The following is a 132,019-nucleotide window of genomic DNA, read 5'->3' on the forward strand; positions in this document are numbered from 1 at the left end:
TTAACTACTTATGTTAGTCTTAAGATTTCTAAAACACTCCACCCGACCACAGCATAATACAAGCTCTCTTCAGAAGAAGGAGGAAAAAAAATTTAAAAAGTGCAACAGACCATCCTGAAAGAAGAGAAATGTGAGGCTTAAACTTTTGTTAGAAAACCCTAGGCCGAGGTCACACCCCAGCAGTGATTTCTACCCAGCATTGGAGAACAAGATCTAGAACAGTCCATCTTGCAAACATGTATCCAGAGCCCAGGAAAGGGAAAATGTTTTCCCAATTCATTTACGGAGCCAGAATTTCCCTAAATCAAATTCAGGAAAAAAGTTAAACACATCAGAGAGAAGTGTCTCGTGGATGTAATGACAGAAATCCTCTGTAAAATGAAGCCCAGCAAGACTGTAAAACAGATGGCGGGAGAGTACGTCATAGCCCAGAAGAGTAAGGCTCATGGGGGTGGAGAGAGGGCTGGAGAGATGGCTCAGTGGTTAAGAGCACTGACTGCTCTTCCAGAGGTCCTGAGTTCAATTCCCAGCAACCACATGGTGGTTCACAACCATCTGTAAAGAGATCTGATCCTCTCTTCTGGTGTGTCTGAAGACAGCTATAGTATACTTATAATAAATGAATCTTTTTTTAAAAAAAAGGCTCATGGGGTATTAGACACTCGACTGGTCACTACAGCCAAGGAAGAGAGGCAAAAGCTTGAATGACGATGTCAGGAACTTCAATAAAAATCAAGAAGCATTTAGTAGACTTAATGGCTCTGGTGGTTTGAATAAGAATGGTGCCGATAAACTCATAAACCCAATGCTTAGTCAGCGGGGAGGGGCACTATCTGAGGAGGATTAGAAGGTGTGGCCTTGTTAGAGGAAGTGTGTCATTGAGGTGGGCTTTAAGGTTTCAAAGGTCTGGTGTCTGTCTCTCCCTCTGTCTCTCTGTCTCTCTCCCTCCTACCCTCCCTCCTTGCCTCCCTCCCTCTCCTCTCAGGTACTGCTCCAGCACCTGCCTGCATGGTTCCCTGACCTCCACCATGATGAGACTGAACTACAACCTCTGAAACCGTAAGCCAGTCCCAAGTAAATGTTTCTTCTTATAAGAGTTGTTGTGGTCATGGTGTCTCTTCAGAGCAACGAAACAGTGACTAAGACAATAGCTGACAGTGTTTTTAAAACACCTTCTCGTAAAATGGGCAGTGTATTAAACCGATTCCTTATAGCTTATGGCTACACCCATTGATCAATGCAGCTCTCATCCATCATCTGAGAAGTGTTTATTTGCAGTAGATGGTGTTTACCACAGACCCAGAGCTGGTCAAGGCACAGAGAAAAAGAGAAGAAAGAATGCTCAGGCCTAAAGGGTACATTTATGCTGTAGCCCCATCCTCCCACAGCCCCACAATCTTGTAGACGAGAGAGCAGAAGGAGTGTAAGGGCCAGAGGTAGCAGAGAACTACAGGAAGCAGTATCCTCTGGGCACAGCAGATCAGTTGCACACACGAACTTACAGAGCTGCAATAGCACTCACAAGGCCCGTGCAAGACCGGAGCAGACCAAAGCTCAGCACAGAGAGGGGATCTAGGCATGAAATGCCGCCCTAGCCACCGAGCTATTGGCAGTTGTTAGCTGGAAGAAAGAGAGGCAGTTTTCTCTTAGAATGTAACCTAATAATCCTAGTAATAAGTCAGCCAAGACCCTAAGTGAAAGACCACATACACACATCCAATATTTGGGCAGCGCAAACTGATCTTGGGGATTCGAGGGCATTTTTTTTTAAAAACAAGGACATTAAATCGGTGAATGGGGAAGGACGCTGTGGATCTGGGAATTCAGAGTGAATATGATCAAAACGTACTATGCGAAACTCTCAACTAATAAAAAGTAATTTAAAAGAAAACAATCTTCCCAGAAAAGTACAAACAGAAGTTACATTCTTTGCTGCGGCCGAGTTGCTAGACCAACCAAACCCAGCGCAGTCTTTATGTCACACCTCCCCCTCCCCCGCTGCGGTGTGGAGAATGTGTTCGCTCCTGTGCCCTTGACGTGGCCTGTATATGATCACGACTGAGTCAACACCATCAGCAGATTCCAGTCAGCAGATTCCAGTCAGCAGATTCCAGTCAGGGCAAAAAGGCACGGATATAAGATGGTATTAAAGGACTTTTTTTTAAAAGGTGGACTCTGATTATAGGCGCCTGTACTGATTCTACACAGAGACAATATAGAGCGGTTTATGAGCATCCTAGAAACACCGAGGATGACGTAAACCGTGTCTCCACCCACCAGCAGTAAACTAGAAACAATGTGATCTGCAGTGGCCTCAAAGCAGGAAAGACACAGCGTGAGGAGACAGCACATCCAGCAAAGTGCTGGGCTGGAAAGCTGGAGGCCCCGGGTCTGGACCCCAGAAACCACGTAAAAATACTGGGCACGGTGATCCGTGCTTATAATCCCAGAACTGAGAAGACAAAGACGGGAGGCTCAGCAAGCCTGACAGGAGGCTCAGCAAGCCTGAGAGACCGAATCTTTTGGGTTCAGACTCCATCTGAGAGAACCTGACCTAAGGCTGAGCTGGAGTTAACTCGCAAACTGGCACCTGGTACCAGTTTCCAGGTTACCCCCCCCCCCAACAAGACCTACATTTAGTACCAGTTTCCAGGTCACACACCCCCCAATAAGACCTGCATCTAACACCAGTTTGCACGTTATTCCCCAACAAATCTGCACCTCCAGGTGATGAGCCTGCCCCTGACACTTCGCTTCCTAACAACCACCGAGCAGGAGGAAAACGGAAGTTAAGTTCATGGTTTGGCTCCCAGCACCGGCCAATCATGTTAAAGGCCGTAGTGGCCCCCAGTCAGATGCGTGCCAAGCTAGAAACCCCCATCTTACCTCTTTAAATGCTTGCCTAAAACTGGGCTCAGGGCCCCCCCTTCCGGCTGTGTCAGGGTTGGCGGGAGCCCAAGCTCGAACTTGAATAAAGAGACCCAAACGCGATTGCCTTGTAATCGGTTCCTCGGTGGTCTTTTGGGGGTTCATGAATGTTTCCTGGCACAACAGCCCAATCGGTGAGCCCCTGGCCAATGAGGACCCTACCTCAAGGTGCTGCTGGGATGACACTGGAGGCTGATCTCTTGCCTCCGCTTGCACGTGTATATGCACTACACACACAGGCACACATGCATGGACATGCTCAAAATCACACGGAATGAAATAAATGTTCCATTTTGCTTCAAATAAAGATATTTGAGTTGGGTGGTGGTGGCACATACCTTCAATCCCAGCATTCAGAGCCAGTGGCAGGCAGATCTCTGAGTTCAAGGCCAGCCTGGTCTACAGAGCAAGTTTTAGGACAGCCAGGGCTACACAGAGAAATCCTGCCTTGAAAACTAAAAAAAAAAAAAAAAAAAGGAAGGAGGAAGAAAGGAAAGAAGGGAGGAAAAAAGAAAGAAAAACAAAAAAAAGAAAAAGAGAAAAATAAGAGGCAAGGCAGAGAGTATTGTCTTCCTTTGCATCTGTCTTGTCTTGGACTTTGTCTCTGTTTGTACTTTCTGTCGACTGGATTCTATTTCCTCTAGTAACTCCTACAGTTTTGAGATTCAGAACCGTGGATCTTCATTTTCTTGTACTGACATATTTGGAGGGTGTTTCAGTTTGCTTTTCTGTTGCTATGATAAACACACAACTTTAGGAGGAAATGTGTTATTTCGCTTTAAAAAGGTCCATCACTGAGGGGAGCCAGGGCAGGAAGTCAAAGCAGGGGTTTGAAGCAGAAGCCACAGAGGACATTGTTCGTGAGCTTCCTCCAAGGCTCACCTGCTCAGTTACCCTTTCTTCAACAATCCAGGTCCACTTGCATAGGGATTATAACCACCCATGGTGGACTGAGCCCCCTGCATTAATCAGCAATCAAACAACTGCCCATCCAGATGTGCCATAGGTCACGATGACCAAGGCAAGTCTTTAACTGAAGTTGTGACTTTTCGGGTGTGTTAAGCGAACAGCCAAGATTAGCCATCAGGGAGGGGAGAACACAAAAGGTCACACTTTCATCACCATTACCCCTAAAATCAGTGTATCCTATGGTTTTGTTCATTGCTGCTGTGGCTCATCATAATCCTTCTGTCCCCTTGTGGTAGCCACGTGCACTAGCTCTCTTCACAATTCCACCCAAAATATTTACATCTACTTACGTGGGCTGGCATTTGCCACATGCACTTTGACCCCTTGATTCTATATACTGCAAACAGGTATGGGCAAGGTAACGGCAACATTTGCTTGTTTTCTGTTTGTTTAAGCTGTAGAACTAATATGGCTGCTAAATCACACCAAAAACCCTGGCTTCTGAGTCGACAAGGCAAAGAAAAAAGAAAAAAAAAACAAAACACTAAAAATTCCAGACCTGGGAATTGAACAAGGCGTTTGCAGCAATGCCAAGGGAATGTGGATGAGACAACTCCTGACACATCTCTGTGGCTTCGGCATTCCTTTAACACAACAGCCCTCCAAAGGGACGTCAACGGATACATTGAGCAAACATGTTCAGAGGCTAACATTATGACTTCAGCCTCTGCTGGGGTGTCTGGAGGGAGAAACAAGATGGTCTGAGAATATCCTTTCAGTCTCAGATCTCTCCCCCACCAACCACGTCCATGTATCTGGAAGCCACAGTTGCTGGGCTGTTAACGAAAGCCATGGGACAGATCTGACGCCGTGACAGGAGAACATTCAGAATTGAGGGGTCTTTTACGTGATTGCATTTCCCCCAGAGATGCCGTTCCACGGGGCTGAACGACTCCCTTGTTTCTAGTGTCTGTTTCACTATTCTGGGTGTAGTGACATCTTTGTTGCTCGGATTTGAGTCTTTGTGGAGACTGGGTAAGGTTGAGCGCACTTATCCACCATTTAGAGTCTGTCTTCCGGCAGCTGCCAGTATTTGAAACCTTGACTGTGTTTTCTTCTTGGCTTGCAGGAACTTTCTGCACGTTCTGGCCATGAGCTTGCGCTTCCTTGCCATTGATCTCCTCCTTTTATTAAAATATGTGTACGTGTGTGTGAATGTGCTTGTGTTTTTATGTCGAGTTTGTGTGTGTATGCGTGTATTTGTGCAAGTGTGAGTGAGTTTGTGTACATGTTTGTATGTGAGTTTGTGTGTGTGTGTGTTTGTATGAGTGAGTGTGAGTTTTTGTGTGTATGTGCATGTTCGTATGTATGTATTTGTATGAGTGTAAGTTTGTATGTTTGTGTGTGTTGAGTTTGTGTGTTTGAGTTTGGCTGTATGTAGGGTGTTTGTACATTTGTGTATGTGTATGTGTGAGTGTATGAGTTTGTGCATGTGCGTGTCTGTGTTTGTGTGTGTTTGTGTGAGTTTGTATGTGAGTGTGTGTGAGTATATGAGTTTGTATGTGTTTGTGTGAGAGTGTGTAAGTGAGTTTGTGTTGTGTGTGTGTTTGTGTTCTTGTGTTTGCATGTATTCATGTGTCTGAGCGTGTGTTTGAGTGTGTATGAAAATAGCCAGGGCATCTAGCAAAGAATGCAGTTTCTCCACGTGATTTCAAAATGATTTTTCCTGTTTTCCTCTATACATATTCGGTTATATGAAATTTTCTTTTTCATGGTGAGCACGTATTTTGATAATCAGAAGGGGGAAAAGATGTCTGTCTCAGTTCAGGCTGTTACAATGAGGCACCTTAGGCCACCGGCATAGACACAAAGGCGGCTTACAGTTGCGGATCTGAGGGGTCCAGGCTGAGCAGGCAGAGGGCTCTCTTCAGGCTGCACGCTGCTGAGCTTTTAGTGAGATGAGTGCTACAATCTTCAAAGGCCCCTCTGATAAAAGCTCAAGTGTTATTCCTGTAGGATCTGTCTTCAAGGCCTACCTACTTCCCAAAGGTAAGTATAATTCATACTTTGCCTTATAAAAGCATACTGACTGCTAAGCTTTCGGCATATGCATTCTGACAGAGTGCTAACACTCTGCTCACAGCATGTTTACTTGTGTGTTTAAAACAGAAAGCTGGGCCTAGAAGAAATAATTACCATTCTTTTTTTTTTTTTTTTTTTTAGGATTAATTTTTTTATGTATGTCTGACAGTGTGCCACATGCATGCAGTTCCTGAAATGGCCAGAAGAGGGCATTAGATCCCCTTGGATCTGGAGTTACAGATGATTGTGAGCTACCACAGGGGCTCTGGGAACCAAACCCAGGTCCTCAGCAAGAACAGCTCCTGCTCCTAACTGCTGAGCCATCTCTTCCGCTCCAAGTAACCTTCTTAAAATGAATGCATAGGATCCTGGGGTTATAGCTCAGTGGCAGACACTTGTTTAGTATGCAGAAGGCCTCAGAATTTAAATAATAAAATGACTGACTAAATAGAACATTGTAGGCTTAGATTTTTTCAAAAGCTACTTTTAATAAGATTTCCCAAACACTTTGACCCCCTTCTAGCCCACCGTCCAAAAGTAGAGGAGAAAAGACGGTAAACAGGACAAAAGGATGTGGGCCTGTTTATAAGTAGATCTTCAGGGCAATTCCAATCTCCATTGTCAGGATGCCAGCCGTCCAATTCAATCAAAAGTGTCACCAAACATGAATCGGCCACAGGGACACAACCCAACAGAAACCGCCAGGCTTCCGCTGAATCGCCACGAGTCAGGGGGAGCGACTGGGACCAGCCAGGACGCTAGAAGTTCTCTGCTGCGTCTCTCTCAATAAAGTGAGGATTGGGGAAGACGCAAGGCTAGCTCAAGGCTAGCTAAGCAAGCCTGCTGCCGCTGTCCCTATTTATACTCTCTCCGAGCATCACGTGTCCTCCCTCAGTTGACTGCCTTTCTCGTTGGACTCAGTGAACGACAGGTTTCTGCATCCTAATTCTAGACAAGCGAGCCGCTACGCATTTCCGTGTCGATACCTCAGGACCACAACCCACCCTCTGATGACTGGGGTGCTTCCCCATCTTCCCTAGAGCACTTTGGCGTCAAAATCGTTTCTGGGGTTCTGTTCACTGGTTCAGTGAGTTGGTTGCTTTTGGGTTCTTGGCAGATGCCGACAGACATTTCTTAGCTGGATTTCCACCATTTTGCCGAATGCTCTTAGAAATCCAATGAGGCGTGTTTGGGCTAAGTGCACAGCAAGTGTTGTAGAGCCAGCGCACCCGTGCTGGGAAGTCAAGTAATCCCTTTGAATCCGGCGTCAGTAACTAGTTCCGTGGGTAAGAGCACTTGTCGCTCTTGCAGAGAACCTGGGTTCAGTTCCCAGAACCCACATAACAGCTCTCAACCCTCTGTAACTTCAATTTCAGGTGTCTCATACCCTCTGCTGGCCTCCAGGGACACCAGGCACACGTACAGTATACCAACATGCAGGCAAAACACACACACATACACACACACGTGCACACACACACGCACACATGCACACATACACATGCGCACATACACACACATGCCCACACGTACAATACACACATACACATGTACACACACACGCACACACACGCGCACATGCACACACATATGTATGAATAAATGTATAAATATATGAGATCATGTTCACGTATATTTCATATATGTATGCATCCATATATAATATGAAGTTTAAAGATAAAAATGAGACATGTGCTTGGCATCACGAGATTGCGGTCCAGATCTTCTTGAGGAGTGGTTTCTCGACCCTCCTAGTGTTGTGACCTATGGCAGTTACTCATGCTACAGTGACTGCCCCCAACCATAAAATTATTGTTGTTGCTACATCTTAACTATTACCTTACTACTTTATGAACTGTGATGTGAATATTTGTATTTTCTGATGGTCTTAAGCGGCCCCTATGAAAGGGTTGTCTGACACCCCCCCAAAGGGGCCACGGCCCACAGGTTGAGAACCACTGCTGTAGAGCAGTGCTTAGAAGAATACACCCCCTGAGCTGCGCCTGCCGCGCACAGCATTCTGAACTCAGTGCTGAAGAGCTAGACTCTTCCAGAGAAAGGGAGAGCTCTCTCCCATCCACTCTCACCACGTTCAGACGCCTTCTCTAGATTCAGACTGGCAGTCTGCAGATTCAGTCAACCCTGTGTTAAAAGCATCTGAAACACTGCATCTAAACCGGATATACATCTTTTCTCGCCATTTTCCACTACACAATATAGACTACATCCCAGAGGTGATTTAAAGCCCTAGGGAGGACTGGAACAGCTACTACACAAATGCTATATACAGCATGTTTTACTGGAGACTTGGGCTCTGGCGGGCTTTGGCTCCCTTGAGGGAAGCATCCTTCACAGATGCCGAGAAGTGATGGTATGGCTTTCAAGTGGACAAACCCCTGGGAGCAAAGCGGTGGGTCTGCTCCAAATCTTGTCATTGGTGATGGAAAATGGATGATTGAGTATCTATCAAGTGATATAAAACAGCACCGGTGACCTCCCTGAGCAGCATTGACAATAAAATCCTTTCCAGAAAGATCGATAATAATAACCCTCGGTAGATTCACGAGATTGAATAAAACAGCACTCAATGCACTCCCTGGATAGCATCGCCAATAAAATACCTGCTTACGTTCAATAATCTTCAAAACTCCAAAAAGTGTGATGAGCCAATTAGAAAGCTCACCTCTGTACATTTAACGCCTCAAAGTTAGGTGAAAATGGACAAAACCTTAATTAATCTGTATGCGTGTTTGTTAAAAAATGTGATAAAAATGATTAATACATGATTTTCCAGAATTGTATGCATTGGACTGAGAATATGGCTCAATGGTAGGGCATTTGCCTAACATGCATGAAGCCCTAGGTTCAGCCTCAGTCACACACAGACACAGACAGACAGACAGACAGACACACACACACAGACATAGACACACACACGTGCGCACATGTGCACACAGAAGAAAGGGGAAGTTGTTGAAGAAAGGAGTTCTGAAGATCTGAGGCTGGGGGATTTCTTCCTTAGCAGGTTTACTGAATGAGCACAAGGACCCCCAGATTCCCCAGAACGCATGTGAGAGCTGAGCGGTGTGTTAGCTAGGGGTCTAACATAACAGAACTGACAGCGTAAACCAAAGGTGAAAGTGGGTTTATTAGCGTGGCTTAAATGCTGTGGTCCAGCTAGCCTGACAATGGCTGTCCTTTAAAGGAAACGATAAGAATCTAGAAGTTGTTCAGTCCCCAGACTGGATGTCTCAGATGGTTGTCAGTCTACATTGGAAGCCCCAAGAAGGCAGTTCTAATACAGGAAAAGGGATGCCTCAGCAGAAGGTAGATGAACTTGCCAGCATGAGTGGGGGGGCAAACAGGCAAAGAGGTTCCTTTTCCTGTGTCCTTTTGTGTGAGCTACCACCAGAAGATGTGGCCCAGAGTTAAGACAAATCTATCCAGCTCAAACATCCAATCAAGAAAATCCCTCACACAAACAACCCAGCTGCTTGGATTTAAGTTGATTCCGGATATAGTCAGGGTGGCAACCAAGATTCACCATCCCAGACAGCAGGCATGTTAGCACCTGGGATCCCAGCACTTGGGAGGCAAAGACAGACAACCCCTGAAGCAACCAGGCTAGCTAGACCAGCCAGAATTGGCAGGTTCCTGATTCAGCCAGAGACCTTGACTCAATGTATAAAGTGGAGCACAATCATAGAAGACACAAAAACGTCAACTGCAGGCCTCTACACGCATCCACACACGTGTGCATGCACACCCATACATGCATGTGTGCACTCCCACACATGCCCCCACACACATACAAATAAATATAAAATGAATTTGAGGCATGAGTTTAAGACAAAAAGGTAATGACTCAAAAGTTCTGACCGTAAAAGAAGATTACTATTCTGTTGTGCTGTTGTTGTTTTTCTTTTTTTAAATGACTGACAGTGGGTATCAGGTAACTGTGGTAATTTGCCCTGAATAGATCAAGGCAGTAATTCAGCAATTTTAATTTTTCATCGTAAGTTTTATGACTATATGAACTGTCAAAGCATAACTCAGAAAATGTTAAAGATATGATTATCACATAAATAGATGTCAAATATCACACAAGTAGATGGGTCAGCAGTTCCAGATAACCCATTAAAGCAGGTCTCAGAAGGAGGCAAGAGAGTTTAAAAGATTCGGGAAAAGAAGATTCTATGTGGTCCAAGGAAAAGAGAATCCCAAAATACAGTGGCTGTACCAGAAGCCAAGTTAATGTCACACACCGCGAGGATTCCCTGCTCCGACAGTGAAGGGAAGTCAGCCCACCTCATCATTTTCTGCGATCCGGTCCCACATCTGTACCTAGAGATGTGTTAAGCAATGGTGCCCCCGTCACACCCAAGGTCAAGCCTAACGGTGTTAAATAAAGATAGGATCCTGTGACCTTCTGCTAAGAGCGCTCCCTACCGTGTGAGTTGAGGCTAATCTAAGTGACAAGTTTGGGATAATTCCTCTCAGCAAGACTTATAAGACACTTTAAATGTGGACTTAGAAAGCCAAGAAGAGAAACACTACTTCTCAAGGTTCTTAAGGGTCTGCGTGAACAGTTACACTGCTGACATATGTATGTGGTTCATTCTTAGCTGTGTGAGGAAAAACTTGGGGAGTCATTTTGCCTGCTGTGCAATTTCTAAGACTGTAAATAATTGAATTCAGAAACTGTGGCAAGAGAGGGGTTGGGGATTTAGCTTAGTGGTAGAGCGCTTACCTAGCAAGCTCAAGGGTTCGGTCCTCAGCTCCAAAAAAAAAAAAAAAAAAAAAAAAAAAAAGACAAAATAACAGAAACTGTGGCAAGTTGGATTAACTAATCCACAGTCCTCATTCCAACTCCCCTGCTTGTCCCAAGGGTATATTTTATCTGAGTGACAGGACCTGGCTCTATGTGGGTTCATGTGGATTCGAACTCGGATCCTCAGACTTGTATACCAACGGCTTTTACCCACTGAGCCATCTTCCCAGCACTGTAATCTCAAAGCTGAGTAAGTAGCTCTCGGCATGTGCCCCAGCACTGTCTGCACTAGCAAATGTGCCCTTATTTCAGTAAACCTTGCTGAAACACCCAAGACTTCAGCCAAACAACTTCAAAGACCCAAAGCAGATTCAGGCATAATGTGAGCAGGGTTTTTTGTTTTTTTTTTTTAAACTTTTATAATTGATTTTAGCTATTTGTGTATATGAGGTCTTTGGTTTCTGTTCTGAGAAGGGTGGTGGAATGATATCAACTTTGCAGCTAAAACGATTTCAAAATACATAAAACCGATTTTATGATGTCTTTAAATGCAAAGGTGATCCAGAAATAAGAATCCATGAGACGAACTGCACGTGGAGGTCAATGGCATCAGTGGAGTGGTGAAGGCTGTCCGTGCCGAGAGGTTCGCCCAGTCGGAGAATCCTCACGTTGGGGGCCATGAATCTAGAAGACATAGAAGACACGTCCCGGGCCACGCCAAGGCTGCTCGGCGTAATAAAAGGCTTCTCCAAAAACTCTGGGAGCACGGTGGCCACAGTCTCAGAGTAAAGGAGACACTCCTTTATCCCCAAGGAAATTGCCTGTTGAATTAATGTGGCAGAGGGGAGAGGTATTTGGTGGAAGGTTAGAGGGCTTGAAGGTCATCGGCGATGGCCCCCAGGTTTCACAATCAGCAGCCTGTAAAACCAGGAGCTGACGGTAGAGAGCTGTGACCATACCGGGTCTGATTTGTAATTGTCTGAGCTGCCCAGAGAGTCATGAGATGACTGTCTAACTGGAGGCTTTGCAGCACAGAACAAATACACTTGTCCACTCCCTTAGAGATTGGTCCAAACAGGTTTATCTATCACGAGGGGCAGGAAAACGTCCTTTAGAGAAAGCTATAGACTCTGAGAATCATATAAAACCTCTGGAAGATGTCACATCTCTTAGGGCTGTGTCTGCCTTCCTATTCAGAGAGCGCCCTACACAGTGGTCTCTCTGGTTCCTGCGCACTCCTGTCCCCAAGAATGTGCTCTATGCAGAAATCCATGTGGCCATTGTTCGCCCTTGCCCATGAGCACTTGGGGGGGAGGGGGGACTTGTGTGTATGTATTTGTCTGTGTGTGTGTTAGTGTGTGTGTCTGTGTGTGTGTATCTATGTGTGTGTCTGTGTCTGTGTGTGTATGTATCTGTGTGTGTTAGTGTGTGTGTATCTATGTGTGTGTCTCTCTCTGTGTGCGTGTGTGTCTGTGTGTGTATCTATGTGTGTCTCTGTGTGTGTTAGTGTGTGTGTATCTATGTGTGTGTCTCTCTCTGTGTGCGTGTGTGTCTGTGTGTGTGTATCTATGTGTGTGTCTGTGTCTGTGTGTGTATGTATCTGTGTGTGTTAGTGTGTGTGTATCTATGTGTGTGTCTCTCTCTGTGTGCGTGTGTGTCTGTGTGTGTATCTATGTGTGTCTCTGTGTGTGTTAGTGTGTGTGTATCTATGTGTGTGTCTCTCTCTGTGTGCGTGTGTGTCTGTGTGTGTATCTATGTGTGTGTCTGTGTCTGTGTGTGCCTCTCTGTGTGAGTGTGTGTGTGTGTCTGTGTCTGTGTGTGTGTCTCTCTGTATGTGTCTTTCTGTGTGTGTGTGTGTGTGTGTGTGTCTCTCTCTGTATGTGTCTTTCTGTGTGTGTGTGTGTGTGTGTGTGTGTGTGTGTGTATGCACGCACATGCAGACATCTGTGGAGGCTATTGTCCAAATATCTTCCTAAATTGTCAAACCTATGGTTGGGGGGTGGCGCCACTGTGAGGTGATGTAAGCTTTATAAGGTGGGTCCTGAATTACTGAAGGGAGGAAAAGGGGGCCGTGGGACTCTCATCCATTTTCCTGTTTGTCTCCTGGACATAGGAGCCCATCTTCCCTGTGGGCTCCCTCCATGACATGCTGCCCTGCTGCAAACACACAGCAAAAGGGCAAAGATCATTGGCTGGAACCTCCACATCTGTAAACTGAGACCTCCCTACATCCAGGCAGACATATTTAATCTAATGCGGGATTCTTCATACCCACAAAAAGTAGGCCTGTTCTTTTGAACAAAAAAAGAAAGGAAGGAAGGAAGGAAGAAAGCAAGCAGGAACGCACTAGGCTGGGATAGGGAAAGTGACGCAATAGTTAAGATCTCGTGTTGCGGGGGTTGGGGATTTAGCTCAGTGGTAGAGCGCTTGCCTAGGAAGCGCAAGGCCCTGGGTTCGGTCCCCAGCTCCGAAAAAAAGAACCAAAAAAAAAAAAAAAAAAAAGATCTCGTGTTGCTTTTGGTGCCCAACATCAATGCCGTGGCTGGCAGCCATCTATAATTCCAGTTCCAGGGGGGACCCAATGCCTTCTTCTGGCCTCTAGAGGTGCATACAAATGTGCAGGCTAACATCTATACACATAAAATTAACATTTTTTAAAATGCATTTGGGCCAGGTGTAATGCTATATGCCTGCAGTTGCTAGCACTCAGAAACCGGAGGCAGGAGGATCTCCCGTATCAGGGTGGCCAGTGAGACATACAGTGAGACTCCGTCTCAAAAACAAACAGAAACGCGGAGTGCATTTGGCTCTTTGCCCCCTCAAAGTACAAATAGAGGGTTTGCGTGGAGTCACCTGAGAGCAGTAAGGTCATCTTCCCGTTCAGAATTCTAGGTTTCCCTCCCAACGAGCTCCCATCAGTGAGAAGGCGTGTGGGTCGTTCATGGCACATAGAATAAATGTGGCACTGGTTGATCTTCATCTGCTGGACGTGGCTGATCTAATCATCTCCGAAGGAGTTCCTTTTGGATTCATCTCTTGAACTAGCAGCTCCCTTGAAACACCAATGGTCTCCGTCTTTATGAGGGCTTCTCAAGCTGCGGGAACTTTCTACAGACAGTCCCACCGCAGCACTTCTCTGAGTCAGCGGGTGCTGGGCGTCTGAAGTGCGCACCTAAAGAGCCTGAACACCGTACCAGTGCGCTGAAACTCTGCTGCCCCAGGCACTTCCTTCCAATGTTTTCTTTCCTCACGAGTGGCTCTGCTTTCTGTAATGAAGTATGAGGACCCCAACTGGTGAGAAGGGTGTGCGAGGAGACACGTTGATGAGGCGGGACAGGAACGCTAGCGGTTCCGAGCCTGTGACCGACAAAGAGAGAGGAAAACGCACCCGTGTCAGTTAAAAAGAGAGAGAACAGCGCCAACATAATCCAGGGTGTATACATGACACATGCAGCTCACGCACGCGCGCGCGCGCGCGCACACACACACACACACACACACACACACACACACACACCTATAAATCTAAACATTCAAAGGAGATAAGTTTTAAAACAGGTAGATCCGCCCGAGGAGAGAAAGGGATGACCTCACCTACGACATAGTCACATGCTGGGCTCAGAGGAGGGTTTAACGCAAGTATCTTCAGGTAAGTTTGGCTTCCAGACACGTTTAAGAAGAAAAGAAAAGCTTAGGCGTGTTGCACGTGACGGTTAATCTTGACCGCCAGCTCAATAGAAATTAGAATCACCATGGAAACCAACCTCTGGGCGTATATGGTCTGAAGGCGACTTTACAGATGCAGCTAGTAGCAACCAGACGCCACCGCCTCCGTGTGTGGCACCGTTCCACCAGCTGGGGTCCCGGAGAAAAGGAACTGGGCACCGGTACCCATGATGCTCTGCTTCTTGAGGGGACCCATGAGGTCCCCAACTTGCCTTAAGCTCCTGCTGCCATAACTCCCACAGACTATACCTGCGAAGTGGGACACCCCCACTTTTTGTCTAGTATTTCGTTGCCTCGTGAAGACACGCGCCTAATACAGCGCGAGAGGCAGGATGTCAGCATTCTGGTTCTGAGACCTGTAAATCCGTAAAGTAGCAAAATGAACTTGGAGGGGAGATTAAGAATCCTGAGATGTAGGTGCAGCCAAGCCGGAGGACCCGAGTTCAATCCCAGGGACCCACATGATTGAAGACAAAAAACCAACCAAACAAACAAACAAAAAACAAAAAACAAAAAAACTGACTCTGAAAGTTGTCCTCTGACCTCCACATGAGCACTGTGGCCTCTGTGTACACACGAGTGAAGAATGAATGAATGAATGAATGAATGAATGAATGAATGAATGAAATTTTTCCATTAGTTTGTTCACCTTACATCCAAATCACACCCCCTCCTCCCAGAACCCCTCACACAATCCCTTCCCTTCCCTTCCCTTCCCTTCCCTTCCCTTCCCTTCCCTTCCTTCCGAGAAAATGGTTACCAACATACACAGGCACCTCAAGTCTCTGCAGGACTAGGCACATCCTCTCCCAATGAGGTCAGAAAAGACAGCCCAGTAAGGGGAACAGAATCTGTGAGCAGGCCACAGAGTCAGGGTAGGCCCCCACTGTGAGGGGACCCACAGGAAGACAAAACTGCACTTCTGCTACGTATGTGCAGGTGTGGGAGTGGCTAGGTCCAGCCCTTGTACGCACTTTGATTGGTAGTTTGGTCTTGGGAGCCGCCAAGAGTCCAGGTGAGTTGACTCTGTTGGTCTTCCTGTGGAGTCCCTGCTCCCTCTGGGTTCCTCAAGCCCTTCCCCAACTCTTCCACAAGACTTCCTGAGCTCCGTCTGAGGTTTGGCACGGGCCTCTGCATCTGTTTCGGTCAGGTGCTGAGTGGAGCCTCTCAGAGGACAGTTATGCCAGGCTCCTGCCTGTGAATCCAGGCTGACTGACACAAATACAGCCTGAGGCGCCAAGGTAATCGATGGAGGAAGGCAGGCCTTGGCTGTGTCCTTATTGATCCTCTGAGGACACCTGGACAGCTCGGCACACACCCCCTAAATTGGTAGGGGTTACTACTGCATTCATGTATGTCCGTGCCAGCAGTGACAAATATAGCTGTCAACACTGTCTTCATGTGTTACGTCATTGTGACAAGGCTTTGACCAACCAAGAGGCATCAAAGTCACACAGCATGTCCCTGTGAACCCACTGCCTGTGCAGACACAGTAATAGTTGTTTCCTCCACCCACACGTAGATCTCCATGGAGACACATCTGGCTGGCACGTTCCCCAAAGTTGAGCTCACAGTGGTCTCCAGTGAACACAGTTTCGTTGAAGATGAACCTTGAGATGGCAAGATCATCCCGAACTATCTGCTTTGGCTGACGACATCACAAGGTGTCTTGTAAGAGAGCAGACGTTGAGATTTTGAGTGGGCGGGTTCTATCCATCACCATCACCCTCTCTTGACCACCCACCCCCTTCCCCTCTCTTGCATTTTTAAAAAGTCAAGATTCCACACATGAGAGAAAGCATTGTCTTCTTCCTTCCTTTCCTACACCACCTTTCCTGGCTGCACCTTCACCCTCCTGTCAGCCCCTGCCAGCCCCAAAAAACATCTGCTTTTCTACTTTCTGCCATGTGTGCATACGTGTGCGTGTGCATGTGTGTTTAGAGTCCTGCATACAGGAGAAAACATGGTATTTGCCTTTCTGGGACATTTTGCTTGGCTGGATGCTCCCAAGTGCAAAGTGTTTCACATCACGACACCGGCTCCTTCTCCGTGGCCGAGCCACACTCCATCTCGTGCGTGGAAAACATTTTCGCCCATTTACATTTTGATGGGCAGTAGAATGATCCGGTGTCTTGCCTGGCATGTGTGTAAACAATGATGCAATCAATACAGGGGAGAGGTTGTCTCCGTGGTGTGCTTTCTTGGACTCCTTCTGATATATACCAAGAAATGGCATAGCTAGATCATAGGATAGTTGTATTTTTCCAGCTATTATTATTATTATTATTATTATTATTATTGCTGGCACTAATTTATACACCCCCGCAAGCATCACAAAAGCTCTTCCCAACTCTTGCCAACATACATTGTTGGCTATTTACTTAACGGTATCCATTCTGCCTAGGGTAAGATGGCATCTCTGGGTAGTGTTTGCAAACAAAATTGGGTCTTAAAGATCCCTGGAAATGTGGGTGAAACAGAAATAAGGCCTCCCTGGCTCCATCAGATACGGTGATAACCAAATACCAAGTAATAGAGAGTTCCCAAGAAAGTTTTGCTCTAAACATACAATGACAGGCGAGATGTGGGTTTTATTATACAATATCTAACAAGGTATCCTTGATATATTAAGGGAAGGAAACAAGTTACAAAGCCTGTGAAGGGTTTGGCTCGAGAGCATTCCAGCCAAACTTAGCTTATCGGGAAAGTCATAAATCTCCCACTAAAGAGCCTAGACCATTCTACATGCTGACCTGCTTTCTCCATGTCTCAAGCCAAGCCTCGGTCCTTACTAGAGTTTGAAATTACATATTTGACTATGAATCGGGTTTTAATTATCAAGAGTATAAATTCAACGAAAGCAGGAACCGTGTCTGCTTTTATTCACCGTCCCACCTCTAGGACCAAGGAGACAGTAAACACTTAATAAATATTTATTAAGCTAACCGGGCCCCAGTTAACTTTTGTGTCCATGAAATACTGCCATCTTAAAACTGTCTTGTGGCCGCATTTCCTTATGCCTTTGAGCCTGCGAATGAGAGTCAAATGTATTTCAAATTGATTTGATTCGATGACAAAATTTTACATGTTGATAAAGCGGGTGATTCATCCTCGTTAGCAAATCTCGAAGTCTCGAAATTAAGGAGTTTTCATAATGCGGCACAGATGTGGTACCCGGTGGGGATATTTCATCATGAGAGGCAGGTCCCAGCTGTAGACAGTAGACTCATGGGTGCTTCTTATGGCTACAAAACTGGCACCCAGAGCCATGAAGTGGGGTGCCCGAGAACGCATGGGGCGGTCAGAACAAGGACCCGGGGAATTCATTCTACCTCAGTACAAAGGTGCAGGAGAACTGCCCGCTGTCGGTGTGGGACTAAGAGCGATTCTAGACTTAGGGACATCCTCAGATGTCCAGTAATAGTGTGCAATGAGGCCAGAATGCGACACAGCAGATCTCCATTTAAACTTCTATAGCTGAAAGGGAATTTTGTTTTATAAAAAAGGTTTGCCTGGGGTGGGGGTGGGGGAGTGGGAATTCCGAGGGCCCTGTGCCCGGCATAACCCCAGTGCCTGGCACGGTTCATCTGTCAACCAAACAGATGAAGAAGCAGGCATGATGTGCCCCCAGCCTTACCAAAGTCACTCACCTGACAGCATCTGGAAACACTAAACCAAGGGAAGGCCAAGGCGGTGGATACTGCCTCCCCCTCCATCTAAACCGAAACCACGAGTTTGTCTTTGAAACCGGCGAGCCCTTCCCTACGCGATCTCGGTGCCCAATCAACACTGATCAAAACCGACTTGGGGAAGTAGAGAGTTTATGCGGCTTACACGTCCACATCGCAGCCCATCTGTGGAGGGAAGCCATGGGAGAAACTGAGGCGGGAACCGCCGAGGAACACTGATCACTGGCTGGTTCCCCTCGGCTCGCCCAGCCTGCTCTCTTCCACCACTCAGGATAACCTGCCCAGGGGCCGCTCCATCCACACTGGGCTAGACTCTCCCACAGCAGTCATTAATGATGGGAATGCCCTACAGATGTGCCCACCGGTCACGGCAATGAAGATATGTTCTCCATTGAGGTTAGCTCTTCCCAGATGACCTTAGCTTGTATCATGCATATAAAAGGTGCTTGTGCATTCATTGATACCACATTTTTCCTTATTCTTTGAAAATAGACATTTTTATCATATAACATACTCTGATTACAACCTTCCACCCTTCTCCTCCGAAGTCCCTCCCCATACCCAATTCCATCCACCCCCTTTCTGCCTCTCACTAGAAGACAAACGGGCTTCTATGGGGCTATGATGTGATGTGATATGTTAACCAAAATCTAACACATCAAAACAGGACAACACTAAACAGAAGAGAAAGAGACCAACAAAAGCTACAGGAAAGAGATAGTAGGGGTTGGGGATTTAGCTCAGTGGTAGAGCGCTTGCCTAGGAAGCGCAAGGCCCTGGGTTCGGTCCCCAGCTCCGAAAAAAAAAAAAAAAAGAAATCAGGAAAGAGATAGTAGACTGAAAGCCCACCGGTTTGCACTCAGGAATCCCATCAAAACACTAATCTGGAAGCCACAATATAGATATAAATATAGATATAAAATAAAATTAAAATTAAGATAATTTTTTTCAAAAAAAGAAAAAGCCCTGACGACAGTATGAGAGAAGGAAGCTCTGAAGTTGAATCCATTTTCCGTTGGCCATCCACTGCTGGTCATTCGACCTACCCCAAAGAGTAGTTTGTCTCCCTAGTAGGGTATCCTTGAAGAAACCTAAATTTTCATTTGCAAGGGTAATCGATTGGAGATTGCTTCTGGCCAGGGATGGAGGCATGGGTCTACTTGCCCGTTCAGCTCTAGGATCCCATCTGGTGCAGCCCCGTGCACATCGCGTGCACACCTCGTGCACACCATGTGCACTCTGCATGCACACACATGCACACCATGTGCACACCACAGCACATGCACACCCCTTGCAGGCTGCCTCAGTCTCTGTGAGCTCATCCGTGCCTCCCGCTGGTTTAGAGATCGTGTCTTCTTGGCGCCCTCTTTGGCTCTTACACTCTTTCTGTCTCTTCCTCCTCAGAAAGGATTTACTGGAGAGAGCTCATTCATGGTTGAGCATTCCAAGGTCTCTCATTTACTGTATAACGTCTGCCTGAGGGGTATTTGTTCCCATCTCCTGCAGAAGGAAGCTTCTCTGATGATGTCTGAGAAGGGTACTGATTTATGAGTAAAGACGAATGTCATTTTGTCGCTATGCCATTTTGTTTGTTTGCTGTTTGTTTGTTTGTTTCAAACTGTAGTATTTCGGTCCCTGGGCTTCCTACTCTCAGGTTCTTGGTCACTCAGGCGATTTGGAGTCTGGGTTCCACCTTGTGCTATGAGCCTTGAGTACAATCAGTTGTTGGTTGGTTACTCCCACAAGCCTTGTGCTACCATTGCTCTAGCATAACCTGCAAGCGGGACACCATTGTAGACCAAAGGGTCGGTGGCTGTTTTGGTGTTTACATTTACACTTTGTCTGGATGGCCTGCCTTTGGATGAGAGAAGGATACTGGCATCAGTGTGTGAGGGTCAATTTGTGATTTAAGCTATGCTAGTGCTTCTTTTATGAATTTGGGTGCTCTCGTGTTTAGTGCATAGATGTTAAGAATTGTGACCTCCTCTTGGTAGATTTTCTTTTCCTTTGATGAGTATGTAGTGTCCTTCCCTGTCCTGATTAGTTTGAAGTCTCTTTTGTCAGACATTAAAATAGCTATACCAGCCTGCTTCCTCGGTCCATTTGCTTGGGAATATCCTTTTGCATCCTTTTACTCTGAGTTCATGTCAAGCCTTGATGCTAAGGGGTGTTTCTTAACTAGATGCATGGAGGATGGATCCCGTTTTCCATCCCTTCTGTAATCTGTGTCTATTTGGGGAATTGAGACCACTGATGTTGAGAGATATCAATAAGCAGTGTTTGCTGATGCCTGTGGAGGCAGTGGCAATGGTGGTGGTGGTGGAGTGTGTGTGTGTGTGTGTGTGTGTGTGTGTGTGTGTGTCGGGGTGTGTGTGTGTGTGTGTGTGTGTGTGTGTCTTGGTGTGTGTGTCTTGGTGTGTGTGTGCCTGTGTGTGTGTGTGTGTGTGTGCCTGTGTGTGTGTTTCCTGGTCTGAGGTTATTTATCCCTTGTGTTTTCTTGGGAGGAGTTAAGCTCTTTAGGTTGGAGTTTCCCTTCTAGCACCTTAATTGTGCTGAACTTGTAGATAGATGTTGCTTAAATTTGGTTTAATCATGGAATGTCTTACTTTTTCTCATCTATCGTGACTGAAAGTTTTGCTGGGTATAGTAGTCTTTCTGCCATCTGTGATCTCTTCGAGTCTACAGAACATCTGTCCAGGTCCTTCTGGCTTTTAGAGTCTCCACTGAGAAGTCAAGTGTAAATCCGATAGGTCTGCCTTTATATGTTACGTGGTTCTTTCCCCCTTACAGCTTTTTTCTTATTTTGTTCAGTACACTTGTGTTTTGATTACTCCATGCTAAGAGGACTTTCTTTTCTGGTCCAGTCTAATGATGTTCTCTAAGCTTCTTGTGCTTTCATAGGCATCTCCTTTAGGTTAGATTTTTTTTTCCTTTATGACTTTGTTGAAAATATTTCTGTGCATTTGTCCTGGGCTGTAAAAAAGAAAGTATATCTGTCTTTTCCTTCCCAGCCTCTGCTCCCCAAAATGATGACTCTGAGACTAATTATTTATTAAGACAGGCCACAAGTGTCGGGGTTGGGGATTTAGCTCAGTGGTAGAGCGCTTGCCTAGCAAGTGCAAGGCCCTGGGTTCAGTTCCCAGCTCTGAAAAAAAGAAAAAGGAAAAGAAGACACCTGGGTTCAGTTCCCAGCTCCGAAAAAAAGAAAAAGGAAAAGAAGAAGAAGAAGAAGAAGAAGAAGAAGAAGAAGAAGAAGAAGAAGAAGAAGAAGAAGAAGAAGAAGAAGAAGAAGAAGAAGAAGAAGAAGAAGAAGAAAGAAAGGCCACAAGCTCTGACTCATTCTCTCACTAGCTCATGACTTATTTATTCCATTCAAACTATTCTGTGTCTCCCACGTGGTTGGTTACCTCTCCTTCCGTCCCAGCCAGCCTTTCCTTTCCATCTTCCTCAGCATCAATTCTCTCACTATTTCCCAGAATCCTCTCTTCCTGCCAATATCCCACCTCCTATTTCCCGCCTCAGCTCATTGGCCATCAGCTTTTTTATTGACAGATGTTGCCTACCAGAGATTCTCTCTACAGTGGGTTTCCTCTCCTTCCTCTATTCCTATTCTTAGGTTTTGTCTTTTCGTGATGTCCCAGATTTCTTGGATATTTCATGGCAGGAGGTTTTTTGGTGGTGGTGGGGTTTTTTGTTTTTTGTTTTTGTTTTTTTTGTTTGTTTGTTTTGTTTTGTTTTCTTAGGTTAAGCATATTCTTTGACTAAGGTACCTATTTCTTCTATCATGTCCTCTTCTACGTGTGAGATTCTCTCTTCCATCTCTTGTATTCTGTTGGAGATGTTTGCCTCGGAGGTTCCTGGTTGAGTTTCTAAATGTTTATTTTCCAGATTCCCCTCAGTTTGGGTTCTCTTTATGGATTCTATTTCCACGTTCACTTTGAACTGTTTTATTCATTTCCTCACATTGCTTGCGTGTGTTCTCCATAAGGGATTTCTTTAAGGGATTGATTCATTTCCTCATCAAGGGCCTCTCTCATGAAGGCTACTTTAGGGTCTTCGCCTTGTGCCTCAGCGGTGTGGCAATGCTCAGGGCCTCCCGTGGTGTGGCAGAGCTGCTGGGCTTTGGTGGAGACATGCTGTCCTGACTTTTGTTGACTATATTTTTACCCTGGCATGTTAAGCATGTTGGTTTGGGGAAAATAATGTAACTCTGGGTGTTGATACCTGGTCTTGTCTTTGTTAGAAGGGTGTTTTGTTCCTGTTGCCCTCTCTGGTTCCGAGGGGTGTGGTGGCTGAGTGTTGCCTAGTAACGAATCCCTCTGGGATCCTAACAAGTGTGGCCACTGGGGTTTCCAGGTAAAATGTGCCTCTAGGTATTGAGAGCCCATACTCAATGGGGATGGGTTAGGGGTTGAGATAAGGGACTCACAGGAGGGAAGAAAGCAGGATGCTCCCCCAGGAAAAGCTTAGTCACCTGGGAATGGAGATAGAGAATGAGAAGAGACACAGTAGGTTGCCTGCTATGGAGATGAGGATGAAACTGGGGGTTGACTTGCAGGAGAGGAGGGAGAGTAAAGACCCGAAGCTCACCTACCTGCTTAGCTGCCCTACCTTATCTGGCAGGTTTAGCTAGTGGGAATGCTTGCCAGGGTTGGGGACGGGAATAAAGCCATAAGTGGTAGGGACGGATGGCTGGAATGGAAGATCCGTGTGAGCCACTGAAGTTGGGGGAGGAAGGGGAAGCTGCAGCAGGTGGTTTGCTCTGGAGGAGAGGATGAGACTTGGAGTGGGATTTGGAGGGAAGGAAGGAGAAGTGAAGATCTGCAGTTAGCCTACCTGGTTCCCTGGCCGGAGTCCCTTCATACAGTATTAAAAGTATTTCTAGGCAAACATCTGTATGCACACTGGGGTGGTCTGGATGGGAAATGTCCCCCACTCGGCCGTTCGGTGAGGTGGTGGACCTTGATGATATCAGGCTTTGTGCACTTATAGCGTTGTCCCTCTTCCTGTCCACTCTTTTCCTGTCTGCTGTTCTGAAGATGCGGTCTCTCGGCTCTGCTCTGGCCCCTGCTGCCATGACTCCTTCACCACTACGGCTCCTCCCTGTGGAACCACAAACCCAAATAAACTCCTTTTTTCTATAAATCACCTTTGGCTGTGGGGTTTTATCACAGCCACGAAAAATAAGCCGTGTACCTACCAGCCCATCTAGCAATCAGCAGTGGGGGTACCCCAGAGTCCCCGACATCTCAGGGCTTAGCTTCTCTCCCGTCTTTTCCCTGTAAGCAGTCGTTACCTTGGACTCTGTGTTTATGTTTTCTCTGCTTTCTGATTAACTTTCTTTAAAGGTACGCACGTCCCACTACGTCCCCTTTTTCTGTTTTTGTGACTTCAGATTGTGTCACTGAGATCCCGTGAGTCTTTACTCTTTGACGGTTTGACTCATGTCATGGTGTCTCCTGGACCACGTGAGCTACAGCCTGTGCGGATGTCATAAAGATCCCCATGCTTTATCTGCTGTTCTTTAAGCCACAGACACATAGGCTGGATACTGCTTGAGAATAGGAGATGCCACTGGGAACAGGCGGGCTGTGCTTCCTGGTGTACGGAGTAGGCCGTGTGCTTCTCAAATAGCTTCTTCCTTTCTTAATCTGCTTGTGTGTACTAGTCCTATAACTCACTCAATAAATAATCATAATTTACTTAATAATCTCTAGTCTGTGGGGCTACTGTATGGTTAATGCGTGGTCTCTTCCTTATCTTCCCACAGGCTAGCATTTATAATTAGATATGCATTCGGTCTGGAAAGTCTACATGTTCTCGGTGGGCTGCAGGAAGAATGAAATACATACACTCTGGAGTCAAAATGCCTGTTCAAAAGTCTAGTTCTGGGACTGGAGAGGTGGTTCAGTGGTTAAGAGCACTGGCTCCTTTTGCAGAGGACCCAGGTTCAATTCCCAGAAACCACACAGCAGCTTGCAAACACCCGTGACTCCAGTTCCAGGGGATCCAGCGCTCTCTTCCAGCCTCCTCGGGCACCGGGAACACATGTAGTACACAGACACACCTACAGGCAAAACACTCATACACATAAAATAAATTCATTGAAACCCACTTCTGCCACTTGCCAGACATGGTCCCTTGGGCTGCTGACTGCAGGTCTGTGAACCTCAGCTAAGAGATCCATGACTTAAGGAGTGCCTCTATTGTAACTCACAAGGCTGCTTTCCACAAAAAGCACACGCTACAGAGCTAAACTCAACAGAGACGTGTCTCAGACATGAACAGACGTGCCCATCCACTCGTTCACCACAATAAGTCTTCCTTTGTCGGCCTCTGGTCTCCGCTTACAGATTCTCTTAAGCACTTGGAGTCCTGCAAACATGACCATGAACTCCAGCTCCACTCACTAGCACGGCCAGGGAAGTCAACAGTACTCTCTATGGGAACACTGTCATTACAGGACTTTCTATCATGAGAGGTAAACTCCACACGCCTAATGATCCATCTTCTGTCTCAAGACACCCTCCTTTTCTTGACTCAGAACTCTCCTTGCCTCTGTGTGTGTGTGTGTGAGAGAGAGGGGGGGGGAGAGGGAGAGAGAGAGAGAGGGAGGGAGAGGGAGAGAGAGAAACAGAGAGACAGACAGACAGAGATAGAGACAGACAGAGTTCTTTGTGTGAGAGAAGGAACCCTGTGTGTGTGTGTGTGTGTGTGTGTGTGTGAAAAAGAGAGACAGACAGACAGAGAGAGAGAGAGAGAGAATTCTGTGTGTGAAAGAGACAGAAACCCCACATGTGAGAGAATTGTGTGTGTGTGTGAGAGAGAGAGAGAGACTGAAACATGGAGTTCTGTGTTTGCCGACTGTCTTCAATTGCACTTGCTCCTCAACCTGCCTCACTTCGGGGGAATGGGTGTGTCTGGTCACATGATTTCCAAGCCACTGAATCATACAGTCCCTCTGTCCTCTCCTAATGGACCTCTTGGCAGCTGGAATAGACTGGAACATTTGCTTCTTGAAATACCTCCCCTGGGTCCCCTTACCACACTCCCTGACATGCAGCTCATTCCACAGACGCACATGCACAGGGGCGTTGAGCGTGAGTGCGCACGCGTGTGCGAGTGCACACACACACACAAACATAACACACACACACACACACACACACACACACAGCTGACCCCTGCACGGGCTGCTCTCTCCTTCACTTTCTCCCCAGTTCATCCTACCCACTCTGGAGAGCGTGGACCCTTTCAAATGCTCATGCATATGCTGGAGCCATAGCTCAGGGGTCAAGAGCACTGGCTGCTCTTCCAGAGGACCTGGGTTCAGTTCCCAGCGGCCATGTCAGGAGGCTCATAACTGTCTGTAACCCAGGAGATCTGACACTTTTGGCCTTCGTGAGCATAACACTCGTGTGCCCACACCCACATGCAAGCACACACATCCACATAGAACTTAAAAACAGCAAATGTTTAAAACACCCATGATTCTCATTATCAAACCTCTGACTTCACTGAAGCCCAGACTTCCACATCCACTGCTTGCTGGCCATCATCTGAACTTCATGCCTAGACACTAATGATGGCTGAGGAACAGTCCCTTCTCGCTGTCCTGTTGGGAGCCTGCACCCTGGCTAGTCCCTCTGGACTGTAACATCCTCTGCAGCCACTAGCTAAATTCCAGCTCCCTTAATCTTCCAGCTCTTCACCCCAATGCCCTCTTCTCACACAGGCCCTCTCTCTAACTCTCCCTGCAAGGAAACCTCTGAACCTCACCCAGCCCTGCTTAGTCCTGGCACCAGGACTGTGCTCCTAGGGCTGTTACAGCAGGATTGTATCAAGCCAGCTTTTTGTTAATAGACCATATTCCTGAACATCCCCCTCCCCTCCCCTCCCTTGCTCTCCCCTCCCCTTCCACCCCCTCCTCCCCTGCTCTCTTCTGCCATCCCTTCCCCTCTCCTCCCCTCCCCTGCTCTCCTCTGCCATCCCCTTCCCTCCCCTCTCCTGCCTCCCCTCTCCTCCCCTCCTCTCCTCTGCCATTCCCTCCCTTTCCCTGCCTCCCTTCTCCCCCCTGATCTCCCCTTCCTGTCCCCTGCCCTCTCCTCCCCTGCTTGGAGTTTCCAAACCTTTAAAGAGACAACAGGGGCCAAAGCATACCAGAAACAAAGCTGTTATTTTATTCTATAGAAAGGAGGAGAACACATTTTGCAGGTGACTTGTTTAGAGGGCTTGGGGACATAAACAATAGCACCTTTTCAGGCCTGTCATTCAAAGACGGGCAGGAACAAAGACCCTTTGTAAGTCTGCTATAGCATACGTAATGGTACATTGATTGATTTTCTTCCACAGAAATGATGCGTCTACGAACCGAGGCGCCACAAATATTCTTACAAATGTCTACTGTGTTGTGAGTCTCTGAGGTTCTCTATACACATCAATAACCGTGATGGCCATGATGCACTAAACATCGCCGATCAATCAGGGCACGCAGAGAACACTGGCGTCTACATGACTCTGCGTAGCATCGTTTGTTACTCGGGCTGCTGAGCGATTACGTTCCCGAGCATTCGACAAAGGTTATTTTTGTGTCTCGACGTCTGATTTAGCTGTAAGATGTAAAAAGCCTACAGTCAGGCGATGTGCTGGGTCATGAGAAATGGCTTAAGTGTAAAAATGACCTACTAGGTAATTCCATACATAAATCCTTGGTGCTAAATCCTTAGGATAAAAATATCCATTGGCAAAGAAATCCTTACTTAAAGGGGAAAAGAACAGCGAAGAGGGTGGAATGTGCCCCGAAACTCCAGGCTCAAGATTACGTTTTCTGTTTTTGTTTTTTAAGATATCAAATCTCAGTTGGTGTTCAAATAGGGCCTGTCATTTGCTCCATCAAACATAATACCTTTGTAAACTATATTTTTATTTCTTTGCTTTTTCCTAATTTGTTTAGCTTGCATCGATTGCCTTACTGATCTGCCAGTGTTCCCAATTCCTCCGATCCTGTCCTTCATGCTTCTCCCCACCCCCCATCTAGCCTCAACCAATAGATAAATGTGAACGGAAGTGGAGACATTGTATTCACGGCAAGGCTCCTGTAGTTCCAAAAGGGAAACATATTTAACCACATATCTAGAAATACCAGGAGGGATCCTGGGGGGGTGAGGGGTGGGGAGGAAGAGGACACAGCTCATGAAAAGAAAGGTTTAGACGACTGCTAGCTTCTGTCCTACCAAATGAAACTTCCTCTGGTCTCAGGCTGGTAACTTCATGAGCAGAGGTGGAGGGATGGGCTGAGCGGATCCCTGTCCTGTACTGGTGTAGCAGCCAGCCCCCGCCCCCCGGGGGTCGGTATTAGTGCTCAGTGTAAGAGCTGTCATAGCAACGGCCACACCCACAGCTGTATCAGCAATGATGCTGGAGTCATCAGCTGGCACCCAGACACCCGTATGGTCCCTTTTCATGCACTTGACTGTCCTCTGCCCAGTTTCTGGCTGAACCACAAAATCCATTTTCCCAGACTGTGTTCCACCAGAGGCCAAAAGTAGCAGGCCACACGTCAGTCCTGGTACTTATTAATTTGGGAAGAGGATGATAGATACTATTACATCAACATGAGTCAAAAGTCAGCGACATAGAACATACAGATAAAAAATAATTACACAGGTATTTTCGATGGTGTGGCTTTAAAGGCTGTAGGGGTTTAGAAGCCTTTAAGTAAGGTTAATGAAGCACAGATAGAATTAAAGGAAGGATTATGACATATAACCCCAGGAGCTTGAGATCAGATCACATGCAAAGACCTTTATATAACAAAATCATCGTCTTTAAACATTAACACACAGTACTCTACATATTAATACTGAACTGTTAAATTCCGACATAATAAAAGGTGTGATTGGAAAATGAGGGTTGCTTTAAAACACAGTTGTTCAGATTTCATTCTTTATAAAAAAACAAAAACAAAAACAAAAACAGAGAAATTGCCCAGCCAGGTGCTGTCCTCTCCTGAGACTCCAGGCTGCAGCTACCAGGACCCGGATGGTCTAGCCTGAGCCAGAAGCAAGTTACTATGTATCACTCAGAGAAAAGCAAGAGTTACAGGCCAGCTCCAGAAGCTGCTCACATCTCCAGACTCCCATCCCCGCTGCTGACACAGAAGAGATCCTAATTTCTGATGACGTCCTGTCCACTCTACATGGGAGGACTTTGGGGAGACTGGCACCAACATGCACTTCAAAGGGAGCAGAGGCTTCACCAGATGGCCTTGAGTTTCTGTTTTTTGGGGTGCAAGCAGCAGAACGGGGGAAAGAGTAACCGTGATTGTACAGCTGGTGGAGTTCACATTGAGTTTTAGGTTGTACTAACTAGCCTTGGTACCGCATTCCTACTGAGTGCCTGGGAACCAATTTCTATCAGCAGGACCACTTAAAAGTCGTGGTTCTCCACCTTCCTGAGGCACTGACTCTTTAATATGCTTCCTTCGTGTTGTGCTGACACCATGACCAGAAAACTATTTCCCTGCTACTTTCACAACTGTTCATTTTTCTACAGTTGTGGATCGAAATGTAGATACCTAATGCACAGGATACCGGATATCTGACCACTGCCATTCCCAGGGGGTCGAGACCCACAAGCCAAGAACCGCTGGCTTAAAGGTCATTCCTTTGGCAAATGTCTAAAAGACTCAATGTTTATGTGGAGTGGTAGCCAGTCATATTCTTGTATTAGAGTCCCCGTTACAATGGAGAAAATAGAAAAGGACTTCAGGAGCCATTTATTTCCTGTGACAGTCAAAGAGCTGTTGTGTCACAGCCCGTGGTGGCTATACTAGGCACAATAATTGTTGTGTTACAATAAAGACATCAATCAAAACAAGTGATTTTTTTCCCCAGGTCCCTCTAGGAGTTTACCCATCCAAAAAATACCACATATCCATGAGGGCTGGGAAGTGCCCGCTTCACATGGCACATACAAGCAGTCGGACTGACGCTCCATAGACAGGGCGAATCTCTTGTATCCGCGTGTCCCACACTCGCCCTATAATTCTTCTCTTGGATCCTTCTGTGTCTCCTGCGTGGCTTGGTCTTCCTCACTGGGTGCCAGCCACGTGAGATACACCTTTACCGGGTCAATGTGCCAGTGTTTGTGAAATGATACTGGAATCTGATGGGAGAGGTAGTCCTTGGGGTAATCTACTGGCCGAGCCTGCACACACACACACACAAAAAAAAAAAAAAAAAAAAAAAAATCAGAGAGTTACGGCTTCCTGGTGATTACGAATGATCGGCTCATTCCTCCTGCAGATGGGGACAAATACGAAGACCCACAACTGCACGAGGCAGAGGGACCTTGGAACACCCAGTCCCAAATGTAACATCTCCATCAAATCTCTCCCTCGGGGCTCAAAGAGTCCGCAGGGTGGGGGTAAGAAAAATTGTAAGAGCCCGTGGGAACGGAAGACGCCACGGAAACAAGGCCTTCTGTGCCCAATATGGCTGACGCACTTATATGACCTCACGGAGCATGCGCAGGGCCTGCACCGGTCTAAGCTGAATGGGGGTCCCAGCACTGAGAGAGGAAGTGGACACAATGTTCTAACCCTAACCCAGAAGTTATCTCCAGTTGATAACCGCTGGCAAAGGAAGAATTAGTTTTCTCCAAAGGAGTTTCACTGGGTGTGCAAACCTCACCCAAGGTCAGGTTCCACACTCAGCAGTAGATAATCAACACAAAATGAACTCACTGCGATTTTTAGGGGTGTGTGTGTGTGTGTGTGTGTGTGTGTGTGTGTGTGTGTGTGTGTGTTTCTTGTGCTTTTGACAGTTTGGGATGGTGTGTGTGTGTGTGTGTGTGTGTGTTTCTTGTGCTTTTGACAGTTTGGGATGGTGTGTGTGTGTGTGTGTGTGTGTGTGTGTGTGTGTGCGCGCGCGCGCTTCTTGTGCTTTTGGGCTGGGGCCCCCCTGTCCTATTTTGGTCTGTTTGTTTTTACTTTATTTTATTTTATTATTTTTGGGTTTTCGATCTGTTTGTTTTCTTTTTTTTTTTTTTTTTCTTTTTTCGGAGCTGGGGACCGAACCCAGGGCCTTGCGCTTGCCAGGCAGGCGCTCTACCACTGAGCTAAATCCCCAACCCCTTGTTTGTTTACTAATGAGAGAAAAAAAAGGCATGTGGATTTGTGGAGAGGGGGAGGCAGAGAGGAGCTGGGAGGGACTGAGCAAGGGGAACTGTACTCAGAATATACTGTATAATAAAAACATCTATTTTCAAGTAATGATTGGCACAGCTTAATGCCAAGCCTGAGGAACTGGCTCCCACCGTGAAGCCCCTGCCGCTTTAAGCAGTTGCCAGATGCACCTTGCCTGGCAGCCTTATTTCTTGCCTGTGGTTTACATGTGGGTTCAGATAGCAAGCCTCTGTGAAGTGGGGTCCCCATGCAGGTCACCTCCCCTCCTCCCAGCCTGACACTGCAGGCCTTTTTGGCATTAGGTGCTGTTTAGGACTGGGCTCAGCTGCCTCTGACTCCTTTCGAAGCATAGAGCACCGCCAGCACTGAACCACTTCGCTCTGACACGTTCCGTGTGTATGTCAGGCTCTGGGGCACAACGGAGCTAGGAATCCGCCCTTGTCCTCAAAGAGCACACAACCTGGTGGCATGCAGCGAGGCCTCACCTGACCATCGCATGATACCATGGCATCCCTCACCCACCCTCACAATAAGTAAAGGCGAATCTTTTAAATTATTATTCCAGAGGACCATTTTGTTTTGTTTTGATTTTTGAGACAGGATTTCTCTATATAGCTCAGGCTGGCCTAGAACTTCCTATGTAGACCAGGATGGCCTTGGATTCTGTAAAAATGGCCATCTTGCTGAAGGCAAGATACAGATTCAATGCAATCCCCATCAAAATCCCAACTCAATTCTTCACAGAGTTAGAAAGAGCAATTTGCAAATTCATTTGGAATAGTGAAAAAAACAAAAAACAAAAAAACCCAGGATAGTGGAAACTTTCCTCAACAATAAAAGAACTTCTGGGGGAATCACTATCCCTGACTTCAGGCTGTATTACAGAGCAATAGTTTTAAAAATTGTATGGTATTGGTACAGAGACAGGCAGGTAGATCAATGGAATAGAACTGAAGACCCAGAAATGACCCATACACCTATGGTCACTTGATCTTTGACAAAGGAGCTAAAATCATCCAGATGGCACTTTCAACAAATAGTGCTGGTTCAACTGGAGGTCAGCATGTAGAAGAATTCAGATCAATCCATGCTTATCACCCTTTAAAAAGCTCAAGTCCAAGTGGATCAAGGACCTCCACATCAAACCAGATATACTCAAACTAATAGAAGAAAAAGTGGGGAAGAGCCTCAAACACATGGGCACAGGGGAAAATTTCCTGAACAGAACACCAATGACTTATGCTCTAAGATCAAGAATGGACAAATGAACCTCATAAAATTGTAAAGCTTCTGTAAGACAAAGAACACTGTCATTAGGACAAAATGGCGACCAAGAGATTGGAAAAAGATCTTTACCGATCCTACATCCAGTAGAGGGCTAATATCCAGTATCTACAAAGAACTCAAGAAGTTAGACTGCAGAGAGTCAAATAACCCTATTAAAAATGGGGTACGGAGCTAAACAAAGAATTCTCAACTGAGGAATATCAAATGGCTGAGAAGCATCTGAAGAAATGTTAAAAATCCTTAGTCATCAGGGAAATGCAAATGAAAACAACCCCGAGATTCCACCTCACACCAGTCAGAATGGCTAAGATCAAAAACTCAGGTGACAACAGATGCTGGCGAGGAAGTGGAGAAAGAGGAACACTCCTCCATTGTTAGTGAGATTGCAAGCTGGTACAATCAGTCTGGAGGTTCCTCAGAAAATTGGACATTCCACTACCTGAGGACCCAGCTATACCTCTCTTGGGCATATACCCAAAAGATGCCCCAACATATAACAAAGACACATGCCCCACATGTTCATAGCAGCCTTATTTATAATAGCCAGAAGCTGGAAAGAACCCAGATGTCCTTCAACAGAGGAATGGATACAGAGACAATGGCTTCATGAAATTCACAGGCAAATGGATGGAACTAGAAAATATCATCCTAAGTGAGGTAACACAAACACACACACAAAAAACCCAAAACACACACACACACACACACACACACACACACACACGGTATGCACTCACTGATAAGTGGATATTAACCCAAAAGCTCAGATTACCCAAGATACAATCCACAGACCACATGAAGCTCAAGAAGAAGGATGACCAAAGTGCGGATGCTTCAGTCCTTCATAGAAGAGGGAACAAAAATACTCACAGGAGGAAATACAGAAACGAAGTTTGGATCGGAGACTGAAGGAATGGCTGGCTATTCAGAGACTGCCCCACCATATACATACAGCCACTAAACCAAGACAATATTACTGATGCCAAGAAGTGCGTGCTGACAGGAGCCTGATATAGCTGTCTCCTGAGAGGCCCAGCCAGAGCATGACGAATACAGAGGTGGACACTCGCAGACAACCATTGAACTGAGAACGGGGTCCCCATTGACGGAGTTAGAGAAAGGATTGAAGGAGCTGAAGGGGCTTGCAACCCCATAAGAATAATAATACCAACCAACCAGAGCTCCCAGGGACTAAACCAACATCCAAAGAGTACACATGGACAGACCCATGACTCCAGCAGCATATGTAGCAGAGGACGGCCTTATTGGACACCAATGGGAGGAGAAGCCCTTGGTCCTGCCAAGGCTTGACGCCCCAGTGTAGGGGAATGTCAAGGCAGGGAGGCCAGAAGGGGTGTGTGGTTGGGTGGGGGGAGCACCCTCATAGAAGCAGGGGGAGGGGGGATGGGATAGGAGGTTAGTGGATGGGAAACCAGGAAAGGGGATAACATTTTTTTTTTTTTTTGGTTCTTTTTTTCGGAGCTGGGGACCGAACCCAGGGCCTTGCACTTCCTAGGCAAGCGCTCTACCACTGAGCTAAATCCCCAACCCCAGAGGATAACATTTGAAATGTAAATTTAAAAATATCCAATAAAAAAATACTGATAGCAATGTTGGCTGACATTGTATGTTTTCCTCTTGTCTTCCCCAAGCCAAGTCCTCTCCTCTGAACAAAGCCTTTATTTATTCCAGTGAGGCACATACAGGTAAAAGTGTTCTCTGTAACCAAGCTAAAGGGCAGGGAGCGGGTGGGATGATGGACACTTCGGACATGAAGGGTTTGTGTTCCACTATTCATTTTTGAAAGGTATGTATAGCAGGGAGATTTTGAGAAGTTAACGTTTCTAAGTTTATCATTAGTTTTCATTTGATGTCCAGAGTCCTGAAAGCATTATTTATTATTCTTGTCCGGCTTAATATCTGGGTTTTTTTGTTGTTGTTGTTTTGTTTTGTTTTATTTTGTTTTTTTATGCAGAGAGCTCGCTGGGCATCACATTATTGCTATATCCATTGGTGAAATGTGATTTTGGAACGGGTCATCCAGGCCTAGGATTTCCCAGTGACCAACCCTGACAGAAACAGGAGGCGCTGATCGTCTGAGGACGCTCTGAGTCCCTCTCCATCCCTCATACACCGGGGATCTGAGGTGTGGGTACCCTGCCTCGGGTTCTCTCAGCACAAGCAGCATGGAGCTCTGGGTTGAGATATTACAAATGTCAAGTCCCCTTCAAATCTGACCACTCTCTAGAGAGAGCGGATACAGCAGCATAGGCTGGGGGCGCAGGCTATAAACCCCCTTGGACACCACAAAGGGTTCAGATTTACTGTGTGAATCAGGGAAATCAAGAGTTTGAAACGTGAGCAGCAACACATAACTTTAAAAATATCGTTGCTGAGTTATCTTCAAAGGACTTCCGCTCCAGGGTTACATTATCTTTCGGTCTTCCTAGGAGGAAGGAGGCTGCTCTAGAAAATTCTAATTAATCTTCCCAAGTTCCCTTACACACAAGCACTGTGAGTGAAACATGAAGACCCAGAGTCCCAGAGGCAGGAACAAAGAGCAAATCACTTTCTGAGCTATCGTAAAGATAGCGTAAGACGCAGGCCTAAAAGGGAAAGACATCTCCAGGCCTGGGTGCGTAAGTGCCTTCCAGCAGGGGCCACGAGTGAGGGCTCCCATGAGCTTCCTCTCAGAAAAGCTCTCTTCTGAGCCCCCCTGTGCATCCCTGGATACAGGCACATTCTACCTTCCTTGACAATGCTTACACGTTCTTTGCTCTGTTCACGTTGCTTTTCTATAGTGAGATTGTGCTGTGCTCAGTTTTCTGTATTGCTAGGATTGAAGATCTAAAGTGCTTGGATTTGCTACTTATTGGGAAAGACAGAAAGAGGGAGGGAGGGAAGGAGGGAGAGAGGAAGGGAGGGAGGGAGGGAGAGAGGGAGAGGCTGGAGAGATGCCTCAACAGTTAAGAGCACTGGCTGCTCTTCCAGAGGACCCAGGTTCAGTTCCCAGTACCTACAAGGCAGCTCCCGAAGCATCCACTGCTCCAGTTTTCTGACCTCTGTGGGTAGCAGGCATGTGCGTGATACACATACATGCAAGCAGACAGAACACTCACACATCTAACAATCGATAAATAATATTCCCCGTGGAAGCGGTCAGCATCTTCCTTAAGATTTCCAAAATATGAGAGGAGAAAGGAATATAGTCTCCAAGGGAGGAGGACTCCCCACCTGAGACAAGAGGAACGTTTTCTCACCTGATGGAAGAGAGGGCTGTGTGTCACGGGGATTCCCAACCCGCTGAAGCACATGCCCAGGACCATGTCGTCGGGAGCGTCGTTGCTGTAGCAACGGCAGTTGCTCGCAAGAAGTCTCCGGATGGCTTCCCTGCTGAACACCATGCTGGCGGATGGATGCAGACAGAAACAGGGATTAGAGCAGTGCCCTGGAGTCTGTTTAACCTAACTGGAGAGGACAGTTTGTACACTGTGTGGGAGCAAAGTCACCTTCAGAGACATTTACCTCCCTAGTAGACACTTTTATATGTATCTCCTGTAAATAGACCCTGTGTGATTCTGTTTTTCTAATGTTACTGTGTTACTTTTTGTCAACCTGATACATGCTAGAGTCATCCGGAAAGAGGAAACCTCTCTTGAGAAAATGCCTCTATTAGTTTGGCCTGGAGGCAATCTGTGGGCCATTTTCCTGGTTAATAACTGATACGGGGGTCCAGCCCACTCACTGTGGGTAGTGACACCCCTAGGCATGCGGTCCTGGGTTGTATAAAAGGCAGGCATGGGGAATGAGCCAGGCACTCCGCCATGGTCTCCACTTCAGCTCTTTCCCTGATGTGCCTTCATGATGGACTGCAAAGTATCGGATGAAACAAACCCTTTGCTCCCAAAGTTACTTTGTGTCATGGTTAACACATGTATCATGTTTAATCACAGTAACAAAAAATAACGCAGGGGTGGACAGTGACCTGTCTTTTTCTGTTTTGTTTGTGTAGCTCTGGCTGTCCTGGAACTCACTCTATAGACCAGGCTGGCCTTGAACTCAGAGATCCACCTGCCTGCCTCTGCCTCCCAAGGACTGGGATTAAAGGCACAGCCTGGCTCAGAACCCATCTTCAACATGCTGGGACACTGTTTGACCTTGTGCGTGGTACTTCCTAATGGAGTCTCAGCCCACTCTGGTCTTTCTAGGCCCCCACCCCCAGCATCTCGGACAGCAACATTTCTTTCATACAACTTTTCTGTCTTCCCTTGACCGCTGGGTTCTAGATCCACATGACACCAGGGGGCCCAAGTTTGAGGGAAGACTGTTTACTACTGTCCCTGCCGGTCTGTGCTACAGAGGTAGGCAGCGGGGCCAGACACATTTTCACAGGCCGTCCTGGGAGCAAGTCCCTAGCTGTGCCCTTAGGGAGTTATCTGAACATCCAGACTTTGCAGCAGCAGTGGGAACTGACGAGCGGCCAGTGCTCTTCACCACAGAGCCCCCTCTGCATCCCCTAACCTGCTGCGTTTAAAAAAAAAAAAAAAGCAACAACAAAAACCAAACAAACAAATCAATTCTTAAGGCAAATCCTTGGAAACTCCTAAGTGGCCCTGGAGAAAGTACACAAGGTTGTAATGTTGTCTGTCTCTTTTATCAAAGGCTTACCGAAGGTATCAGTTCATGAAGATCACTTCAGTATCTTAATGAAGTGTTTAAAAACCGAACCTTGTGTGACTCATGTCCTCTCCGTGGAAATTAAACACCAGTGCTTACTCACACAGGTTTATGTACTTGCTCTCTATAGCTTGAAAAGCAATGAGTCCCTTTGCTACAAAGTGGGGCCATGATGAGAAACAGACACAGGTGCTGTCTACGAATAATTCATAACTTAAGTGGGAAGCAGCAAAGTAAATAGGCAATTAGACGGTAACGGGTGTCATAATGTGCTGTGCTAGCAAATGCGTTAGAAAAGCATCCAACTTCGACTGCAGAGGCTGCGCCCAGCTGCTGACAAGCAGGCCTGGTGAATGCCAGTGACCAACGCAAGTCTACAGGGAGAGCCCGGGACACCGAAAGCTGGGAAGGGAAACGATGCTGAACAGAGGCCATGTTCAGAGAAAAGAAGAAACAATGTGTTTCTGGGAAATTGCAACAAGTTCAACATGGACTCATTAGGACCAGAACGCAGACAGATGAGGCTAGAAGGACCAAAGAGTGCAAGCCAAAGTCAGCAGAGGTTTTAGGAACCCAGATAGGTGGAGGGCGTTACACTCTGGTCACAAGACAGGGAGAAATCAAGTTAGTACTGATCAGTCTGCTAGTCTGCTGGCTATCAGGTTATTAGGAAGAAGCCCTCCCTCAGCCTCTGCTGTTTTCTGTGTCAACGTAGATTTTCCCTCACACGGTGGGTTCTCCCTCACACCATGAATTCTCCCTCACACTGGTACTTCTGCTTCAATATCATCCTCCTGTGATGTCCCCCAGAAGGCTGCCACCAAGGCTGAGCACAAGTCAGGGCTATGAACTTCTAAAACTGTCAGCTAGAGAAACCTCTTCCGGTTAAAAGTTACCCGGGCTCGAGCATTTTGTTACAGTGGCAGGCAAAAAACGGACTAAGACAGAGCCATTCCAAACCAAGGTTTCACAACACAGGAATGAAAGGGCCTGACCCTTCAAAGGTTATAAACTTTAGATGACACTGCTTGGCGCATGGCGGGTATAACTGTCTAGGGCTGCAAACCAGTTCATACCCTCAACACCCACTAGTAAAGGCTGCAGCAATAACAGAGGAGATTAACTGCTCGATCGATTTACCCATAAAAATAATCAAATTAAAATCTTCCCCCATAGAGTTCAGGCAGGTGCTTCATTTAAAACGATTGATTTTTAACTATTATTTTAAAACCTATAAATCCTATACAAATATTACTTAATTGCCTAATCTAAGATTCTATGCTCCTCTTCCATCAAATATGATTTATTAGGCACCGGATAATTTAAATTTTTAATGACTTTTTTTTTCTCTGAAACTGAAATCCGTGAGCATTTTCTTCCATCTAAAAAGACAGTGGAGGCTACTCGGCCATTTAGAATTAAGCATTCCCACCACCGCGTACTTTGACCTGAATTTTCTATTATTTCTTCAAAGAGTAAGATAATCTTTACAACGAGTTCGGTTCGTGTTTCCTAAATGTAATGTTTGTTTTTCTGTAATAGAGGCAGCCACTGCCTAAGAGAATCTGTGGGCCAGCACAGACAGCCCTCAGAACCGCAGACCATGTCTGCCTATGCAGGGAGGGAAAAAAAATCTAATGTTCAAAGAGCAGGTAGTTCTTTCTGGACTCAACCAACCCCAGATGGAAAATATTTATTGTTTGTATTCTTTCCATCATCCCACAAATGGCACAATATAAAAACTATTTCCAGCTAGGCCTGGTGGCACACCTCAATGCCAGCATCACTCTGAGACGGGGGAGGAGTCGCTCCGGGCCAGCTGAGGATACACCCTCAGATCCTCATCTCGAAAGGGGACGTTCCAGAGCATTTATAATGCAACGTGTATTAGAGTTGATCAGGAACTGATTTAAGGTTTGCTGGAGCTTAGGCACAGGTCACATTTTTTTTTTCTTTTCTTTTTTTTCCGGAGCTGGGGACCGAACCCAGGGCCTTGCGCTTGCTAGGCAAGCGCTCTACCACTGAGCTAAATCCCCAACCCCACAGGTCACATTTTATCTAAAGGCCTTGAGCCCCTGCGGGGTTTCATGGACTCTTTTTTTTTTTTTTTTTTTTTTTTTAATTAACTTGAGTATTTCTTATATACATTTCGAGTGTTATTCCTTTTCCCGGTTTCCGGGCAAACATCCCCCTCCCCCCTCCCCTTCTTTATGGGTGTTCCCCTCCCCATCCTCCCCCCCTTGCCGCCCTCCCCCCAACAATCTAGTTCACTGGGGGTTCAGTCTTAGCAGGACCCAGGGCTTCCCCTTCCACTGGTGCTCTTACTAGGATATTCATTGCTACCTATGAGGTCAGAGTCCAGGGTCAGTCCATGTATAGTCTTTAGGTAGTGGCTTAGTCCCTGGAAGCTCTGGTTGCTTGGCATTGTTGTACATATGGGGTCTCGAGCCCCTTCAAGCTCTTCCAGTTCTTTCTCTGATTCCTTCAACGGGGGTCCTATTCTCAATTCAGTGGTTTGCTGCTGGCATACGCCTCTGTGTTTGCTGTATTCTGGCTGTGTCTCTCGGGAGAGATCTACATCCCGCTCCTGTCGGCCTGCACTTCTTTGTTTCATGGACTCTTAACCCTGAAGGGATAGACACGAGAGCTGGCCCAGTCTCTAAGCCACTCCCACTTACCCGCCTCCTCCTGTGACGTAGCTGTAGCCGCCTGTGCCTAGGCCGTAGCCGTAGCGCTCACCCAGGAACACCGGGTCACTGGAGTCATAACAGCTAAGCAAGTGCCGGAGCCTGGAGATGCTGAGGTGCGAAGAGAAGACTTCTGAATAAAGTATTCAGCGGTGAAATTCAAGTGCAGAATAAATGGATTAAAAAAAAAACAAACTATGAACACAGTACATCAAGAGAGGAGTCAGAGGTGTCCTTCATCCAATTTGAACTCAGCCCCTCCAGGGACAGGGGCCTCCCTGGGGGCAGCGGGGTGGCAGGTGAGGGACTGAAGGTGGTCAGATTGCTGTAAATCTCTACCAGGCTGTTCCCAAAGTAAGTGTTGCTCAAACCTCTCCTCAAATAAACTAGGGTTGTTTTAACACTTGACAGCCACAAAAGAGCTTCCAAAAGGTAAGTGGGCTTGGGGGTGGGGGGTATTTGTTCTTCTGCCAGGGCGGGGCTGGCAGGTGGGAAGAGACTTAGTCCAGAAAGGTGTCCCACAAATCTTTGGGGTACGCTACATTTCTTTAATAAGGTTTCCAGGACATGAACTATGGTTGACATATGTATTCCTTGTATAGTTTGGGGCCCGCTTGTCCTAGTGCGGTGTCAACAGTGGCAGCTGACAGGGCCAGTGAGAATGCACACAAGCATGCCTTGAGGTACACAAACAAGATCATGGGAAAATAAAACATAAAACTCACTTTTTAAGGCTAACATACATGCCAATGTAACAAAGCACACATGCACATGCACACACACTCACACACGCACAGACAACGCACACAGTCTTTAAGCATTATACCATTTTGAGCTGCGCATGTTGGGGCACACTTTTAACCCCCACCAAGTTGTCAGGCAGGGGTAGGTTGATCTCTGAGAGTTTAAGGTCAGCCGGGTCTACACAGCCAGTTCCAAGTTAGCTACAGAAAAGAGGAGGGGGGACAGAGAGAGGGAAGGAAAATAGAATAGAGACAGAGGTAGGACAAGGAAGGGAGCAGAGGAGAGAGAGAGACAGATAGGAAAAGGCTAGGGACTGAGAAGAGGGTGGGGGATACCCAAGATAACACTTAGATGCCTTACAGAGGTAAAGTGACCTTAAGATTTCCAGGTCACCTACCAACAAGCCTTAAGTTTCCCTCTGAACACTGACCAGTGACCCTTAAAACTGATTCTTGAATGACCCATAACGTTGGGTTAAAATCTTAATGGACTAAGCGTCACAAGGCCTCTCAGACCAGTGAGCTCACGGGTGGGTGTCACAGGTACTGAGCAGCACGCAGAGCTGCAAATGGACAGGGAACAGCAGGTGTCCCAGACACTCACTGTCCTCTGCCTGCGGAGAGTGGGGGTGACAGGGAAGAAACCGGCAAACACACAAGAAGGATCCTAGACCTTACCCCAGAGAAAAGTGAGCTGGGAGCCAGCTGGAAGCCGCCGAGGAAGCAGCTTTACCGTATAAGGACAAGACAAGAGCAGCCGAAGCCCCTCCGTACAAGCGTGTGCTCCGGAGTCTCACGCGTCTATAGCTCCTCACGAGTCGGGAGACTACATAGGCTTAGAATGTCTGGAGGCCAAAGCCTTTGCCTAGGCTGGAGGTTTCTGAGTGAGCATAAAATATTATCCCTCCGAGTTCTGCTGCTTTTGGCATGAAGGTTAAACATTCTAGGCACCTAATTTGGAATCTGTCTTCAAGGAACAGTCTGAGGAACTCATCTGCACGGAGAGAATGACTGCATTTGCTGACGGAGGGGCCATGTTTGAAGATCTAAGGAAACTGAAGTTTGGTGTGTAAAAGACCAAGATCCTCCAGACTTTCTAAAGCAAAACAGGTCTACTTCTTGAGCTTAAAGAAAACAAAAACAAAAACAAAAACAAAAACAAAAACAGAGTGGGGATAGAGGTGGGTCTGCATGGAGCACTGGCTGCTCATGCAGAAAAGCCAGGTTCCATTCCAGGTACCCACAAGGTGGCTCACAATCATCTCTAACGCCAGTTCCAGGGCATTCAGCGCCCTCTTCTGGCCTCTCTGGGCACTGCATGCATGTGGTGCATATACATACACGCAGGCAAAACACTCATAGGCATAAAATAAAATTTTTTTTAATTTTAAAATAAAAAAATGGAGAGAGAATTGTTTTTCTCTCCTTCCTACATATTGTGAAATTGTCAATTCCACCTCCAACATTCAGTATTTTAAGGTTAAAGTAATTTAAGATTCCTCTGGGCTTCTACCGTGGATGACTCTCATGTTCAACTTACTGTTGAGAGAGAGGCTCAGAGACCGCGAATGCAGTCTGATAATTATCACCCACTTCACATTCACTAAGGAGTAGGAATGTGGGTGAGTCAGGGAGATTTCAACGCCATCTAAGGGGATTTGGCCCAGGAAAAGCATTTCACTTAACAAGCTGTTCCTGTTTCAAGCACTTCTGAGTCTCGGGCACATTGGGGAAAAAGCACGTCTGTGCTCTTTGACAAGTACGGCCCGAGCTGGATGTGTGCAGCCTGGCAGAGCTGGCAGATTTCGCCAGCAAAACACCAACCTTCCAAGGCCAGAGCATGCTTTACCCTGGCCTATTATGGTGTTGTATTTTAGGATTATAGAAAAGTTACAAACACAGGGTGAACATCCAGCTACCCCTGCCCCAGATTTTCAATTCTTCCCACTCTAGTGCCTCATTCACAGGATCTACTCCGTGTATATTGAAAACATAAATGCATAATAAAAAAAAACGCACACTAATTCTCCTAAAAGTGTAGATATTATATATACCCTTCCCCAACCATCCCATTGTATATTTCCTAAGGGCAGAAAAGTCCTCAGCTTCAGGAATTTTAACACCGACAATGGTAGGTTTCTTTAGACATCAGCTATTCTGCCCTTAACACATTTAACCAAGAGGAATGAAAGCAAGATGTCTACACTGAGACTTCTCTACAAAAATGCTCAGTGGTGGCTAGGGCAGCGGCTTGGCGGCTACGAGCACCGGCTGCTCTTCCAGAGACCAGGGTTCGGTTCTCAGCGCCCACATGAGCATCTGTAACTCCGGGTCCAGATCCGATGCCCCCTTCTGGTCTTCCTGGGCACTGCACCCATGTGGCACGCATAGAGAGATTCGGGCAGAATAGTTAAAATAAGATAGAGGAATCCTTAAAGATATGTAGCAGCCTTGGTTATAATAACTTGAAATGAAAACACTAGATGCATTTAAGTGGACTGCTAATTCTAGTTTGTATGGACTGATGTAGTAATGTCAGTTACAGGACCTCCTGCCTTGACCCTGTGTTTTCCTTTGGCTGGTCATTATCGCCTTCTCTTTGGAGTCTCAGGCTTTGCTTCTGCAATGTCTAATTTTTTAATTAATCCTATTCAAAAGGCTTTTAAATCCCTGATAATAGAGTCTTCGTGCCTATAAGATTACTTCAGATGAGTGTATCTTCCATGCATCCCTTTGAAAATATGAAATAGAGCTGTGATGATCACTTAAAAACAATATAATACATATACATATACACATACACAATACACACACATATACATACACGTATACATTGTATACATATGCATCATATACATAAACACACATGGTAACTAATGGTAATACCACCAATTCTGGACAGTGCCACTCACTGAGTTACGGTGTCTCAGTCTGCCCAGTAGAAATAGATACCATGCCTAGCCCCACAGAGTAGCCACAATCATTCCTTCTGATTATTTTGGTGGGATCTGTTCCAGCACAGAGAGGCATCTACTGAACATGTAATGCTAGGGTTGTGGTTTGGAAGTCTGTCTGTCTGGTTGTTGTTCTTGTTGTTCTTGTTGGAGACAGGGTTTCTCTGTATAGCCCTGTCTGTCCTGGAACTCACTCTGTAGACCAGGCTGGCCTTGAACTCAAGAGATCCACCTGCCTCTGCCTCTTGAGTGCTGGGATCAAAGGTGTGTGCCCCCCAGCTTGTCTGTCTGTTTTCTTTTCTTTTTTTTTTTTTTTGGTTCTTTTTTTCGGAGCTGGGGACTGAACCCAGGGCCTTGCGCTTCCTAGGTAAGTGCTCTACCACTGAGCTAAATCCCCAGTCCCGTCTGTCTGTTTTCTATTTATGTGTCCTACAGCAGCCTTGATCTCCTGAGACTCTCAGCCCCATCTCTTTAACACAGACTGTGTAGGCTCCAGCCAGACCCTCTTCCTACACAATGGCTTGGTGTAGTCAGAAGGCAGTTAGCAGGGCAGTGTCCTGCTTCTGCTGCCAGATATTTGGTATCTTAAGACCACCCCATCTCTGCCACTCTGTCATCACCAGAAGCAGACATAGCTGTTACCGGCTTTGAATATGAGCCCATGTAGCAGTCAGAGCCAGTCCCAGGACGAGAGGGACTCTTACCTACCTGATTAATGTGTCATCATCCACGATGACTAACCACGCAATTTTGTCATGACTGTGATTCAAAAATCTTTCCAAAATGGCAAAGGTTTTTCCACAATGACCTAGGGAAGGTGAGGATAAAACTGACCATGTATTATTTTCTCTAAAATACGTAGCATTCATTTAATTTTTTTCAGTCTTAAAGTATCAGAGGAGCCTGAAGGTTGACATGTATAATAATAACAGGAAATTGTTCTAGAAATTAACCTTCCATAATTCCCACCTAAGCTGAAATAAGCCCTTTCCTCCCTAAGTTGCTTTGGGCCATGGTGTTTCGTCACAGCAATAGAAACTCTAAGGAAGACAATATCTACAGGCCCAGCACTTAGGTGGATGTAGGAGGACCTCGACTTCAAGGCCAGCACAGTGGCTTTGAGGCCAGCCTGGGCTGCTCGGACTCTTTCTCGAAAGAAAACCAAACTGAAAGTGTTTTTCACCAGTAAACAACCTGATAGACTCCCAAGGACTTCCTGTCAGAATATTATCATCTCCAACACTGCTTCCTTTCTACTCAGAATATTATCACTGCTTACTGTGATCACCTGAGCGCTGCAGAATGAGCCAGGCCCTCCGGGAGAGTCAAAGAATGAACTGGACCACGGACTGGGAAGGACATAAGCTTGTCGTGAGAAGCCGACAGAGTGATTCGGTGCCTCTCTTTCCAACTACGAGGAACTGTGCGGAGCTGGGGAAACGCTGCCGCTTGAGTATATCGTACCTGCTGTGTGCCCAGTGCTAAGGTACAGCCCATCCTAATTTGCAGAGCATCTGTGTGTGACTCAAACTCCCATGTGAGAGTCAGTTTATATCTATAGCTTAAGATGCTCGGTGGAGGAAGAAGAAAGAAAAGCCTAAAATAAGAAATCCTATTACTTAGATTTCAGTCTATCCAGACTCAGAGCATTTACAGTATGGGGGGAATTAAGGACTCACCCCTGTCCGTATTGGGAATTCCCAAATCCACAGTAGGGATGGAGGTTTCCGCGTAGTCACTGTAGTATTCGATATGGCTGGCCTGTGCCGCCCATGTCTTCTTTACGATGGGTACTGAACACACAACGGAGGGGATGGTCATAGCCATGATGCAAAAAAAAAAAAAAAAAAAGAAAAGAAAAGAAAAGAAAAAGAAAAAGAAAAGAAACAAAAGTTCAAATCAGCAGCGCCATCCCACAGAGAAGCAACACTCATTCTTTCTCAGTGCTTGCACCCGAGGGAGCACCAGTGCCCTCTGCTGGTAAGAAGAGGGCAGAGCACTCTCGTTGAAGTGTCCTGGGCTGCTGGCGTGCGCATCCCGCTTCACCTCCATGTAATACGACACGTGTCGGATAACACTGCCTTGTTTAGACGAATTGTGAATCATTTCTCTTCTTCCAAAATGTTAGTTCATTTAACTCTTCCCTAAATGAACTCTTAAGATATTATTTGTAAGCTGGAGAGATGGATCAGTGATTAAGGGCGCTGGCTGCTCTTGTAGAAAGACCCCAGGTTCAGGTCCCAGCACCGCCGTGGTGACTCGGCTCTCAGCAGCTCTACTTACAGGGGATCTGATGCCCTCTTCTGGCCTCCTTGGGAACCGGATATCCATGTGGTACGTGTACTACAGGCAGGCAAAACACTCATACACATAAAGTTAAATAAATTTAAAATGTATTTTGTGTATATGTGCACATGCATGTGTGTATCTGTGCATGCAGGTGTGTGAGTGTGTACTCATGTCAGCAGAGGCAAGAAGAAAGCTTGGGGTGCAGTCACCCATCACTCTGGTTCTGTTGTTGTTTATTTGTTTGTTTGTTTGTTTGTTTGTTTGTTTGTTAAGGCAAGGGCTCTCACTGAGCTTGGAGTCCATGCTACTCAGCCAGGCCACACATTCAAACATCTGAGCCAATGGGGGACACTGCTCATCCAAACTTTCCACCATGGAGAAAAATCATAGAGAATCCTCTCAAGGCAGTGTCCCATCGAGGTATTTTAAATTGGAGTGGAGTAAAGTAAAAGTTTATTCTTTAAAAATCATTATTCAAAAAGGAGAGATCCCGGCTACACAGGTAGCATAAATCTTAGGGCTTTCTAGAGTCAGTGAGACCCTCACTGTAAGAATGACCGATTTTCACCCCTGAGAATTTACTTGCGAAACTGTGTTCTGTTACATTTTATGAATGTTCAATCAATCAGATGTGAATGTGCTATGAAGTCAAGAGTGAAGGGCTCTGGGGTTGGGGATTTAGCTCAGTGGTAGAGCGCTTGCCTAGCAAGCGCAAGGCTCTGGATTCGGTCCCCAGCTCCGAAAAACAAAAAACAAAAAACAAAAAAAAAAAAAAAAGAGTGAAGGGCTCTTTGGATTCTGAAGAATTTCCTATTATCAGCTACCTAGCGGACCTTTTTTTCCCAGGTTCCGGTCGGAGACCAAAACAGGGCACTTGGCTGGTGTTTGTGTTCCCCAGAGAGTTAGAGACAGACACGTGTACCTATTCCTCATTTTTTGCCAAGTGGCCCTGAGTTTGCAAAGCATCCCTCCTGTCTGATCAAAAACAATATCTGGGACACATTCAGCCATTCAACAGCCAGGTAGGGTCGTGCAGCCCGTGACTCCCTCCGTCAATTCACCTCATCTGACTATTGTGGCCGGAAGCAGGTCGGGTGGTAAGATACCTGCGGCCCCTTTCATCAGAGATGGCAGTTAAGACCCGGTCTAGTCCGCCCATTGTCTCCCCCTGGACATGATCATGCAGTAAAGGCAGCTAATAGATTTTATCTTTTTTTTTTAAATCTGGAAGCAATTGTGTTGTTTGATTTTGAGAGCCGGATGAAGCTGTGAAAAAAAACTAATGGCTGAGGAGGTCTCACTTAATCTTTTTAATTAGAGGGAGCACATAGGAGGGCATCACCTCATAGCTAATGTGACGGACGGAAACTGCCTGCTGTAGGAGTGTGAGACACACCAAGGCGCCATGGAACAATACAAAGAAAACAGTTAAGGGTTTCTGACAGACAGCTCCCGTCACACAGTGAAGACCCCGGGACCCAGAGGAAGTCATTGAAATGCATATTAAAAATCAGGGGTCTTTTCCCTACTCACATGTTTCAAATGGTATCAACACGTATTACTTCCTGGAGCCTAAAAAAAAAAAAATTAAATTCTTTTTGCTGTGGTCTGAGAATTTTCTAATCTGTTTCTGTTGGGATCCAGGCAAATTCAGTAGTGGCATTGCTATTTGGTGGTCAGGGATACAAGTAAAACAGTTAAGATATTCAAACTCGGTCTTGTTATCAATCCATTGAGGTGACATAAAAATATAGATTCTGCATGCATTAACCCTTGTTATTCTGTCCCTCTTCTTCCACGGAGGTGGCGGAAGGTCACGAACCAGACATGGTTTTTCAAAAATATACCTTCTTATCTGTTTTATTTTTCCTCCCCTTCATCGACATTAGGCCTTCGTTTGACCGTAATTACATCTGCGGAGGCCCCACCCAGTGTGCGCACCGGTCACACGCAGGCTTCTTCAAACTGACCGTGAGCACGGTCAGGCATCAACATGAACATCGAAGACAATTTATCAACTGAGGTCTGAAGTAGATCCAAGAAGTATAGTCAGGCAAGAGCAGAGACGGGAGTAGCACTGGAGGCTCCCGAAGAGAACGCTACTCCCTCTTAGTCAAAGGCATGGGGTGTGCGTGGGGCTGGAGAGAAGGCTCAGGGTTTACAGCTCTTGTTACCCTTGACCGTGTTCAGCTCCCAGCACCCACGCTGCGGCTTACGTTCATCCTAACTCCAGGTCTAGGGGACCTGATGCCCTCTTCTGACCTCTGCAGGCACCGGGCATGTGCATGGTTCACAAACTTACGTCCAGACACATAAATAAGTAAATCGCGGAATCTACCTGTGGGTGGAGACATGCCATTGTCTCTTCCGATTGGCTGGGTAAGGACCCACCCCTCGGGAAGGTAGGTTCAATCCGTCCCAGAATTCCTGCCCCCAGTGTCTCCCTACAGCTTTTGCTAGGTCTGCCCACCCTCAGCAAAGTGTAACTTTTCCCTATCCACTGTGCTCCTTTTTCCAGATGCTGGTTAGAGCCCCCCAGTATGCTTTCTCTGGGTCTCTGTGTTGCTCTAGCTTCTCCTAAAGCCCCTCCCATGCCTCCATGCCTGTTCAACTCAAACCCATGGCCCCGTGGTCATTCCCCACATCTGGGCAGCTGTCAGGACTTACGGTTTCCCTGCTTCGGGGGTTTTCTTTTAAACTCTAATGAAATTGTCTTGGATTTCTACTTAAGTCTGTTCTTACTTTTTTTTTTCTATTAATGAGACTAAGAATCCCAAGAGTGACCCTGATTTTCCTGATAACATTAGGTGACTGTAGCAAGGCTCCCCACCCCTCTCTACGAAATCAAGGGGATCACAGTATTGCCATAGCACGAGGAATTGTCCAATTATGATCAAATTGGTGTTTTACACACACACACACACACACACACACACACACACAATGTCAGGCACACGGCACTGTCAGCCACTAATAGGATAACTGATGAGTCTTCTTGGGCTAACTGGTGTTCAGATTAGACATTTTTAATAAGTTATTTTATTATTTTTAAATTATATATGGGGTGTGTGTGTGTGTGTGTGTGTGTGTGTGTGTGTGCGCGCGTGTATGATTGTGTGGGCACATGGGTATACACGAGAGACAGAGGTGTCAGACTCCCTGGAGCTGGATTACAGGCAATTGTGAGTTGCCTGACATGAAAGCTGGGAACTGAACCCGGGTCCTCTGGGAGAGCAGAGCGAGTTTTTCGCCTCTGAGTCCTCTCTCCCATACTAGACTAGAGTTTCAAAGGAGACTGTGCAAGCCCAGCGGGCAGGCCAGCTTTACATCCACCCAGCAAAAGGGGCAACCAATCTTAATTTTTGGTTCATTATCATCTGAAAAATACACTTTTTTTTTTTGGAGCTGGGGACCGAACCCAGGGCCTTGCGCTTCCTAGGCAAGCGCTCTACCACTGAGCTAAATCCCCAACCCCTTGAAAAATACACTTTCAACCAAAACTTACAACGTCGCCTCTTACGATCTAATTATTAACCTCAATATTGCAAAAAAAAAAAAAAAAAAAAATCGCTGCTTTGAGCTCAGCTTCAAGATCAACTAAATCAATGTAAGTATTTTTCCTGCAAACCAAAAAAGGGAAAAAAATCTACTACATTTTCCTATCAACTTTTTTTCAAGAATTTTAAAGATTTATTTTTATTATATGCCTCTATATGAGGTGTGTGCATGATGTGTGTGCAGTGCCCATGGAGGCCAGCAGAGGGCACCAGGCTCCTGGAACTGGAGTTACAGACAGTGGAGGGCACTGTGGGGAGCTGAAGGCTGAAGCAGCCAGTGTCCTTGATCTCTCCAGCTCCTCAAAGACATTTTTCAAAATCATCTCCCGAAGCCCTGCCCAATATCAAACTTAGGTTAAATTTATGAGAAATAAAAGTCTTATTTAAACTCCTTCATTGATTCTTAACTTGTATAATTAATATGTAGATTTATTCAGTCAGACTTAATAGGATGCATGGTTTGCCATGACCAATTTCGGTCAAACCTAGCAATATAGGATTAACTCAGTTTTACCTGGTTTTAATCGCTGACGATGTCATAGGTAATCCCTATAAATTCAAATTAGAATAGTCTTTCGTCTTAAAATATCTTCTCCCTTAAAACATAACCTATTCAGACTGTGCTACGGCATAAAAATATGCACACCAATCTCCCAACACCCTAATCCCAGGACCATGACAGCCCCAGTAGGAAGCCACACCCTGTGTCTTCTCAAGGAAAAAATGGAAGTGCTAAAATGAGATCATGAATGTCCAGTTCTAAGCATTGGCAAAGTCCTGATTCGAATGAGACATTATCCCTTTCACTAGCAAACTTCTATAATGAGACACCAGAAACCCTGTCTCTAAGGTGACTCTGCTCTCTTTTCCAATACAAACACTAATGTGTACACAGGCAATAAATATAAAAGGGGATTTTCTTTGTTGGTATTGTATTTCCTCCAAGGCCCTCAAGTTGTTCCCGGACAGCGGAGCCCTTGACAGAACGGAGAATAACCAGTACACCGTTTCAGAAGCTGCCAGAGCCAAGTCTCCATTTTCAATTTAAGGAGCTGATCTCAACAGTATTTAGAAGAGCTATGACCACTCACGTTTCCAGACAAAATTGCCTCTCCTGAGTGATCTCGGAGTGGCCCAGCGAGGAAACCTGATCAGATAAGATAGCCTCTCTTCCTTCCGCACCTACTAGCATAATCTACCATCTTGAATCTGCACCTGGCTTGCTCTGTTTCAAAGGCATTTGGGATCTCGGAAGTTCAAGGAAAGGGAAAAAGCCCCAGACATACTTCTGTCAGCATGAAATTTCCTGCACGTTTTTACTGCAACAAAAATCTCCTCCTTCTTTACCGGCATTCCCTAAAAAAATGGGGGGTGGGGAGAGAAAGGAAAAAAAAAAAAGGTCAGCATTACCCAGACGCCATGCCCACAATAGATCTTAAATACAGTTAAATTAACCAACGCCATAGATAGTTAAACATCTATGTGTATGTGTATCTATTTTCACAGTAGTTTTAGGAGAGAGGTGACGTGGGAAAACTATAGTGCAGGCTCTGGAGTCAGGAAGCACAGAACCTGCCTCCCAGCTCTGCCCTGGACCTACGTGAGTTCAGCCCTGAACCTATCTCCCTCCCAAGCCTAAACTTGCATCCCAGCTCCGCCCCGCACCCGTACTCCGGCTCAGTCCTGCACCCCCATACCCTGGCTCAGCTCTGCACCTGCACCCTGCACCTTGCACCTGTACCCCGGCTCAGCCCCGCACCTGCACCTGTACCCCAGCTCAGCCCTGCACCTGCACCTGCACCTGCACCTGCACCTGCACCTGCACCTGGACCCCAGCTCAGCAGTTGCAGACCATGAGTCATACTAACAAGTCCTTTACCCTCTCTGGAATCCCCTGGTCATTTAGAGATCAGGACTGACAGCCACCAGCAGGCTGTTGTCACTGCTAACTTACTAAGCACATGGCAGGTAACTAACAAACGTGTTACTGTCCTCTATTCATGTTCTCAACTAGTGGAGATTTTGACAAAGGGAGAACAGAAGACGACTTCATGCAAGCGGGAGATGTCTGCTTCTCTGGGTCTGGCCACATGTGGTGCTGAAAGTCATACATGACTCCTTCCTGTCTACTTAAGTCTAGGCCACAGCTATTCTGCCCTCTGCCAAAAGAGGACTGCTTCAAACCCTTGGTGGGAGAAAGCACACACAGACTGAAGAAGGAACAGAGAAATTTGATGATGACGTAGACCTTCCGTTCCTTCTGGGAGGCAGCTCTGACTCCACTTATTGGATATACTTTTCGTACACGCAACCAACTAGAGCCACTTGGGAAGGCGGCTCTCAATTGAGGGTTTGCTTCCAACAGCCTGGCCTGTGGGACACTCTCTCCACTAAACACTGACGGAGGAGGACTCAGCCCACTGTGGGTGGCATCATCCCTGAGCAAGTGGCCCTTCAGTGCCTGCCCTGACTTCCTTCTGTGGTAGACTGTGAGGGGGATGAGAAAGCCAAATAAATAAACCCTTCCCTCCCCCACTTCCCCTCGGTCAGTTTGTCACAGCACAAAAAGGGAATTAGAACACCCCTTCTTTATGTCTTCTTATATGACCATAATAAGAGTCACAGTGAGGCCACCACTCTCTCAGAGGTTGGGGTTGGTTCGTACTGACATATCCCAACTCTATCTTGTTACTCAAGATACCAGGAGTATTACAAAGCAAATAGGTTAGGTGTAGAAAGACTGGTTGCCCATTGGGAACTGCAAATATTACAAGTCCCCTCTATTGTCACACTATACATGTGTGTGCATGTGTATGTGTAGTGTGTGTGCAATGTGTGTGTATGTATGTGTGCAATTTGTATGTGTGTGCAGTGTGTGTGCATGAGTGTGCACTGTGTCTATGCAGTATATGTGTACATGCATGCAGTGTGTGTGCAGTGTGTATATGCAGTATATGTGTGCAGTGTATGTGTGCGCTGTGTATGCACATGTGTGTATGCAGTGTTTATGCAGTGTATTGTATGCAGTGTGTGTGCAGTGTGCTCAGTGTGTGTATGCACTATACGTGTGTGCAGTGTATATGTGTGCATGTGTGCATTGTATGTGTGTGCAGTGTATGTACATGTGTGTGCAGTATATGTGTGTGTGGTGTGTGTGAATGTGTGTATGTGTGTCCTGTATGTGTATGCAGTGTGTGTGTGTGTGTGTGTGTGTGTGTAGTATTGGGTATGAGTGCAATGTGTGTTTAAGACAATACACAACCTTTTCCATAACTGACCTGAGAACAACACACCGTATGGGGTTGCCAAAGGTCAATGATCTAGCAAGTTTCAGAGCCTTCGGGGTCATAGTCAACCACAGATCTGCCATGAAGACATGTCTGTCCCATGAGAATCTGAACTGTGCCACTTGCAAGATCATCTACTGAGGGAGTGGTGGAGGCAGGCGCAGAGGCGGGCCTCGTGAGTCACAGAAAATGGCTGTACTCGCCTTTCTAAGGAGTGGAACCGAACTCCTGTCACCACAGGCTGCTCCTTTAGTGGACCTAGGCAGAGCTTCGCTTCCCTGGCTTCCTGATCTGGAAAAGCCACAGCTAAGTGGTTAACTGGGTCTTCCTTTGGACTTCCAGAACATCTGGTGACCCTTGAGTAACGTCAGGGTGGGCAGTTCAGTTTACTTCCTCAGTCTTTAAGTGCGAGCATATAAAGACGGCGATGTGGTTGTGAGCAGTCGCAGGAGAGCGATGGTAATGTGAGGCTGGAGCTGGGGGAGGGAGCACGGGAGGGGGAGAGGGAGGGAGAAGGGAGGAAAGGGGGAGGGAGTGAAAGGAGAGGGATCGAGGGACGGAGGGAAGGGCAGAAAGAAAAGAGCAGAGGGGGAAAGACAGGAAGAAGGGAATAAGGACAGAGGGGCAGACCTTACCATGACGAAGGCCCTACTCAGGGCACATACTTCCTGCCTACTGCACCCCTTTCCCTGCCCACAGAGCCCTGTCACGCTCACACTGGCTTTCTCTGAGAAAGTCTCTTTGGGAGACAACACTCTCGTCTCCCCGTGCGCTGCACTAGCTTGTTTCCCTCCAGTTCTTCTCTCCCTGGCACGGGCTTCCGAGTGGTAAGCAGATGGACTTGGGTCCAGGAACACTGACTCCATGCATCCCTCAATCAATGCAGAAGATGGGAATAGCAACAGTACTTACCTAGAAGGCATAAGGCACATGGCTGCGGCCTGGCTTGGAGCAAAAGCTGGTTTATGTTTAAATACATAAATTACCGGGATAATGCTATGTCTACAACAAGTAAATGTTATGCACACAAAACGCACATCCTCCTCTGGCCCACGAGGGAGCTGCTTTTCTCACTTACACAGAGAGGTAGGAAAGAATGAAAGGTGGTGGCACAGAGGGGGTCCGAGTCTTCCGTACAAAACTCAGGCACAGGGGTGAGGGCAGGTCCTCCACCTTTGTCCCAGATGTAGAGGGCAATCTAGATCGAGACAAGAGAGTGACAGAATGGACAGAGATAAGTGAACGCCACAGACATAGAACAGTACAAAATGTCCCAGAGGGCAGCGGGGCACACCTCCTAGAAAGAGCGTTAGGTTGAACCGTGTCCATATATTAATATTCAACAGAAACTTTCCTCGGGTTTTTTTTTTTTTTTAAAAACTGTAACACCACATAATTGATCTGATGTTTATAAGTTATAAACAGTTAACCATGAATCAGTATTCATATATGCAAACAAAAAGAATCCCAGAGATGACTATAAAAAGATCCCAAAGACGACACAAAAATGCTTTGAGAAAGTGCACAGCACGAGGAATGAGACCTCAGCTCTGTTTCCCAGAGTGACTTGGAAACACCTGTAGTGTGTGAATGAGAACAGTTCCCACAGGCCCCTGTGTCTAGATGCTTGGTCCCTAGTTGGTGGAACTGCTTGAGAAGGATTAGGAGGTGTGGCCTTGCTGTAGGAGGTGTGGCCTTGCTGTAGGAGGTGTGGCCTTGCTGTAGGAGGTGTGGCCTTGCTGTAGGAGGTATGGCCTTGCTGGAGGAAGTATGGCCTTGCTATAGGAGGTGTGGCCTTGCTGTAGGAGGTGTGGCCTTGCTGGAGGAAGTATGGCCTTGCTGGAAACAAGCTCCCAAGTCTACCCAGTCTCTGCCTCCCAGTACTGGGATTGCCTACAGTACCAGGCTTTTCCTGTGAGTACAGGGATCTGAACTCAGATCCTCACACTAATACAGAGAGCACTTCACCAACTGAGCCATCTGCCCAGCCTAAAAAAGAAAACCTATTGTTTTTTAAAGTTGCAGTTCTGGGGGGAAAAAGTCTTAAATTACCTGCAATAGAGGAACTCTCACAGATCTATTGTGGCACATGCCTAACATGTTCATAGGAACAAGGATGGTCACAGTGAAAAACCAGGAGCCAAGCAGACACCCTCAATCAAGAGAGTAATGATTACTACAAAAGACCATGTTTGGGCTAGAAAGATGACTCAGCAATCATGATTTCCTGCTCTGGCAGAGGACTGTGGGTCAGTTTCCATCACCCAACGGTGACTTAGAACTGCCAGTAGCTCCATTCCAGGGGATCTGATGCCCCCTTCTGGCCACCCAGGGTACTGCACACACACGGTACACATGCATACACACAGGCAAACACTCAGACACATTAAAAGAGAAATAGACCAATCCTTAGCTTCTGGCGAGGATGCAGGCAGAGAAACCTTCGTCCTCCCTGGGGGCCGTGGTGAGGGTTGGCCACAAGGAATTTGACTGTGCTCCAGTGAGTATATGGACAACACAAAATGGACTTGTTTTTTTCTAGTTTTCTTTTTTTTGGGGAGGGTGTATAGGAGAACTGGGGGTGGGGATGAGGGCGGGCATGGGAAGCTTAGGAGGTGAGTATGATCAGGGTGCATGATGTAGGTCCCCCAATAATCGATCATAATTTTAAATAAATAAACAGATCAACCTTTTAAAAAGTCAGAGGCAATACAGCATGCTAGAGCTGTGTGCCCCAGCATACTGCAACTTCCAGATACAGCGATGCTCCTGGTGCAATTCCCCTGCCACAAAGTGCAGAAGGGCAGCAAAGTGCTTACGCGCGGGGCAATATGGAGATATTTTCAATGACACTTTGGCATGCTTTCAAACACTCACCTCTGGACCCATCTACCTACATTAAAAATTAGCAAAGATTCATGAATCATGAGATTTAACCTTCCCCTACCCCGATCTTTCTCCCCCTACTGCAGTGAGATTATCTCAGTGGGGAGAATACTGGGTGGGGGCACTATTACGGGATGTAAAAGATAAGACGCAACTTCTGCATCAAAATACATGACGATTTCTACTTTGGTGCAGAGCTGGTAGCAGTAGTGACTGTCCTAGCAACCACGACTGAGCGACTCCTGGATCACTAAGACCTAATCAATCAAGACCTACCTCGTGCTTTAAATCGATTGTGAAGTCAGACTTCAGCGGCTCGCTCTTCAATTTCTTGGTGAGCCTAGAAAATAGACATCGCCTTTGTTTGCTTGCTTGCTTGTTTTTAGAGCAAAAGAACGGTCAAACAAGAATAACAGATTCATGAAAATTTCTAATGGCTGAACAAAACATAAATTTCAAGATAAAAGCATGTGGCTTGGAAGGAAAATATCAGTTTTCTTTCAGCTTACTTTAAAATGGAGGAGGAGGAAGAGGAGGAGGAGGGGGAGGAGGAGGGGGAGGAGGAGGGGGAGGAGGAGGGGGGGGAGGAGGAGGAGGAGGAGGAGGGGGAGGAGGAGGAGGAGGAGGAGGAGGAGGAGGAGGAGGAGGAGGATTCTCCTATGGTCCCTTTCCCACCCAGAATAAAGCCCCACACTCCTACCTGAACTGAGAAACTGCTGGAGTCTGAAGCCCGACGGGCTCCCTGAAGGGCGCGCTCACGCATGCATGCACCCTGACCACCCCCTGCCCCCCCCCCACCTCATCCAGTCTGCTACACCGAGCTTTCACTGAACAACTTTTTTTTTCCTTTTTTAAAGACTAAGCTGAGGAACCTTCCCTAGAAAGCTGCTCTTCACTAACCCATCAGAACAAACACTGCCACGATCCTCAAGCGTGAGGGTACCATGTCAAAGGAAAGAGTCTTCCTTTTGGCAGAAACAGACCAAAAGCAAGCCTATATGAATTCCCTACCCCTCCTCATGTGCCTTCTGTCTCTAACAAAAGGCTTATTCTACATTTACTCAACATTATGTAGGAGAGGAATGAAGAACATCTGGTCTTAGCCACTTTTAAAATTCTTATTTCTTTTATTTATACGGGCACTTTGCCTGCATGTATGTCTGCGAGCCACTTGCATGCAGTACCCATAGAGGCCAGAAGAGGGCGCTGAAACCCTTGGTCCTGGAGTCACGGATGGTTATGAAATGCCATGTGGGTGCTGGGAACCAGGGTCCTCTGGAAGAGCAGCCAGTGCTCTTAACCGCGAAGCCATCTCTCCAGCCCCTGAACCAAATTTTTACCAGAGTTTATAAGGGAAGAATTTATTGACCCAGAATGGCATTCAAACAGATGTTATCAACCTATTCACATACTGCTTCCAACCTTTGTGGTGAATAGCTGCTCTCTTTAAGGTTGCTTTCAAACTATTGGCTGCTTTCAGCGAGTGACCGCCACAGCATGCACGCATGCGCACAGAAAGAGAGAGAGACAGGCAGACAGAGACACAGAGAGAGCCATAATATAATAATAATTGTTTACCAAATCCTGTCTCAGATATTCGACTAGATGGGGTTTAATATCTTCTTTGTTAATTCCTTGTCTATATGGGGGAGGGGGGGCGCGACAAAATATAGTCTAAAAGACCAGATTTTGAATTTGTTACTATGGCAGAGTCCACATTTAAAACAACAACAAAAACAAAAAACAAATAAAAAAACATAGTTGTCTTTGCAGGCAGAAAAAAAAAAGTGGGAGGGAGGGAAGGTGGAGGGAAGGGGGGAAGACCACAGTTATTGATTAAAGCTCTCATTTGTTGTTCGGCGTGGTAAGGAGCAGATGTCACTGAATGCCAAGGTCACCTGGCGCTGCGCTTCCCTCTCTCCAGAACTACAGGGGGCATGCTGGAAGCTTTCTTTCTCTTTCTTTTTTTCCCCCACTTTTAGGAACTGGTATTTATTATCAACGTCATATTCGATGTCAACGAGATGCCACAACTACACAACAAATACTATGGACACTGCAATCTCAATGCAAACAGTCCAATGGGGCCCCAATCATTAAAAAAATTAATTCAAATTACCCCAAAAAGCAACTGAATTTTTTAAACATCTTATATATACATCCAGTTAACAAGAAGAAATACAAATCCAGAGGTCTGGTATTGATGTTTAAAAAGGCAACTGCTCAAGTATTTCTATCAGTTCGAACATCAGTTTCTCGGCCACTCAGCTCCATGCCATTCATCATCCCGCAGGCTCTCTCAGCCACCTCTGGAGACTCAAACTTAACCACACCGCAGCCCTTTCCGTTCTCCATCTTGATGTCGGCGTACAGCGCGTGGCCACATTCATTGAATTTGTCCTCTAGCATCTTCCACGTAAAATCAATGGGAGATTTCTCACAGATACCTGGCCGGCCTTCCTGGCTACTCCAGGTACGTGGCCTCCAGCTCCGCCCGAAGAACCTGCCAAGCTTCCTCCAAAGTTGCCCGCTCCATCTCAATGGCTCCGTCAAAACTAGCACCGCCGGCGCCACCCATGGCCAGGCCCATTCGCTCAATACCAGCGCCCAATGCTGGGCCCATAGTAGGGCCCATACATTCCAGGCCCTTGAGCTCAAGACTGTTGGCTCCCATGCACTCAAGGTCCACGAGCTCCAGGTTGTTGGCGCCCATGTGCTCCAGGCCGGTGGCCATCACAGGACCCATGCGCTCCAGGCCGGCCCCCATGTCCATTCGATCCATGCTTAGGCCCATTCGCTCAATGGCAGGACCTATGCGCTCTACCAGAGCCCATGTGCTCAGTGGTTTGGCCCATACGGTCAGTAGGTGCGGCCATGCGCTCCAGGCCAAAGCCCATGTCGGCACCCTTGTGCTCCATACCAGAACCAATGCGCTCCAGGGTCTGGCCCATGTGCTCAATACTGGAAGCCATGTGGTCAAGGCCTACTGGGCCCATGTGCTCGATGCCAGAGCCCATGCGCTCACCTGAGCCCATGCGATCCATGACCAGGTCCATACGCTCAATCTCAGAGCCCACTCGATTCATGCCATGGCCTAAGCCTGCGCCCATGCACTCCATGCCAGCACCGCTAATACTGTCAAGCTGGCAGCTTTCTGAACTCCATGTAAAAGATCAGGCTCGGGGCTGGGGATTTAGCTCAGTGGTAGAGCGCTTACCTAGGAAGCGCAAGGCCCTGGGTTCGGTCCCCAGCTCCGAAAAAAAGAACCAAAAAAAAAAAAAAGATCAGGCTCTTGGCCTGTAGCGTGTGATGAATGCTTGTGGCCCTTATATAATTCCTCTTAGGAGGAGGAAGGGAGGTCAGTAGACATCATACAGAGGTTTGTAACTTGACTGTGCATTCTTCAGAGGTCACAGAGAAGAAGCATTAGCACTAGAGGACAGCCTAGCCCGTGCCAGCTACTGAAACTGCAGATTCCTTGATCTTGTAATTTCCCAGCATCCAATCTCTCAGGCACACACCTTCCTTGCTTATAAACACCCGGTTTGTGGTATTTTGTTACAGTGTACCAGACTAAGGCACCTACATACTCAGCTACCTCAAGGAAACCCTCAGCTTTCTCCTGCCTCAGCAGGAACCATGCAGAGGCTTGGCTGAGGAGATGGGAGACACTGTGGAAGCTGTGCCCGGCTGCCTCCCTCATCAACAGACGAGTTCAGTGGGTTCTATACCCCCCAACCCCCGTCACACATGTGCATGGACACAAGCACACACTCGTGCACACACAGTGTATACATGCAAAACCTTTCTTAAAAACATAATAAATAAGAGACCCAGGCCATGAGAGGGAGCCCACCCTGGACACTGCCCAGAGGGTCAGCATAACCCAGAGACCCAGGGTAGAACAAAACACAAACAGTAAAAAAAAAAAAAAAAAAAAAAAAAAAAAAAAAAAAAAAAAAAGTCAATGAAACGATTCCTAATGATTGGTGTCTGGCCCAATTGTCACCAGAGAGGCTTCACCAGGAACTGATAGAAACAGTGCAGAGACTCACAGCCAAACAACAGGTAGAACTTTGGGAATCCCAGGAAGCAGGGAGGGGAGGTTGGGGAGTTGGTGGGGGCTGGGAGATTGGGAGGGAAGGATTATAAGGGCAAGAGAGGTCAAAGACACCATTAAAAACAAACAAACAAACAAACAAACAAACAAAAAACCCCACCAGGCTGGAGAGATGGCTCAGCAGTTAAGAGTGCTCTTCCAGATGTCATGAGTTCAATTCCCAGCAACCACATGGTGGCTCACAACCATCTGTAAAGAGATCTGGTGCCCTCTTCTGGTGTATCTGAAGACAGCTACAGTGTACTTATATATAATAAATGAATAAATCTAAAATAAAACAATTTAAAAAAAAAACCCACCACCAACAACAACAAACACAGAATCAACCACCCTGAGCCCACGGGGACTCACAGAGACTGAACTGCCCACCAGGAGCATGTGTGGGGCTGACCTAGGCCCCCACACACGTTACAGTTGTGTAGCTTTTGTGGGACTCTTTTCGTTTTGCGAATTATTGATCTACTTTGCGATCTACTACTAAGTGGATCCACTGTCCCTCTCTTCAGATGTCATTCAGAACAAATGACGCAGTAAAGTAAAAAACAAACAAACAACTCCAAGTGAGAATGAGGCAAAATGTCTGACGGGGGCGGGGGGGAGACTGAGTGGGGTACCTGAGTGGGGTTCCTGAGTGGGGTTCCGGAGTGGGCATGCCACTATGAAACATCCCACCAGGTTATCAAACTTACAGGAAATACTGTAGAAATCAGCACATATAACTTTAGAGTCAAAAACAGCACAAAGCCTGCATTTCTTTAAAGAGACAAGAGGCTTTGAGGACAGACATCAGACACTTAAGGAGACTTAGTTATATTAGTTTCGCCTGAAAACTATGTAAGTTTGCTGTGTGTGCTAGTCATTTAATTTTTTAAAAAGATTTCATTTATGTGAGTGCACTGTAGCTGTTCTCAGACACACCAGAAGAGGGCATCGGATTCCATTACAGATGGCTGTGAGCCACCATGTGGTTGCTGGGATTTGAACTCAGGACCTCTGGAAAAGCAGTCAGTGCTCTAACCACTGAGCCATCTCTCCAGCCCCTCTTGTGGGAATCTTAAAGAAAGGAGTTTGAGTGTTCTTACCATAAATGATGATAATGTTTGAGAAGACAAATGTGCGTTTCCTGGTTTATACATTTCTTTGTACAGAGTGTTTGTGTGCATAGACACATGAACACACCGTGTGCCTGCAGTGAGGGCCGGCAGGGACCAGAAGATGACATTGGATCCCCAGGAACTGGAGTTACAGACCGTTCATTGTGAGCCTCCATGTGGATGCTGGGAATCAAACGTGGGTCCGCTGCCACTGCGCCTAACCTCCAAGCCATCTCCCTGCCTCTGTGGAGCCTGACTGAAACAGCCCACAGCCTCTCCATGTGCTGAGACACTGTGTGGTACTCGCAAGTGTGCAGTTGTCACTTAGAAACTAAACTTAATTTAAAAGCTCTAGTGGTAACCAGTGGAATTAGGGCCGAGAGCTTATCTTGTGCAAAGTTCAGAAAGTTCCTAGAATTTCCCAGAAAAGTTCCAAAAGAACAGAGAACTATGGTGCCAAATAATTTCTGTTCTCAGTGTTGTCTGTTTTTTTTGTTTTTTTTTTTTTCTTTTCTTTTTTTCGGAGCTGGGGACCAAACCCAGGGCCTTGCGCTTGCTAGGCAAGCGCTCTACCACTGAGCTAAATCCCCAACCCCTGTGTTGTCTGTTCTTTACCACAACGGATAGTGCCCAACAAACTCCGGCTCAGATTCAAATTGTGTGGGCTGGGTAATCGCTCTGCCACTGAGGAATGTTCCTGTCTAAATGGGGCAACTGTGTCATCAATACTGGGACAAAGCAGAGTTACAGTGTATGAAACTACCACGCATGAACTGAGTCACGCAGGAGTTTAGGACAGCTGTGAATTCACATGGTAAGTGTCCCTCTACAGCGGCCCACCTCTGATAACACAAAGGCCGCAGATGTTTTCCAGCCTTCTATCTTCCAAAGGAAAAAAAGGTGCATAATTAAGGCACACTAACAAAAACCTGAACACGACATATTTCTCCTCAGCTGAACTAGGTCACCTTCAATCTCCTTACAGCTGTGCAGGGCCCTGAAACACTCATGGACACAACAGACACCATTGCCCGGAGGGCCTTCTCCCACCTGAGTATTCATTCCCTTAATTAGCATCCCCGTCACCCCCCCCACCCCCCCCACCTCCCCGCTAGTCACTGAGTCTTTCTTGTTCTTGTTGTTACTGGTGATCAAAGGTACATGGTGGTGAAAGAGATCCCCACAGGACGGTCATGATTCCTCCAAGTTCTCTGTCCCTTTGGTCTCCTCCCTCAGGACTTACTAGTCACTTTACTTTGCCAGAAACTTCTAGGAAATAGAAAGAAGGGAAGGGTCTGTCTATAGGGCTTTGTCAGGGACCGTGCTAAGGCTAGAGCGCCCTGTCTATCTCTCTGTCACTTTTTCCCACTCCTTCGAGACACCTCTGGCTGAAGACTCATCCGAGAACCTATGAGAACCATCAGGTGCCAAAGTCAGTGAAATAACACACGCTCCCCAAAGCGTCTACTGAATTCTTACTTGCTCACAAGCGGGATGCTAAGGGCCCAGCCAGCAGCGAAGTCCGGATATTTAAAGACAGTCGGGTTCTCAGAGAAGGCGTAATGGTGAATGATCGTGGATTCTTCGTCGTACAGTGCTTTTCCCAAAAACCATTCCTGTTAAATAAAAAATATAATTCTTGAAAAGCCGCTTAGTTGTAAGGCCAGATGCAAGGCTGCAGAAGCAGAACTAGTCAACTAAATACCTTGGGAGACAAAGTTAACATAAATTATGCTTCTGTAGACTCCAAATGAAAATATAATTAACACGAGTCTGGTAATAAATCTATCACAATCTTTGTAGTTAAGAAGTAATTCAAGATCGGATTATTGGTGTGAACAAAATACTAGCTATCATTAGATCACAAATATAAGAATCTTTTTAATTTTCATATTGCCTAAGCTTTTTTATGTGCAGATCTGTGCCATAAATAAAGGAATTTTTCTTAATTTTAAACTGTGCAATTATTTAGAGTGTATATGTATGTGTGCGCAGCCTGTGTATGTGCAGCCTGTGTGCAAGCAAGAGAACAATTGTGTGTCCTAGCGTTAAACTTAGACGGTGAGGCGTGACGACTACAGGTGACTTCACCCCTGTCTCCAGCCTGAGTGGTATTTTATAGAATAGTCCACATAAGAATATTACGGCAAGGGAAGCCATAGAGTGTTTTATGAAAGACTTAATTATTTAATTTTATGTGGATGAAGCTTTTGCCCACTTGGCTGGCATTGCACCACATGCACACAGTGGTCAGAAGAGGGCATCGGACCTCTTGGAATTAAGAGTTACAGATGCCTGTAAGTCATCACGTGGGTGCTGGGGTTCAAACATGGGTCCTTTGTGAGAGCAGCCAGCGAGCGCTCTTAACCCGAGCCATCTCTCCAGCTCCAGGCAGGGAGGTTTTAAACTTTGAGAACTTCCTTCCAGATTAATATTCATCCACTCGCTCATTCTTCACTCAATATTTATCAAGGGCCGACAACCATCAGGGACACAGCATGTACAATTGAGAGGCGACAGAAACTAAAGGAGGTACAGCAACCGACCTGGGGTTAGGGTGGGCGGAGCCTGCGCGGGAAAGAGAGAGAACCCTCTAAAGACGAACAACAGCGGTGAAATAACACCAAGACGCTCACAGTGGGGGAAAAATCTGAAGAAGAACAGTCAGTGAGATTGTGCGAAGTCCCCGGTGTGGAGGAACTAAAATCATCAATAATAAGGAAGTCCCATGTGCCTGGTACACAGTAGGTGTGGGGAACCTGATCAGAAAAGAGGCAAATGGCCCGGATTGGGCTTCTCAGACTAGAGGAATATTATCTGTGGTCAAAGTGCAGTGAAAAGCATCCCCACCCAGCCACTCCAGGACGGCCTGGCTCAGACCTCCACAGCCACCAAGGAAAAACAAACACAAGAAAAACACGTAGAGCTGCTGGAAGGTGTCAGGAAACCACAACAGAAGGAGGGACCGGAAGAGCCGATCCCAGACCCGGAAGCCCCATTCTCAGGATTTCCCAACCTTGCCCCCACCCCTATCCCTTCTCACAGAGCTCTCACCACCTGAACCATCCGTGCCAGCACTGTTTTACGCAAAACATCGTCATATTTTATCTCCTAATCACGCTGTCCAGATATTATAAAGCACACAGGACTGCCTATTAATATTTTACTGAGGTCATAAACTATTTTAAGGAAGGACTCAATGGAGACTCTGTGGAAAGAGCCAAATATCTTCCCTCCTAACTAATGGCTTTCTTAGTGGCTCTGTGGAAAGAACAACAATAAAAGATAAAACTGGGAAAATAACCAGTGATATTCTACAAGGACTACTCGTAACCAGCACCATGCCTCATTGCTACTAAAAATAAATCAAAGTTAATATGCCTTACCAGCTATACAGATGTTAAAGGCACACTATGGGGTGGAAGAGCTCAAACGAGATCGTAGGGGATTTTCGGAAACCAGCTAAGAAGGCATTTGAACCGAGATCAATCTCTTCAACGACTATTAAACGTACACATTCAGAGCACTGAACAAGGACCTAAGTTTGCGTTTGCACAGATGCCGGGGAGACGCTGAGGAGGGGAGGATCGAAATCAAAACGCCCAGTCAGTTCCCAATGCGTGGCGCAGTGATTCTTTCTTGGTGTCAATTCTGACCTTCTTTTTCTCCTAAGATTCCCAACAGTAGAGGGGGAAAAAAAAGCCCCGCTGGTTTGAACATTGTGTCATCTATATTCCGTCACGCTACTTTCCAAAGAAATAAAGCATTTTCTCCATACAGCAGAGTTCGGGAAGGAAAAGCAAGCGTCTCCTTTCGCCTCCCGTCTGAACTTGCCTCTCATGAACCCACTTCGAACTTCTCCATTTATCATCCCGATTCCGTTAAGAAGCCACCGTGAGTCACCATCTCCCCTACAGAGTTGGAACCACCACGGGTCATGAGGCAAGAATCTCCAGGTGAAGCAGACACTGGGAAAGAGGTCGCAACCCCAACATTGGAAAGGAAAAGAAGATTTAGGGATCTTCCACAAGTCAGGAGGAAACGTAAAAGCCTCACCAATGGTTTACACAAAACACAGCAACGAGTTTCATAACTGGGGCCGGCATCGTCTGGGAGGACTGGGCGAAAGGCCTTTCTATCCCCTCTCCTACCTAAGGGACTCCCCATCCAGTTATGTCTCTGGCTTCTCAGAAAATGGAAGGAAGCCACAACGGATGCTCCCGACACTTAACACCATCGAAAGCAGTGGGCTTCTTACACCGGTGGACCGTGCTGCCTACAAAAGCTGTCTGTTGATGAGTGTTGCCTGCACCAGCACACAGCCTGTATTCCCCAACACTAGTTACAAAAGCACATGCATGCATGCAAAACATCACCACGTGTAAGGTAAAACAACACATAAATAAATAAAAATCCTTTTGTGCGTTCTGTATGTGCCCCTTTCTGATGAGGAAAACCAGCCAATTTAATTTTATTCCTGTAGAAAATTGGTCAATGACCCTAAAGGTTCTGCTGCTTCTGCTGCTGCTGCTGCTGCTCCTGCTGCTGCCCCTGCTGCTGCCCCTGCCCCTGCTGCTGCTGCTACTCCTGCTGCTCCTGCTGCTGCTGCTTTTGCCATGGTTTTCACTTCCTTGTGTTGTCACCTCGAATAAATAGACTTTTTTCACAGAGAATGGCTTATTGCATGTTCTCTGTGAGCCGCAAACTTCAGAGAATTTTACCACACCGCTTTCAAAACTCAAGCTATTACTTCAAATATCTCTTACTGAAAATCGAGTTTTCTCTGAATTATTGTCCCCCAAGTGAAAGCATGGTTTTGAAGTCATACACACCTTAGATGGGTCATATCGTCTGAGCGTTTCTAGGAGTCTGGGGATTTGTATTCTCGTCTCTTCTTCACAGAAGAAAATCCACGCTGAATTCTTGCTGTACGTTACCGAAAACCTGATGGGAAGAAATGAGTTATGGCACACAGATTCCTGGTATATATTCCATATGATGCAGGCTTTGCAGGGAGGTTTAATATCTAGGAGATGGGAGATGGTAGAAAGCACGGTGTCTGTGCTGCACACCACATATCCCCACCGTGTATCTCAGCATCAAGAAGAAAGCGGGGACTACCAGTCTCTAGATGGTGAGCTCTCCTAATTCATCCTGCCCATAATAACAACTGTTTACAAGAACAATTTCAAATGCAAGTTTGAAGCAGTTTGCCATTTAAGAAAGAAACACACCTAAAAATAAAAATAAAAACTTTGGGGGTGGAGAGAAGGCTCAGTGGTTAGGGCACTGGCTGCTCTTGCAGAGGACCTGGCTTTGGTTCCCAACACCCACATAGCAGTTCACGACCACTTCTAGGGTATCCAATGCCTTCCTCTGACCTCTGTGAGTACTGCATGCAGGTAGTGCCCATACACAAGCAAACATTCATACCGATAAACTAAACTAAATCATTTTTTAAAGGTAAGCAAAAACTAAGTATAATTAAGAACCAGTCATGAAAAAAATCTAGTTCATACAGTAGTCACAAAATATAAAACTCAAATTCCATCCATTTACCATCTCAAGAAACATACAACCTCTTAATCATTTGAAAAACCTTCCTAAGAAGTACAAGTTAAAGGTACCTACTGCGGTAACAAGGGAAGGATGGTCCAAGCACCTTCCTGCTTCGCCAACTGATGGAGAAGGAGGACTCTGGGGAGATCCTGAAAAACGTAATGGTCAAAGAGGTAAAGTAAGCATTAAAAAAAACCTTCTAAAAAATGCAGAAAGGCACTGCTGTCCATATGATGTCCTTGGCACTGCTGTCTGAAAGTCAAGGAGCTATCCTTTGGCACTGTTGTTAACACCACTGTGTTTCCCAGGTTGCCCCGAGGCCACTGCACTGAAGTTTCTCAGCAGAACTCAACCTCCACGCCCACTGCAAACCCCACCCCTCCCCCACAGATGCTCATGGCCTATGTGAAGAGCTAATTAGAGATTTGTGAATGTAATTGGGGAGGGAAGACCCTGGGTTTGCTTATCAGGAATAACTCAAGAGGCACAAACAAAACTTGTACACACATGTAAGCAAAACGTGTTCTGTGAAACCCTGTGGTCTGAACAGTATTCTCTATCTCATGAGCTAAATTTTTATTTAAAGTACCCAAAAATATCTGTAAAGGTGTTTTGCCCCATAGAAACAACTCCCCAAGTCCAGATCCTAGAAGTATCATCCTTAACTACTCAGGCAATAGGAATGGCTTCCTGAAAGGTCTTACAATCAATAAACATGGAAGGAAGCAAAAGAGCCTTAAAATAAAGCACTGTGGCTACAGAGATACAGACAAAGCACAGAGATCTCCAGGCTGTGCACATTTGCTTGAAATTTCACTGCTCTGTGCTATATTTCAAGTTGCTGGGAGAGCCAAAAGTCGGATTTTCATTTCACATACACTTGAGCCTTTTTCCTCCAACACACATTGCTGTGTCTCCTATCGTGTATTAGCTAGAAAATGAGATCATGGTGACTGCTAACCAAGAATTTAATAATGAATTCCTAAACATCTGAGATGCTGTGAGGGAAGCTACACTCACCAAGACACCACCAACATATGCTACATTTGAGACACAGGGTCTCAAATAATTTTGATTCCATACCACTATTCCAGTATATATATATTAATTATTGACTATAGGTGGGTTTTAATACAAATTGATTCTGTTGGATATCAACTCCCCCCCATTTCCTTCTATGTGGTATTTGTTCCAATTTTTATGTGCAAATTTGTAAATATTCAATAGTTAGATCAGACAAACAATGTGACCTGCTCAGAATAAAGCCAGCCTAAAGGCTGAATTAATGATCTAAGAGAGAACGAGATCAATAATTCAGTCTCCCCACTGTTGCTTCCGAATTATGTACAAATTTTAAAATTTGTAATGTATATACATAATCATATATATTCATGAATGATTATATAAGAGCAAAAACACATGTAAACTAATGAAATTGATATTTTCATAATATAGAAATAATCATATTTGAATGTTAATGTGAACAAAGAAGACACATAGCAAATACTGTTAAAATCTTGAGATGGAAAGCAAGTGCTAATGAATCACCAAGCAGCCATTAACATCATGATAAAAGTACTACCCCAGTGGAAACACCTTTGGGTCAAAGGGAGAATCTAGTCTTAGTCCTCTAATAAAGTAACTTCTTATGTAAGCAAAGACTGAAGCAACCAGAAAGTGACAGTTTGTTTTGCAACATCAGAATGATAAGCTGCATGCTTCCAAAAGCCTTCAGTAAAGTTGCAACAGGATGATAATTGTTTTTCCTTTAAACGGAGGGGTGTTCTCCTCTTCTATGGCTGTGATAAGACCATGACCAAGGTAACTTATAAAAGAAAATGCTTTCTTTGTGCTTATGCACCCAGTATAGATGTCTGTGGGTTCAAACCCCACTCCTGGTACCAACTTCTATCTTTGTTGCTTTTCTATCATGATAAGACATTATTACCAAGGTTACGTATAGAATAAAGTATTTGGGGGGGGGGCTTATGAGTATCAAAGAGTCCACCACAACCATGGTGGGGAGCATGGCAGTTGGCATGCAGGCCTGACTGCAGGGCAGTAATTCATAGTTCACATCTTGAGACAAAACGCTAACTGGGAATGGAGTGGGCTTTTGAATCCTCAAGGCCACCCTCAGTGACAAACCAACAAGCCTCCTAATCCTTCCCTAACAGTTCCACCAACTGGGGACCAAGTGTTCAAACATATGAGCCCTGGAGGTCACTTTCATTCAAACCAACACAAGAGGAGAGGGATGCTCCACAAATTTTTACTTGTGAATTCATATTCCACATTGCTGTTGCCGGACATGTATGACATCAGCAGGTAGCACCAGGCTTCCATGCCAACAGCAAGAATACTTTGCTGGCAGAGCCTAGACACCAGTTTATGAATGACATCTACCACAATACAAATACAAGAGGGGATTAGGCAGGAAAAAAAAAAAAGAGTCGAATCCCCCTCTGAAATAGACTGAAAGGACTAACAGGAGACTAAACCTATTCCTGATTTCATTGTTTTCCGTTCGCTAAATTGTTTGACATGTCTCCTAGCTGCTTCTACTGTGACTATGAGAAGGGCCAGGTTTCTGTCTTTGTTTTGTGCCTCTGTGTTTCTAAGTATTTAATAAACATGTATCTTGTTGATTACAGTCCCCGAATGTGCACTCAAAAGTGACAGGCACTCAGAGACTGTCTTCACTGAGGTAGAGCAGGCCAAGTTCACCTTAATTATAAAGACATGTTCATCTAGTCTGGACAGAATGCCTAAGAGTTTTTATTCTTATCACATGCTCAGATGTATACCATGTCCAGATTATTAAAAGTCACAATAGGGGCTGATAAGAGGGTTCAGTGGGTAAAGGTGATTGCTGCTGAAACCTGACAATCAGAGTTCAATCCCCAGAACCCACATAAAGGTAGGAGAGAACTAAAGGCACACGCACACATACATACATACACACACACACACACATGCACACACATACATACACACATGCACATACATACACACACACACACAATGCAGGTACAGTGATATTAAATAAAATGAACTGTTTTAAAAGGCCACAGTAAGATATTCTATCAAATTATTTATGTTTAATTCATCATCAAAAAGATTTAGACCACCTTCAAAGGTGCTACGTCACCAGCTCTATGACTCCTTTACACACAAACAAATGTTGTTGTTGCTGCTACTTTTAAAGTGTTTTGTTGTTGTTTTCGTTTTGGTTTTTTGAGGTACGGTTTCTCTGTGTAGCCTTGACTGTCCTGGAAATCGCTCTGTAGACCAGGCTGGCTTCCAACTCACAGGGATGCCCCTGCCCCTGCCCCTGCCCCTGCCCCTGCCCCTGACCCTGCCCCTGGCTTCCAACTCACAGGGATGCCCCTGCCCCTGCCCCTGCCCCTGCCCCTGGCTTCCAACTCACAGGGATGCCCCTGCCCCTGCCCCTGCCCCTGCCCCTGCCCCTGCCCCTGCCCCTGCCCCTGCCCCTGCCCCTGCCCCTGCCTCCTGAGTGCTGGGGTTAGAGGTGCGCACAAGCACTATCTGGTATAACAAACAGGCGACTTCTTCTTTTTTTTCTTTTTAACCAGAGATGCAGCCGAGGGGTGGGCCGCTCACCTAGCAGAACCCTGGATTTGTTCCTCAGCACTGAAAAGTAAAATTTAAAAAAGAAATAGAAAAAAAAAAAAGATGCTGGGGAGACGGCTTAGTGGGTTAGGGCTCTCACCGAGCGTGCATGAGAATCTGAGCTTGGACCCCTGCACACAGACAAAAGCCCAGCATGGCTGTGCATGCCTCCCCCCCACCCGCCTGATGTGGAGAGCAAAGACAAGAGGACCCCTGGAGTCTGCTGCCTAGCCAACCTAGCAGAAGAAACAGCTAGCTCCAGGGTTAGTGGAAGATCATGTCTCCGAGGAGTAAAACAGAGTGTGAGAGGGCCGGTACCTCACAACCTCCTCGGGCCTACAGAGGTGCATGTACCCAGAAATGTGCGCTCACGAGCGCGCGCGCACACACACGCACGCACGCACGCATGCACGCACGCACAAGCATGCACATGCACTCACAAAGAAAATCCATTGTTGACAGCCACTAGTGACCTATGCCTGCAATTCTAGCTCATGAAAAGTTGAGGCAGGAGGATTGCTACCAATTCAAGCCTGAGCTACACAGTGAGTACCAAGCGGAGAGAAGATATAATCGGAGGGGAAGGAAAAGGAAGAGGAGGAAGAGGAGCGGGAGGGAAAGGGAGAGAGGGAGAGAGAATTTCCAAACACAAAATCAAGAAGAAAAGGAAAATGCTGTATCGCATGAAGGGATTAGAAACGCAGCTGCTCAAAGGTGGGTAAATGAAAGGGTTTGGGGACCCCAAAGGTTGATCACAGTACCCTTACCCTGTCAGCGTGACCCCTGAGTTTGAATCAGAGCCCACTTTGCCCACCTTTACTTCCTTTTCCTCTATCTCCCCCTCCTCCCCCTCCCCCTCCTTCCCTCCTCCATGACTCCATCGATCTCTTTGAATGTTAACACAAAGGAGAACCATGAAGACTCGATGTCTGGAGATATTAACTGGATAAATGAAGAGGCTAGTATATGAACACACACCAAAGCAGTGAATATTTAAGTTGTAAATAATTCTCAGCCTTCTGCCTCTGTCTGGAAAAACGTTCAATGACTTAATTCAATTGCTAATCGTCTCTCCTTTCAGAGGTCTACTGTATGCATGTGTGCCTGCATGTATGAATGCTTGCAAAAGCCTTCAGAGACCAGAAGAGGGCCTTGGATTTCCAGAACCAGAGTTACAGATGGCTGTGAGCCACCACGTGGCTGCTGGGAACTGAACCGGGATCCTCTGCAAGAGCAGCCAGTGCTCTAACCACTGAGTCACCTCTCCAGCCCCCACCCTGGTCTCTCTTTGTCCATAGATACTCCTGTCACTCTGATTTGCCCTCACCTTCATCTTCTAAACTAGGCTTTGAAGAATGGGGCCTTAGAGTCTCCTCACCCCACTATGCAGCACCACGTGCTAGATCAGAGAGCAACATCAAGACGTTTACAGACCTTGTGTAGCCCTTGGGCACTGAACTGAGCCGTTAGGTCAATGTAAACTATAATGAAAATCCACACCAGGTGAGCGTGGTGGCAAGTACCTTTGATCCCAGAACGTGGGAGGTAGAGCTCTGTGAGTTCAAGGCCAGCCTGGTCTACAGAGAGAATTCCCGGACAGTCAGGGCTACGCAGAGAAACCCTGTCTTGAAAAGAAGCCAAAATAAAAATCACATCTGCTTATTATTATAACTCCTTCTGCAAAAGACATGTATTTATTGTCATAATAGGGCTGTGTGATGTGCTTCTTGGAACATATATGAGACAGATTAATAACCTTTAAAATACAGTACTCACTTATAGGTCAGACTACTATGAGTGATATTATATTAATATTCCTTCCAAGAACCCAAGTACGTGTATGTGTGTGTATAAATATTATATGCACATATTCCATATACCTGTCTTAACCGTTAACTGTTTTTCTCAAAAGAAAATGCATTACAGCATTATAAATTTTATTTATAAGCGATGTGCTTTGAACTGAACTACTAAATATATTTTTATAGCACATATATATTTTAACTAATCGTTTTCTCATAAAAGCAGTAAACCCTGGTGTTTAAAGCCCTGACTTCTGGAGGCCAAGTATTCCCATCTGAATCTTAGCTTTTTTTTCCCCCTGAGCCCCAGTGACCTTCAGTACGATCCCTGAACTAGTGAGCCTGTTTTCCCTGTAGTGAGCTAACACAATAGTGGGAGGTGGGAGGGGTGGGGGGGATAAGTCAGTTACTGCACGACACGCATTTAATAACTATCCACATTGTCGTTGGTTTTTACAGTCTATTTTGAGCATCTCCTATGCACCGGCACAACGGTTTGAATGAGATGGGAATGTTCCCTGAGAATTCACATATCTAATACTGGGTTGCCAGTTGGTGGTGGTGATGTTTGGGACGTCTAGATTGGCCTTAGTATGTCACTAGAGGCAAGCTTTGGGGTTTCAAAATCTCCAGCCCTTCCCGGTGTTTTCTTGTCCTCTTATCTCTTTCTACCTCCCGACCCCACTTCTTATTCTCGATCCACCCACCCTTCCTTCCCTCCATTCCTCAGTCTCTCTGTTCCCCCTCCCTCCCTCCCTCCCTCTTTCCCTCAGACTGCCCTCCCTTCCCTCCTCCCTCACACACTCTTTCCCTCAATCCACCCTCCCCTCCTTCCCTCCTACCCTCCCTCCTCCCTTCCCTCCTCCCTCCCTCCCTTCCCTCCTCCCTCCCTCCCTTCCCTCCTCCCTCCCTCCCCTCCTCCCTCCTCTTCTTTGTACTTGTACTTCAAGATGTGAGCTCTCAGCCTGCTGCCACGCTGTCTCACCAACATGGCCTCAACCCTCCACAATCATATGCCTGCCCATAAGATCCCCTTCTTTCAAAAGGTGCTTTGGTCATGGTATTTTACCACAGCACAGAATGGTCACAAACACACACTGGGTCTGACCACAGGAATATAAGCAAGAACCCCAGAGAGCAACGGAGCCCCTGTCTGCTCCAGTCTCTCATTTCCCATGAGAGTCAGGCCACCCATAACTGGATCTACAGGAGAACAGCAAGGACCTGTGCTATGAAGTCACAACGCCAAAGTAAAGGGACAGCGGCCTGAGAGAATCATGGACCTGCCTATGGGCCTCTGGCCTGGTCCCACTGGAGATGGTACAGGCAAACCGCTCGCCTCTCTGCAAAATGTGACCAACTCATGTCTGCAAACAGAGCATCGTGCACAAGGCCTCAGAGTAAAAGTGACGGTGACATCCACCCAGTAAATGTCACCCATGATTGCAACTGAGTTCCCAACTGTCTCCGCCCCCTAGCCCTGGCCCTATGCACTCTCTCTCTGGTCCCTTACCCGGCACTTTCCCAAACACAGCTCAGCCCCTTAGCTCAGAGCAGCACCACTTTTCTTCATTCGCTCAAACCTCATCTCATTTGGTCCCCCCCCCGCCCCCCTAGTCTCCACTGACACTGACACCGATGTTAACTCTAGAGAACAGAGCCCTAAAACAACCTTCTTCCTCAGGTTCCTGACTCTAAATTCCACACAACACTCTGCTGCCCGTGCTGCATCTTGCACGCTTTCAAGCGGGGCATCTGCCACCTGCTTCCTTCGTGACTTTTCTCATTAGCTTCAGCTGACAATTTGACATAGCCTTGAGTCCCCCGGGAGAGGCAGGGTCTCCATGGAGGGATGCACCAGATCAGACTGTCCTATGGTCTTGTCTGTAAGAGACCGTCTTGATAAAGGATTGATGTGGGAGGAGCCAGTCCACTGTGGGCGGCAACAACCCTAGACAGGTGGGTTTGGGTTGTATAAGGAAACAGACTGCACGAGCTAACAGAAAGTGCTCCTCCACGGGTCCTCCTCCTGATGGACTATGAAACACAAGTCAAAGAAACCCTGCCTTCTCCTAGGCTGTTTTCGGTCACAGTATTTAATCACAGCAACAGAAGGCAAATAAGAACAATGACCAAGCCCCAAGTTTCTGCAGACTCACACAGGACAGGTGTCTGTGAATACTTCCGGTGCTGGCCAGCCAAAACAATTAACAAACGTGCACAGGATGGCTTCTCAGGCACGCAACCCCCGCCTTGAGTCACAATGTCCTATTTCCTGTGCTGCAGCCAACGCACTAGGTAAAGGTGTGTGTAGAAGAGATGTTTCTGGGCTGCTGAGATGGCTCAGGAGGGAGAGGGGCTTGCAGCAAGCTTGATGACCTGAGTTCAATCCCCGGGACCCACACAACGGAAGGAGAGAACTGACTCCAGCAGTTGCCCCTCGTGCACAGTGCAGCACGCACGCATCAGTCACAAACACAAAAATGAGTAAACAAAGGATATGTTTAAGAATTCTAGTTGTGGGGGTTGGGGATGTAGCTCAGTGGTAGAGCGCTTGCCTAGCAAGCGCAAGGCCCTGGGTTCGGTCCCCAGCTCTGAAAAAAAAAAAAAAGAAGGAAAAAAAAAAGAATTCTAGTTGTGTAAAGAAATGGTTCTTTAGTGAAATATATATATATATATATATATATATATATATATATATATATATATATATATATCTGGGCTGGAGGAATGGCTCAGTGGTTAAGAGCACGGGCTGCTTTTCCAGAGGTCCTGAGTTCAATTCCCAGCAACCCCATGGTGACTCATGACCATCTGTAATGGGATCCGATACCCTCTTCTGGTGTGTCTGAAGACAGCTACAATGGACTTATATATAATAAATAAATCTTTAAAAAAAGCTATTTTCTCCTGGGATATTTTGCCCAGGTACTTGCAAAAACACTGATTAATAATGACATTTACTATTCATTATATTACAATACATTATATATTATATTTCAATGCTGTTGTATATTATATTATAATACATTATTATTAGCATATAATTGTGCAAAATAAATATTAATAGATATTCATAAACTGGATACTAATAGGTTGCAGCAAATGAACGGATGAATGACTTCTCACTCAGCAGCAGTATAATAAAGTCTCCAGTTTCATAAAAATAAAAAAACACCTTATATGGTGAACATCTCATTAGCACCAACCTCTACCCAAAAGAAAGGGTTTTGAGTGATTAAGCGCCCACCTGTTTCCACCTCAAAACCAAAGTATGGCGCTAGTAACATCAAAAAGCTAATGAGAGCCGGGGGTGGTGATCCACGCCTTTAATCCCAGTGCTCTGGAGGCAAACGTGGGTGGATCTCTGAGTCTGAGGTCTACACAGTGAGTTTCAGCCCAGCCAGGGATGACACAGTAAGGCTGTGTCAAAAAAACAAAACAAAAACAAACAAAAAGCCCGAAACCAACCCTCAGCAACAGAAGGGCACTGTGGATTCTCAACACTAACCTTCTAATGAAGTACCTCACACTGTCTCCTTGCCAATAAAATAAATTTCTAAAATTAGGACGTGCGAAGCCATCTTTCTCCAGCTTCTTGGAGCCAGACTGTGCCAGCCTGTTTTATGGAGATGGGGTTGTTTTAATCTAATGAGACAAGGCCTGACTACCTCAGCCCCAGAAGAAGGAAAAAAAATGGCAATTTCCAAAACTTTCTGTGAACAAGCAAAGGAATAATTTATTGGCAAGGCTAGGGCTCTGCCAGGTTTGAAATAAGGCCTAGAGTCTCCCCACAATAGAAGGCAAGGAAATCGGAAGCTGTGTGGGTAGGAGTGAGGGGAGAGGGTTCTGAAGCGGCTGGCACGGCTCCACTGTGGCTGAGAGAAAAATCATCGGTCCCGGACCCAGACCCAGATCGAGCGTCTCACAATAGCAGGTGTGTTCTTTGTTGGGAGGTTGCCTGGAGAAATGGAAGTCTAACTCGATACTCTGCAGCTTTATTCTAAGCTCCACCCTCTGCTCCTCCCCGGCCCCGCCCTGTCCTCCTACAGTAAACTCCTTGACCCCCATCTACAGTGACCTTTTCCTTGTGCTAAATGTAATGAATATTCTCAACATAGTCTCTACAGAAGGTGCCTGGATCCTTGTTTGACTGGAAAGTACTAAACATGAGGGCATAGGGCGTTCGTTATGCCTCCTTTTCTTTTATTCTTTCAAACTCAGCTCACAGTGGAAACCCCTTCGGTTTCCAGGGCAGCTGGTATCTGGATTCCATAGTCCCGAAGGTTAAATAAAAAAACACCTTTCGGGGTTGGGGATTTAGCTCAGTGGTAGAGCGCTTGCCTAGCAAGCTCAAGGCCCTGGGTTCGGTCCTCAGCTCCGGAAAACAAAACAAAACAAAACAAAACACCTTTCTTTGTATCCCAATGAAGCTGTAACAAACAACGGACGAATGCTCACATAAGTTATCCCTTTGAGAAGGAATTGTGCCAGGTTCAAAAAAAAAAAAAAAAAAAGTCAAACTGGTAGCCAGATGCTATGGTCCTAACAGGCATTAAAAAATCAGCTCAGGTGCCTTGATTGACTAGGAGAGCTGCCGGCAGGACCGCTTCTGCAGGGCCCTTCCTTGGCTTAACCGCCTGCGCCTGCGCCTGCGCCTGCGCCTGTGCCTGTGACCCTCTTTAGAGAGTCCATCTTTTATCATTTCATATCACTTCTCCATCTATGGAGCAGAGGGAGTGGGAGGGGGAGAGGGAAGAGGAGAGGGAGGGGAGGGGAAGGGGGAGAGGGAGGGGGAGAGAGCAGGCAAACAAGCTAGCTAGTTGTAGGAGAAATGGCATTCCTTCAAAACCTGCTTTCTTCTATGTCCCTCAAATTTCGGGACCTCATATTTCATCAGCCATGGTACCGGTTGCTCCAACATTCCCTCTCCCTCTCCCTCTCCCTCCAGCCTAACCTAAAAGGGTCCTAGTTTGCCCCCAGCATGTGTTTGCTGTACCCCACAAGGATGACTGCTCAACTTCCAGCCCCCGCTGGGCATCCCAGAGTATATCTTTCTGAAAATTCCCATTGTCACCTTCCAGGACTCTGTTCTAAATCCATATCCCCCCAGGTGATTTTTCCCTCTCTCTGTGACCTAATTTCTCAAATGTCTCAGCCCTCCCTGGTCTCCAGCCGTACATGCAAAACTGGTACAACACCGACTCACTTTCCGCATAGGGTGGTGCTTCTTAAATGGCGTTACACGGACATCACGGTTTTCACAAGCCTGTGGGTTGTCTAAAATCGCCTTTTCATATAAACAACCTGGTCTAATAAAACTACGGAATCCGGCTACATGGGTACAGTAACAGGTGTAGCCTGTGCTTCCGGTCTTCATCTAATGACTGCCATGCACAGTATCGAACATCTGCTTTTAAGTCATTAATTAAGAACTAGAATATTCCTCTTCTAGGTTCCACCATGACTCTTCACACGACGGCAGGCTACAGCAGCAGTCGGCATATAACATAAAACTTGGTAAAACCTGATAATCCACTAATTAGAAAGAACGATGCTAAAAATTAAAAATTTCAAAGTCATAATTAACTGCATGTCAAGCTTCAGTACAAGGGAATCTTCTAGAACACCAGGAAAATGGTTTCGCCCCTCCTCCTGCAGCCACTGGGAGCACGCTACTAAATTTCACAGAGTTGGTACAGATGCCTGTTTCTTACTCACAGTGTAAAAATGAAAAAAAAAATGTTTGTGCTTTTAATAAGACCGAGTTTCAGCACCTTGAGGCGAAATGGGCCCAGGTAACGCTGAGAGCAGCTAGGAGGAGCCGCTAATCACAGAACGACTTCGGTTTCCTTTTCTTTTTTTGTGTGTGTGCCTTGATTTCTTTGGCAGGCTTCAGAGAAGCGTGCAACCTGACAGGAGTGATGAATAAATAAACAGCAGTTTCTGGGAATCTGCTACTGTGGGAGGCACAGATATTTTGAGCTATCAGATAAATATTCAAATGATAAAAGCTAACTGCTGATTGCACCTCACGGGGCGACTTTTAGGAACGCTCTCAGAAGGCGAATCTACAGACAGACTAATATTGTAAGCTAAGGGCTTCATCCTCAGGCCCCAGGAGGGTACCCCAAACCCATCCATCACAGTTCGCGGTACACACGGTCGCACCGAGGCCCCCTGATCTGTGGTCCTTGCAAGCTCCCATCACGGTGCCAGCGAGACCAACAGCTTTTCCCTCTTCCGCTATCACAGCTCCGAGGCAGCCTGCCAACGCGTTCCCAAAAGTATGCCAATTCCTTCAAACAGTTTGATTCCAACTAGGGAGAGTCCCTGCTTCACATGGCGAGGTTTCCTTGCTTGGTTGGTACTTCTCCGCTATTAATTCTCCGCAGATGACCTTCTCTAGCGCTCATGAGTCCCAAGGCAAAGTATCTCGTCCCTGCCCGCCCCCTCGAGAACCGTCTACAGACCCGGTGCTAGCCGTCAACTATTTTTAAATCTCTGAAGTGCCATTCGTGGAATTAGACCAAAGTTTTACTCCCGTATGAGAGATAAAAAGCTCCGTAAAGAGAAAAAGATCCAGGACCAAGCGTAGCTGCAAATTCTGCAGTCTTTTGATTGACAAAAGCCTTGTTAATCCACATTTGAACCTGCCCGAGGCATACAGCACACTCCAGCGCGCCCCAGCAAATTAAAGTCTGAGCATTACAGATCTGTTCTCCCTACGACAGCATTCACAGCTGAGCCCCAGCGGGGAAGAAATGTCAGGGTAACAGTAACAGTTGATCTTATAGTCGGAGGGGGGGGGGATGTGTGACTCTTTATCACTTTAGATTCTATTTACTATCACAGAAATTAAACTCTGGGGCCCCGGGGTACTTAATGGCATTACTTAACTACGCCTCTTTAAATGTAAAACCAATATCGCCACCTAGTGGCCGGCGGGCTCCTAACTCACTGAGGATGTAAATGGAAAAAAAAACAAAACAGTAAAAATTAAATATAAACTTTAGAACTAAAGAGAAGCAAGGGGCTAGAGGAGCCACTTCTAAATGTTAAACCCTGAGACAGTACATCGATGAACACATAGTCTCTAATACTGTAATTGGCATTACAACCAGGGGTTGAGGGTCAGGGACACAAAAAAAGTGAAGGTGAATCCTGCCTCGCTCTGCTGTCTAAGCATTGGATACACGGGGACAAGAGGTTCCATGAAGAGGCCTTGGTGGACGCCAGCCAGAACTCAGGGAATAAGATGTCTAGGGATGATGACAATGTCCGCTATACTAGACTGGGGTCACGGGCCTGAACAAAAAGACTGACAGCTATGGGGGTTTGATTGGTTTTGTTTTTGTTTTATTTTTATGTATGTGTGTTCTGCCTGCCCGTATATCTATGAATCACATACATGCAGTGCCCACAGAGGCCAGAAGTAGGTGTCAAATCCCCGCAGGAATGGAGTTACAGACGTCTACGAGTCTCTATGTAGATCCTAGGAACCAAACCCAGGTCCCCTGGAAGAGCAGCCAGTGCTCTTAGCCTCTGAGCCATCTCTCCAGGTCCTGGCTATTCCCTTTGAATGAAGGAACTTTAAAAACACAGTTAAGTAAAGCAAGCCAGTCCCAGAAGGATGATTACTCTAAGAATCGTCGCCCTCCCCCTCTCGAGACCATTCCATAGCATACGGAGACTGAAAGTTAAATGGAGGCCACTTGGGGCTACAAGGTTCTCGGTATTAGTTTTATTAAATAAAAGGGCTGTGGAGATGTGTGAGAATACACCTGAGATGATTGAACTGTGAACTTGTGATATCATTTGTGGGCTGGAGAGATGGCTCAGTAATTAAGAGCACTGGCTCCTCTTGCAGAAGACCAGGGTTCAGTTCCCAGCACCTACATGGGGGCTCCCAACCATCGGTAACTCCAGTTTCAGGTGATGTGACGCCCTCTTCTGGCCTCCGTACTGTGTGCATGTAGTACACAGGCATACGTGCAGGCAAAAATACTCACACACATAAAATTAAATGAATTAATTCTTTATCTTGCTTTTAAAATAAAAGAAACATCTACTACAATAGAAAAGAAAGCCACTCCGGAAAAAAAAAGAATGAATTTCGGGGGACTCGGGGAAAGTCACGCAAACACAGCTTGGTTCTGAGTGATCAGAAATTAATGGGATTCAACCTGTTCTCCGCCTTCAACTTCTGTGGAGGAGGAAGATAAATGGGTAATAACACAGAGCAAAACGAATACAACAGGTCTGTACAAGATGCAGAAGGTTTGTACAAGATATAACAAGTTTGAACATGATACGGAGGTGGGACCAGGAAGGAGTGGCTTAGGCACGGGTCAAGTGGGTACAGAGAGCCCAAGTATGATGACACCTGCCTGTAATCACTGGATCTGGAAGGCAGCACTCACTCACCCCCTATACCGTCAATGTGTGCACATAAATGGGTATGCGCACACTCATGCAGTTACCCGCAGGGGCCACAAGAAGGCACCAAATCCCCCTGGACCTGGAGTTGTATAAAAGTGCTTATCATTCCAGCAGGAGGACCTGACTTCACACCCATAGCACCCAAGTAAAGGCTGACCATAGCAGAATGCATCAGAAACCCCGGTGCTAAGAGGAAGACTAGGAATGGGGGTGGGGGGGACCTGAGGCTCAGCGGCCAATCAGGTTAGCCTTCTTGGGCCTACTGGGTGAGCTCCAGGACACTGAGAGATCCTATCACAAAAGAAGGAAAGAAAGGAGGGAGAGAGGGAACAGAGAGGAAGAGAGGGTAGGAAGGAGGGAGGAAGGAAGGAAGGAAGGAAAGAAGGAAGAGGGGTGGACAGATTGTCTAAAAACTACACCAAGGTTGTCCTCTGGCCAAACACATGCACAGGCCCAAATGTACACTCAGACTCAGGCACACACATAAACACACATGCCCACATATATACAGATACCCTGGTTGGTTTTGTGTGTCAACTTGACACAAGCTGGAGTTATCACAGAGAATGGAGCCTCCCTTGAGGAAATGTCTCCATGAGCTCCAGCTTTAAGGCATTTTCTCAATTAGTGATCAAGTGGGAGGGCCCCGCCCATTGTGGGTGGTGCTGTCCCTGGGCTGGTGGTCCTGGGTTCTATAAGAGAGCAAACTGAGCAAGCCAGGGGAAGCAAGCCAGTGAGTAACATCCCTCCATGGCCTCTGCATCAGCTCCTGCTTCCTGCCCTGCTTGAGTTCCAGTCCTGACTTCCTTTGGTGATGAACAGCAATGTGGAAGTGTAAGCTGAATAAACCCTTTCCTCCCCAACTTGCTTCTTGATCGTGACGTATGTGCAGGAGTAGAAATCCTGACTAAGACACACCCATACATTCATACACATATAAACACAAACATAGGCATACATACATATACACATTTACATACAAATATACATACACATATACAGACACCTATATACATACAAACATATATGTACACACATATATGTACACATATATACATATATATTCACATACACTGGTATGTATACACATAAACGCACATACATACACACATACATGCACACACACACAGGAACTGTGGAAGGTCACCACTGTTCTGCTGGATCCTCCCTCTCTCTTTTGCGTGCGTGCATGCATGCATGTGTGCATGCGTGCATGTCTGGGCTTCACAAAGAAGAAATATCTGTCAGCCATGTTGACGTGCACCTTTAATTCCAGCATTCAGGAAGCAGAGGCATGGGGAGCTCTCTGTAGGCCAGCCTGGTCTACATAACAAGTTGCAAGCCAGCCAGGGCTGCACAGTGAGACCCTGTCTCAAAGGAAGAAGGAGGAGAAGAAATAGAGGAAGAGAAGGAAGAAGGAGTGAGAAGGAAAGGAGGTGGAAGACGGGAGAAAAAGAGGGGAGGAAGAGAAGCGGGGAAGGAGGCATGGGAAAGAGGAGGAGAGAAAGAAAAAAGGAGACAGCATCTATGGACAGGAGAGCGGAGCCCTCATCTGCAGCCTCAGCTCCCCCAGGTCAACTGCGATTGAAAAATAATAGATGGAAAATATCATGCATAAAACAGCACGCTATTCTGAGACATACGTAAAGTATTAGGCTTCTCGATGCCCTGCCAGGACACCCATCAGGCCTTGGTCCAGCATATCCTGACAGTTAACGCCCATCCACTGACTGACAGCCATGTCAGGTACCGGGGCTGACAACCGGCACACAGCAGTGCCTGCTTCAGGCGCCCCCTGGTTCACAGCCAGAGCATCGCAGCAATGGGTGGCCATGACAATATCTAATCACTCAGCCTTTATACGGCTAGCCTCTTAGTGTGATTGATTAATAATTTTATCTTATATAACAGAGGTGTGTATATGGGGGAAACACGGCATAGAGAATCCGGGTCTCTCTGTGGCTCCGGATACCCACGAGGAGGCTTGGCCTGTGTCCTCCTCAAATAAAGGGAGTGACATGTAAGGAGGAAGAACTTCTGCGCTGGGACGCAGTTCACACCTCTTTCGAATGTCAATAGGATGCTTATTTTTTTCTCTCCATAATCCTCCCGGGATATTACACTATAAATCAGATTGAAGGTTCAATTAATGGTACCCAATTAAAAAGAAAAACGCGGATTAAGAGACTCACAGGGGGTGCACTACACTAAGATTAATGAAAATGTTGTTTCATGTAAACAGCCTCAGAACATGTTGCTAAAAGTTTGCATGTTAATTACCCCTATTTCTTTAAAAAAAAAAAATATATATATATATATATATATATATCATGAGAGAACACCTTCAGCAATATTCAACATTAAAGAAGCATAGTGAGTCCCAAGAGTTATTCTCACCTAAATAAAATTGATTTTCTATGGATTCAGAGAACCATAAATATCTCAAATATATACCTAATTAGTCCTAGGTACCCCTCCGGGCATCTCTACGTACCTGTGTCAGGTTTGCAGCCTGCCTTAAGATGTTTCTTCTCAGCTGTTCTGCTCTCCTGGCATGAAAAGGATTACTCTGACTCTGGATGACAAACACGATTTCTTTTAAGTCTAAAACAAACAAAGAAAAACTTCTCAAGGTTTTTTTTTTTTTAACAGTGACTAAAATAAACTTGAACATCAGCAAAAGATGACAGTTATAAGGCAGAAATTCAAACATGTAGAGAAAATTCCACAATTTTAGAAATTTTATGTTTATGGGTATCTTTCCTGCATATGAATATAGTGAGTGTTTTGCCTGCACGGGAGTATACGTACCACATGTGTGCAATAACCACAGAGGCCAGAAGGGGGCGTCAGATCCCCTGAAACTAGAGTTGCAACAGCTGTGGGCCACCGCATGCGCACTAAGAACTAAACCCAAGGTCCCCTGCAAGAGCAGCCTGTGCTCTTAGCCACTGAACTATTTCACCAACCCTGAAATGTTTTTATTTATATAACTCTAGAGGCAAAAACTCTTTTCTACCTTTAAAGCCATGTCCAAAACTTCCTAGAGGTGTTATATAAAAAAAAAAAAAAAAACCTCACCTCACTAAACCATGCCTTTGATAACAAACTATATGTCTCCTTCCACATCTGCAAAATAAACCATCACTCCATCCAGTGACCTTCCAGCAGTCCCAACACAACTGTACACTGTGCTATGGTGTGAACTGTGCCTGTCACCAAAGATATATGCCGAGTTGTAGCCCTCAGAACATGGTCCTGTTTAGAACTCGGTCTTCCAGAGCCACCGGCTAACCTGGGGTCCTATCCCAGGATGAGCCTTATAGAGGAGGGGAAACTGGACACTCAAACACGCAGGGCAAAGCCAGGGTGAGAACACAGGAACTGCTATCTGCCAGCCAAGGAGAAGATCCCTCCCCTCCCCCAACCCCAGCCCCGCAACCCTCAGGAGTAAACCCTGAAGACAGCTTCACCGTGGAATTTAGCCTCCAAAATTCTAAGAGCATGAGCCATTTTATTACATAACAAAAGCTTGGTACAATCAATGCACACGAAGGAAACACTTCCTTTGGCTCTGGTTTTGGTGGTCCCAACACATGCTCACTTAGCCCCACCATCTTCCGCAGGTGTCAGGGAAGGCAAAGTCATGCGTGGTGCCGGTGCCTATGGTGGTTCAAATTTGAAATGCCCTTCACAGGCTCATTCTGAAGGCTTGGTCCCAGCGGCCACTGCTATTGTGGGCCCCTGTGGGACTTTTTGGGTCATATTGGGCCGGGTGGCAGAAGCAGGTGAAAGGGGCCTTTGACAATTATCCTTGATCTCCTGCTCCTGGCTCCCGTTTGGCTTCCTGATGTGATGTGAGGAGACTCTGTGTAGTTCCACCTCAAAGAACTCCCTGAGCCTTCCTGACCTGACTGACAGTGGACACAGGGCAAACCCCCAACTACCCGGGGGAAACCCCCAAAACCCATGTGACTGCTGCTCAGGTCCCTGTCAGGAGAAGCACATCAGGCCTCCTGAAAATGTAATAAAAACACATGGAGCCAGGGGACCGCAAGATGTCACTTGTGGCCTGCAGCCAGGTTTATAGCAAATTGATATGGGGTCCTTCCTGCCACCAGAGGCCGCCATCTTTAACATTTCGGACCAAGGACGCTAATTTGACTTTCACTGTATTCTACTGTGTTTTATCGGTCCATTCAGTTCTAGTGTTCCGTTCATTTATTCCACAGGGAGTCATCTAGGTCCTAAATATAATCAGAAATGCTCTTTGGCTAAATAAAAGCCAATAAATATTTGTAGAAGGAAATTCTGAGCAACCTACTGAAAACGGCCTAACTCCTTTGCTTATCTATACGAACAGGAACACATTCTAAATTCACTATACTGAGCACAAGGATAAGGTTAAAAGGGAGTCTTCTTTCTCAAGCAAACATTCTTTGATCTACCTGTAATATTAATATAAAAAAAAAAGTGGTTCTCAACCTTCCAAATGCTGCAACTCTTTAACACAGTTCCTCATGCCGTGGTGAACTCCCCAACCATAGAATTATTTCCTTGCTACTTCTTAGCTATAATGTTGCTACTGTTATGAATTCTAATATATGCTCAGTAGGATATCCAATATGCAGTCCTGTGAAAAAGTCATTTGACCCACAAGTCAAGAAACACTGATACAAACTAACATGTCAAAGACTCAATTATAAAAATGGCTTTTGGGGCTGGAGAGATGGCTCAGTGGTTAAGAGCACCCGACTGCTCTTCCAGAGGTCATGAGTTCAATTCCCAGCAACCACATGGTGGCTCACAACCATCTGTAATGGGATCTGATGCCCTCTTCTGGTGTATCTGAAGATAGCTACAGTGTACTTATATATAATAAATGAATAAATCTTGTTTTAAAAAAATGGCTTTTTGTTAAGCATGGAATAGGGGCTGGAGAGATGGCTCAGTGGTTAAGAGCACTTATTACTTTTGCAGAGGACCTGGGTTCAGTTCCCACATGAAAGCTCAAAGCCATCTGTAACTCCAGTTCTGCGGGATCTGATGCCCTCTTCTGGCCTCTGTGGGTACTGCACACACATAGTGCACAGACATGCATGTGGTCAAAACACTCATAAACATAAAATAAATGATTTTAAAATATAAAAACAAACAAATGGAATAAATACATTTAGGGAGATTGGCTTCCAATTTTTAATTAAATCAAAGATTTCACCCTTTTAGTCATCCTTAAAAAAGCATGCGGAAAGAAAAATTAGAAGCAACCTATCCAGCAGCATCATATAAGTCAGAATATTACAGGGCAATAGAAATCGACTGGCATGGCCTCATTAGCTACCACTAATTAAGACTGTAACTAAGACTACCTGTATAAACCTCGATATTCTAGACTCATCTTGTAGGGAGAATGTTATTATATGCCAAAATACAAAACAAAGAATAAAAATCTGTTAGTAACTCAAAAAAAAAAAAAAAAGAGCAGAAAAAGACATCACAGAGATAATACTGCTCGAATTTACCTGCTGCTGTGATAAACACCAAGACCGGGACCAACTTGTGGAGGAAAGGACTTACTGGGTTACAGGCTATCTTCCAGGGGAGCCCAGGCAAGAACTTGGGGCTGGAACCCATGCAGTGTCCATAGAGGGACACAGGGCAAACCTCCCTCTAGCTTGCTCAGGCTGGTTTCTTAAACAGCCCAGGCCTGTCTGCCTGCCTAGGCAGGACGCCGCCCACAGTGGGCCAGGCTCTTCTCCACCAGTTAGCTGTCAAGAAAATGGTCCACAGCACTCCTACAAGCCAGTCTGATAAAGACAGTTCTTCAATGGATGGTCCTTCTCTCTGGGTAGCTCTAGTTTGTGTAAAATTTACAATAGAAGCGACCCAGTTACACACCACGTATATGTCACTTAAAAGCATAAAAGTCACTAAAAAGTGTAAAAGATCCCATAAGTGACAAACAGAACTGGGGATAAGGCATAAAAGCTTTCAGTTCTCCGAGTAACATTTTGCTGCTTAACTTGGAATGGTGGGTACCCAGACATTCTTTGCATTAGTCCTTACAGCATCTCCTAAATCCAGATTATTTCCTCGTAGATTCTGCACTAGAGCAATCCACCTGTCAGAAGGCTAATCCTAGGCTCACCACCCCACCGTGAGCAGCCCTGCTACCTCTGCCAGCTCAGCAAAGCTGCCATTGTTCTTCCTCCCCAGACAGCAGATCCTCCGCGCAGGGAAAAAGACTGTTCTAGAAAAAAACAAAAGCAAATTCTTCCGCTTTCAGGCTTCTCCGTCGTGTGAGTCGTGTTCATCCTTGACTTTTTCACATAGCTGAGATCACACTGGCCCTTTCTTTCCCGTGGACTACAATTTTGCCTGCTGTGCACTCGGTCTGCATCTTGAGTAACCTGCTCGCAGAGTCGGAGCACGGGTGCCACACAGAATAATCGGAGCCCCGGTGCAGAGCCAAGGCCTGCCGGGGGCCACAGAACTGGGTGGAGAGCCAGAGTCGCTCACGGGTGTTATGGGAGCACAGAAAACACGGGGCCAGCTCACAGAGGGACCTGCTGCACTCCTTCAGAAGGGCCACAGCTTCCTGCACAGCTGTACACAGAGGACAGCAGCAGAGGAAGAAGCATGCAAGGGTGGGAGGGTTGGGGGGGGCTACTATAAAGCCCACACTCGGCCCTATGTCGGCAGCATCCCCATGCCCACAGGAGTCCGGAAACATTCTCTAAAAAGGTTTCCGGTGCCCAGGTGATGTAGTTAGAGAGTGGGCAGGCTCAGCCAACTCAGATCATGAAGGAGTTATACGCATGCTAAGAGGCCGGGACTATGAACTAACTGGCTCCAAACTGGAAAAGGCATCAATCAGGGGCCAAGTGGAACCTGAGGTGCCAATGCTTTTCCAGAGGAGGGGAACCTGTCCTGGGGACAGAAGCATATGGGGGAGCTATCTGGGACATGGGGCATGGGGCGGATAAAGAAGAGAATGGGGGATAATGAACGACAGATTACCCACTCTGGAAAAGAACCTTATGGCCCGCTATTCTTTACATAAGAAAAGTTTTCTACCTCTAACCTGAGAGCTCCCTTTGTGAGCCAGGCTCTGGCTGAGTCCAGGGCCCAGCGCTGACCTCCACAGCCTTCTCTGACAAGCCATGCAGCCACCTGACTCTGCTGCCCGGTGACAGAGCTGTGAGAGGTGAGAGTCCCCTCTTTCCTGCATGCCTTCGCTGCCATTCTCTAAACTCGCTACAGTTGGCCGTCAGCAAACATGTCCGTGACTCAAAATGACAGGCAGCGTTTCTCCTCCAGGAACGAGCAATAAAGGGGCGGGCCAGAAAATACTTCGCAAGGATCAAAAGTCATATGAGACTGTTCACCCAAGGTCTACTTGTTGGCAAACTTCAGGCTAGCCCAAAACATGCCTTATACGTATAACCAAAAAGGAAAATCCACCTCGCTAGAATACAGCTTACAATTGTATTCTTTTCATGGAAAAATAGGAAAAGTCCACTACTTACCTATGTCATGACTCCTTGGTAGACTACTTTGCCTCAAATCCTGTATTTCAAATGAAAGAGACAAGGATGAACTCCATCATTTAACCGAACCAGCAACACACTGAACACAATTAATAATCTGAATTAACATGTGGTACCAGGGCTCCTAAAGTAAGGAGGCTGGAACAGAAGGGGGCAGCGGGAGCATGTGCATTGCTCCAGAAGTTCTGTGACAAGGCTGTGCCTTTAACATGGCTTTATTTTTATTTTAAGTGTGTGGGAGTTGGCCTACGCATGTGGATGTGCACCATGTGTGCAGTACCCACTGTGGCCAGAAGAGGGTGCCAGATTCCCTACAACTGTAATTACGGATGGTTGTGAGCTGCCAATGATGGTGCTGGGAACCAAAGCCAGGTTCTCTGCAAAAGGAGGCAGTGATCTTAACCCCCGAGCCATCTCTCCAGGCCGGGCTGTGTCCTTAGTGCATGACCTTAGGCACTGTTTGCTCTAGAAGCTTATTCCTCCTCCTGCATAAAACTGCATCTGGGGGAAACTTAGTTCTAAAGACCTTGTCAGCTTAAAGTATCTCAAGGATGCCAGACACAGTGCAAAGGCAGGCAGGACTCGCCTCAGGATTAAAAGGTCTCCTCTAGGGTTGGGGATTTAGCTCAGTGGTAGAGCGCTTGCCTAGCAAGCGCAAGGCCCTGGGTTCGGTCCCCAGCTCCAAAAAAAGAAAAAAGAAAAAAAAAAGGGACCAGGAGACAAGGCAGAGGCACAGCCGAAGGCAGGGATGTGACTGACGGGTTGCATTTTATGAAACTATCCTTGCCTCGAGAGCACCAAGGCCGCTGAGTTGCGAAGATTCCACAATGGATGCTGATCTGTTAAACCCCAGGACCAAACAAACAATAGCTCATGGAGTCCTGGTGAAACAACCTGACTTTGGAAGAAATCTCCTGAGACTTGGAAGCTCAACCCCTCAGATGGCGTGGTGCCAAGCCCAGGTAGCATCCCAAGCGTGCGGGACACCACCGCGGGCTCCCACCATAACTGCTTCCTGTTCCTGCTTGAAGGGCCCATTCCTTCTTAATGAGCCACAGAACCAGCTGTGCTGTGTGGTTCCTGGGAAAACAACGTTTAGATGAAGAAACAGAGCCAGATATGACTGCAGCTAATGCTCACCCCATTTCCTTTATCTCAGAAAAACACAAAGGGATTCCCCAGGGCTCACGCACGGGTCACTGGCCACAAAACCAGGATTAAAGGCCTAGGTCTTCCTAGCTCTGCTCTTCCTCAGATCACCAGCCTGGAGGTCTTCAGAAACACGGTCGGTTCAACACAGCATCTGTGTGCAACCAGGGTCACCGGCAAACAGTGGGAAAGATGAAACCCCTCCAAACCCAGGCGTTCCACATAATTCCAGCAGCCCTGGACCCCTGCTGTGCTTCCCTCTCCAGGGCTCTGTAGCATCAAAGAAAACCAACGTGGATCACATCTCTTCCTATCTGGTACTAAGCCTCGTGGCCCGGTGGCTGACACATGGTTGAGAAATGATTAGCTTCTTCAAACGTCTCAATTTGTGGACGGCAAAAATAAAATAGCCGAGGAGTGGTTGAGTTGGGTGATTTGAACAGAACCAAAATAGTCGTGAGTAAATTCCCCTTTGAGAAAGAAAATTGGGCTAAATGAAGTTGCTGACAGAAAATTTAAAATCCTGTCTTCCGCTCCCCTCACGAAAAGGCTTAGTTTTTCCCGAGGAGAACGGCGCAGGGTTTGTTTTACGATCTCTGATGCCGCGAGTTTCTTCCACGGGCTATCAATATGAATCAAAAAAACGGGCTCCCTGTCAAGATTGCTTATCGGTCGCTGTCAGACAAGAGAGCCGTTATCAGTGCATCTCTCCCACACACGGCTACCAATCCCACACCACAAGACATGGCCAAGTCCACATTTCTACCTGGGTTTCATTTTCTTCAGCCCGAGATTCGAACAGTTACAATTCCAAATGCAATGCTTAGTTTGGAAGCTCTTCAGATAAAGATGATGATAGGCGACACCAGTGGTTAAGAGGTCTTGTGGAGGACCCCACTTCAGTTCCCAGCACCCACATGACAGCTCACACCACGGGATCTGGCGCCCTCTACGGGACTCGACAAGCACATGCACACGTGTGACGAAAGCACAGGCGTAAAAAAAATAAAATTAAAAAATCGTTTTTAAGTATGAATAATTTCTAAATTCATTAAACACAATTTTAATTAGCTGCTGATAGCCCTTCTGTAACACTTTAAACTCTCTATGAGCGAGCCTCACTCCGGTCAAATGCACACATTGTAATTAAAATGGAGTCCAGGCTGAAAATACAGGACTCAGAACATTTGAACTTGAACTTTTAATGATCCCGTATCCTTGGTAAAATCACATAATTGCTTTCAGGCTAAATCCCCTCTGTTTAACTGGGAATATCTTTTTTTTTTTTTTTTTTTTGCTTAGCAATAAAAGTGTCATTGAGAAGATCAAATTAAATAAAGTGTATCCAAATGCTTTTATTAGTCCTAAAGAGTCTTAACATCATAAGAAATTATTAGCATTATTTTCTCTTTGGAGGGATCCCATAGCACAGTCAGATAATGCTCTTTTGAGAAAAGAAATCTTCTATTCAAAATACTTTTACACTAATTGTGGAGTAAAAAGTTGGCTCCATTGGAGCCTTAATTAACATAACAAAAATGAGTAGCACTTTTTAAATCTTTTATATATTTATTTACATCCCAAACACTGTCTTCCCTCCTGGTCCTCCCCTCACAAAGGCCCCTCCCCCTCTTCTTCTATGAGCAAGTGGGGCCCCCCCTGGGTATTCCCCCATGCTGGCACATCAATTCTCTGCCAGAGTAGGCACATCCTCTCCCACTGAGGCCAGACAAGGCAGCCCTGTTGGGGAACAGATACCACAGTCAGGCTAAAGAGTTAGGGAGAGCCTCCTCTGCTCCAGTTGTTGGAGGACCTGAGTGGTACTTTTTAAATATTGTTCTCTTACACATCTGTTAGGCTGATCAAGTTTATGTAAGTATGTATATATTATGCATATATAATATATGCACGTAATAAATATGCACATAATAAATATGCACACATACATATATACATACATATGTGCACATACATATACACATATATATGTGCACACATACATATATACATAAATATATGCACATATACATATATGCATATACTCCCAGGCCTGGCTTCAGGTTCTAAGGAATCCAGTAGCTTAGGCACTGTGGAGTCCCTCATCTGGTCCTCAGGATGCCTCCCCACAAGGCTCCGCCTTCAGAGCGACAGTAATCAGGTTTTGGACTCTTTCCAGCCCCGTGACAAGAATCCTTTCACAGACTGGGAGATGAAGCAGAGAGCAGGATGCCCTGAGACCCGAGAACATCTACACAAGCAGAGCTCCTCAGTGATGCATCTCTTTATCAAAACCTTCTCTCCTACCATGACTGAAATGAGTCAGTCAGTCTGAACTATTAAATCACAGCTTTCAAAGCAAAGCTGGGCCAGACATGGCTCTGTGGGTGAAGCATGTATATGCATGAAGACTAGTGCACGGGTCCCCATGGCCCGCTAAAGCTGTGTCTCGAGGGAAGACAAAGCTAAGACATTCTCAAGAACAAGCTGAGTAGCCAGACTAGCTGAAAAGATGAGCCCAAGTCCCTCGAGAGACCCTGTCTCAATATATACAGTGGGGAGTAATGGAGGAACACACACACATGCACACACATGCACACACGTGCCCATACACAGTGGAAACAATCAAATGTGTTCACAATTGCTATTAGGGCTCCAAAATCTCTATCAATGACCACAGAGCTAGGTTAGTTGGTAAAATGCTTACTGAAAGATCCCACGCAGAGAGACCCTTACTCAAGTCTTGGGAAATCGCGGACCCCAGACACAGAGAGACCATTTTGGATGTAATAAGCAAAGGCGAGGTTTATTACGGAGACCTATTACAGATATCTCCGGGCCGACACGTATCCCGCGCAGGAGACAGAGGTGTCGGCCCCGAGAGGCTGGGAAAAAGAGTATTTAAAGGCAGAGGCTGTGAGCACCAGGGGATGGGGGATGTCAAAGGGGAATGTACCACAAGTTACAAGATTGTTTTATGGCTCCAGGAGATAAGGGGACACCAGAAGGTTTTATGGCACCCTGGTTCCTGGAACAGAGCTACTAAATCAGGAGAAGGGTAGGGTCTTCAGGTCCTCATTATTTTTAAACGTTTGTCAAAACTGATGGAGCATTTGTATTTGAAACACCTCTGGTTAGGCTTGGGCTGTCCGGTTTCTTGGAGTGTTCTCTGCAGGACACAATGGCTGAAAAGCACAAGTAGGGGCTTATCAGGGTCTGGAGGACATCTGGTTAAAGTATGACTCTGAGTAAGCTGGGGGGACGTCTTTGGATGGTTTATGGGTCAGTCCTCGATAGCCTGAGCTGGATCCTGCATTCCTTTTCTTTATGGCTTGTCAGTCCTGCCTGAACAGTGTTTCCTGAGCTCCTTTATCTTTATGGCCTGCTAGTCTTGGCTGTAGGGCTTAGCCCTGGGTCTGTGGCCTTTTGGGGTTTATTTTTTTTAATTTTTATATTTATAAACCTAGAATTCGTATAATTTTCTTTTCATTCCCGTCTTCTCCTACTAAATAATTCTAATCTTAGAATTTTGATATCAAGTCTCGTATTTGGTCTCACCAGTTGTCCTAACTGACTGGTACTGTTGTCTCACAACATCAACCGCACAGCACCCACTCGATTTTTAACAAAAGCAATTAACCTGTTTGTCACGCAGGAGCCAAAAACTAAAACCAAGAAAATTATTAATAATGGCCCAGCTGTAGCAGAGTGTAGGGTAGTCATCCAGGGAGATCTACTAAACTAGCTCTCGAACCATCTCTTGTGTGTTTTTCTGTCTGTCTTTGTCTAACCTTTTTTTAAGTTTATTTATGGAGTCTTTAATTACTCCTGAATGGTCTGTATAGAAGCAACATTCTTTCAGTGTAGCACACAGGCTCCTTCTTTAAGGAATATCAGGTCTAATCTTTTTTTATTTTGAAGGACTACCTCTGAGAGGGAGGTTAGGTATTTTTGGAGGTCAGCTAAAAAGTCTTTTACTCTTTTTATATCTGAGTCAATGGCAGTTCTGAATTCTCTATAAGCCTTGTATTGTAGGGCAACAGCAGATGTCCTTGTGCTGCCCTTGTAGCACCTAGATAGCCCTAGCCCTAAGTAATTCTCAACTCCTTTTTTTTTTCTCTTACTAAGTCTTTAGCATCAGGATTCCAATCTGGACACTATCTGAACCTATACACCAAGGTCATGACTGTCTTTCAGAACTTCTAAACTTATATAGGTTGTGATCCCTGAGGCACAGTCCCAAGAAGTGTTAGGAGTACTAACATATGTAATGTTACATCATTTGTAATAGAAATCAAGCCTATCCCCCCACCTATCTCGATGGAACCCAGGGCAAACATGTTGAGTGTCCCTCTAAGTCTCAGCTCTCAGCCCCAACAGCTAGTACACGGCTGGTGAGGGCTGAGAATTGACAGCTGTCAGGGTGGTCAGCAGCACCAGGTATGGTCCTTTCCAGCGAGGCTCGAGTGTCTGGGCTCAGTGTAGCTGCTTCCGACCTGGAACTGATGGGATGTCTCAGGGGTCTCCGGGGCATAGGCTGCTGTCAGCTGTGAGCAGATTTTTTTCTGTATCACCTGTAGGTCTTTTAGTCTGGCACACAAATCATTATTACTATGGCACTATGACATGTTGGTTCAGTAACATCATCTAATACAGTCAGGGGAGCTGAGGCCCCATATAAGATCTCAAAGGGGGTAAAGCTGAGTCTGGAAGGGGTATTTCTTGCTCTGAAGAGAGCAAGAGGGAAGGAGTGTCACCCAGTCTGTGCCAGTCTCTATGGTTAATTTGGTCAGGGTCTCTTTTAGAGTTTTATTTATTTACTCTACCTGTCCTGAACTTTGAGGTCTGTAAATATAATGTAATTTCTAATCGACCTCTAAATACTTGGCCACACCCTGGCTTACCTTGGCAACGAAAGTAGGGCCGCTGTCAGACCAGATTACCTTGGGCATTCCAGACCTGGGGAAGATTTCTTCTAGTATCTTTTTGATGATTGTAGAGGCCGTCTCTCGTTTGGTGAGGAAAGCTTCTATCTATTCCTGAAAAAGTATCTACAAGCACTAGGAGATACTTGTGATTATATTTTTTTGGTTTTATCTCAGTGAAGTTTATTTTGACTTTTCACTAAACTCTCTAGGTCTCTTTGCCCTGTTTGCTTGTTAAGCATTTACTTATTGACATATCTTATACTTTTTACTGTCTCTCTTGGCTAAAATCTTAAAGTCTATTATATATATTTTAACTATTTGGACAAACTTCTTATCTCTTAAATGAGTCCATTTCTTAATTTGGCAAAGTGAGTCTTTTGTTTGTTCTTTGGGGGGTATAGCTTTCTCCCCAAGTGTGTCATTGTCCTTTTATCTTTTAAACAACTTGGGCCTTTTCTTCTGTTGTACATTCTAAGTGAGGCCATCCCTTAGTCCAATCTCAGTTCCCAGTGGCTGTCTCTTGTAGGCCTGTAACCAGGATAGGCTCCTGTATAACCATTTCTCGAGCCACTTTATCTGTTTTGTTATTGTCCCATGTCACTGAATCTCTTTCCTCCTGATATCCTAAGCAATGAATAGTACTCACAGTTGTTGGCTTCATCAGGGCATCTAAGAGATGGCAAAGACATCTGTGGCGCTGATGTGCTGGGGGGGGGGGGGTTGGGGTTCAGCCATTCTAGATGACATTGTGTTGTCCACCATGGCAGCACCCACTTGTCTCTGACCTTCATTCATGAAGAGAACTGTTCCCGTCTGTGGACAAGGTCCTCGGCTTTCAGCAGGGGTCAATCAGCCAGTTGTAGAGGTCTTTCCTCCACCCATGTGCTTCTGTCAGTGTTTGACACTCGTGCTGTGGTGGCTCCAGGTCCGGATTGGGCAGCAAGGTGACCAGATTGTCCCCAACCGGTGGAGAATCTAGTCCATGGCAGCTGACCAGTGGTCCCATCTTTAGGGACACTCTATCCAAAGGCAAAACATCAGCCACTCTATCACAGTTTAAGTCCTGGATTGGGTGATAATTGTTAGTGCCCGGCTGGCAGGAGTGATGTGTTTCAGGCCGAAAAGCACTAAGCCACACATCTCCCAGCATCAGGTACTGGTGCACTGAGACAGGTCTTAAGCTCCACATTTTTTGTCTGTAGATATGTATACACCTGGCCTCACCCAGCCATTTTAGCCCACGTAAGCCATTTTGGAGAACAGTTTTCTCATGAGCAAGGGATAGGGGCAGTCAGGGATGACCATGAATTAGTGGGTGGGTTACCCGGCCCACGCCAAGGTCCACTGTTCTTCGGGCAGTCCATAAGTATTGTTCGTTGTCAGTAGCTCTTTGTACTCAAGGTCTTTGGATATTGGCCCACTGGGGGGCATAGGAGCACAGAGCATTGGGTCCCTGTATCCACAAAACAACTGGGCGGGCTTCCCTTCTATCTCTGTGTATAACCAGCACCAAGAGGCTCTCTAGTGTCCCCTCTTGTTCTTTCTGGGGCAGTCCCTGACCCAATGTCCTTTTTTTTCGTATTAGGCACACTGATCTTTAGCCAGGAATTCTCTTCTGTTGCCAGGTACTATCTTCCTAGGTTCCCTAACTACTGTGGCCAGTATATGTTCCTCTCTCGTCTTTTATCTCTCTTTATCTCTCTAACTTCCTCTTCTTGTCTCTTTTTTTTTTCTAGCTTTCTGTTCTTTTTACCTCTTTCTTTTTTAACCTTACTTTCTCTGTAACTTACACTAACTCTCAGCAACTTAACTTAACCCTTTAAATTTTTGTAACTTTTTCTTCATATCCTTTCTTTATCTTAGCCAGATTGGTGGGGCATTTTTTAGCCCCTCAGAGACCCACCCTTGGAGCCTGGCGGCAGACCTGGCACTCCCTACCTTTAGGCGTCTGAAAAGAGCAGGCAGAAGTGAGGGCCTTCCATCCATCTCTGGAACACTTTTTCTGGCCTCTAGTAGGATTTTGTCTTTCCTCGGTGGTAAAGAAGACCTGTAACAGTTACTAACAAGCATCTCAAATGGGATGGTGAGAAAACAAGAGAATCTTGAGAATAGAGGTCCACTGAAGAGGGCAAATAGCATTTAGTCACACAGCTAAGCCAGGAGGCTTTCTTGGGACAAAAAGACCTTGTGTCTGTGAAACAGAAAAGTGAGCAGAGGGGCAGTCTATCTGTTACCGGTTGTCTCTCTGGACTTAGATTTTCCCTTAAGGAGTACCTTCCTTTAGTGCCAGCTCAGTGGCTTTATCACTCAAGAGACCCATCCTCTAAATGGCACTAGGCTTTCAGTAACAACTAATAATAAAAGGATGGAGAGACGATAGAACCTGAGTGTTAGATACTAAGCAGCTGACAAAAGAATTGTAACCAGTTCACCTGGGGCTTCTTGTCTCTTATATCTAATAAAGAGATTGTTAATACTATAGTACCAACCTTTAATAAAAAAACTATAGCTCTCTCCATGTCTCTGAATATCAGGACTGTAGTAGTAGTCCTTTACCAAACTGTCTCAGTGGGCTAAGGGCCCATGGAAACGAAAACATTAATCCTGACCTCGGCCACAGCCAAAGCCTGAATTCTAAATTCAAACTGGCAAAACAAAACAAAGTTCTTTACAGTTTGTTGTAGATTCTTTGAAACTATTTTAGGGGCTTCTCTGTCCCCCAACCTGGGACATTTCGACCACAGGGGCAGGAACTGGCTGCTGTGGGAATAGGATCAAAGGCATTCTCCATGTTAATGATGACCAGTGAGAAAAGTAATTTAATGCTGGAGACTGGCTCCTCTCTTGGAATAGGGCCAGCAGATAAGGCAGGCTCCTTAAAGAACTTCTCTTAATGAGCACCCTCTTTCTGTGAGCAAGAGTTGAAGGTCTGGTCACTAAAAGCAGAAATTCCTTTCTTGTTCTTGTTTTTCTTAGAGTCCTCCCCCACCTCACTCTCAGCCTTTTTAGATCATTCTTCATGTAGCATTTCTAACACAGCCTGTCCCTTTTTTATAGCCTGTTGACAGCATTTCTGATCTTTTAGGCAGCTATGCACTAAGTGCCATACCGGCTGAAACTCCGCCTTTAAGAATCCTTGCTCTCAAGCAAAATTTAAATCTTTTTCTAGTTTATCTCAGCTGTCCATCGTGAGATTCCCAGAGATCGCGAACCAAGGTGTAGTAATTCACTAAGAAATCTCTCTATAGTGTTTCTTTTTACCTTAAGCCTTTTCCTTTTAAACAGCTCCTGAAGAGCCAGAAAAATTGGGTGAGACTTGAGAAGTCCCCATGCTCGCTGTAGCAGCTCCGCAGCTAATTTCGCTCCCCCCTACTGTGTGTTGCGAGCACAAGCACAGATAAAACACTATGTTTTAAAAAATTAACGTTGGCTATCAACCAACACACCGCCACTTGGAGCGGGGTCCATAAAATTAAGTTTCTTACTCACTATACTTGTTTTATACCGGAGGCCTAATCTGGGGAACTTTTTTATTTATGAGAGGTTTTGTCCTCAAGGTTTTTGTTAATGTCTGTTTACACAACTGTTAACAGCAGCTAGGCTGATCAAGGGGAGTAAAGGGAGGGGCCTCTCTCCTTGGGGAGGAGGCTCAAGAGAGAAAGACAAAACTCCTTGGCAGAAAACAATTTCTCTCAAGCAAATTATTTTTAACTTTTAACTTAAGCACCAAGAGGACCAAGTAAAACTCTATGACGAACAAAGCAAACAGTTTCATGATTTCAAACACAGTCGTCAGTCCAAGATTTTAAACACAGTCGTCAGTCCAAATTCGAACACAGTCGTCAGTCCAAAATTCAAAAACGAAACAAAAGCCAAAAAGACACTCGACAATACCACAGAAAACAAGCCAGACAAACAATATCAAGACAAAGCATCTTATAACCAACTTTCACAGATGCCTGGTACCTTCAGTACGTGGCCCAAACTGCAGCTTAACCTTAGCTGCTTTTGGGATGAGATGGACCATCTGATTCCACCTCCCAACAGGATTCCAGAGTGTCCTCTTGTCCTAACGACTAAGCACACTTGTCCGTGCCTATATTTAAATAGGCAGCCGAACTCGACCTCTGACGGAGTGGGATTCCTCGTCCACTCCCGCCTAGGTAAAAGGAGCATTCCATCTCCTTTGTTCCAGAAAACCAGAGTCAGGTCCTCCTGACTGTCCATAGCCGGGCTCTCCCGACTGTTCTCCGCCCGTGGAACGTCTTCCAGGGGCTGCAGCCTTGCGGGCCCGGGGCGTCCCCCCTTCCGCAGCCAGGGGGTCCTCACGGACCACAAAGGCAGCTGCACTGAGTGGGGATACACATCCACTCTCCTACAGGGCAGGAATACACATCCACCCTCTTACCACAGGGCAGGAATACCCATCTGCCCTCTTACCACAGGGCAGGAATACCCATCTGCCCTCTTACCACAGACCAGTACTAAGACACACATATATACACACACGGCGGAACCAAAACAGAGACAGACACAGACTGACAAATGCGGCGCCGCTCTCACAGAAACACTCAGACAAACATCCAACTCACCTCCAAGGGGTCTTCAGAGTCTGGGGTGGTCGCGCAGATCCCGGACGAGCCCCCATAAATATGAAAGATCCCACGCAGAGAGACCCTTACTCAAGTCTTGGGAAATCGCGGACCCCAGACACAGAGAGACCATTTTGGATGTAATAAGCAAAGGCGAGGTTTATTACGGAGACCTATTACAGATATCTCCGGGCCGACACGTATCCCGCGCAGGAGACAGAGGTGTCGGCCCCGAGAGGCTGGGAAAAAGAGTATTTAAAGGCAGAGGCTGTGAGCACCAGGGGATGGGGGATGTCAAAGGGGAATGTACCACAAGTTACAAGATTGTTTTATGGCTCCAGGAGATAAGGGGACACCAGAAGGTTTTATGGCACCCTGGTTCCTGGAACAGAGCTACTAAATCAGGAGAAGGGTAGGGTCTTCAGGTCCTCATTATTTTTAAACGTTTGTCAAAACTGATGGAGCATTTGTATTTGAAACACCTCTGGTTAGGCTTGGGCTGTCCGGTTTCTTGGAGTGTTCTCTGCAGGACACAATGGCTGAAAAGCACAAGTAGGGGCTTATCAGGGTCTGGAGGACATCTGGTTAAAGTATGACTCTGAGTAAGCTGGGGGGACGTCTTTGGATGGTTTATGGGTCAGTCCTCGATAGCCTGAGCTGGATCCTGCATTCCTTTTCTTTATGGCTTGTCAGTCCTGCCTGAACAGTGTTTCCTGAGCTCCTTTATCTTTATGGCCTGCTAGTCTTGGCTGTAGGGCTTAGCCCTGGGTCTGTGGCCTTTTGGGGTTTATTTTTTTTAATTTTTATATTTATAAACCTAGAATTCGTATAATTTTCTTTTCACTTACCACATAAGAATGAGGACCTACGCTAAACAGTTAGGCACGGTGGCACATGCTGCAGTCCTGGAATTGAGAAGGCAGAGACAGACAACAGCCTAGCCTAACCAGCAAGACCCAGGCCACTGAAGGATCCTCTACCAAATGCAAGGTAGGGCTGGAGGAGATGGCTCAGTGAGTAAGAGTGCTTGCTGCACAAGCATGAGGATCTGAGTTCAAATCCCCAGCCCCTATGTAAAAAGCCAGGTGTGGGTATGTGCACCTGTAATCTCAGAGCTGACAAGGTACAGACAGGAGGGTTGCTGGGGCTGACTGGACTCCAGCCCACCCGAGGTTCAATGAGAGACTCTGTCTTAAGGGAATGGGGCAGAGAATGATGGAGCAGGACACCTGACATCCTCTGCTGGCCTCCATATAAGTATATATGAGGCATACACTCAAGTGCACACATGTACATTGTATTGATTAGGGTTTTACTACTGTGAACAGACACCATGACCAAGGCAACTCTTCTAAGGACAACATTTAATTGGGGCTGGCTTACAGGTTCAGAGGTTCAGCCCATTATTATCAAGATAGGGGCCTGGCAGCATCCAGGCAGGCATGTGGCAGGAGGAGATGGGAGTTCTACATCTTTATCTGAAGGCCAATAGGAGAAGACTAGCTTCTAGACAGCAAGGATGAGGGTCTTAAAGCCCATGCCCACAGTGACATACCTACTCCAAGGCCACATCTCCTAAGAGTGCTACTTCCCATGGGCCAAGCATATTCAAACTACCACATACATGCTCCCACATGTACACTACATAGATACACCACACATACACACACACACACACACACACACACAGAGAGAGAGAGAGAGAGAGAGAGAGAGAGAGAGAGAGAGAGAGAGAGATGGGTTTAGCCTAAGAAACAACTCCAAAGTTGACCTCTGACCTCTACATTCACAGCAATGACACAAGTATACACACACACACAGGGAGATACCGAACAATATCTCAGCTTATATAATAGTAAAAGAAAAACATTAACTGTTAAGGATAAAAGATTTACATTTCCCATTCAATCTAAAGGAATGCCGTTGGGGAACGATTAGACTAGATCATTACATTTAGTACCTGAGAAGGCGTGACCTTTTCTTTTATCTCTTCAGACACCAAAGCAAAAGCTAGGAGAGAAAAGAGAAAAGCATATTTACATTAGAATTAGCAATCTGGATTCATTCTCACATTTGACAATTCTGCTTATGATAAGGGGGGGAACGGAATATTTTTTGTTGTTGTTGTTTTGTTTTGTTTTTTTTCCAGAGCTGAGGATCAAACCCAGGGCCTTGTGCTTGCTAGGCAAGCGCTCTACCACTGAGCTAAATCCCCAACCCCTGAACAGAATATTTTTTTTTTTGGGGTTCTTTTTTTTTCCGGAGCTGGGGACCGAACCCAGGGCCTTGCGCTTCCTAGGTAAGCACTCTACCACTGAGCTAAATCCCCAGCCCCGGAACGGAATATTTTAACGAGATATGTTTTGCTCATTTTTAAACAGCTGCATTGCTACAAACACGTATTAGAGGTTTTCTTAATTTTAGACCCAAAATAATTCATCACTGTAAAGTCAATGAGCTCCAGCTACAAAGCAGAACACACACACACACACACACACACACACACACACACACAAAGAAAACTTCAGTAGAGCAATTAAAATCTTTAAAAACAATCAAAAACTGTAGGAAGAACATTTCTTCAAGTTTTTGATTCACATACCAAAACTCCTGAGGAAGGAGGAGCTGGTGGCGCAAGGCGCTCCCTTCCATTGTCCCTGCCAAAGCCTGACAGGCAACAGAACTAACATTGGGGTGCACTTCTTGTTTGGGGCTGTGGGGTTAGAATTGCAGATGCTGTTTACAAGCATGCTCGGAGGATATGCAGAATCCACTAAATTCCAGGGCAGGAGACTGAGGGAATTAAAATCACCCTCCATTCAGAGTGATTGAATGTTTTCGATTTGAGTCATAAATAGCCAAAGACCTCCTTAGAGGCGCACTTAGGCTGAGCATTAAAAATAATAACAACAACAACATAAGACAGCACTGGAAATATGAAGTGAAACGCTAAGCCGAAAAGTCAGGAAGCTGTGTAATGAGTTCTCCTAAGGATGAAAGGGGAGCATCGCCGGGAGGTCAGGTCCTGCAGGCAGCATTCCCAGAGGAGGTGGGCACCGTGCTGGCACGAGGCAGGCATGAGGGTCATTGGGGAATGCCGCCAGGCAAGCGCGAGACAACCCCACCATCGGACCCTTCCGTCTAATCCCTCCCGCTAAACGCCCCCGCAGACATCCCTTGCTTCACGTTACCCATTAACACTGGCCCATGAGAAGGAATCTAAGACGTGGTCACGCTAAAACGTAAATGACGAACACGGTTTCATCGTTTCCATCTCCAGAATGGCACTTCTAAAGGCAGGGCTGAAACTGAAACAGGAGCCAAAGGGACCTTGGCGTTCAGATGAGAGCAGGCAGTGGCGCCTGTGACTCTGGGACTTCCTTGACAGTACACCGGCCTCCGCGCCTGCCTCAGTCCTCCCCAGCTCACCTCTACTGTTCATTAGAGAACTCAGCACCGACTCAAAAGACGTATCTGGGGACCATTACTGATAGGCTCTTATTACAAGCTCCACGCTGGCAGGAGGGTAATTTTATTGACTAACCAAGATACAAATAGCACACAGGAGGAGCTCAAATATTGAATGAATGAATGAATGAATGAATGAATGAATGAATGTCTTCATTGTTGTCATTCTTCTCTCTTCACCGAAAGGCCACATCACCTATCTAATCCACTAGAAGAGAGCTCAATGCCCACTCCCGAATTATTTTCATCAAGATATAATCTATGTTCCTTCCCTTTAAACGCATGCATGGCTCTGCGCATGCTCACATAAGGGCACGTGGTACTGGTGACTTTTCCATGGCTCTGAGAAAACACCATGGCCAAAGCAACTAACAGAGGGTGTATTGGAAGCTTACGTCCACCGTGGTGGAGAACGGTACACAGTGTGGCTGGAGCAAGAGAGCTGAGGACTCCGGTCTTCAACCGCAGCACAGGCAGAGAGCGAACTCAAAAGGTGAGAGCTTTAGAGACTCTTAAAGCCCACCTCTAGTGACAATGCACTTCCTCCAACAAGGCCACACCTCCTGAGCCTCTCCAACAGCATCATCAACAGGGACCAAGTACTCAGATGCCCGAGACTATAGGGGACATTTCAGTCAAGCCACCAGACACACACACACACGCGCGCGCGTGCGCACACACACACGCACACACACGCACGCACACGCACACACATACACACACACAGATAAACATACACACACATAAACATGCACACACATACAAAAACACATGTATACACGCACACACATGCACGTGCACACACACACATATGTCAAGTCCCAAATCATTAACCAAGTTCTAAGAATAAAGCAGAGATTTAACCCAAACATCATTTAAATCTTGTTTCTGGGTACTTGAGACTTTAGGGCTGTTCTATTTCCTCTGCTCCCAAGAAACTTGCAAACACTAAACATTCAAGGAGGCCAGAGGTGCGACTCGGCAGCTAAGAGCAGGCACTCTTCCTGAGGAGGACACGATTCTCAGCACCACGTGGGTGGCTCACAACCGCTGTACCTCCAGTTTTGAGGGATCTGACACCCTCTTCTGGTCCCCACTTGCGCCTGCCCTCACATATGCACAAACCCACACACGGACACACCCATACACATGATTAAAATTTATTCAGTAGATGTTGATGCTGGCATGACAGCGCAGTGGACATGAGCTTCACATGAACAAGGACTAAACATGGGTTTAATCACTGATACCAGTGAAGAGCCAACCAACAGCATGTGCGGTCACATGTTAACTCACTTGCTGGGCACCACGGGCCTCTGACAAATACACGTGCTGAAACTCAGACTATAAAACTGTCATGGGGGGGGGCGGTTTATTTAAAACTGCCCCTTGCTGGGAGAATGGTGGCTTACACCTTGAAGCTTAGCACTCAGGAAGAACAGATCTTTGTGAGTTTGAGATCAATGTGAATATACAGTGAGTTCTAGGCCAGCCAGGGCTACACACACACACACACACACACACACACATACACACAGGGAGACAGAGAGACAGACAGAGACAGACACACAGAGAGAGAGAGAGACAGACAGAGAGACAGAGACAGAAACAGACACATACACGCGCGCGCGCGCGCGCGCGCACACACACACAGAGACAGACAGAGACAGACAGAGTAGGGGGTAAAACAAAATGGAGAGGTGGCTCAGCAGTTAAGAACACTTGCTGCTCTTGCAAGGTTCTGTTCCCAACACCCACTTGGCAGCTCACAACCATCTGTAACTTGAGCTCCATGGGGATCCAACTCCCTCTTCTGGCCTCCGTGGGAACTGCATGCACATGAATACACACATACATGCATACATACATACATGCATACATATATGAAGAGGTGCCTCTTCTCCTTTTACCTTCCCTCCCCTAATCCTTTTGTGGAAGGAGGGGAAGCCATTCCTCAAGTTCTGGCTGCTCAACTGCAGAAAACAGTCCACGGTGAAGTTCTACTAGCCAGGGGAGAGAAGACACAAGACCCCGGCCAGCATGTGGGCTCTCTTGCCTATTGTCTAGTCGCAATCCCCCCTTTTAATCCCTCAAAACCCTTCTGGCCCCAGAACACTTAGAGATATCTGAGGTTGAGAGTTGCCTCTGGCTTCTTTAGAACGGGATTTGAATGAGCCCGTTTTCTCTGGTGAATTTCTGCCTCCTGGGTTTTCAGCTGCGTGGTAAGCACTGTGAGCCATCTTGGTGAGGACATAGCTCAGTGGCAGAGGGATCGCCTAACATAGACAACTAGGCCCAATCCCCAGTACTAGAAGAAAAATGGAAAGAAAAGAAAAACCTCCCGTCCACCCCAATCAGTTCTTATTTAAAATCTAGATAACCAAAGGTCTCTGAGTTATAATTTCCCCTTTCATCAAATGAAGTAACTTTCTCAGTTTAGCAGGTCCGGTGGCATCGCCTAATAACTGGAGTTTTCTTTCACCTGACTTGTTTGCAAACCCGGGGGGCTATGACTGACTGGTGGGGCTGTGTCAGCAGCTTGAGAGGAGAGTGCACTGAGGAAGGCTTGTTTTCCCTATGGTTCTGGAGGCACCAATGCAGAGCCCCTCCGAAAAGAAGCAGCTAATATTTCTCAATGTCACTCTTGATAGAAGAACCACACAGCACGGGATAGATTGCCAATAAAGCAAAGGATTCTCCCAGATTTCCCCTGATGAGATCAAGGCCCCATATTCGCTGGCTTCTCTCCCCATCCCAAAATACACAGATCCAGGATTTTTTTTAAAAGAACTTTAAAACACAATGCTTAAAGCAATGCTATGAGTGTGCCCATCGCTCTCCATCCCTCTCCTGCAGTGAGAGTTCTATAATCTAAACGGAACAAACAAAACCATGAAGGCCCCAGATGTATTCTTATAATAAAAGATAAATATTGCTTTTATTGTAAAATGGGCACGCAGGACATCAAATCATAAAATGGCGAGTCATTTCCAAAATTCCTCCTCCCCAAAACCCTGGTTTCTTGTTAAACGATGATGAGAGATATATGGAAGAAAAGGGATAAATACGGTTAAATAAAAAAAAAAAAAAAAAAAAAAAAACATTTCCTTCAGCAGTTCTAACAAATGTTAACTTTGTATTACCAAAGCAAAGCCGATTTCTCAAGAGCCAAAACGTGATAGTCCTAAATGTCTAAGTTTTGCGGTAAATTAGGTCTCGATATTAATAGAATCAAGGCTTTCGTTCTCCCCGTGTGGGAGGAGACAGATCACTGCACTTGTTTTTGTTTGCGGGTTTTTTTTTTTCTTGTCTTTTCTTTTTAATTTCAGTATTTTGACGCACTGCAGATTCGGGGTATGCTAATCAGAGGAGCGAGCAGAATATGTAACATATAAATATAAACAGAGACTGAATAATTCAGCTCAGGAGGATGGGGTTGGCATGGCATTGTGGAATGTGCTGTGTTCACACGGGGTTCCCCAAGTTGCCGGCAAGGCTTCGCGTCTACAGGATATGGCCCTTATTTTCCACGTTCACAGTTGACTTCATTTCGATTTTAATATTAAGGGCTGTCAACTTGGGAGGGAGGGAGGGAGGGAGGGAGGAAGGGAGGGAATCAAGGAGGGAGGAAGAGAAGGAGGGAGGAAGGGAGGGAAGGAGGAAGGGGGAAGAGGGCTTTTCCCTCTCCAGTTCAGACCCTCCCAGCCAAAGGGTCACCCAGGAATGACCACCTGGGGGTCTACGTTTCCAGTTTCATTTCACAGTGATTTCTAGGTTTGGCAGGGGAAAATCTGGCCTGAGTACCTTAACGTGCAGTGGGAGAAATATTCCGAGGTAAACCATGCTCTTCCATGCCCAACTGCTGCTTAAAAGGCATTTTCTATTTTCAACAGGAATCCTGGTGAACTGAGACTACATTTAAAGTGCAAGTCAGGGCAGGCGATAGGAATCAGGCCCTTTTCACGATAACCTTAAATAATTCAAGCCAGCGGATGTGTGAGCACACCTAGAACGGAAAGATAAATGGAGATTTTTACAGGTGACTCGGGACGCAGTTTTATCGCTGGGTGAAGCCCTTGTGTGGGCTTAGGAGAAACTGAAGGAGTTAAGTGAAGTATGTGAGCGCTGGCTCACCCCTGTTTTCTCCGGTACTTGAGAGTGAACAAAAGACCCTGCCTCCAGCCAGGGAACACACTCTTATCCCCAGAGTCTTCCAGAAACATCCATCAGAGAAACCGAACAAAATTGAAAACCCGCATTCTCTGCACTAGCACCCCACCTCGGGAGGACCCAGGGACTAAGGAGATGGCACCTACGCCTTTAGGGCCCAGAGTGGCACAGAGAGAAAGGCTCGGGTAAACAAGGTGAGGCTGTAATTCCAGCACTCAAGGGACAGAGGCAGAAAGGTGATGAGTTCGAAGTCTGCCTGGACTACATGGACCCTGTCTTCAAAACAACACAAAAAAGCTGGGGCAACACCGGAGGGTCTGCTGCTAACCAGGACAATTCAGACTGTCCATTTGTCTGTCCAGTGGTCAGGAGCTTTACACAAACGCCAAGAGGAAGGCATACAATCTGATACCTGATACTGTCACCAATACGCTAGGTTTTTTGTTCATTTGTTTGTTTTGTTTGTTGCTGCTGCTGCTGCTGCTGCTTCTTCTTCTTCTTCTTCTTCTTCTTCTTCTTCTTCTTCTTCTTCTTCTTCTTCTTCTTCTTCTTCTTCTTCTTCTTCTTCTTCTCCCTCCTCCTCCTTCCCCCCTCCTCCTCCTCCTCCTTCTTCTTCTTCGGTCCTGTGGGAAGGAAGCCTTGGGGCTTTCTTTCTTTCTTTCCTATGACCTACTTACCAAATATTTCCCTTCCCCTAGCAGCTCTGGCCTCCAGGGGCTGGCCTCCCGCTCCTCCCCAGTCTTCTGAATTTCACTGCAGGTCTCAAGAGGGGGCCTTCTAACCCAGGACCACAACTCAAGGCCAGTTTGTCCAATTAATGCTTTAAAGGTAACCCACTCCAGCTGAGGAGAGAGAATACAATACCCACAGCTCAGCAGTCTGAGCCCAGAAGGCCAGAGGAGCAGAACCTATCTCTTCCTCTTCCTCTTCCTCTTCCTCTTCCCTTCCTCTTCCTCATTCCCTGGACACCCACATCACCCACAGCAGCTGCTGACACACTGAGAAGCAGCTCCAACCAGTTCTGCCAAACCAAAGGATGAGGGCCTATGGGTCCATATGGAGCCAACACAGTTCCGGCCCACGAGTGACTGAGGATCAACCCGCTCTTCAAGTGCGACGTTTGGGAAAGGCCTTGGGGTGTATGCGAAGTGCTGCGGCTGCCGGCAGCAATCCTGGCCAACATCAGTCACTTAGACTTTCATCTGTTCCGCAGACAAGAGTAACTCTGTCTGCCCGTGACGACTCATGCAGAAGATGGAAGCCCCAGGTCCCCAGAGGAGCCGGTATGTCAGCATGCAAGAAGCGTGCAGTTGGATCTCTGCACCACTGGATTCCATTCCCAGGGGCTTGCAGTAAGACACTAAGGAAGCTGCCAACAGACTTTCCACACCCTGCACTGGACATCCAAGGGATGCTATGATGCGCAGGAGAGAGGCTGGGCAGGGACTCCTGAGGGATGGGGATGAGACAACTGTGAGAGGGGGTGACCGGTAGGGGAAGCAGCCATGTTGGGGATACCTGGTCACTGGGATGGAGTCACTTATACCAGGGAACAACCAGGTTAGGAACTTACAGTGTGAGCTAGGGAGGGAACTTGTTGGGATGGGGACATTTGGTTTAGGGGAGTGGCTAAGGCAGAGACCTCTGAGGGGATGGGTGGGGTGGGCCCACCTGGTAGAGGGTTGGTAGAGCAGGGACACCTGTGGGTTGGTGGCTGAGAGTTATGGTGAGGATACATGGAGGGCAGGAGTTATGGGGTAGATGGATATAATGAAGGGGTTCCTTAAGAACTCAGTTTTCGGAGTTGGGGATTTAGCTCAGTGGTAGAACACTTGCCTAGCAAGCGCAAGGCCCTGGGTTCAGTCCCAGCTCTGAAAAAAAAAAAGAAAGAAAGAAAAGAAAAGAAAAGAAAAGAAAAGAAAAGAAAGGAAAAGAAAAGAAGAACTCAATTTTCCCCTTGGGAATGAAAGCATTTTGAGGACTGTAAGGGCGGGAATATGGGGCTGGAGAGACGGTTCAGCGGGTAACTGCTCTTCCAGGGATCCTGAGTTCAAATCCCAGCAACCACATGGTGGCTCACAACCATCTGTAATGGGATCTGATGCCCTCTTCTGGTATGTCTGAAGATAGTGACAGTTACTTATATATAATAAATAATTAAATTAAAGAAGGGGGGCAGGAATGTAATATGGGGCTCTCCCTAGATAGACTTCTCAAGCCAGTGTACAAAACGACTTATTAGGGGACAAAAATGGGCACACATATGCCAGCTAGGAAGCTATTTGTGCAAGAATATATCTGGTCCTGATTGGAGTTTGGGGGTGGGAGGGCGGTTTGCAAGCCAGTACCATAGACTGTCAGACTGAAGAAACAGAAGCCTTGGCCTCACACACCACAATACTCAAATGCACCACACACACACACACATACACACACCACAATACTCATGCGCACACACCACATGCATGCATTGCCCAAGGAGTCCCCAAAGAGGGCAGAAGGCATCAGAAGCCCTTGAGCTGATGTTACAGGCGATTGTGGACATCTGGACGTGGGTGCTGGGATTTGAACTCAGATCCTCTGGAAGAGCAGTAAGTGCTCTTAACCACCGAGCCACCTCTCCAGAATTTTTTTTTAAACTTCTTTAAATTCTTTATTAAAGGACTCATGTGTTTCAAGTTGACAAGAGAAAGGAGTCACCAGAGAGGAGACCTGAGCCCTAGCAGTGCTTGACTATAAGAAATAGCATAATACAAGGCAGAAGACAGCCCGGCCCAGAGACCCTGTGGGCTGGAGGATAAATATATTTACAGGAACGGCTCATGGGACCGAAATGGGAATAACCACATACATGTTCAAAGAAAAGAGAATTTGCTCCTCTGATTTACATCTTGATTAAAGAAATCACTCAAGATGGGGGACGGTGAGAGAGAATGTGTCAACTCAAACAGTTTGGAGTTGCGACTCAAGACCTGCCTTCCTGAGGATGTTCTGGGATCAGAAACGAAGTCAGAAAGTCCGTGCTCACAGCTCTTTCCGAAACACACTGAAGTAAAACACAAAGCAAATATCCAAACGGAGGAAATTGGCTCTTTGTACAATTCCTCTAAATTGCAATCATACTGCTGAATGCTAACTGTCACATTTTCCTTTTTTAAAAACACAATGGACCACTCACTGGTGGGCAGCGGATCCATTGCACGAAAAAAGTCGAATTTGCATATCCCCATCAGCACCACTCAATCCACGCTGAATACATCTGAGACGTGCGCTCAGCCTACAGACTTCCTTGTGTGGGCTTCTAAAAGGATTCTCAAGAATAACCCACTGCTCTCGTTTGGGTTAGTTTTGGTTTTGTTTCTTTAAATCATGGAGTCCCTTCAGAAGGACATGAAAATCTGTCAAATTATATACCCTGGTTAGGTTGTTGTCGCCTCCTCAAAAGCTGGAGTCACCTGTGAAGAGGGAGCCTCCTTGGGAAGGTGCCTTCATCACATCAGCTAGCAGGGTGTTGACTTGGTCAGTGATTGATGGGGGCCCCGCCCACTGTAGGCGGAGCCATCCCTGGGCAGGGAGGTCCCGGATTGGATAGGAAAGCAGGCTGAGCAAGGCACAGACACCAAGTCTGTACACAGCACCCCTCATGGCCTCAGCATCGGCTCCTGGAGCCAGCTTCCTGCCTAGAGTAACCTGCTGTAAGCCAACCTTCTCCTCCACAAGTTGCTTTTGGTGTTTTATCGTGGCAATAGAAAGCAAACTAAGGCACCGTGCTGGAGACAGTGAAAGACTTCTTGGTCTAAGTTCTTTCCTGAGTAGAGAATCCCGCCTAAGTGATGGGATCCGGGATTCTATTCTATAATAACTACACACAGCTCAGGCCAGGCAGTGGTGGCACACACCCTTAATTTCAGAGACAAGCAGACCTCTGCGGTCAAGGCCAGCCTGGGCTACATACAGATCAAGTTCCAGGACAAGGCTGTCTTAAAGCAAACGAAACAATTACAAAGCTCATCTTAAAGGCGAGGCAGTTCCGAGACATCTTTACATTTTATGAGTGTTCATGAGAATTACCCAGTAATGGTCACAGTTTGGTACCCAAGCCTAAGGTAGGCCAGAAAGAGGTCCCATACTTGGCTGTGCATACAAGGTAACCTGAGCACCTTATTTAAAATACACATCCTCAAACCTCATCTGAGACAGAGCTAGAACCATGGTAGGGAAGTTTGGAAAAGGTTGACCCCAAAGGTTTAGTTGTTGTCCTAACTAGGTTTCTGTTGCTTTGATTTTTTTTGTAAGATTTATTTATTTTATTTATACGAATACACTGTAGCTGTCAGACACACCAGAAGAGGGCATCGGATCCCAGATGGTTGTGAGACACCCTGTGGTCCTGGGAATTGAACTCAGGACCTCTGGAAGAGCAGTCAGTCAGTGCTCTTAACCGCTGAGCCGTCTCTCCAGCCCTCTGTTGCTTTGATTAAACAGCGAGATCAAAAGCAAGTTGGGGAGACAAGGGATTATTTCAGACTCCAGGCTGTGGTCTACCATCCAGGGAAGCCAAGACCGGAACTCAAAGCAGGAACTTGGAGACAGGAGCTGATGCAGAGGCCATGAAAGAATGCTGCTCGTTGGCTTGTTCCTCATGGCTTGTTCAGCCTGCTTTTTTATAGCACCTAGGATCATTTGCTGGGGTGGCCCCACCCACAATGATCTGGGCCCTTCCACATCCACCATCAACCAAAAAAAAAAAACCAAAAAACCAAAAAACCAAAAAACAAAAAAAACCCACAGGCTTGCCCATGGGCCAGAGGTACTCTCTCGAGTGAGGTTCACTCTTCCTAAATAACTCTCTAGCTTGTATCAAGTTGACATCAAACTGCTGGTTTGTACAGTCGGCCCATACCGAAGTGCTAGAGACAGATGGGGCCTAGTGAGAGATAATCAGGTCATGGGCACTCAGCTAAGAAAGTATGATTACTCTCTCCCTCAGGGGCATCCCAGGCCTCCAGGGACTAGATCAAAGTTGTTGTTTTTTTGTTGTTGTTGTTGTTTTTTCCGGAGCTAAGGACCAAACCCAGGGCCTTGCACTTGCTAGGCAAGCACTCTACTGCTGAGCTAAATCCCCAACCCTAGATCACAGTTTTATCGTAGCAGGTGACCGCACACACTTTGTCTTTCCATGTCTGCCTGTGTTCCTGCTACAGCATACCATCTACCATCAATGTCCAGCTTCAAGAGCTGTGAGCTAAATAAAATGTCTTTTCTTCTACCTGGCCACGTGCACACTGCAGTGCGGCATAGTCTAAGTCACCCGGAATCTACATTTTAACAAGTGTAGGAGATGACTGTCATGTACACACATCAGAGGGGCCACCCAGAACTTGGGGAACTCTGTGGAGCTAGTTCCAAAATGACATTGTCCTTTTTCGAATCCTTCCCTTCACAACTGATATACAAACCCGTGCATAACCACCCTCAAGGATCTGCAGAAGATAAATTCAGACTGACGTAGAAGAGGCCTTGAGCTCCTCACAGCACACAGTAAAGCAAACAGCAGTAGATCACCTTTTTGCTATCTTATTCCACTGGACCTGAAGATAAGTCCCGCTTCTCGGAGAAGACGGCGCTGTCGTATCTGACAGGTGCAAATCTTCGCTAATGAGACTTATACTAAACCTACAGTTTCATATTTACAGAGACTGCTTTCTTCCCCAAATGTCATCATGTTGTCACTGTGCACACATTTTGAGTAAAGCAAAAATGAATTATTTTAGGCTGGAGAGACGGCTCAGAAGTTAAGAGCACTGACTGCTGTTCCAGAGGTCCTGAGTTCAATTCCCAGCAACCACATGGTGGCTCACAACCATCTGTGATGGGATCCGATGCCCTCTTCTGGTGTGTCTGAAGACAGCTACAGTGCATTTATATAGAATAAATAAATAAATCTTTTTTAAAAATGAATTATTTTGGGGTTGGGGATTTAGCTCAGTGGTAGAGCGCTTGCCTAGCAAGCGCAAGGCCCTGGGTTCGGTCCCCAGCTCCAAAAAAAAAGAAAAAAGAAAAAAAAAGAATTATTTTGTCAAGCCTTTCTTCCTTAAAAAAAAGTAAAAAAAAAAAAAAAAAAGTACTGAGAATGCCTCCCTGGGGCTGGAGAGATGGCTCAGTGGTTAAGGGCACTGACTGCTCTTCCAGGGGACCAGGGTTCAAATCCCAGAACCCATGTACCAGCTCACAACTGTCCGGAACTCCGAGATCTGACACTGTTGCATAGACATACATGAAGGCAAAACACCAATGCATAAAATAAAGGTAAATGAATAAAACATTTTTTAAAAATAACCTCTAAATTTTCCTCAGTGAGCATGTGCTTCTGATTCCTAACTGTCCACCTGATGCAGAGCCTGAACAATTTACACGTACCCCAAACTCGACTTGACCAGAGCGCCCTCACCTCTCCACCCCCTCAAGATTAAGAGTCAAATCATTTAATCCCTCAACTTACTCAATATACCTGTATATTAGTTATAGTTACTAGGTATAACCGTATACCTCAGTTTATACTTAGTAAATTTCCTATTTCACATATTTAACCACAATAAAAAATTCTTTTCTTTTAATCCTGACCCTCCTCTGAGTGCCTACTTCTGAGGGAAATGAGAGCATAGGTATAACTCAGCGCGGAGTATATGCCTAGCCTGCACAAGGGCCCAGCATCTTTTTGTTAAGATTGTGTGTGTGTGTGTGTGTGTGTGTGTGTGTGTGTGTGTGTAGAGCACATCAGATGCCATGCGGCTGGAGTTACAGGCAGTTGTGAACTGCCTTATGTGGCTGCTGGGAACCCTATTCTGGTCCAATGGAAGAGCAGCAAATGCCCCTAACCACTGAACCATCTCACCAGTCCCAAGACCCTGGGGTTTGATCCCCAGGTTAAAAAAAAAAAAATAAAACAGGAAATGAAACAGATGACTCATTCTCACCCCAGTCCTCTCTTCAGCCCAATCCTGCCCCAGTCAATCATGGAGTCTAAAAGTATCTCTCATTACCACGCAAAGGAATGTGCTCCATTATGGCATCTTCAACATCTATCTACGGGTCATGGAAGAGTGTACAGAGCTGTCCCCTGCTCAGTGTGCCCCACACCTACATGACCCCTCTAATCCCTGTCCCGTAGGGACGGCCAAAACAAGCCTTATAAGGTGGAAGGCAAGCTATGCACAGCTCTTCAGCAAGGCCGCCCACGGGTCCATGACCCAGTGCAGGGCCCTCCTCACCTGGCCCTGAAGATCTTGCCAGTGGCTGCTGTCCTTTCTCTGACTGAACCCTCCAGGCCCACTTTCTCCCACTGCATGCTGCTTCCCCTTCCGATGATCCTGTTTCTCCCTCCATTCAGGACTGAGCTTACAGTACTACCATTCCCTACAGGAAGCCTTCATTGACCTAAAAGTTTCCCAAACCTCAACACTATAATATTCGGAGCCCAGGCGTGTTAGCGTTTTACTGCAGTGACGAGACACCATGACCAAGGCAACTCTTATAAGGACAACATTTAATTGGGGCTGGCTTACAGGATCAGAGGTTCAGTTCAGTCCATTATCATCAAGGCAGGAACATAGCAGCATCCAGGCAGGCATGGCGCAGGAGGAGCTGAGGATTCTACATCTTCATCTGAAGGCTGCTAGTGGAAGACTGACTTCCAGGAAGCTAGGATGAGGGTCTTAAAGCCCACGCCCACAGTGACACACCTACTCCAACAGGGTCCCAGCCATTCCAATGAAGCCACACCCACCCAACAAGGCCACACCCACCCAACAAGGCCACACCCACCCAACAAGGCTACACCTCCTAATAGTGCCACTCCCTGAGCCAAGTATATGCAAACCACCACACTAGATAACTAAATCGTTAATTATTGGGCCAGAGTTCTCCTGTGCCTTGTAAGATACTTTATGGCAGCAGTTCTCAAAATGTGGGTCTGACCCCCTTGGGGGTTGCCTAAGACCATTAGATATTTACATAAGTAAGTATTATGAGTCGTAATAACATCGAAGTCAGTTATAAAGTAGCGTCAAAAATGATTTTATGGTCTGGAGAGATGGTTCAGCGGTTAAGAGCACCAACTGCTCTTCCAGAGGTCCTGAGTTCAAATCCCAGCAACCACATGGTAGCTCACAACCATCTGTAATGAGATCTGGTGCCCTCTTCTGGTGTGTCTGAAGACAGCTACAGTGTACATATATAAGATACATAAATAAATTTTAAAAAAAGATTTGCTTTAAAAAAGAAAAGATTTCGGGGTTGGGGATTTAGCTCAGTGGTAGAGCGCTTGCCTAGCAAGCGCAAGACCCTGGGTTTGGTCCCCAGCTCCGAAAAAAAGAAACGAAAGGAGACATTGCAAAATCAAAAAACAAACAAACAAACAAACAAAAAGCCCATGCACAAAATGCAGAACTGGGTTTGACTCTTCTGTTCTAAAATTTCTAACCCGCGGCAATGAAAAGAATCCAGGCAAGACTTGGCTCAGAAGAAAAAGAAATCATCCGGATTTGGCAGGTGCTAAGAAATACAATGTTGGCTCACTCAGAGAAGAGAGACAGGGACGTGGAAGAGAGAGGCTAATAGCTATTATTCTACCGTTGGTTCAGGTCATCTTTCCCACGGAGGTATCAATTAAGATTGGTTTTGGCTGCATGTAATCTCCTGCAATACAAGGCTGGAAGGCAACAGACAGGGCTGCTATGGCACTCCCCATCCATCTGGTACCCAGGCTGTTTTCTTCTCTCTACCTGCTTTCTTGGTGATCTTATGGCCACGATGTGGCCTTCAGAGTTCCAGCCACCAGACCCACACAACTCGGCGAGAAGGATAAAACAAGCCCCAAAGGTCTACATCCTGGCTGCACCAGACACTTTAAACGAGAGCCCCCATAATCCTTGTAGATATCCCATTGGCCACCCCAATTGGCAAGAGCCATTGAGAAATATCTCATCATGACATCATCAGCGTTATCCCTCCACTCATCCCCCCTTTTTAAGCATATATGTAGGCAGCCAAAGGAAGGCAAAGGAAACAGGTATTCCTTGTCCACCAGAGACCTTGGGCATGCATGGCTTTCTTCCAAGTTGCTACGTCCCTGAGAAGGGCACACAGTCAGTCCTTTGGAGAGGGAATCACCTTGGACTCCACCCATCCTTTTAAACCCCATATAATCCAATCAAGCCTGGCTAGACAAAGGCCCAAAAGCTACAAGGTAGACAGTGGTCCCTTCTCTGGCAGATTCATTATGTTAAAACTGTATGAGACAGCAGAATTCCCAGGCGTCTATCAAGTCCCTGCCTCAAGTTTTATATAAAACAATGAAGGCTCAAAGCCACTAAAGGCCACAGAGCTCATGAATGGCAACTCAGGGGCTGTAAATCTCCCTCTGGGACTCATTCCAGACCCTAGAACTGAAGCTGCCGTGACTTCCTGTCTGCATGCACACGGGTTTAAAATAAAACTTCTATATTGACTTTCCTAAAATAAAATAAGATAAAATGAACGTGGTAGTTGGGGAGGGAACTACCCAGTCAGATCACTCTTACAGGGGTGGATGAAAGCTTCTTCTAAGCTCTCAGGATAATTCAATGATTCGTAAGTCGTGTCACTTTCAAACGGATTCTAAGTGGAGGCCACGTGTCAATGCCCCTCTCCCCATGTCAAAGTACAGAACAATAAACACCAGGTCCAAAAGAAAGAACGGGCTCGTTCTTGTACTAACTCAGGGAAGCCAGTGCCCAAGACTCTAAGTGTCTCCAAGGGCTTGGATTTTTTTTTTTAAGATCATTTTATTTTTAGTATACATGTATGGATAATTTGCCTGCATGTTGTGTATATGCACCACACACGTGCCTGGTACCTACAGAGGTCAGAAGGGGACATCAGAACCCCTGGAACTGGAGTTCAGATGGTTGTGAGCCACCACGTGGGTGCTGGGAACTGAACCCAGGTCCTCTGCAGGAGCAGCCGGTGCTCTTAACCCCTGAGCCATCTCCCCTTTAAGGAGACCTTTTAAGGGATTTTGTCTCCTTTATTGTGCTCTTCTACCGGCTTCCTGAGGCTCAGAGATATCTCTAAAAACGTTGGCATTTTAGTTCATTCTGAATGTCCTTCCATGGGTTATCATCAAATCAAATATCCCTTTAAGGGTATTAAAAAGTAGATACGAAAATACTAATGTGTCTTTAGGCCTATATGCTGCATTGGTGATATACAAATATTATTATCAAATGCAATTCTATAAACAGAAGGCCAATTTCAGCCACCACCACCACCACCACCACCACCACCACCACCACCACCACCACCCCCCCCAGCTGGTTGGTTCCAAAGCCTACGGGCAATAAGGCAAAGGAAGCAACCTCAGTCACCCAGTTTGCCAGCCATTTTGCCTGCCTTTCTCCAGGGCTCCACAGTGCTTTCTTCAACCCATGATCTCTGGCCAAATTCCTCATGATCAATTGCTACCTTCTGGGTCCAAGGTGCCCTACCATTTTAAATTACAGTGTTGCCAAATTAATCATGTGAGTGAGCAATTAATTACAAGCTAATCTCGCTCAATTTTCTCACACTTAGTGAGCACCGGAAGGAATGCCAGGGGTAGACAGAAGCAAAACAAAACGTCCTTATTCGGAAAGCATAAATCCAAATACAAACGAGCTGTCAAGGCTCTCGTGAACTAAGTCTTTCCCTAAACTGCACCATTCTGCCATTTCTAAAGCTCCGAAATTCTGCCTTTTCAGAAGCAGGAAACACAAGCAAGTCAGGGTTAGGGAAAAGTATTATGACAAGCTGCAAAGAGTCATATTTTCTTTTACCCACGCTTTCAAACTTGAACAAATATCATAAAAAGTCATTCGCACTGACTTTTTAACTTTTTCTCACATCATCTTAGGGGAACGGGGGAAGAAAACAGCCTCCAGAAAACGGAAAGAAAAGGAATGGCAACCGGACTGTCTGAAACCAGATCGCTGTTTTTCCCAGAGAATCTTCCCTGAGGCCCCAAAACTCCGAGCTTCCCCCGCTTGCCCAACTGCATTAGGAAGAAGGCAGGTCAAGTTTGTAGGTTCCTAGGGTGTGGTACCAAGATATAGGAGGTCTCTGGGAAATTGCAGGAGCTGAGGGTACAGGGTGGGGATGACGCAAGGGATACGGGAAGGGGGGGGTGGGCGCGCCTGGGGCACAGGATGTGTTAATGGCTGCATGAGGGTTGTGTAAGGCTGGGTAGGGTCGCAAGGGACACACGATGGGACGCAGGGAGTAGTTAAGGTAAAACGGTGAGCGCTTGACTCGGGGAATGGGGGAGGAGGGGCCATAGTGGGACACAGGTCATGCACAGCAGGAGATCCAGGGTACATACGGAAGAGTGGGAAAAGGGATGCCTATGGTCGGGCGCAGGTTGTCCACAACAGGAGGAACAGGGTGCACAGGGCGGGACACGGGGGACGCACAGGTATTGAGCGGGGTGCACACAGCGGGATACTGGGTATGCACGGTGAGGGGATGGGAGGGACAGTATTTAAGGTCCGGAGGGGTTGAACAAGGTGGGACTCGGAATACGTACGGCCGGGCACCGGGAATGCACACGGCGAATCGAGGGGTGTGCCCAGGTGAGGCGCGGGTATGCACATCTAGGGAGACGGGGTGCACAACTATGGGGCCCATGAGTGCACAGCTGTGGGGCGCAGAGGCACACGGTGGAGAGCAGGGGGTGTACGGCAGGGCACAGAGTATGCACAAGCAGGGAGTGCACACGGCGGGGCACACGGGATACACACAGTGGGGCGTAGAGTGCACAAGGCGGGCCGTGGCAGCACGCCGTGGGGCGCAAGATAGATACGGTGGGGTGCGAGTGCACACCGCGGAGCGCGGCATGCATTCGGCGGGGCGCTGGGGACCCACAAGGCGGGGTGCACATAGTGGGTCGCGAGCTGTGCACCGCAGGGCGCGCGGGCGGCGCGCATGGGCGGGCAAGGCGCGGCCTCTTGCAAAGTTTCTAGCAGTTGCGCGGCGCTGGCTCTGGACCCGGCCGCGCCCTCCCCACAAGCCCGCGTGCCCCGGCGGAAGGAGGCGGAGATGGCGAGGGCGCGGGCCGAGGGTGGCGCCGCTAGAGGGCGCTGCGTCCGGGACGGGGCGGGACGGGGCAGGCGGCAGCCGGAACCGCGCGGGGGTGGCCAGCAGCCCCGGACTCCCTCCCCGCGCCCGCCCGGGCCGCTCGCTACTTACCCGCGGAGCAGCTGAACAGCGCCAACAGCGCGGGCGGCCGCATCCCGGCGACCGAGGCTCCGCGCCCTTCCCGAAGCCGAGCTGCGCGGACGCCCTGCGCGCCTGACCCTTCTCGCGCTCCCCTCCTCCCTCCCGGCGCCGCGCCGGCTCGGGCTGCGCCCTCTGGCGGCCGGGATCGGGAGCGCCCCGGTGTACGCTCGCAACCGCCGCGGATGTAGGTGGTCCTGCTGCCCAGCCGGACCGCGCCCTCCTCTGGGCATCTGACCTCAGAGGCTCTTTTCTGCCCCTCTGACATCCCCTGCCTTCATGTCCTCTTCTTCCCAGAACTTCCTTCCCAACCCCAGCAGTAGGTCACTCACTCCCCTTACTGTCCTCAAAGTGAAGGAGGAAGGATCGTTTTTTCTTCCCTGCTAATGGACTATATTCTGTTTTTATAAAAAGCAAAATCGATAATTCAACTCTTAATATTGTTGGCACCGATGTTCTACTTTGATGAAGGTGTTTTTAATCAGCTCAACTAATTTACTTAATATCCTCTCTTTAAATGGAATTTGATTAATAGCTTTGGCCCGGAGTTTTGCTCTTCATAGATGTTGGTGTAAAGCTAAATTTTTATAAATGTTATTTTGAGTGTTCGCTATGATGGAAGGGAGAGGGTATACATTTATTCAAGATACCTGATAAAATGAATCAATTACGAATACAGGGTAAAAAATAAAAAAAAGAATACAGGATAGCGTGAGGTAGAAAAGCCGCATAGGCAGAGTCCCGCCCACCTACCAAGAGTTCCGCTGAGGAGCTTACAGTTACATTGTAGCCGACTGAAGAGGGAAACAATTGCAAGGGAGAAGGAGAGGAACCCTTACCAGAAACACAAGCTCTCTTGCGTCTCCCAAGATGTGAATAAGACCGATTGAGCAACCCTGGCTTGTGTTTAGACGATGAGGGTCTGGAAGGCAGCTAGGATTACCTTTCAGAGACTGTGGTCATAGGACAAAGGAACTCACCGGACATTCTCTCCCAACCACAGACAGAAAGACTCTCAGGGCAGGCCTGCTCATTAGCACTTTGGCAGTCATATATATTAGTTTCTGCGTGTCTCCTGTTGACTAATACCAGTCTCTGGACTGATGAAGACCAGCACTACATTTTTTTTTTCCAATTCTTGGTTGACTGCTTTAACTCCTTGGGCCTTCTTGGGAAATTCTAAAGTTTCTAGATCGTTTCCCATTTCCAAAGTTGTCTAGCGTTCTCCCAGGAAATATTCCTTCCCTATGTTAGACACCACCGTATATGAACAAGATATAAATGGAGGGAAAAGTCTAGTAGCCAAGTAACTCGAGTGAAGGCCCTACTTTGGTGGCAAACAACTTTGAGGGCTTAGTGGATCAGTTTTCACTGAAATTATCCTGAAAGGCTGGAGAGGTGGCTCAGTGATTAAGACCACGTGTTACTCTCCAGACGAGCCGAGTTCCAGTCCCTACTCCCACATCCATTGGCTTATGACTGCCTGTAGCTCAAACTCCAGGGTGACTGATGATCCACCAATGCCTCTGGCTTCTGCTGACACTGGCACGCTCACACATGGGCTGACACATAGGGTTACACATTCGCACAGAAGTAAAACCAGTAAAATACAAATTTTTAATTGAAAATTTCATCACGATACAATATTACTGCGTTCCAGGAGGAGTGTGGGAAATTGGACCGTTAGGATAAGAGCACATCCTTTAAGTAATGAACTCGCCCATCTTCCTCGTCTCCACAGAGGACAATGATAAATGACACGTCACACAGCTCCTTAACTCGAGTTTGGAAAAGGCCTGCCTTTCGGTGATTCTGGTCAGAGGATAAATAGACTCCCTGGGGGGATCCTTCCTCACTCTCCGGTAGGAGAAACTCTCAAAGCAAACCTGCCTACAGGGGTACTGACAGACACACGATGAGGCTTGCCCGTAATGCCCACTGTGAGGGGACAGTTTTCCACAGGAAAAATAAATAAATAAATCTCAGCTACTCCAAGACAGTGACGTGCAGAACAGGGGGCCATGGCTCTACCTCCATGATATCCTCTCCTGATCTGAGTCGTCACCCCCGTGGCTGGCTTCTGGGATCGTCCAACTCTCCTTGTTGAAGGACGGGGTGAGAAGCCCAAGTTAATACGAGCTGTCTCCTGTCAAGGACCTTACAGAAAACAAAGATTAGACAGGCTAGTGGTTTTTAGAATAATTAAAATGCCATCAGTAGGGGCTGGAGAGATGGCTCAGCGGTTAAGAGCACCCGACTGCTCTTCCAGAGGTCATGAGTTCAAATCCCAGCAACCACATGGTGGCTCACAACCATCTGTAAAGAGATCCGATGCCCTCTTCTGGTGTGTCTGAAGACAGCTACAGTGTACTCATATATAATAAACGAATAAATCTTTTTTTAAAATGTCATCAGTAGGGGCTGGGGATTTAGCTCAGTGGTAGAGCGCTTACCTAGGAAGCGCAAGGCCCTGGGTTCGGTCCCCAGCTCCGAAAAAAAGAACCAAAAAAAAAAAAAAATGTCATCGGTAGCCAACAGTCTAATTAGCAGCTTCTTTATGGATGGCTTGTGATCTTAGAACAACGCTAGGCTCAAAAGGTTCTTCATTCAAATGATCCTGTGCTATTGGTTGATGGGCCTTGTATCAGGCTGTGAGTCATATACACAGTACTGAGCCCAAAAACTCCCTAGTCCAGTCAGACAGAATGTCCATAACTCGCCATGTAGTGGATACGTCAGCACAGGCACAGGAGAGGGACACTCTGGAAACACACAGCAATATATGACACCTACCACACCCTTGGGGGCTGATCATAATATATATATATATATATATATACATATACATATACATATATATATATATATATATATATATATATATATATATATATATATAAATGACTTCTGTGTAACTTCTTAAGGGAGAACTAACAAGCGTCTGGCTGAGAGAACAGGGAGAGCCAGGCCCAGCAGAGGTATAGCATGTGGCAGATCTATCAAAGGACATATGGTGGACTAGGAGGAAGGCTTCTGGGTAGGCTTCCTCTAATCTGCTGCCTCTCTCCTGTGACTCCGAACAGTCCCTAAGACCTCCGCTTCCTGTCTGGCAAAGGCTGCCGGACAGACTTAGATTCCTGCCTGTCCCTCCAGGCCTAGTTTCAGGCCTGAAATAAATTAGTAATCGGCACATTCCAGGAGCTCCATTCATTTCCCACACCAGGAAGTGGCTTTCTCAGTTTGGAGGGGTCTCGATGATTCTTTCCCGAACTACAGTAGGTCCTGGTATCTGAAGGAGGACTACAAAAGCAAGAAGTCATTCTTTGGGACTTTAGACCATTAAATCAAATCCATAGCATAGTACTTTAACCACAAGCTAGCTTTTCCTCAGCCCAGAATCTGCACTATGGCTGGGTAACAGGAGAGAGGCTATTCCACCAACTACATTAACCTTCAAGGCAGTAGAAAGATCTCTAGCCTCCATGGAAGAAAGATGACATAGAAAAGTCATAACAAAAAGTTTCATCCCGGCAACGCAGACCACTGCAAGTGCTCATGGGAAAATACTTGACTGATCTAAAGTGACATCTTCAAGACCCCAGGCCCTTATGTCACTTAACTTCCCAATCTATTCAAAAGCTGTAAATAGACAAAGTCTGTCAAACTAAAAATCCTGCCAAGGTTTTCACCCAAAGAGATTTCAACAAAGAATTCTCATGGACAACCAACTCCAAACCAAGAGCCAGGAAATAGAACTCAGGTCACCTTCTCATCTCTAAAGGCATCCCAAACAAGCCTCCAGAAATCTGAAGCCATTTTGCACCTGATTCTCCATTCTCTCAATGTAGTGCAACTCTGATTCTCCATTCTCTCGATGTAGTGCAACTATAAAGATGTCTGTTTACAGATGGGCCACTGTTATAGGATATTTGAACCTGTTTCTAGTTAGGGTGGGGTTCAGCCCTTAGCATTCACCTTTAATCCCAAACAATGAAGGTGAAGTTAGTTTGCAGAAGGAAGCACCCATGTTTGAAAGTGATGCCTAATTGAATGGCAGGAAAAGTGACCAATCAGAGAAAGATTTTATAGAGTAGGATATGCCTAGCTCTCAGGAGAAGAGAGGAAAGGGAAGCTACTTAAGGGGGAGACACACAGTACAGGAGGAAGAGAGTACAGCACAGGAACACAGTGGAGTTCATGGAAAACAACACAGTGGAGTTGAGAGGGAGAGTGGAGCAGCACAGAGAGGGAGACGGGGACAGTTTTACCAGGAGAGTTTTACAGAGACAGAGTGAAGAGAGAACAAGCTACACACAGGGAAGGACAGAAAGAACAAGAGATTGAGAAGGAGCCAAAAGAGTAGAAAAGATTGCTAGAGTTAATTTGAGGCCAAGCAGAGCACTTCAGAGGCTGAGAGAGAAGCCATATTGAATCAGTCAGCTGGGAGAGAGTTTGAACCAGAAAACAGATGAGTTGAACCAGCCACCCAGAGCTCAGAAAGAACAAGAAAGGGTCAGCTTACTCAGCAGCAAGTCTGAGAGGCTGAAAACATTCTAGGCCTAGATAAGATTGTACGGAGACTAGAAGCTTCCAGGTCTAGGTCTAGGTTAGCAGACTGAGGCAGGAAGCCTCCGAGAAGACAATTGCATCAGGAGAATAAAAGTTACATTTACAAGCCATTTCCTAGGACTTCTTACTGGAACCAGATGATGCACTTGGCTATGTGGTTCTCCTTTCCAGAGCCAGGACCCCTCCCCAGCCCAGTGGCTGTAAAGACCAGAGATCCATCACGAAGCGCAGAGCAATGGGAGGTAAGGTATGTGGTACGTTGGTTCGGCAGCCAGTATGAAATTTGGTGCAGTGGCTCGCTGGCCATTATACATCAGCCGCTTGCAGATTGCAGCATCTTGACTAAATAAAATGACCAAAATTAATAGAAAATGTTTTCATGCATCCACAGATAAATACTCATGGACGAGCTCTCCAGACTCTTCTATGACATGATGGCGGGAGTGGGAGGTGCTTACCCGGTATAGCATACTCAGCAGACGACCAAGACACACAGGGTGACCATGAACACACATCCTCTGAGAAGCCTGGGAACAGAATGAGCGGGAAGGACAAGGGAGAAGGGAAGTCATTGAATGGGGGTGGCCAAGGCCCTATGTGGATTGTTCCAGACAAGTTACATTTACAGGCAAGCTATGGCCCACAAAGAAAGGTATTCCAAACAGAGGGGGCAGGCAAGTGTTGGCTTGAACACTGGAAACTACAAGCGTCCAGAGACAGGAGCTGAGTGAGGAAGCTGGCTTATCTTGGCTGCCTTGCCAAGGAGGTTGACCTTCATGGAAGGGCACTGAGGTCACTGGAGAAGCTGTTTGGCCACCCGGAAGAACACAACTTCGACCGTGGACCTGCAGCTTTTGATGCCTGTCTTGTGCCCTAATTGCAGTCTCTCTCTCAGAGAAGCCATGAATAAATATTTCACAATGGGATGAGGTCACAGATGATGCCCATGTGTACCGTGACTGAATGAATGGATGCTGCAGACGAAAATCAATTCCATGCAATTCCATGCATATTAGGGTGGACCAGACAGAGGCAAAAAAGGAAAAGAGACTAATTCATATGAGAGATAGGTGCCAAAGCCAAGAATTCTGGCAATTAATTTAAATATTTTATTTCATTTAACCTTCAAAAAAATCCCAAAGACGTAAAATGATTTTTTTTTTTTGAGGTTTCCTTTAATATGGGGTCTGGCTGTGTGAATCCCAGGCTGACTGGGAGGTTCTGATTCTTCTATGGCAGCTTCCCACTCTCTAGATTAGTAAGACGAGTCTCAGGAGGGCCCAACACCAGAAGCCAGAACGGCCTGTGATGGGGCAAGAGTTGTGAAATGGGAAGGAGGAGTCACGGTGACAGTGTGACAGAGGTCAGCTCTATTGCACTTGTGAGTGGACACTGGCTGATGCTGAAAGAGAGAGCACAGGAGGGGACCGATGAAGCAATTAATTAAAATGGGCATTTGCCAGAAGGATGTGGCCGTGGAGGAAAATGGAAGATTGTAATCAAGGCCAGAACGGAAACAGGATGCCTTCCCAGGATCCATTGCTGCATGGCGGTGCTCTGGGAGCTTCTCATATACCAGCACCGCCCTAAGTGTGCTACCTGTTTCCTTAATCTTTCCTTCAATGCTCCAGTTATGCTGTTGCCATTGCTGTGTCTTAGATGGTAAATGTGCTGGACAGCTTTAACTGTTAACGCAATCTAGATCAGAACTGTTAACGTAATACAATGCAATCTCACAAGGAAGAGTCTCAGTGAGGGACTGCCTAGAGCAAGCTGGCCTGGGGAAGTCTGTGGCCAGTGATTGTCTTTCTTACATTAACTAATTAAGGTGGGAAGACCCAGCCCACTGTGGGCAGCACTATCCCTTAAGTGTGTGGGTCATAGACTGCGTAAGAGTATAAAGGGGGCTGACTGCAAGTACACATGTGCTCGTTCTCTCTTCTCTTGACTGCGGTTATAACATGATGAACTCCCGCTTGACTTCCCCACAATGACGGACTGTAACCTGGAATTGTAAGCCAAATAAACCGTTTCCTCCTAAGTTGGTTTTTTTTGTTGTTGTTTTTTTGTTGTTGGTGGTGGTGGTTTTTTGTTTTTGTTTTTTTTATTGTTTTTGTTTTTGTTTTTGGTGGGGGGAATGTTTTGTCAAAGCAACAGAAACAAACCTGGGGTGGTTGAATAATTTTCTGAGGGGATTCCTGAGACCAATTCAGACTATCCACGTTTGCAAAGTGCAAACTACTTTTTTTCTTTTTTCTTTTTTTCTTTTTTTCGGAGCTGGGGACTGAACCCAGGGCCTTGCGCACAAACTACTTTTTATAGCAGTGCTAAAGTGTTACCTTAGGCGGGCTTTCCCAACAATGGCATAGAATCAACCACAAATGAAAACAAAAACTGAAGGTGTGACACCAGGCTGGACCAGGAAAGGGTGAGGAGCAAAGTTGTAGGTTCTTAATAAAGCAGTAGAAATCATCAGGTCTATTAAGTTACACCTTTCTTTTTTTTTCTTTTTTTTTTTTTCTTTTGGTTCTTTTTTTCGGAGCTGGGGACTGAACCCAGGGCCTTGCGCTTCCTAGGCAAGCGCTCTACCACTGAGCTAAATCCCCAACCCCAAGTTACACCTTTCAATACACATTTTTTTCTGTTGTAGTTTGTGTGACAAGATGAGGGGTAGGCACGAATGTCCTTGTCATGGCTAATGTGAAGTCCCTTGAAGAAGCACTTACAAACCTATCTGAGTTACAAGTTCTACTAGCTGCTTATTTCTAGGAAAATTATGCATGACTCAGAGAGAGGCCAAAACCAAACCAAACACAAAACACAAAAAAACCACCACCACCAACACCAACACCAACAACAACAACGAAAACAACAGTTATTTATGTTTGGGACCTAGGCAAACACTCATTTGTTCAAGAGTAAGCAAAGTTTGCCTGTTTAGGAAAACTGCTGTTAAAACTTTGCCAGCGATAAAACACAAACTTTCGTGCAAAAGTAGAGTTTTGAGAAGTGCGTATCTGCTGCTAAGAATTTAGCAGCTTCTCAACCCTTAAAGACCTTGCAGTAGCACCCACGGCTGTATCAAAAGAAAAAAGAAGTCTGAGTTGTTTCATGTTGCATAGTGAAAACCATCAATGTCTGAAGAATCATCGTATTTTAGTGTGTGACACTGTTCCTACGGAGGTATAAACAAACAAACACCCACTCAGCCCCATATAGGAAACCCAAGACAGATCAAAGGATAGATAACCACCAAAGTCCAACTCAGAGAACCAATGAGTTTTATTGTCATTACTTCCAGGAGTACAGTGAGCGTTACTTACTGGAGCAGAAACGACTCAAGGACAGCAGACAGCTGCATCACCAAGGCCCAGTCAAGCGCAGATAGCAGCTCCTAAAAGCTGGAAACTCTGAGCTCGCTGCACAGCCTGCAGGCGCCCCATAGCTTGAAGAGCATCTCTTTCAGGCTGCATAGATGGCCTGAGGCTCTTACGGGGTGCTCTCTGCCCCTTTTCAGGCAACTCTGTTGATCTGAGCCTCTAAGGCAGCAGTTCTCAACCTTCCTAATGCTACAACCCTTTAATACAGTTCTTTGTGCTTTAATAACCCCCAGCCATAAAATTATTTGCATTGCTACTTCATAACTGTAATCTTGCTACTTTTGAATCCTCATGTAAACATCTCATCTGTGTTTTCTGATGGTCTTAGAGATCCTTGTGAAAAGATTATGATGGGGTTGGGGATTTAGCTCAGTGGTAGAGCGCTTGCCTAGGAAGCGCAAGGCCCTGGGTTTGGTCCCCAGCTCCGAAAAAAAAGAACCAAAAAAAAAAAAAAAGATTTTGATGATCCCTGTGAAAAGGCCGTACCTATCCCAAAGGGGTCTTAACCCTCAGGATGAGAATCATGGTTCTAGGCAGTTTGTCTTTCTGGAGTGTCTTCTAGGTAGCTTGACTGGTCTGAAAGAGTCTCTCAAGCAGTACTTTCTACTTATATGAACTTGTGGGATGCGGGGCTTGTGTATCTGGTCAGTTTCAGGAACTTCCTTAAACCTTTGAGTTATTTATTTCCCAGGCTTATGGAGCATCCCTCTAAAATGGAAAGTTTTATATCAAAGGAAATTTCTTACAGCATTTGGTGAGAGAGTGATCTCCAAATGACCTATAAAATCACATACAGGTAAAATTTGCACCCAAAGTATAAGACAGGTAAATGAACTTTAAGATAAACTACAAAACAAAACAAAAAAAGTAACAGTTATACATTGTAATAAACTTCAGAAATTTCAATTGTCTCAAGCTTGGCTGTCAAATCAAAGGCTACTTATTACTAAGTTAAAGGCTTGATGAAATACTTTTCAACTTTTCTCAACTGAACAGCTGCTTGAAGCTAGATTTTTTTCATCTAAAATAATATATCACAGCAGGTAAAATGAAAAGATCAGTTTGGGAATGCCCCTGTTCTAGAAAATCAGACACCAAAGAGACTTACGAACTATAAACCAATGAACTTTCTCACTAACTTCGTCTCTAGCAAAGAGTGTTTTTCACAAAAATACAATATGCTAGCATGAAACAGTCACTATTCCAATTTTTAATGAATTGATCAATGTGTTTAAATTTCTCGGGTTTGTGTCTAACACACCCAATATTCCCAGAATCAGAACACTTACGAAAAAAACCCTTTGGAATCCTCAATATTGTTTCAGAATACAGAGGAGGTTCTGACACAGTTCAGGACACACAGCTTGTGACTTGAAGTCAATCTGAGCCCCACCCCAAGTCCTTTCCCTCACTTGCTGGGTGCTAAGTGCCACCACATTCTCTTTCAGAGATGTTGTATTTGAAGGACTTGGTTTGCCAGAAGCTCATTTTGGTTCATAGTCATTCAGTTGCAGAATTAAAAATAACAGTAGATAGTTAAATGGGCACCAGTGCCTTCACGCTATAATAAGATCCCCGAGGCAATCAACTTTAAAAGAAGAAAGGTTTTGGTTTGGTTTGGTTTGGGGTTTGGTTTGTTGGGGTTCTTTGTTTGTCTCTGGTTTTGAGGCCCTAGTCAGAGGTCACGGAACCCTATTTGACATGGAAAGAAACGTGGTAAAGTCATGGCAGGAAAGAGACATAGACAGACAGACAGACTGACTGACTGACTGACTGACTGACTGACTGACTGACTGGGGGTATGGGGGTGGATTGTGCCATTAGTGACCTAACTTTCTCCTACCACTTAAAGACTCTATCACCTTCCAGCAGTACCTGGCTGAGAGCCAAACCTTTCACACATGGACCTTTGGGCTACGTTCAACCTCCAAGGACTAGGGTTGTAGCTCAGTGGGAAAGCACTTGCACAGTGATTGTGTGTTAGGCCCTAGATAGTCGTCCCCAGCACCAAAACCAAAACCAACACAATAGCACAGTTTAAAACTATTTTCTCTCTGAAAAGAGACTGTGCTAAATAAATCTTGGGGCATAGAACATCTTGGAGAATGAAGCCTTCAAGAACTCGAAAACACGTTAAGATAGGACAGCAGAGAATGTCCCCTTGTTTCTCAACTGTTTGCCCAGTAATCCATGGTTACTGGGTAACCCTCGGGCATCAGATGAGTAGTTTTGCCCCCACACTGTGGAACTGATGACTGTGAAACAAAGCAGGGTTAGAAGTCCAGCTGATTTGAACAGCTCTGGGTGTTCATAGAAGAAAGAAACTTCTAGACCTCCAGGATCTTTTTGGGGGGAGGAGGGTTAGAATAGAGGCCATAACATGGGGGAGCATCCAGACAGGCAGAGGCATGAAGGAGATATTAACGCCAGTGAAGGAAGAGAGATTTGTAAGTGTGTGACCAGACCAGTGTGGCTGCAATTAATCCTGTCAGAAAAGCACTGGGAACACTCAGAGGTGAAACTGGGAGTGAGAGAATACCAGCAAACCTGGGAAGGTCCCACATCCCAGCCGGAGGAACAGGATTCACACAACTCAGCCCACAGAGATGGTGGCCACAGGGACCTGATGTCCACTTATTCATCCGCAAGAAAAATGTTCGGCTGAGAGACACAGGCATCATTTATTTTAATTGAAGAAACTCAAGGCAAAGCTTGTTTTCTATCTTTCTTTTCCTCCTAAAAATGTATTTTCTCAACTTTAATAACGATAAAATAGCTATGGCATAATAGTATTACACAAGCGAAAACATCATTTTCAGAATCACATTTTCTAGACATTAAGTCAAGCAGATGTTGGAAGCATCTTGCTTAAATCAGATTGTTGCGTGTTTTAGGTCTCGAATGGGAGTCTGCTTTAGGCATTAATATCTATCATTGGAAGAACATAGGGCAAAGGAAAAAGGAAGACTTAAATCTCGGGGGTACATGTTATATGTCTATTTAGGGAAGCCACCATGCTTTATTGAAGGGCATGAGGGCCAATAATGAAAGGAGAGAGACTGGTCTGGTGAGGTGGCTCAGCAGGCCGGGCGCTTGCAATGGCCTCTCCAAGATCCATCTCCAGGACTCCCACAGTAGAAGCAGACAACCAACTTCCACAATTTGTCTTCTGTCCACACACGCATACATATATAAGTACATGCATACATACATACATGCATACATACATACATGCACACATGCATGCATGCATACATACCTGTATACATATATAAGTGCATGCATATGTACATATATGCATGCATACATACATGTATACATATATAAGTGCATGCATACATACGTACATGCACACATGCATGCATGCATACATACCCGTATACATATATAAGTGCATGCATATGTACATATATAAGTGCATGCATACATACATGAATGCATGCGTACATACATACATGCATGCATACATACATGCATACATAATGCATACATGTAGAAATGTTAAGACAAAAGCACAGAGAAACACTGAAACAGAGATATGATTATAGACCAGCTGAGACCTCGAGGGAGCAATCCCACATCCAGCACTTAAAGGACTTTCATATCAACACGTACTATCTGTAGTGCCAACAGAACAAACACCTTCTGCATAAGTTTTTGACATACTAGGCACAGGCAGGGAAACTGAGGCAAGGCTCTAGGGTCCTGGGATGCAAGTTTACAAAGGTGTACCACCTCCCATAGCACTGTAGTTTGGATCTGGAGTGTACCCAAAGACCGGCATGTTCAAGGTACGATCACCAGCCTGTGGCCCCATAGTGACATGGTGGAACCTTTAGGACAAGCCTATGCAAAGGAATAGATCACAGAGGTTGTGCCCTCCACGAGGATTGGGAAACCCTGATCTTTCTTCTTGTGCGTCTAGGCCATGAGATGAGTAATTTTGCTCCACAGTGCACTGAGGCCATTATGTGTGGCCTCTGGACAGAGCCGTGAGGCCAGCGGAGCAGGGATTATAATTTCCAATACCATGAGCCAAAATAAATCTTTATCTCCATAAGTCGATCATCTCGGGCGTTTGTTACAGTGACAGAAAGCTGACTAGCACAGGGTCTTGAGAGCATGACACTAGTCAAAGTGTCCCCTCGTGAGGACTCCAGGGCAGAGTCCAGAATGTACCAGGGAAAAGTCTAGGCAGATGGCTGTGAGACTTGTCTATGAGAATCGCAACACAGAGGCCAACAAGGAGCTGAAACGCGTTCAAGGCAGAGACCAATGGCGTCGTGAAGAACCATTAGAGCAATTCTGAAGCTTGGCGTATGAATGGCTAAGTCGGGTGATTAGAGACATAAGGAAAGAGGCTCATGAACTTAAAATAGTCCGCCTCTCTGTGTTGGATAAATACATTTTGAGTGAAGATGGAATCGGGGAGATATAGGACTACAGTGAGCAGAAGACTAAATGGTACACAGACATTACCCGTGAAAGAACAGGAAAAGAAGTTATGACAGAGAATGGGAATAAAGAGAACGGCGTGGGGCTGGAGAGATGACCCAGCAGTTAAGAGCACTTGCTACTCTTCCAAAGTTCAGATCCCAGCACCCACTCACAGGTGACTCACAACTGTATGTAACTCGGGCTCCAGGGACTCTAGCGCCCTCTTCTGGCTTCTGCGGTAACTGCATGCAAATGGTGTCCATGAATATACACACATAAATAAAAATAAACAATTATTTTAAGGGGAGAGAAGGGAGAAGACGGGGTAGGGAAAGAGAGAATGGCAGACAGGAAAAAAAACGAATTGGAAACATGTTGGGAGCTGATGGGTTTTGCTTTATTTTGTTTTCCTGACTACAAGAAACATTTGGTATCTTTTTAAACATCATTTCTTCAACCCTGGCACTAACTAGGTATTTAATGACTCAAAGTGATCTGACATCATCTGCCTGGAGTTAGCATCAGAGCCCACAGGTGAAACAGCTCAGTCCTACATGAATGACATTCCTAAGTCCCAGGTCACCTGCAATTCTAACTGTGGCTATAATTTGAGGGTTCCCATGGCCCTCTTCTCTGGTTCAATAATTTGCTAGAATGCCTCAGAGGACCCAGACAGGCACTTGATTTATGCTTATTGTTTGATCGTGGGCCTCCAGAGAAAGCAGGGCTGAGAATGAGGTCCAGCGGTATCCTGAGCAGAGAAACAATGTCCCCATATGATGTCCTGCCAGCTGTCAGTCAAAAGAAAAAAAAGAAAGAAACTGAAACCAAAGCAAATAAAAAAAAATCTAGATTTATTTGGTAATAGCACCACAGCGGGAGTAACAGGGCACTGCCAGAAGAATATAAATGCCGTGGTGAACTACGAGTATATTCAAAGACATCGAGACAAGGGGAGAGCTTTAGAGAGAAGAGTAAGGATTATACGAGGTACCCTGGGAGGTAGCTGTGCTCACCACCGTCCCACCAGCACGGCACCCACACAGCGGATTTACAAACAAGCTCCTCACATCGTAGTTCACGCAAGTTTGATGTCAGCCTGAGGTTGAGCAGGCAAGGTGTCAGACAGGCTCTCTCAGAGGTCTTTTGTGTACCGAGCCGCTGTGGCTTGTGGGCAAGCCTGTGTTGCTGGCGGTCTGTTGTGATCGTTCCTATCAGGCAACCACACATAAAAGGCCCCCTTTAAACATTTACCGGCTTTATGTAGCTAATAAATGTTGACACGAGCAACTCCGTCTTGAGCCGAACAACATTCACACGGCGCGCGGATGTGTTTGCCAACGCAGATGCTCTCTGGACCCCGTCCTTTAATCACTCATTGGGCAGAGCTGATTAAATAATTGGCCACTGACGCTTCTTTCATCCTTCTCCCCCTCATCAGAGAAGGTGGAGACGAGGCTGCAAGCCCTGAGCTTTTAATCAAGCCTTGGTCTCTCTGGTTTCTCAGCTCTTGTCCTGACGCTACCCACGGGCCCCCGCCGAGAATGGCTTCATTAGAACCAAACGGGCTCTCAAAACCAATATCACTCCAGGACTGCCAAAGATTTTTAGGAGCTCTGTGCTAGGAATGAGAAATACCATTCTGTGATGTCACAAACCCGACTCGAGCAAGAAAGGAAAGCCTGAGGCAAAGCTCTCAGAGTAGTGAGAGGAACCATGCCCAACAATAGCACGGATTCGCGAGACCGGTGGCTCAGAAGTGTGTGCATTTAGCTTTCCCAGTGCACACTGCAGTACCTGGGCCCCCTTGCCAATTTAAATAATTCCTCATCTTACTAGGCAGAGCCTGATAACTTTCCTAGCCCTGATTGCAGCTAAGAAGCAGGGGCATAGAGCCTGCCAATCATCACAGGTGCTCCGAGTCTGAATCAGAAGCAAGGGATGCTGCAGGGTACACCCTGTACTGAGTGACGGCTGCAGCAACAGTTGCTACCGAGCATGTGTCCTACAACCTGAAGGGCTGGCAGAAGATCCCCTGGATCCGGTCCTAGAGCGATTTGTAGTTTATCTTTAGCTTCCTGAGCTCCAGACTTGATTCCTGGCCAATCCCCGTGCCTACTGTCCCAGATGATTTGAACTTGGGAATAGCTCTCCTCTCCTTTGTCTCTATCAAGCAGCTAGT

At 46.3% G+C, this 132,019-nt stretch overlaps 1 protein-coding gene, 1 long non-coding RNA gene, 1 other non-coding gene and 1 pseudogene across 4 annotated transcripts; all 4 read right to left on the minus strand.

The window, feature by feature from the left end:
* Nucleotides 1–11,200: 11,200 nt before the first annotated feature.
* Nucleotides 11,201–25,970, minus strand: LOC120095830 (uncharacterized). 2 transcript variants are annotated; one of them, XR_005491691.2, is made up of 3 exons: nt 22,942–25,970; nt 13,544–14,047; nt 11,201–11,374 (listed from the first exon to the last, which is right to left on the minus strand). It is a non-coding gene; the product is annotated as an uncharacterized LOC120095830 (long non-coding RNA). The 2 variants fall into 2 exon arrangements; XR_010056689.1 differs by having other exon boundaries at nt 11,201–14,047.
* A 292-nt stretch (nt 25,971–26,262) lies between these two features.
* B3glct (beta 3-glucosyltransferase) lies at nt 26,263–117,543 on the minus strand. The gene is made up of 15 exons (NM_001398955.1): nt 117,425–117,543; nt 99,486–99,535; nt 86,839–86,878; nt 81,804–81,913; nt 65,505–65,581; nt 64,706–64,817; nt 61,353–61,489; nt 54,936–54,999; nt 52,852–52,971; nt 49,773–49,842; nt 44,320–44,433; nt 43,349–43,448; nt 38,935–39,054; nt 34,840–34,984; nt 26,263–29,313 (listed from the first exon to the last, which is right to left on the minus strand). The coding sequence occupies exons 1-15, from the start codon at nt 117,465–117,467 to the stop codon at nt 29,146–29,148; spliced, it is 1,470 nt and encodes a 489-aa protein (NP_001385884.1). The 5' UTR covers nt 117,468–117,543; the 3' UTR covers nt 26,263–29,145.
* Nucleotides 55,284–57,832, minus strand: Hnrnpml1 (heterogeneous nuclear ribonucleoprotein M like 1; annotated as a pseudogene).
* On the minus strand, nt 114,199–114,341 carry LOC120096107 (small nucleolar RNA SNORA67). The gene has a single exon (XR_005492136.1). It is a non-coding gene; the product is annotated as a small nucleolar RNA SNORA67 (small nucleolar RNA).
* Nucleotides 117,544–132,019: the final 14,476 nt, after the last annotated feature.

The sequence above is a fragment of the Rattus norvegicus genome, chromosome 12, assembly GCF_036323735.1.
Source record: "Rattus norvegicus strain BN/NHsdMcwi chromosome 12, GRCr8, whole genome shotgun sequence".
Classification (NCBI taxonomy): domain Eukaryota; kingdom Metazoa; phylum Chordata; class Mammalia; order Rodentia; family Muridae; genus Rattus; species Rattus norvegicus.

Coding starts and splice junctions, on each gene's coding strand:
- B3glct (NM_001398955.1), bottom strand. CDS start 117,467: ATGCGGCCGCCCGCGCTGTTGGCGCTGTTCAGCTGCTCCGCGG. Junction 49,843..52,851: donor ATTCTTTCCTACCTCTCTGT/GTAAGTGAGAAA, acceptor CCATTTTTTTAG/GGAATGCCGGTAAAGAAGGA. Junction 34,985..38,934: donor TACGTCACAGGAGGAGGCGG/GTAAGTGGGAGT, acceptor TCCATCCGCCAG/CATGGTGTTCAGCAGGGAAG.